This window comes from Hemibagrus wyckioides, linkage group LG07, assembly GCF_019097595.1.
Source record: "Hemibagrus wyckioides isolate EC202008001 linkage group LG07, SWU_Hwy_1.0, whole genome shotgun sequence".
In the NCBI taxonomy this organism is placed as follows: Eukaryota; Metazoa; Chordata; class Actinopteri; order Siluriformes; family Bagridae; genus Hemibagrus; species Hemibagrus wyckioides.
In genome coordinates this window covers 1,139,610-1,261,505 of record NC_080716.1, presented here as the reverse complement: position 1 = coordinate 1,261,505, position 121,896 = coordinate 1,139,610, and the positions used below count along the sequence as shown (strand labels likewise).

At 40.9% G+C, this 121,896-nt stretch overlaps 19 protein-coding genes across 33 annotated transcripts in view; 14 read left to right on the top strand and 5 right to left on the bottom strand.

Moving 5' to 3' along the window:
- Positions 1-740: 740 nt before the first annotated feature.
- ppm1la (protein phosphatase, Mg2+/Mn2+ dependent, 1La) lies at positions 741-6,613 on the top strand. The gene is made up of 4 exons (XM_058395701.1): positions 741-1,607; positions 5,358-5,532; positions 5,623-5,784; positions 5,935-6,613. The coding sequence occupies exons 1-4, from the start codon at positions 1,203-1,205 to the stop codon at positions 6,273-6,275; spliced, it is 1,083 nt and encodes a 360-aa protein (XP_058251684.1). The 5' UTR covers positions 741-1,202; the 3' UTR covers positions 6,276-6,613.
- A 2,277-nt stretch (positions 6,614-8,890) lies between these two features.
- arl14 (ADP-ribosylation factor-like 14) lies at positions 8,891-9,741 on the top strand. The gene has a single exon (XM_058395702.1). The coding sequence runs from the start codon at positions 8,956-8,958 to the stop codon at positions 9,544-9,546; it is 591 nt and encodes a 196-aa protein (XP_058251685.1). The 5' UTR covers positions 8,891-8,955; the 3' UTR covers positions 9,547-9,741.
- A 628-nt stretch (positions 9,742-10,369) lies between these two features.
- On the bottom strand, positions 10,370-12,855 carry gng5 (guanine nucleotide binding protein (G protein), gamma 5). The gene is made up of 3 exons (XM_058395703.1): positions 12,694-12,855; positions 11,657-11,798; positions 10,370-10,702 (listed from the first exon to the last, which is right to left on the bottom strand). Exons 1-2 carry the CDS (start codon positions 12,772-12,774, stop codon positions 11,673-11,675), a joined length of 207 nt encoding a protein of 68 aa, XP_058251686.1. The 5' UTR covers positions 12,775-12,855; the 3' UTR covers positions 10,370-10,702; positions 11,657-11,672.
- A 720-nt stretch (positions 12,856-13,575) lies between these two features.
- On the top strand, positions 13,576-23,533 carry LOC131355660 (meiotic recombination protein REC8 homolog). The gene is made up of 18 exons (XM_058394072.1): positions 13,576-14,038; positions 14,519-14,587; positions 14,675-14,817; positions 14,943-15,021; positions 15,175-15,289; positions 15,968-16,025; positions 16,162-16,229; positions 16,327-16,405; positions 16,635-16,782; positions 16,875-17,052; positions 17,842-17,982; positions 18,141-18,210; positions 19,106-19,263; positions 21,553-21,601; positions 21,752-21,818; positions 21,917-22,012; positions 22,845-22,945; positions 23,027-23,533. The coding sequence occupies exons 1-18, from the start codon at positions 13,983-13,985 to the stop codon at positions 23,131-23,133; spliced, it is 1,782 nt and encodes a 593-aa protein (XP_058250055.1). The 5' UTR covers positions 13,576-13,982; the 3' UTR covers positions 23,134-23,533.
- A 303-nt stretch (positions 23,534-23,836) lies between these two features.
- On the bottom strand, positions 23,837-29,241 carry si:ch73-344o19.1 (uncharacterized). Its single transcript, XM_058395338.1, has 6 exons — positions 28,940-29,241; positions 28,085-28,261; positions 27,073-27,228; positions 26,473-26,718; positions 26,223-26,383; positions 23,837-24,622 (listed from the first exon to the last, which is right to left on the bottom strand). The coding sequence occupies exons 1-6, from the start codon at positions 29,001-29,003 to the stop codon at positions 24,578-24,580; spliced, it is 849 nt and encodes a 282-aa protein (XP_058251321.1). The 5' UTR covers positions 29,004-29,241; the 3' UTR covers positions 23,837-24,577.
- Positions 29,242-29,747: 506 nt separating this feature from the next.
- ipo13a (importin 13a) lies at positions 29,748-39,083 on the top strand. 5 transcript variants are annotated; one of them, XM_058395333.1, is made up of 21 exons: positions 29,748-29,960; positions 31,082-31,207; positions 31,739-32,349; positions 32,451-32,591; positions 32,759-32,900; positions 33,003-33,169; positions 33,271-33,397; positions 33,625-33,772; positions 33,896-34,077; positions 34,429-34,455; positions 34,545-34,679; positions 35,004-35,141; positions 35,333-35,413; positions 35,494-35,631; positions 35,716-35,812; positions 36,264-36,316; positions 36,511-36,577; positions 36,673-36,731; positions 36,891-36,980; positions 37,463-37,644; positions 38,595-39,083. In XM_058395333.1, the coding sequence occupies exons 1-21, from the start codon at positions 29,910-29,912 to the stop codon at positions 38,680-38,682; spliced, it is 2,850 nt and encodes a 949-aa protein (XP_058251316.1). In that variant the 5' UTR covers positions 29,748-29,909; the 3' UTR covers positions 38,683-39,083. The 5 variants fall into 5 exon arrangements, 4 of the variants coding, with proteins under 4 accessions (XP_058251316.1, XP_058251315.1, XP_058251319.1 ...); XM_058395332.1 differs by having other exon boundaries at positions 33,595-33,772; XM_058395336.1 differs by lacking the exon at positions 29,748-29,960 and adding an exon at positions 30,262-30,986 and having other exon boundaries at positions 33,595-33,772.
- A 257-nt stretch (positions 39,084-39,340) lies between these two features.
- fzr1b (fizzy/cell division cycle 20 related 1b) lies at positions 39,341-45,777 on the bottom strand. The gene is made up of 15 exons (XM_058395337.1): positions 45,557-45,777; positions 44,903-45,033; positions 43,996-44,097; positions 43,853-43,916; positions 43,604-43,731; positions 43,426-43,508; positions 43,221-43,326; positions 41,288-41,365; positions 41,138-41,203; positions 40,847-40,949; positions 40,589-40,770; positions 40,277-40,510; positions 40,075-40,179; positions 39,878-39,970; positions 39,341-39,692 (listed from the first exon to the last, which is right to left on the bottom strand). Exons 2-15 carry the CDS (start codon positions 44,975-44,977, stop codon positions 39,651-39,653), a joined length of 1,461 nt encoding a protein of 486 aa, XP_058251320.1. The 5' UTR covers positions 44,978-45,033; positions 45,557-45,777; the 3' UTR covers positions 39,341-39,650.
- A 2,880-nt stretch (positions 45,778-48,657) lies between these two features.
- On the top strand, positions 48,658-50,732 carry prdx1 (peroxiredoxin 1). The gene is made up of 6 exons (XM_058396009.1): positions 48,658-48,794; positions 49,565-49,682; positions 49,767-49,920; positions 50,023-50,145; positions 50,255-50,385; positions 50,545-50,732. Exons 2-6 carry the CDS (start codon positions 49,577-49,579, stop codon positions 50,628-50,630), a joined length of 600 nt encoding a protein of 199 aa, XP_058251992.1. The 5' UTR covers positions 48,658-48,794; positions 49,565-49,576; the 3' UTR covers positions 50,631-50,732.
- A 292-nt stretch (positions 50,733-51,024) lies between these two features.
- Positions 51,025-58,496, top strand: zte38 (zebrafish testis-expressed 38). Its single transcript, XM_058396005.1, has 12 exons — positions 51,025-51,836; positions 52,584-52,728; positions 52,909-52,972; positions 54,423-54,459; positions 54,542-54,562; positions 54,660-54,686; positions 54,819-54,886; positions 57,060-57,208; positions 57,340-57,548; positions 57,998-58,040; positions 58,122-58,165; positions 58,244-58,496. Exons 1-12 carry the CDS (start codon positions 51,786-51,788, stop codon positions 58,280-58,282), a joined length of 897 nt encoding a protein of 298 aa, XP_058251988.1. The 5' UTR covers positions 51,025-51,785; the 3' UTR covers positions 58,283-58,496.
- Positions 58,497-58,598: 102 nt separating this feature from the next.
- On the bottom strand, positions 58,599-65,892 carry aldh9a1b (aldehyde dehydrogenase 9 family, member A1b). Of its 2 annotated transcripts, none has more exons than XM_058396003.1 (12): positions 65,732-65,892; positions 65,370-65,546; positions 64,911-65,056; positions 64,645-64,774; positions 63,860-63,994; positions 63,551-63,747; positions 63,144-63,284; positions 62,069-62,257; positions 61,537-61,624; positions 61,286-61,427; positions 60,029-60,141; positions 58,599-59,608 (listed from the first exon to the last, which is right to left on the bottom strand). In XM_058396003.1, the coding sequence occupies exons 2-12, from the start codon at positions 65,542-65,544 to the stop codon at positions 59,514-59,516; spliced, it is 1,551 nt and encodes a 516-aa protein (XP_058251986.1). In that variant the 5' UTR covers positions 65,545-65,546; positions 65,732-65,892; the 3' UTR covers positions 58,599-59,513. The 2 variants fall into 2 exon arrangements, with proteins under 2 accessions (XP_058251986.1, XP_058251987.1); XM_058396004.1 differs by having other exon boundaries at positions 65,657-65,886.
- Positions 62,140-83,183, top strand: scp2a (sterol carrier protein 2a). 3 transcript variants are annotated; one of them, XM_058396000.1, is made up of 16 exons: positions 73,157-73,311; positions 74,211-74,265; positions 74,347-74,418; positions 74,492-74,623; positions 74,813-74,877; positions 76,074-76,200; positions 76,278-76,341; positions 76,527-76,613; positions 76,700-76,850; positions 77,547-77,694; positions 77,825-77,932; positions 80,272-80,425; positions 80,776-80,872; positions 80,980-81,109; positions 81,822-81,901; positions 82,616-83,183. In XM_058396000.1, the coding sequence occupies exons 1-16, from the start codon at positions 73,261-73,263 to the stop codon at positions 82,709-82,711; spliced, it is 1,617 nt and encodes a 538-aa protein (XP_058251983.1). In that variant the 5' UTR covers positions 73,157-73,260; the 3' UTR covers positions 82,712-83,183. The 3 variants fall into 3 exon arrangements, with proteins under 3 accessions (XP_058251984.1, XP_058251985.1, XP_058251983.1); XM_058396001.1 differs by lacking the exons at positions 73,157-73,311; positions 74,211-74,265; positions 74,347-74,418; positions 74,492-74,623; positions 74,813-74,877 and adding an exon at positions 62,140-62,280; XM_058396002.1 differs by lacking the exons at positions 80,776-80,872; positions 80,980-81,109; positions 81,822-81,901; positions 82,616-83,183 and having other exon boundaries at positions 73,155-73,311; positions 77,825-77,969; positions 80,272-80,410.
- On the top strand, positions 66,766-70,160 carry uck2b (uridine-cytidine kinase 2b). 2 transcript variants are annotated; one of them, XM_058396006.1, is made up of 7 exons: positions 66,766-67,004; positions 67,967-68,126; positions 68,215-68,311; positions 68,502-68,644; positions 68,735-68,832; positions 68,918-68,966; positions 69,106-70,160. In XM_058396006.1, the coding sequence occupies exons 1-7, from the start codon at positions 66,900-66,902 to the stop codon at positions 69,237-69,239; spliced, it is 786 nt and encodes a 261-aa protein (XP_058251989.1). In that variant the 5' UTR covers positions 66,766-66,899; the 3' UTR covers positions 69,240-70,160. The 2 variants fall into 2 exon arrangements, with proteins under 2 accessions (XP_058251989.1, XP_058251990.1); XM_058396007.1 differs by having other exon boundaries at positions 66,790-66,945.
- Positions 70,313-72,476, top strand: czib (CXXC motif containing zinc binding protein). Its single transcript, XM_058396011.1, has 8 exons — positions 70,313-70,562; positions 70,649-70,732; positions 71,073-71,129; positions 71,217-71,298; positions 71,678-71,709; positions 71,869-71,946; positions 72,034-72,099; positions 72,186-72,476. The coding sequence occupies exons 1-8, from the start codon at positions 70,557-70,559 to the stop codon at positions 72,261-72,263; spliced, it is 483 nt and encodes a 160-aa protein (XP_058251994.1). The 5' UTR covers positions 70,313-70,556; the 3' UTR covers positions 72,264-72,476.
- Positions 83,184-84,047: 864 nt separating the features above from the next.
- On the bottom strand, positions 84,048-91,312 carry slc1a7a (solute carrier family 1 member 7a). The gene is made up of 11 exons (XM_058395997.1): positions 91,103-91,312; positions 90,467-90,546; positions 88,788-89,003; positions 87,543-87,585; positions 87,219-87,450; positions 86,278-86,377; positions 85,915-86,148; positions 85,449-85,643; positions 85,224-85,358; positions 85,020-85,119; positions 84,048-84,899 (listed from the first exon to the last, which is right to left on the bottom strand). The coding sequence occupies exons 1-11, from the start codon at positions 91,256-91,258 to the stop codon at positions 84,633-84,635; spliced, it is 1,758 nt and encodes a 585-aa protein (XP_058251980.1). The 5' UTR covers positions 91,259-91,312; the 3' UTR covers positions 84,048-84,632.
- A 2,462-nt stretch (positions 91,313-93,774) lies between these two features.
- LOC131356805 (protein shisa-like-2A) lies at positions 93,775-96,388 on the top strand. The gene is made up of 3 exons (XM_058396010.1): positions 93,775-94,304; positions 95,341-95,477; positions 95,640-96,388. The coding sequence occupies exons 1-3, from the start codon at positions 94,123-94,125 to the stop codon at positions 95,807-95,809; spliced, it is 489 nt and encodes a 162-aa protein (XP_058251993.1). The 5' UTR covers positions 93,775-94,122; the 3' UTR covers positions 95,810-96,388.
- A 593-nt stretch (positions 96,389-96,981) lies between these two features.
- LOC131356802 (C-type lectin lectoxin-Enh7-like) lies at positions 96,982-99,718 on the top strand. The gene is made up of 2 exons (XM_058396008.1): positions 96,982-97,184; positions 98,506-99,718. Exon 2 carries the CDS (start codon positions 98,531-98,533, stop codon positions 99,254-99,256), a length of 726 nt encoding a protein of 241 aa, XP_058251991.1. The 5' UTR covers positions 96,982-97,184; positions 98,506-98,530; the 3' UTR covers positions 99,257-99,718.
- Positions 99,719-103,967: 4,249 nt separating this feature from the next.
- Positions 103,968-105,776, top strand: LOC131355678 (macrophage mannose receptor 1-like). 2 transcript variants are annotated; one of them, XM_058394101.1, is made up of 2 exons: positions 103,968-104,875; positions 104,996-105,776. In XM_058394101.1, exon 1 carries the CDS (start codon positions 104,088-104,090, stop codon positions 104,871-104,873), a length of 786 nt encoding a protein of 261 aa, XP_058250084.1. In that variant the 5' UTR covers positions 103,968-104,087; the 3' UTR covers positions 104,874-104,875; positions 104,996-105,776. The 2 variants fall into 2 exon arrangements, with proteins under 2 accessions (XP_058250084.1, XP_058250083.1); XM_058394100.1 differs by having other exon boundaries at positions 104,992-105,775.
- A 1,743-nt stretch (positions 105,777-107,519) lies between these two features.
- On the top strand, positions 107,520-118,684 carry dcaf8 (DDB1 and CUL4 associated factor 8). 2 transcript variants are annotated; one of them, XM_058395728.1, is made up of 13 exons: positions 107,520-107,762; positions 109,078-109,136; positions 109,266-109,355; positions 111,919-112,556; positions 112,680-112,820; positions 113,221-113,315; positions 113,931-114,041; positions 114,133-114,263; positions 114,350-114,457; positions 114,705-114,835; positions 114,963-115,082; positions 115,204-115,320; positions 115,412-118,684. In XM_058395728.1, the coding sequence occupies exons 2-13, from the start codon at positions 109,100-109,102 to the stop codon at positions 115,529-115,531; spliced, it is 1,839 nt and encodes a 612-aa protein (XP_058251711.1). In that variant the 5' UTR covers positions 107,520-107,762; positions 109,078-109,099; the 3' UTR covers positions 115,532-118,684. The 2 variants fall into 2 exon arrangements, with proteins under 2 accessions (XP_058251711.1, XP_058251712.1); XM_058395729.1 differs by having other exon boundaries at positions 107,520-107,768.
- Positions 118,685-119,558: 874 nt separating this feature from the next.
- The window catches only part of LOC131356413 (heterogeneous nuclear ribonucleoprotein C-like), a 7,318-nt gene continuing 4,980 nt past the window's right edge, over positions 119,559-121,896 (top strand). For 2 of the 5 annotated variants that reach the window (XM_058395429.1, XM_058395428.1), the window contains exon 1: positions 119,760-121,896. This exon is cut by the window's right edge and continues 1,491 nt beyond it. The gene's annotated coding sequence lies outside the window, so the exon portion shown is untranslated. Of the gene's footprint in view, positions 119,674-119,755 lie in introns of those variants that run through there. The other 3 variants (XM_058395426.1, XM_058395430.1, XM_058395427.1) reach the window with 3 other exon arrangements.

Genomic DNA, 121,896 nt, shown 5'->3' with positions numbered 1-121,896 from the left:
ATTCATACAGAAGACACGTTTGTTGTTGTTGTTGTTTTTGTTTGTATGTTTTTTTAATGAACTTGCCTCTTCTCTTTGTTTTTAGCTCTTCCCACCGAAGACATCGTCCCTAAACACCACATGGGACAGCGTCATTGGATGACTGAGTATGAAAAGCCAAATGGTTCATAAATCTGGCAAATACAGTATCTCACAATCTAACCCTAACCTTAACCCCAAATCTAGAGACACTAAATCTAGAGACACGACTGTCACGGATAAACTGTGTGACTCTGCAGTATGGTCAGTATGATCATTTCTTTTTGTTGGTGTTGTTTTCCATGATTTTTATTTTTTTTTTTCAAACAAGACATGTAGTTTGAAGACATCACAGTGTGCATTCAGGCAAATCCCTCTTTGATTCTCGTGCATGGAACATGAATAGAGCTATCGCAGAAAGTATTTCTGTGTCTTTACTGCTAAGAATCCTTTGCTTGCAATTTTGCTAATTTAAGTAGATTTCTGAGTTTAAAAAAACACAAATATCTTCTGAAGTTACATGGGAAATTAAAAAAAAAAGAAAAAAGAAAATAAAATAAATGTTGCTGCGAAATCAAGCAAAAATCATAAATAAATAAAACTAAAAAACAAATCTAAAAAATAAAATAAAATAAAATGATCGTGAAATTAATTGGTTTGATTTCTATCAGCCTGCCATGGTTTGGACCCCTTTGGCCTTCCATATGGCAGAGTTTGGAGGGTGGCTGTTCCGCACCCCGCACAGGCCACTTCATCCCCATTGTTGTGATCTGCTGTGGTATAAATGCGGACTGGTCTCTGTTTATCAGGACAAACCGGGACATTACTTTAAGGAGAAAAAAAACCCACCAAGGATCATTTAAAATCTTTTGTTGATTTGATTTGTAGCCTTGCTTGTTGACTGCAAGCTCATCGGGTTCCTTAATTATTATTTTTTTATTTATATATTTTTGCAGCTGCTCTCACAACTCACGCATCAGTACCACTCTTTAACAAAATCGTCGTGCGTAAAAAGCGCGTTTCATTGTTTTATTTTATTTTTTTCCAAGGACGCAAGAATGGAAGCAGGGCGTCGGAGGTCCTGAAGTCTTCAGAGTCTCTAGTTCTGGATCATGGAAGTGATCTGAAGTGTGTGCGCGCGTGTGTGTGTGTGTGTGTGTTATGAGTGAACAGTCAGCAGTGTGATGATAGGAGACGCGATGACGCTGCTGTCTCTTCTCGGTCGCATCATGCGTTATTTCTTGCTCCGGCCGGAGACCTTGTTCCTCCTGTGCATCAGCCTGGCCCTATGGAGCTACTTCTTCCACACGGACGAGGTGAAGACCATCGTCAGGTCCAGCCGGGACGCTGTCAAGATGGTCAAGGGCAAAGTGGCCGAGATGATGATGATGCAGGACATGAACGGCGGCGGCCTACAAGTGATGGAAGGGGAGTTCTCCAAGACTTGGGGCTTCAAGAGCCACAACGTGGCCGTGTATTCCATCCAGGGCCGCAGAGACCACATGGAGGACCGCTTTGAGGTGCTCACAGACCTCACCAACAGGAGCCACCCGTCCATATTTGCCATTTTTGACGGCCACGGTGGCGAGGTAAATGAAAACAGTGGCAACGTTATGTTGCTTGTAATACACATATAGATATGCTTTCTTTACATTCATTCATAATCATAATCCTAGCGGACATTTTCCACATACTGGTCCTGATGTGGGGATCAGCTGGCGGGCTATACCATTTAACCTATGAGAGGAGGAGGAGGGGAGTGCTTGTAATCTTGTTCGTTTATTTTGTTTTGTTCTCAACTACAGATGCAGTTCTAAATCAATTTTCGTTTTATAGTGAGCTATTAAAAAAAAGATATCCGTTTTGTTTAGTCAAATATAATATAATAATATTAAATGAACGCAAAGCAAATCCCGCCCCCCCCTTGTATAAAATGGGTTATTCCAGGTCGCTTTCATAGCTTTAGCTAGCTACCACAGTAAACGTTTCTCTCTCTCTCTCTCTCTCTCTCTCTCTCTCTCTCTCTTAAAGGATATCGTTGAAATGTATTACACAAGCTCAAACAAATGTCCAATATAATTATAAAATAATTAAATAAACTGCCAAGCAAACAAGTGTTCAAATCATTAATACATTATTTAGCTAGAAAGCTAAATAAACAATATGGCGCTCGCTATGGATAATGACTTGTACAATTAAAGAAGGCCTTATTAGTTTCTTAACTGGGGAATAATACATGTTTCCATCTGTAGATGTCCAAGTTTAATTGATAAAATTAAAAAATAATATATTGTACAGCCCTCAGGGAGAAAATGTCTCGTCTTCTAGTGTCATGAGTAAAAGCTTTCGCCCCGAAACATTATCGTAGATCATCAACATCATAGATTATCATGTTCTCTCCATCTTTATGGAACAAAATGTGAAAATGACATCACAACATGGTGAATTAAATTAATTAAATGAAATTAATTGGGGGGTAATTACTATTATAAATCACACTCATACCACAAACAAAACGATGCCCAAAGGATTTGAGTTAAATTTGGAAATCTGAAAGTTTAATCCCATACTCTGTAACACCACAAACTTTACAACATTAAAACATTTTTATTATCCTATTCGGATCTTGTAATATACATAGTTATTAACTCCAACTCATGGTTTAATGCGATCAGGGGTTTAGATTGTAGGCAGCTAAAATCTGTGAGGGTCCAGTTACATAAATGTCCTCTACGAATGGTATATGAAGGTCACTAACATGGATAATTAAACAGTGGCCTTTTAAAGCTGAGCCAGTAATGTTTATTTCATGGCTATGAAAGACAGTTGGAAGTACTTAGTTTTGTAGTAGCTGTTTATATTTTTCTCTACTGAATTATTCCACAGATTAACATTCAGATCTTATGTGGAAAATAAACACATAGTTTTCTGTAATACTTTGCTGGGGTCTGTGTCTGAATCAGAGTCCGCCGGCTGACGACCCCTGCTTTAAAACTCACAGACTTTGGATCCTGTTTTTGATCAGCGCAGCCAAACCAGCCAATCTGCTCAGATAATCACAAAGAAGCAGAGTCTCGCTCAGAGAACAATGGCTTCACTTTTAAATGGGCTAATCTGAGAGCCAGTGAATTCCCTAGGTAATTACTTGCTGTATTTGTTCATACTTTCCCTCCCCCAGACTGAAAGCCATCTGCTTCTAGGCCTCCAAACCCGAGTTCCTCTAGGGATTATACCAGATGCTCAGCTTCATTCCATTCTAGATATTTATCGGTTTAAAGTTACGCTCTGTCCTGAGATGTCGCTTGGCGATTGTGGACGAAACGGAGCCCTAATGCCACGTTGTTCTCTAAGAATAGACTCCGAGTCAGACCAAACGATACATCATTTCCATTTCCGATTGACTGTATTTGATCATTTATTCACTAAATCTGCTTCTAAAGAACAGATTGCTTGCAAAGATCTTGTATGTAACCTCTAGGTCATTCATACAGGTTGATGTAGATCCCTTAAACTAGATTAGAAATTCTACATTGGAGCACTGGACATTTATTGGTCTGGAAATTATGTTGGACGAGTTCGAGTAGCTTTTAAGCAAGATGGTATCAATGGTTGCTGAGCTCAGATGGTTGTTAGGCTTCATCTCCAATCATCCAATCTCATCATCTCATCTCCTTCCAGTGGTTCCGTCTGAATAATGGATCTTTATGAGTCCAGTGTTTGGTATTAGGTCTATAGGAATGGACAGAACTGGATCATAAATCCCTACCACATTACAGTGGACAAGATGGCAGGACGCATGCTAAGAAACAGTAAGAAAACAGCAAGGCACATGTTTGGTCTGAGAGCAACTTTGAGGATAAACATCTCCAATTTTTTTGGAGACAGAGGTTATTTCAAAATAAAGTGAACTTCATACATGTTTTCCACGCCCCTCGCCCTGTCCCCTTCAGTGAATTTGCTTTTTTTGTGTTTTCAGATTAGGTCTGACAGAAAAATCAGAAAGACCTACCTTTCAGGTGTCTCACATATCACAGTAGCAAGGGCTCAAACAATATAAACTCTGTTTTCATGTTGATTTGTTCTGATATTGGACCAGTTTTAGTGTTGGAACTTCAACGTCTTGTTGTAAAGTATCCAATTCATTGCAGGTGACCCCCTACCAATGATTACGTCATGTACTGTAAAATAAATAAGATAATTTTAGCCAACAAAGGGTGGACAAATGAGATCAAGCTCCCAGTATTTTTTTTCCAAACAGCCAGCGAGCTGGGAAAATTTGACGTTGATAAATGGCTTGGCTCTTAGAGCTTGCTATTAATGGAATCTACCATTCCGGCCTCTGCAGTTCATTTATCACAGATTTAATATCCATAAATAGACCCAATTTGGTCATGTGCGATGATTCCTGTTGGCCCAGCTGAAGTTTGAAGTCTAGGCTACGTGCGTTGTAATATGATACCACCCACACAAAACAGTCGAGCCGACAGATGGATGGAATCTCAAACTTTGCGTCATGGGATAGCGAAGGAGTCTGATATAATGAGCTCCTCGAGGATGAGATGTTTCACTCAAGACATCAGATGTAGCGCTCAGCATCTTGAGCAATCTTAAAGCTCATGAAAGGCGCGAGTTCTCGGTGTTTGGCTCGGACTGTATTTATCCCTCGCAGCTAAAAACGAGCCATCGAAATTCTTTCATGGTTCAGTTGTCAGAGGTGAGACCAGGTGCAGGTAAACATGTCAGTGGCCTGATGTAGGCTATTTTTGGGTATGTGTTTGTAATGAGGTCACCTCAGGTCATACCTTCCCCTGATCCCTGATCCCTCTTTGTTCTCCGGTGACATTGATATCCCTTTAATAATTCAGCGTGACACAGGTGACACAGTGGTCGGAAAAAATAAAAATAGAATATAAAATTAGATATAAATCCAAAATAGTATCTGAATGTGTGCTTGAACAATGAACGGCGAAACATTTGTTCACTTCTATTTTAAGCGATCCGTTCAAAATGAGTCACATAAATAAATTCAGGTGGAAAACCTTTGGACGGTATAAAAATAGCAGCTGAGACGACAAAACCGGGCTCCGGTGTTCTTTTCGACGACAGATATTAAATCATGTTTGCCTCTCTGATTGCATTACCGTCAGGCCGAGGAAGCAATTTCAGAAATGCAGTGTAAGAAACCACACAGAGGGAAGTTATGATGACACTTCCCAAAGCTCAGATTTCTACTGAATAATCATAAATGTTATTGTGCGTCTCACTAAAGGACAGCTTGTAAAGGATATCTAAGGAATAAAATGCTTTTATACGCTAGAGTCTTACCATCCTTCTCACAGGCTGCTGCTGACTACGTGAAGGCTCACCTGCCCGAGGCTCTGAGGCAGCATCTGCAGGCTTACGAGCGCGAGAAGAAGGACAGCCAACTCTCGTACGCCTCCATCCTGGAGCAGCGCATCCTCGCAATAGACCGAGACATGGTGGAGAAGTTCTCCGCCTCACACGAGGAAGCAGGTAACTATTTCTGACTCCTACTGGACCTTGAGGACTTGGGGTCTAAAACCTTCTGCATTGGTATATGTTACTTCCTCCCTCCATCTGTAGGCACTACGTGTTTGGTGGCGTTACTCTCTGATCGAGAGTTGACGGTGGCGAACGTGGGCGACTCACGTGGCGTGTTATGCGATAAAGATGGTAACGCTGTGGCTTTATCTCACGACCACAAGCCCTATCAGTTGAAGGAGCGCAAGAGGATCAAACGCGCAGGTGAGGGAGCCTACACGATTCAAATGGCTTTTTGTTTGTAGACGTGAGAACTAAAAGTACTCTGAATCCTGCTTAGCAAGTTAGATAGTCAGCTAGGTTGCAGATGTTTTTTTCCATAAAGAGTTTAATGGACCTTCCTCTCTCATGCAGGGGGATTCATCAGTTTCAACGGCTCGTGGAGAGTGCAGGGTATCCTGGCCATGTCACGCTCTCTTGGCGACTACCCCTTGAAGAACCTCAATGTAGTGGTTCCCGATCCTGATGTCCTGACCTTCGATCTTGACAAACTACAGCCCGAGTTCATGATCCTGGCCTCGGATGGCCTCTGGGATGCATTCAGCAATGAGGAAGCGGTGCGCTTCGTCCGCGAACGCCTCGACGAGCCGCACTTCGGAGCCAAGAGCATCGTGTTACAGTCCTTCTACCGCGGCTGCCCTGATAACATCACGGTCATGGTGGTGAAGTTCCAAAGCACCAAGAACGGAGACTAGTGCTTTGTTTTTCCCTCTAGAACTTTTCTATCCGAATACATGCTTCCTAAGAATATTGTGCCAAACGGACGACCTTTTAAACCTTTTCCGTAATTTAACCTGACTGACGTTGACCCGAAGGGGAGGTGCCAACAAACTGGCAATCAACCATGCATCTATTTTTTTATTTAATATAAAAATATCAAACTTTTTTGCCTGAACTTATCATATGGGTCTTGAATTAATTACATGGATGCTGCTTGTGATCTGCTAAACCCCTGTGCTTGGGTTCAAACCAATCCTAGTGATTAAAATGAATAAAATAAAATCACTTTGCTTTTCCAATTTCTTCCTGGAAACTGGTTTTGGCTGTGTTTAATTCTTTCATAAAGTCTGATTAAAAGATTCAGTCTGATACCTCGATACTTTCAGTGGATTGCTTCACTTATAGCAATACAGTCATATTTGGTGTGTACCTGCCTTACAGGAAGTGATGTCACTCTAGCTCAGGTACCTTCACACCAGCAGAACTGCTCACTTCCTGTTCTGCAGCCTAATTAGGGATTTGTTGTGTGACCCAAAGGTTCATTTAAAGAAATAATAGTAAATTGCTGGCTGCAAAATTTCTCTGGAAGACCCCGGAGCTGAAGAACATCTGGTCAGTTTAAACCAGATGTGGACAAAGAGCAATTAGCGAGTAGTTACTCAAAACCAAAAACTGGGTGTGTAAATGGAAGTATTGGCCAAGCTACAGGGAAAGGTAAGTAATATAACGGATGTTACAGCAGCACCAGAGCCTTTAGGCTAATTATTGCATTAGCGACGTTGTTGATTCACGACTGTGTTCCTGGCAGAGGCGCTCGTTCTATCATGGCCACAGTGTCAGATGAGCCCTCTGAAAATAGCGCCTGTGTTGTAGATCCAAGTATTTGAAGCATTGACTCGTGTTACTTCAGCTCACACAAAGTCCTCGCTCACTATCTGCACCATTACTGGAACTGACCACTATGGTTACTGCAGTAGTTAAAAACGGACTGGTATAAAGCTACACACACACACAGCTCTCAAGCATCTTGGTTTTCTAATACAGCTATCACAAGCTTGAAGAATATGGGTCAGAATGGACCAAAATCTTCCAGCGATGCTCAAATGCTATGCCTGGGATCCACTGGTTCCATGTGTGAGAACTTAACCAAATCTTTCAAAATGACCTCTGCCATTCGGGTCTTAGAAAACGGGATGTGTTTCATTTCCCGCTTGAAAAGATGCTTGGGTGTCTCCAAAGACCAAAGGAAGCGTCGTTCCGCCGTGAAGAGCAGGAGAAGCAGCTGCAACTGTACGGCGCTGGTTTTCGTAGAGGACCTGGCCGGAGGAGTTTGGATGACGCCCGAGGAAAACCGAGGAAGAACTTGAGAAGGAAAAAAACAGACTTTTGAGTTCACCTTGAGGATATACATGCTGGTGATGATGGATCTGGAGATCTGGAGGTCACGCAAGCAGCCTGAACGCCAGGATAAGGAAATGTTCAAGGTCTGGAATCATATCTTGCTAACAGATATGTAAAATTCCAGCTGTTTTTTTATTTATTTTTTTGAGAAATTCCTTGATTTAGAACTGAAGTTTAGGAAAGTGTTGGACAAACGTTCAGCGTCAATGGACCAACGTTTATTCTATCCTTCCTGTTTTTCTTTCTTCCTTTCTTTGGAATGTTGGGAATTGATCAATCAGTCATGTGACTGCCATTATATTTGATTGATAAGTGTATGAAATAATGATGTTATTGATCAGTTTGGGAATGCTCCATGCAGATTGTAGGCTTCTCTGTTTTTGTGGTGTTTATTACGAGATCCAGTTCACCAGCGATGGAGGAGCAAAACTGGACAGATCTTAGCTGAGCTTCCTAAAAACATCACAGCACAGAGATCAGATGTGCATCATCACACTGACCACTCTCACAATATTTTTCAGAAACCAGGCACGGATCACCTCTTGAGGTTCCACAACAGTGGCTCTACAAAAACAAACCAAAGAACCATCCAGAGTTCTACCAGTTGCACTGCAGTTCCTTTTCAATCAGTCGAAACGAATTACTTTGATATAAAACGAGTCTGGACCTTTGCGTTTTGCTCTCTACACAGAATTTTAATGGTTGAATATAACACCTTCATATATTAGATATTCATGAACAAGCACTTGGGGCATCTGAGAGAGCAGGAATGGGTTTGATGTCAGCGTTTACTTTGAAGATTGAAGCACTTGTGTGGAATTTTTCAATGAATTTATTCCCCTTGGTAGGATTGGTAATGTAGAGAGAAATACTTTATAAAGAATTCTTGAAGTTCTGAGTGTGTCCTTTCATATGAGCTTTATGTTAACCACCACTGAAGAGTGGGACACAACCAAAACAGGCACAAATCCCAGTTTTTGGCCTTTGGGATTTATTTGGTTTTCCCACTATATTGGACTAACAAGGCATGTAGGTCAAGAAGCACAATAAAAACATTGGAATTTGTACAGTGACGCAATAATAATAATCAGGCTTAACGTTTAATGTTTGCTTTGGCTTCCTGTGGGAGTCACTGGCATACTTTGACCCCTTGTGCCTTGCCATAAAGCTCTGAGATGAGATAAGTGGGTAATAAATCAACCAGTGTAGGAAAAAAACAAACAGCAGCGAGTTGGAATTCCTGGACATCCTGTAATGGGGCTAAAGGGATCGAAGCTCCCCGATGCTCGCATTCTTCTCTTGGGGCTGGACGGATCCGGGAAATCCACACTGCTCTTCAAACTGAAGTACAATGAGTCCTTCAGGACGGTCCCGACCATCGGCTTCAACGTGGAGATGATGGAGGCCAAGCAGAAAAGGAGGAAGATCACTCTGACCGTGTGGGACGTCGGAGGACAGGAGAAAATGAGACCGCACTGGAAGAGCTACTACCAAGACACCGCCGGACTCCTGTTCGTCGTCGACTGCTGGGACAGGACACGTCTGAACGAAGCGCGAAGAGAACTGGAACGAGTGCTGAAGAATGAGCACCTCAGAGGGCTTCCTGTGGTCATCCTGGCTAACAAGCAGGATAAAGATGGAGCCCTGACAGCGACCGATCTCACCGAGGAGTTTAACCTGAGGAAGACTTGCAGCAACCGGGACTGGTTCGTCCAGCCCTGCTCGGGAAAGACCGGAGCCGGACTTCCAGAAGGGTTCAGGAGGATGGCGCTTCTGGTGGAAACCACCTCCAACAACAACATTAAAGATACGGTCAAGAATCTGAGGAAGTCCATGAAGACGTAACTGCTGAATTTGATCAGCGTGAAGTCTCCTGATGTTTTAAATCATCTCCTTTCTATTTTTGGTTTTTAATTTCATGTCAGAATTTCTTTTTTAAACACTACCTTGAGCTGAAATGTTTGTTTTTTTTCAGATCCTGGATTTATTCCTTGAATTTCATGACTGTAAATAAATAAATAATTTTAAAAAAAAATTAAAAATGAGTCACGTTTATGGTACCGTTGATCAAAGCCCACTTTCAGGTCCAAGCTTTATGGTGAGCGGTGGAATCATTTCTTTTAAAGCATTTATGATTTACTTTTAAATAAATAAATAAATAAAAACCACCTCTTTGTTTTTTATGAATCCCAGAGGGATTAAGCAGGTAACCTGAATATATAGAAATATATAAATAATAATAATGAAGTTTTTGTTTACCAGACCGATTTCTTTTTTCCATTTAAATCAACTTCTAATTTTTTTTTTAAATTTGAAAATATTTATTTATTTTTAATTCCTGGAAAAAGGACTCCTTAGTGTTATATATCCGTGACACTTCCATGTCAAAGATAGACTATCCTCCGAGAACAAAACAAGGCTCTTTCAAATGGGACAAGAAAATGGACATTGTGTTGACGTTGTGACTCGTGCAGGATAAAAAATGCGCCGAATTAAACAAACTTCAATGCATCATTGTGTACAAATCAATGGTTTTATTCAGTACAAAAAAAAAAAAAAGTCAGAAGGCAAAGGCATAGAAAATGTTCACATGGTCTTAAAAAAACAAAGGCACAATAAATTAGAGCTTCTGCTGTGTCTCTGCCAAGTGACATGAAGGGGGGAGAAAAAAAAAAAAAAAAAAAAGTCTTTGACTTGTTAAGGCAAGAGAGATTTCAGTTCTCAACCACATACAGTCCTTTATGACACCTTATGAGGAAAAGAAATAAAAACAACAATAAAACGGTCATTTGTATCACACTTCAACAGTTAATGCCGATTTCAGAGCGTATGCTCCTGAAACGAGGTGAAAACTCAGCACAAAGAGATTTGGCTAGAGTGCCAACTAAAGAGATCCAGGTTTGGTGAGACAATAGGTAACGTTGTAGTCCACTGCTTTTGAAGGTTATGGTAGAGGTTTCGTCGTTTAAATTAGAAATGCCACAGGAACAGGAAACGAGATCTGGGAAGACAAGGAGATCAGACTTTAGTCAGAACAAGAGCTAGTTTTCAGTCGCAGAATATGATACTCATTTTTTTTTTTTTTATTAAAACGCTAGACCTTTCCGCTACCAGTTTTTACAGTTAATGGGGGGGGGGGTTGGGGTTGTACTTAGTATTTTGGAGCTCCTCACCAAGTAATAGAAAGAAAAAACACAAAAGTTCAAATGAACATAAATTAAGGACCAGAAGAGAGATTAAAAGGCAGAGAACTAGCTGGTGAAAACATTACGTTTAAATATATTTTAATTAAAAAAATAAATAAATATAAAAGTTAATATATTAATTATTGTTATATACATTTTTTATTTTAAATTAATAAACATATATTAATAAAAAATAATTAATTAAAATACATAAATAAAATAAATAAATGAAAATGATATATATAAATATACACACACACACATACATATACACATATATATATATATATATATATAAATATATACACACACACACACACATACATATATACATATATATATACATATATACATATATATGTATATATATATGTATATATACATATATATATATATGTGTGTGTCTGTATATATTTATATATATATAAATATATACATATATATATATATATATATATATATATATATATATGTATATGTATGTATGTATGTATATATATATATACATACATACACACACACATATATATATATAAATGAGAGATTAAAAGGCACAGAACTGACTGATGGAAACGTTTATATATTTATTTATAATTAAAAATGAAAATTTATTATATTAATTAATTATAATAAAAAGAAAAGAAAATTTAAAAAAAAAAAAAAATTAAAATTAAAATACCTAAATAATGTAAAAAAAAATTAATAATAATAAAAATCACACATTTGGAAAGCAGCGCTAATCTAAGTAGAAGCAGCTGATGATTTCTCACTATTTGGCAGTAAGCATCAGACGAAAGAGCAGAGCTTCTGTGTCCTGAAGGGGTTGGTGCTGGACGACACGCCGGTGAGCAGCGGATCCTGCAGAGCGTTCTGCATGCAGAACTGCTGGAGCTCCGCCGCCGCCTGAGACACCTGAAGGCCAGTAAATAAATACATACATACACACACACACACACCACGTTATGTCACCTTGTCGAATCCTCCGTTCTGATTGGTCAGGAGTAAGGAGACTGTAAGGAGACGTTTATGGAAGGAGGCGAACATTTTAAACCTCTATTAGAGAAAATGTTTTACTTTTAGCATCAATTTTATCGGAGAACTAAACAAGCTGTTTTATTATTAATTAAAAGAAGAAGAAAAAGTTTGACCGCTGACGAAACCGGAAGTAGTTTTGTAAACGATTGATTATTAGTTAGATTTAAATGGATATAAATGTCACACTTAACTTAATAAATGCACTTTAATTGTCGAATTATCATGTAAAAAAAGAATAAAGCACTTTAATAATAATAATAATAATAATAATAATAATAATAATAATAATAATAATAATAAACCGTAAAAGAAACAAATTTAGAAACCGGAAATCGGGTTCTTTGGGTCAACTCTTGCTTAACTAACTCCGCGCTCTGCATGTGTGTTAATATATATGTATATACACACACTGCTTCAGATGTAATCAATACTACAGAATATTTCTTTTAAATATTTTTGTACGATTTATTTACGATTAATTGCAGCACGCGCGCTCTCGTACCTGAGCATCCGTTTAACAAAGCGAACTCTAACGCGAGCTCAACTATTTTTTCTTTTAGCAAAAAAAATATATTTATATAACAATTCATATTTCTAACAATTAACATAAGAGAAAATAAGCAATGTTTAATTTAATTTTAAAGACACGCTTTTCCAGCGCTTTCCTGCACACACAGGCCCACGCCCGTATCCGGCTAGCTGAGTTAGCATCGAGCTAACAGAATCCAATCGAAACCCGACAGAAAAACAAAAAAAAAACAAATCTTCGCACCTTCACCCTGTCGATGTTCGCCTCGAACCGTAGCTGCTGCACGACTTTCTTCATCGCGTTAATGTTAGATGCTCCAGACATCGCGGCAAACAACAACAACAAACACAACGGAATGAACTCAGTTTCCGTTATCTGGGGGGGAAAAATTTGGCCGCACCTATGAACTACGGAAAGCAAAGAGGGTCACGTGACGGAGGAGGGCGGAGTCCAAACCAAATGCGCTTTGTATTTAATCTAATTCTATTTAATGCGTTATACACACACATGTATATATATATATATATATATATATATATATATATATATATATATATATATATATATATATATATATATATATATTCGATCAATTAAGATTTGGGAGCAAAATATTTATTTTAAGAGTCAATTTAGGCTCCAATTAATGATGCATCAGCTAAATCAGAAGTTTACCGATTATTAAATATCTGATTATTGCAAAATAAAAGCTATTTAGTTGTTTTTATTGGTTTAGTGTTTTAATACACTCTGTACAGTAACAGCAATTTTAAATGTCTTACACTAAACGTGTATATACATGCTTGTTGAAAAGTTTATTTATATACACAAAAAAACACACTTTATTTATTATTTTGTTGTTGTTTGGGTTGTCTCACTTTTTTTTTTATTAATTTCCAGCATTACGTCTGTCCCAAATCACACCGTGTTCACTACATAGGGTACTACTGCGCGAGTTTTAACATTTTATACACTGATGAAAGCACCGTGGAGGAGAGTGTATTTATGAGATGATGTAATGTACGGATATAGTAAGTGTCCATAAAATGCATAAAATGCCCTTAATCTAGATTACACTTTATGGGAGATAGGGAATAGGGTAGTTAGTATTTCGGACACGGTCTCTACAACACACACACACACACACACACACACACACACACACACACAAAGAAGAAGCGGCGCCATGGCAATATCGCTATAGTAACCAGACTCGACCAATCACCTGCCGCGGTCGAGTGACGCCATTAACGATTGGCTCACGATTGGCTCCAGCGATTGGAGATAGGTTCATAAACAATGGCCGAATCCCAAATGCCTCTATTTTTCCTATACAAGTGCACTACATAGGCTATAAAAACAATAACATAAGCATCCTGTCTAGTGCACTACATATCTAAAGAGGACGTGTTTGGGTTTGAGTTCAAAAGCTTATTTCTTCATACAAATTTTACTGAAAGTTTATTCGCTCTAGGAGCTCCATAGGGAACAGTAGAGTTTATTAACCCTGATATAAAACTAGTTAAAAAATAATGTTTTATTATCCTAATGTACTTAATTACAAAACTGGATGCTTTGCTACAATATGGTGAGACTTTCTTTCTTTATTTGGCAGAAAACAATACCTGATTATTACAAAAAAAACATTTACCTGATTATTAAAATTAAAATGGTTCCTGTTTGCCTCTTCTTCTTCTTCTTTTTAATAATAATAATAATAATAATTATTATTATTATTATTATTATTATTATTATTATTATTATTATTATTATTATTATGACTATTATTATTAGTAGTAGTAGTAGTAATTTTTATTTTTATTTTTTATTTTAATTTAATTTTTTATTTTATTTTTTTTATTTTATCTTTTTTCTTAACTCTTAAATATTTCGTGTACCCTTCAGTGCTGAAATAATACACACTAAATAGCCGACAGAGGGCGCACTAGCTAAGTTAAGCCCAAAGTTATCACGTCAAAATGCACAGAATGTTGTGTGTGTGTGTGTGCTCGCTCGCACGTGTGTGCATGTGTGTCTGCACGTATATGTGTGTGTGATTTTTTTATAGGCTGGCAGCCACAAAGGCCAGAAAGATGAACCGTCGGGATCTGCTGAAGGTTAACATCCAGAGCACATGGTGAGAAAGTAGTGCTGTGGGATCCTGGATTCTGATTGGTCGGAAGGTGCTGATAAATTGATGACTGTTTTTTTTTTTTTTTTGCAGCACTGACATAATGAACTACGTGTTGGTGCGAGTGCCTCCTCTGACTGCGGGTCTGCCTCGGCCTCGCTTCTCCCTCTACCTGTCATCCCAGCTGCAGTACGGAATCGTGCTCGTCTTCCACCGCCAGTGCCAGCTGCTGCTAGGTGTGTGTGTGGAGACAAAACTACAACACACACTATAATCTCTTTCTTTCTTCCTTTCTTTAGTCCCACATCATTATAATAAATAAATAATTTTTTTTGTTGCATTTTAATGACTTTTTCCTCAGAGGAGATCCAGGGGGCCATTGACAAACTGCATCGTTACCATATACAAGTGCAGATTGACATGCTGCCTGAGGAGATCAGGTCTTGTATAAACTCATAATAGCTCTCCTTTCTTCCTTCCTTCCATCTATGTGACTGGTGAGGAAGAAACAATACAGAGGAAGTAAAGCTGAGTGTATTACAGAGCTTCTGTCGTTTGTGTCTTCTTATCAGTTTGTGCGTCATTTGTTTCAGACAAACTCAAACACTTCCTGATGCTCTCACTCTTCTGACCGAGTCCGAGGGGGCCAGAGATCCGTTTTTCGGATCAATGGAGTTTGGTTTGCCCAGTCCAAGTAGCCTCATGCAGGTAACCATTGACCTATCAGTCTCTCTATCTATTTACCTGTATATGCACACACCTATATATCTAGCTTGTTTCCTTGATTGACAGCTGGCTGAGGAAATGGGTGTGGTTTTGCCAGAGAGTCTAATATATCTATCTATCTGTCTTATGTACTTGATTGACAGCTGGCTCAGGAAATGGGCATGGTTTCACCAGAGAGTCTAATGGGTCAATCTATCCTGTTTCCTTGATCGACACCTGGCTCAGGAAATGGGCGTGGTTTCACCAGAGAGTCTAATAGATCAATCTATCTTGTTTCCTTGATTGACAGCTGGCTGAGGAAATGGGTGTGGTTTTGCCAGAGAGTCTAATATATCTATCTATCTGTCTTATGTACTTGATTGACAGCTGGCTCAGGAAATGGGCATGGTTTCACCAGAGAGTCTAATAGATCAATCTATCTTGTTTCCTTGATCGACAGCTGGCTCAGGAAATGGGCGTGGTTTCACCAGAGTCTAATAGATCAATCTATCTTGTTTCCTTGATTGATAGCTGGCTCAGGAAATGGGCGTGGTTTCACCAGAGAGTCTAATATATCTATCTATTTATCTTGTTTCCTTGATTGTTAGCTGGCTCAGGAAATGGGCGTGGTTTCACCAGAGAGTTTAATATATCAATCTATCTTGTTTCCTTGATTGACAGCTGGCTCAGGAAATGGGCGTGGTTTTGCCACAGAGACTACATTCTCCACCTGTGGAAGGTGAGCATGGAGCACCATGTTAAAATCCTCTTAGATACCCACATTTATTCTTCTTCTTCTTCTCTAATCAATGCATTTAAGCAGAGACAAAGAAGACACGAAGGGATGTAGACGATATGTTTTTCTCTCGCCACAGGCATCACAGCGAGTCAGGAGTCGATCACGATGACCGAGCGGGAACCTGTTATCATGCAACAGCCTGAGGTGTCAATCATTAGAGTTGCCATAGCAACTTGCCATAGTGAATATGTGTTAATAAAAAAAAGAAGGAAGTTGATCACTTCTCCTGATGTCTTTTCAGTTTGAAGGGGCGGAGCTGCAGGAGATCGACATGATTGAAATGTTGCTGGAGCAATCAGATCAGTTCCCTGAAGGTAAGAGCTTTCCCTTGTGCCCTTTTTTTTTTAAAAAAAAAAAACAAAGAATGAATAGTTTGATGGAAAAAAAAAATCTAAATTCGAACCCAAAATTTAGCTGCTGAAAAATAAAAATTTACAGGTGGAATTTATAAGTAAATTTGCGCCTCATTCTAGTTTTACAAAATCAAGAAGGAAAAAAGAAATAAAGGCCTGTCGAGGTCAGGTAGCGGTCAGGGCATCTATTTTTTAGGTGAGGAGGAGCGTGAGGCAGAGCAGGCGAGGCAGCGGGAGAGAAGAGAAAGAGAAAGAGAAGAGGTTGTAGAGAGAGAGACAGAGCGAGCAGCAGCAGAAGTAGAGAGGACCAGGGATCTGACCGGGTCTACCCTCCTCACGGAGCTGTACGTCCACATTAAAAAGCCTTTAAGAGAAGGACACGATGAGTCCGAGTCACTCGGTCCAGTTTAAATGTGTCCTCTTCAATCCTATCCAGGGCCCAAAGCACTGAAGTACCAAGCAGAGACATTGTGTCTATGGACGAGGAGGTGGAACTGCCCACTATGATGGCCGAGCCAGCCGAGAGAGAGAGGACTCCGGAGCCCATATCTATTCCACCATCCCCGCCTAGCCCGGAGAGGGAACGTCGGAGAGAGAGTCCTCGCCTGGAGGAGGTTTGTGGAATACTGATCTTACCCCAGTGGAAAGAACTAAATTTCAGAAACAGTCAGTAGTTTTACAGTTTAACATTTTAATTGTATTTTTAGATTTTTTTTTTGTCAGTACACTTAGCGTTATTGTCAGTTTCCTCTTTTGGTGTGACACTATATTGCCAAAAGTTTTGGGACGTCTGCCTTTACATGCACATGAATGTAGTATGGAGTTGTAGCCCCGCCCGTTGCAGCTCTAACAGCTTCAACTCTTCTGGGAAGGCTTTCCACAAGCTTTAGGAGTGTGTTTATGAGAATTTTTGACCATTCCTCTAGAAAGACCTCTTTGAAAGGTCAGGCACTGATGCTGGATGAGAAGGCCTGACTCACAGTCTCCGCTCTAATTCATCCCAAAGGTGTTCTATCAGGTTGAGGTCAGGACTCTGTGACGTTCCTCCACACCAAACTCACTCATCCATGTCTTTATGGACCTTGCTTTGGTCACTGGTGTGCAGTCATGTTGGAACAGGAAGGGGTCATCCCCAAACTGTTCCCACAAAGCAAGAAATTGTCCAAAATGTCTTGGTATGAAGCTGAAGCATTAAGAGTTCCTTTCACTTGAACTAAAGGGCCGAGCCCAACCCCTGAAAAACAACACCTGAATTCAGTGATTTGGAGGGGTGTCCCAAAACTTTTGGCAATATAGTGTATCTTTAGTTTTTCCTGTCAGTAGTGTTAGTAATATGTGCTGTTTGACTGTCAGGAGTTTGTATCATATGTGGTTTTAGAGTCAGTACTTCCTCTCTGTTACAGTTTGTCCCAATCCCAGAGGCCCCTGTGGAGGAACGAAGGAGGAGGAAGAGGCAGCTGGTTTTTATAGATGAAGAGATCCAGATATCCCAGGAAGCTCTGCAAGCCCAGATTAATGACCCAAGCATTGAAACCAGACCTTTAGTAAGATGCACACACATATTCATCTATCTGTTTCTGAAAGCTGAACGCTGATTCTGACTTGGAGTGAAAGGCTCAGTTTCCGTGTCATGATGTTGATGCTCGCGGTCACCTTGAAGACGCTACATGAGAACATGAACCCGTTGTGATTTCCTTCCCAGGAGGATGTTCTGATCAGACCGCCTTCTCAAGTGAGCGAGCCGAAAGTACTTCTCAGTAACCCCTGCATGAGTGAGTAACCAGTTCAACCGTGAAACACTGAAAGTGAAACTACTGACAAGGAAAGTGCACATTTCTGCAGTTGTTTTTCATTTCACTGTCAGTAGTTTCACATTCAGTACCTTCACTTTCATTGTCCATGGGCCGTTTTTTAATTTTTCTGTCAGTAGTTATCATTTCTCAGTCAGTATCAGATGTTGGGTTTTTTTATTCAGTTTTACTGTCAGTCAGTACTTTACATTTGTAGAATTTTTTTAATGTAAATACTTTCAATTTCACTGTCAGTAGTTTCACATTCAGGACTTTCACTTTCCCTGTCCATAATTTGCGGCCTTTTTCAGTCAGTAGATATTGCTTTTATTTTTTAAGTTTTACTGTCAGTCAGTACTTTACTTTTTTTTGCATTGCTTGATGTAAATACCTTTAATTTCATTGTCAGTAGTTTCACATTCAGTACTTTCCCTGTCCATAATTTGTTGCCCTTTTTACTACTGTGAGTAGTTACAATTTCTCAGTCAGTAGATGTTGCTTTTATTTCTTCAGTTTTACTGTCAGTCAGTACTTTCATTTTTGTTTGCATTTAAAAAAAATACTTTCAATTTTACTGTCAGTAGATTCCCATTCAGTACTTTCACTTTGACTGTCCTTTTCAGTCAGTAGATATTGTTTTTATTTCTTCAGTTTTACTGTCAGTTAGTACCCTTTCTTCTGTAAATACTTTCAATTCCAGTAGTAATATCAGTATTTTCAGTTAATGGGTTTTTATTTTTCAGTTTTTTTGTCAGTACTTTCAAATATATTGTCAGTACTTTCTGTTCCAATGTCAGTAATTCAGTGTTTTCCCTTCAGTTTTACTCCTAGTATGTTTGATCTCACTGTCAGTATTTTGTATGTCTTTTTCACACAGAACTTCCTGCTGAGATTCTGGAGCTGTGGAAGCAGGGAGCAGTCATCCCTCACATCCCTCGACCCCGACGCCGCCGGGAGGCTGAAGAGGAGGATCTGGAGGCTGTACGAGAGAGGGAGAGGGGAAGAGAGGAACAGGAAGAGGGAGAGTTCAGAGAGGTCTGGGGTTTATAAATTACACACAATTTAAACATTCTTTAAGAATATATAACCCCAAAAATTTAAGTCAGTAGCTTGTGTTATTTTCCATTTTACTATCAGTACTTCATGTTAATTTCAGTTTCAGAGTCAGTAGTTTCATGTTCGTTTCAGTTTCAGAGTCAGTAGTTCATGTTCATTTCAGTTTCAGAGTCAGCAGTTCATGTTCATTTCAGTTTCATGTTCATTTCAGTTTCAGAGTCAGTAGTTCATGTTCATTTCAGTTTCAGAGTCAATAGTTCATGTTCTTTTCAGTTTCAGAGTCAGTAATTAATGTTCTTTTCAGTTTCAGAGTCAGTAGTTCATGTTCATTTCAGTTTCAGAGTCAGTAGTTCATGTTCATTTCAGTTTCAGAGTCAGTAGCTTGTGTTATTTTTCATTTTACTATCAGTAGTTTCAGGTACTTTCCATGTCAGTGTAAATACTTCGTGTTATTTTCAGTTTAATTAGTCATGAGTTTGTGGTAGTTTTACAGTAAGTAGTGTGTTGCTTTTTAAGTTTCAGAGTCAGTAGCTTGTGTGACTTTGTAGTATAAGTAGTTTATGTTCATTTCCGTTTTAGAGTCAGTAGTTTGTTTATTTTCTGTTTCACAGTCGGTAGTTTATGTTCATTTCAGTTATATGGTCAGTAGTTTGTGCTATTTTTGGTTTCATATTTAGTAGTTTGTGCCATTTTTAATTTTACAGTCAGTAGTTTATGTTCATTTCAGTTTTATGGTCTGTATTTGCAGTTTTAGACTTTGTAGTTTATGTTCATTTCAGTTCCACAGCAGTCAGTAGTTTGTGCCATTGTCTCTAGTTCAGTAGTTCATGTTCATTTTAGTCAGTAGTTCATGATCATTTCAGTTTCAGAGTCAGTAGCTTGTGTTATTTTTCATTTTAATAAGTAGTTTCAGTTACTTTCCATGTCACAGTAAATACTGAGTGTTATTTTAAGTTTAACAGTCAGTAGTTTGTCATTAGTTTTTATAGAAAGTAATTTGTTGCTTTCAGTTTTAGAGTCGGTAGTTTGTGTGATTTTGTAGTTTTACTATAAGTAGTTTGTGTTCATTTCCGTTTTAGAGTCAGTAGTTTGTGTTCATTTCAGTTTCAGTCAGTAGTTTGTGTCACTTTCAGTTGTAGTGCCAATAGTTTATGTTTATTTCTGTTTCACAGTCAGTAGTTTGTTCATTTCAGTTTCATGGTCAGTAGTTTGTGCCATTTTCAGTTTCACAGTAGGTAGTTTATGCTAATTTCACTTTCATATTCAGTAGTTTGCGCCATTTTCTATTTTACAGTCAGTAGTTTTATGTTAATTTCCGTTTCACAGTCAGTAGTTTGTGCTATTTTCCATTTTAGAGTCAGTAGTTTGTGTTGCTTTTTGTTTAAGAGAAAGTAGATTGTTTTTTTTTATTTTTGTTATTTTCAGTTTTATTTTATTAGTACTTTGTGCTATTTGCAGTTTTACAGTCAGTAGTTTATGTTTATTACAGTTTCACAATCCATAGTTTGTGCCATTTTCAGTTTTGGCGTCAGCAGTTTATGTTAATTTCGGTTTCACAGTCAGTAGTTTGTATCATTTTCAGTTTTAGTGCCAGTAGTTTGTTTATTTCTATTTCACAGTCAGTAGTTTGTTCATTTCAGTTTTATGGTCAGTAGTTTGTGCTGTTTTCAGTTTTACAGTCAGTAGTTTATCTTCATTTCCATTACACATTCAGTAGTTTATGCCATTTTCCATTTTAGAGTCAGTAGTTTCTAATCATTTCGGATTCACAGTCAGTAGTTTGTGCTATTTGCAGTTTTACAGTCAGTAGTTTATCTTCATTTCGGATCCACGGTCAGTAGTTTGTTCAGTTTATTTTCATTGTCAGTAGTTTGTTCCATTTTCCATTTTAGAGTCAGTAGTTTCTAATCATTTCGGATTCACAGTCAGTAGTTTGTTACTTTTTGTTTTATGGAAAGTAGATTCAGTTTTCTTTTCACTATTACAGTCAGTAGTGTGTTATTTTCAGTTTTATTTTATTAGTAGTTTGTGCTAGTTTCAGTTTTACGGTCAGTAGTTCACGGTATTCTCAGCTTCACACTCAGCTTGATTTAGTGTATTTTTTCTTTCCTTGTTGTCTGTGGTTTGACTACCTGATTGTTGCAGAAGGTCATTGAGGAACACTCACAGAACAACAAAAAGTCCACATTGATTCATGCAGTGATTTAAATGTGATAAGTGGAAAAAGTCCTACTTCTGTTATTTGGCTTCTGTCCATCATGTCTGCAGATGCCCACAGAGATCGTGGAGTCCGGCATCTCACGATATGACACTCCAGGTCAGATATTAGAACTCTTTTGGACACAAGTCTGGTCTAAAAGCCAGAGTCTACAACCAGGAACTCTTTATTAACTCAGTTCAGTGTTATGGGGAATATGTGGCACTGCGTTCAGAGAGTTTCTATATTCAAATCCATTTCTATTTCCAGTTTCCTCTCTGGTCATGGAGGTGACAGACAGAGAAATCTCACCCTTGGAGACTCCCGAGACTCGACGGTGAGAAGCGAGAGATTGTAATGCAACACTTTAACCTAATGCACACGCAGACATTTTACTGACGTTCTAGGTTTTCCGGGCTGTTTTTCTGACCGCAGGTCTCCTGGTCCTGTGTCTGTGTGTGGTCTGGAGGACATTCCAGAGGAGCGAGTCCCGGAACTGGAGGATGGCATGATGGATGTCGATCCTCTCAGGTAATATTGAGGAATATACCAGAATGTCACCTTTGTGTACTTTATAAATAGATTTCTAAAATCATATTTGTAGCCAGATTTGAATTTTCTATTTTAGCAACAAAATCTTTTCAACGATAAGGCTTTAGACCGGAATTTAAAGTGTTTTGTTTCTCTGATAACTGACTTTATGACATATGTGAGTAAGGACATGTCAGCTGTATAATTCTCATTTAACATGCACCGACCAGGCATAACATTATGAACAATATGGTGTTGTTGCTGCCAAAACAGCCCTGACCCATCCTGCACTGTGTATTCTGACCCCTTTCTATCAGAACCAGCAGTAACTTCTTCAGCAATTTGAGCAACAGTAGCTCGTCTGTTGGATCGGATCACACGGTCTAGTCTTCCATTCCCACGTTCATCAATAAGCCTTGACCGCCCATGACCCTGTCACCGGTTCACCACTGTTCCTTCCTTGGACCACTTTTGATAGATACTGACCACTGCAGACCAGGAACACCCCACAAGAGCTGCAGTTTTGGAGATGCTCTGATCCAGTGGTCTAGCCATCACAATTTGGCCCTTTTGGTCAAATTTGCTCAAATCCTTACGCTTGTCCATTTTTCCTGCTTCTAACACATCAACTTTGAGGACAAAATGTTCACTTGCTGCCTAATATATCCCACCCACTAACAGGTGCCATGATGAGGAGATCATCAGTCTTATTCACTTGACCTAATGTTATGGCCGATCGGTGTATGAGTAGTTTTGTTTTTTTTATTTGCCACAGAAAATAAAAGTTTCTAAAGTTTCTACACTGTTCTGGATCCATGTTGTGTTTTCACAGGCGAATGGCTACTATTGGTGAGGATGAAGCAACATTTCACTCCCTTCTGCCCTCTAGAGTCACTCGCAAAACCATCGCTCAGGCTTTCTGGAGGCTGCTGGGTAATATTCTATACTCTCTCTCTCTCTCGTCAAGTCTTTTAAATAGATGAGTTCATTCTGATTGACCTCCTGTATTTTCAGAGCGGATAGACATGAAAGAGGTCACGGTGCGACAGGACGAGCCCTACGGTGACATCATCATCTCTATCACCCTGCAGCCGCATCAGATAGAGACACAGCTGGAATGATGTTTTTTTTTACTTTTTCATTCCTTGTTGTTAAACGTGGCTCGTTAAAGTTCAGGAAGAATTGTGTTAACATTTTAACCACTATATCGTTAAAGGGAAGATTTTATATAATGAAATATTGTTAACCCTGAATGGATTGAAATCGAGTTCTCCTTAATAACTGAGTTTTATAACTTTTTTATTCAATGTTATTTGCTAGACTTACGAGCAATGAAATGTTTATCAGTGTTTATAGGATTTATTCTAAAATTTCTATAACATTCTTTCTTCTTTTTTAACATTTCATGAGGTTGTTTCAGAGTTTATTTTAATATGAACTCGGTATCGCTGTGCGTATAAAATAAAATAACAACAAGGGGTTTTTATATTACGGTTTATATAATAAATTATTTAAAAACAACATTTTTGTTTTGCTTTTTGTCGCTGCGGAGAATGAAATATTTGTCTGAAAGTTGAGAAATTCATCTTATGAAATTGAATTCAAACACTCTCTAAGATAAATGTGTTCATAAGACTTTAACACATCATAAGGTACTTCTAAATGTTTAAATTGTTCATTTACCGTAAAAAAGCATGTGAAAAAAAAAAAAAAAAAAAAAAAAAAAAAAAATATATATATATATATATACACCAGCGTTAAAACACATTTTTAGATTTTTATTTACAACAACTGAGTACATTGTTATTAATATATTAATAGGGACAAAAAAAAGCAATAATCCTACAATAACATAAAACAAATTTAATAACAACAAAAAAATTTTCTTTTTATTTCTGTTTATAAAATTTGAATGTTTTGAAATTTCCTCCTTTTTTTTTGTAAAATTAAAAGATTTGTTTTCTCATTCAAAAAACTATGGGGATGTAAACTTTTGCACACAACTTGGACTCTTCTAAGCACTCAATGGTACAATAATAAATAGAATTGACACAATAGGTACAAACAGAAGCAGAAACAAAAACGTGGGTATGTTACATTACAAACATATTTGCAAAAAAATAAAAATAAAAACATAATTCACTGCTAAATTTAATAGTATTTACAAAGTACTAGTTACAGCCCACTTTTGCACGAAAACCTGTTAGCTTTTGAGATGCTAAATTACTGGCTTAGCGTAATCTCTTGTTCAGGTCTGAAGAGAACAAACAAAACAAAACTGAAAAAATTATCATAAGCACTACAGATTTCCTCCAAACAACATCACCTAACAGATATTTTACTAAGATGTCGAACCAAAGCAAGCCGCTTGGCATCGATTCGACTAGAAATCTCTGTAACGGCGATGTTTTGTTCAGTCTTATGTTCTACATATCCTTTCCCTCACTGCCATTCTTTAAAAATGTTGACAAAACCAACAAATTGTATCTCGAGCTGGTTTGGTTCCCATGATATCTCACCATAAGCAGTTTCATCAGCCTGGTTCGAGGAACCACAGGAACCTCTTTAGTATGAATATCTTGACAATGGCGTGTCCTCCAAGAGATCATCCTGTAGGAAATAATAAACAGTAATGCCATTTTGTAAATAAAATTTAGAATAATAAAAATCCTTAAAAATCTAAAGCCAGCAACCCTAGAAGGCCGGTGGAGGGAATAGAGCAATGGGATAATGTGGGAGAACTTGGCCAGGTTGAAAACAAGGAATGTGGTGGGTTTGATGGTGTGCCAGGAAACATCCTCCAGGAAACTTTAGCCGTAGTACCATCTCGAGATTCCACAAATCAACAGATTTTTGCCTACAGGAAAAAATCTTGTTAGCAACAAATGCAGATAATGATGGCTTCCTAGGGCCATTGCAGGGTTTTGTGTGTTGTTGGATGCTCTGATCAGGTGGTTCTCCAGAGTGATGACACGATGAAGTTCTTCATCAGTTCTGCTGAATTCGTTTTAGAAGGACACACAATCCATGTGTATTAGTAGATAGACAGTAGTATCCGAGGCAGCGAATTTCACATTAAAGGTGCAAAACCATAAAGTACCAATATTTTTAAGCAATATCTACTTCCACTAAATTCAGCAGAACTTCATCATATCATCACTCTGGAGAACCCCCTGATCAGACCATCCGACAACACACTAAACTTTGTCGTGGCTCTAAGAAGCCATCATTATCTGCAGTTGTTGCTAACTAGATCTTCTCCTTCAGACAAGTCGAGAAAATTTGTTGAATCTTGAGATGGTACTAAGGCAAATGGTTCCTGGAGGATTTTTACTGGCACACCTCATCATACCTCTGCATCTGATACACAATCCCGCCACATTCCTTGTTTTCAACCTTTCCAAGTTCTCCCACATTATCCCATTCCTCACACAGTATCCCATTTCTGGCCTCCTGGAGTTGATGGCATCAGATTTTGAAGGGTTTTTCAGGTCTGTGGCACCAACCACAGACAGATGATTTGATTTGTTTCTTGAGTCTGGTCTGTGGCACCAACCAAAAACCTGACTCAAGATACACATCAAATCATCCAGCCACGAGTCTGGCTTGATTTGACCTCCCCATCCCTGAACATACAAGGATACATCAAGTACTGGTACTAAGATGGGGGAATTATCTTCTCAAAACTGTCTTATAACAAAGCATGAAGACCCACCACTTTAATAAACAAACAAAAATCTTGACATGTACTTTCTTTTGTACCTGCACTAGGTCCCTCACTAACCCCTGCCTAAATGGGTATTCTTGTTTGTATTAAGTTGTCTTTATTTGTCACATATACATCACAGTGAAATTCTTTGTTCAGAGGGTCAGAGCACATAGTCAGCCATAATGCAATGTCCCTGTAGCAAGGTGGGCCAGGTGCCTTGCTCAAGGGCCCAACAACAGCAGCTTGGTGGTGCTGGGGCTTGAACCCCAATCTTCCAGTCAACGACCCTTCCAGGCAATGACCCCAAGCCATAACCACTTGAGCCACCACCGCCCTGTGAAGATATGTCCTTATGGAGACCACAAAGCACATCTTCAGTCACATTCTGTAAATGTTAACCTTAGAGAACATCTTCTTTGCTCTTCTTTAGCTTAATTTACTCTGCTTTTAGCAACTGATTAGACTGCTAATATTGATGAAAGCATTGTAATGGAAGCTCACCATGGGAAGGTCTTGCAGTCTGTGGAATTCAGGATGGCCGCTTTGCTGGCGAAATTTAAGGAAGAGTATGATGGAGAGCAGAGCGGTGCTAATGATGAAGATGGAGATCAGGCCAGCAAGCAAAGGATCCAATGGTGAAGGAGACGGCACTTTGTCTGAGTCTGAATTGGTGGAAATGCAAAAAGCATGGAGTGTGACGCATGCAAAACGGAATACTCAACTGTAACACTGGGATTATGTCTCCACATACCTTCATCTCCAACATCTAGTTCTGATGGTCCATTCTGGTTCTCTTTCTCTAAAGAAGCAGGTCCAGTGATCAGGTCTCTCAGAGTAGAAGGTGGAATAGAAGGTGGGATTAAATATACCGTTGGGGTTGTCTCAGAGGTGGTGGATAGAGAAGAGTTTTGATGTTCTTCGCTGAGATCGGTAGATGTAGGGATGGGTGATCCTGGTGTAATGGTGGTGCTCCTCAGTGGAGTGAGATCTGAAGAACCTAGATACAAATGAAGGAGAAAAGACTTGGAACTAGGAATGAGTTTGGAATATGATTCAAACGAGATGAGAGAGAAACTATGGTGGAACTATGAGGCACAATGAAGAGATACAACGATTTCCAGGAAACATTGTCCTGGAAATATTAGTGAGGGAGTTTGGTTAATTTTGCTAAAAGAATCCCAGTGTGATTTTTGACCTTATTTGGGATTATTATGGTCTGTATTGTTTGACACTGTGACACTAATGTGTTCACCTGTTCTGTGTCTCACCTTGATTAGTTTAGTTATGGACTCAATATGTTCACTCTAACTCCCAGTCCAAATTCCCAGTCCGGTAAGTGAAAGACTTATACCTTCTGTCGTGTTTGTTGTTGACATCTTAGGACTAGTGATGCTTTCTTGAGGCCAAACGGCGTCCGTCCTGACGGTAGCGTCTGTTTTGGGCTCTTTAGAGTCCGTAATTATGGTCATGATGGGAGTCGAGGTAGGAAGGGAGGCACTGGATGCACCTAGAGAGAAGAAAATTGGAAGCAGTTCCCTGTTAGATATGTGTGATTCTGCAAAGCAAGATGATTTCAAAGCATCATCATGTGTTGTAAGACGAGATCCTCTTACATCACTTTGACTCTAAAGCTAGAGTGAGATACATTTATCAGTGCTAAATATAGCCCTGTTTCCAGCCTGCAGCATTTACAAACCTGAGATGTTGCTGAGCTCCCAGCACTCGTATAGCTCTTATTAGCTCTTGTTTGCCATAAAAAGTGTTTATATTGCTCAATGAAGCTGAAAATTAAATATATATATTGGATATTTTACAATTATATCGCAGTAGAACTTAAAGACATAGCATGAGTCACAGGGTTAGCCCTTAGAAGGTGGTGTGCCTGCTACTGAGCTGCAAAAGTCTTTAAATGGTTGTTCTATGTGCCAGATATTTGAACGTCATACAAAAGATCAGATTATCTAGCAGCATGATGTGGTGTCAACTTGTACTGCTGTGGCTCAACGTGCCTTCTGTTCCTGTCTGGTTCCTCATGGTCATTCACTTTGCTCAGAGCTTCAGCACTTCTGATACACTTTAACAAGTCCCTTGCTTAAGGAAATAATCTCACCTGGATACTGTACATTTGTGCCTAAGAACTGTTCTGCTGTTATCATAAAGACTGCCCTGCTATTCAATCCCAGGGTTTCCTTTTGCGTCTGGTTCCTCATGTTGTCTCAGAAGGTGTCACCTCAAACAAAATTGAAATTGTATTGCGCTCCAGTCTGCTGCGACAATCTTGACTCGCCATTATGATGTCATAAACGTTGGAGTTGTGATCAAAGCTATTACTACATATATTAGAATTATTTTTTTTATCTCACCTCGTGCTTTGTCTGCATCTGTGCTAGTGCTGCTGATCTGCTGTGGTGCAGATGGGGGACGAGAGAGGTCCATCCTAATGGGTTCTTTGGGGTCAGACGTCCTTGAGGTCACGAAGAGGTCGACGGCGTCGTTTGGAGACACGGTGGACGAGGCTGGGACGGACGTAGACGACTCAGCTTGAGGGAGAACAATAAAAAAAAATAGGAGTTCAAGTAGGGGTGCTTTGGATGTGTGAGTACAAAGCAGTCATGACCTTTAACTGCTACAGAAGTGCAGAGGGACCAACAAACCAGAGGAATAATATTCGGTGCAGAATTATTGGCACCCCTGGGGGAGAGCCTATGCAAAAATGTCTTTGTTGGTTCAATATCTTGGTTAATAAGAGTTTTTGCAAATATAGGCGTATAAAACACAAGGCTGTGTTCATTATTACAGACAAACTGGTAAAGCGTGAGGTCTGGATTTCAAATCCAAGTGCTGAAGTTCTCACTTTGAGGAGCTCATTAACAGCTCTCTGGAAGTGAAATTCTCTACCTTAATTAGTGAGGTGTAAAAACAAACCCCCTGACAGACGACGGTGAGAGACGGATAGGAAAAATATGACTGTGAATTATATTTTTAGACAGAATTGCAAAAACCCTGAGCATTTTTATCTCTGAGGAAACAAATTCTGACAGATTTTGCATAGATTGCTTTTTCACATAGTAATGAAATGGTGATTTCGTTTAAAGAGGAGATCTTACTGCTGAAAGAAATCCTTCTAATTTGAAATTCTTGAGCATTAATACTCCAACTAAACAACAACAACTCTTATTCTTATTCTAATGATGATTCGGCAGGTTGAAAGCTCTTACCTTTGAGACTCGGTGTGTTCATCAGCAGGACCAGACTCCACACCACACACACGAGAGCATCCATAATTCACACCGAACAGATGGATTGATTAAAAGCTGAATTTCTTTGCGATGTTAGACTTCTTTGATCGCCATCTCTAAAAATATCCGCGTGTGTGTGTGTGGCTTTATCACCTCCTCTGAAGAAAAAACACACACATTTACCACACAGGCGCGCGCGCGAGCCAGGTAATGTGCGGTCAGTAATATCAGAGCGCGCGCTCAGATGTCTGACCGCACACCCACGTGCGTGTCGGAATGAAGGGGTGTGTGTGAGAGAGAGAGAGAGAGAGAGAGAGAGAGAGAGAGAGAGAGCGAGAGAGAGAGAGAGAGAGAGAGAGAGAGAGAGAGAGAGAGAGAGAGAGAGAGAGAGAGAGAGAGAGGTGTCCGACTTTGATTTATAGGATACACTACACACTCTTTTGTCTTACGCACTAAACCGTCGTGGTGATGAGGATGGTTTCTAGTTTCTTCCTCACATCATCTCAGAAACTTGCCACTTCTTTGCCCCTGAGGGATAAATGCACCTTATTGCGTAAATATTTGCACCCTGATACATTTGTAAAAGCCACGCCCCCTCCATTATTAAGGTTTAATTTACGATTTCATGGATGCTGAACGACACGATCAAAAGTAAGTGGACACCTGACCATCACAACATAATGTGGTTCTAATGCAAACTGCTGGAAGACTAGAATTTGAATAGAATGTCTAATTGGTGCTCACTCAGTGTAAGCACTAGTGCACGTGCCATGATTTGGAACACACCCCAACAGCTATAACTACACGGAGATTATTCAGTAGGACTGGGCACAGACAGTCTGACCCTCTCTAGACCCTTTGTGTGTTAAAAAATAGTTGAGGTACACACTATGTAAGCTGCCTGGGTTAAAAAAGAATAAATATATTGTTATTTCTGTAACCGGAAATAATGTCCGCTTCCTCAGAACAGACCGAGTTTACTGCGGAGGCAGTGGAGAGGGTAGGAGATCTCGATTATTCCCTTTCATTCAGTTAAAGACAAATCTTATGAGTATTAAAATTGTAATACTGTCATTTACGCCTGTCTTCTCGTTTTCTAATTAGCTGCGGACAAATCTAGTGTCGAAATTACGTCTCGAGGAGTTTGGTGTCCTGATTGTCACCTAACTGTATCCGTAGTGCACTACGAAGTGCGCACAACGCCGCAGTTTATTACGAGCCGTGTAGTCTACTTGTGTAGGCTGTGTGGCGCCATTTTCAACACAGCCATCCTGTATCGCGAGTAACTGTAATGTAACGGGTTTGAATAGCTGGCGGCTAACTTATTATTATTATTATTTTTCTTTTCGGTCGAGTTAGCATGATGCTAATTTCGTAAAAAGCGTAGTTTAGCGTACTTTAATTTCTTTTTAATTTTATTGTACTTTATTTAAAAAAAAACAGTTTTCTGAAAGTGCGAATGAAACATGAAGTAAAATAAATAAATAAGTAAACTAACTATTTAATTAATTAGCATGTAGCTAAACAGAACGAAATACTCTCATGAGAGAATTATTATGAGGAAAAAGACGCACTATTTTGAGAGAAATCTCATCTTTAACCTCTTTTAATGATAGTACCATTAATAATTTAATGTTTAATTATATATAGTTATATATAGTATAAATATATAGTTTAAGTGACTTTAACTGTTCAGTTCCACTATAATTCATGAAGTAAATTGAACATTATGGTGAAATAGCAATATTTGGGGTTGTCTTTGAGTAGTTTGGAGTAAAATAACACACTTGTGTTTAAAAATTGTTTCTATATAACAGTTCGCATGCAGTCTAAACTAGTGTATACTGGTGAGTGTGTCCAGCTGAGGTCAATATAGGAGACAGTGTTTGAAAAGTAACCTGAGATCTCAGTAAAGCTCTGTGATTCTAATAATAACTGGCATCATGTGTTTGTACGGCGGCTGTTGACCCTCAGAGGGGGTGAGAGACCCTTGGTGAGACCCCTGGTGAATTCTCAATTCCCATTGGTCAGGAAAGGTGTTGATTAATTTCCTACACAAACTCTCAGTAACGCTTGACCTGGTTAGGAGATATTGAAATTGTCACAATTTTTCTCCCACAGGCTCTTCAGCAGCTGTACTATGATCCGGATATGGCGCAGAAAAACTTGGCCCAAAAGTGGCTGGCAGAGGCTCAAGCGTCGCCGCAGGCGTGGCACTTCTGCTGGACACTGCTGAGTCCGGACAAGGTTGGTACAGAGGTCACTTTGACTCGGGATACAATCCAGTTTCAGTATACAGAACATCTGAGCAGTCAGGGGTTGCTTAAGGACACCACGTGTGTCCCTCTCTCTCTCTCTCTCTGTCTCTCTCTCTCTGTCTCTCTCTGTCTCTCTCTCTCTCTGGGTGGCTGCCAAATAAATGTAGATTTTGCAGCTGTCTTTCATCAAAATGGCACAGTGATGTGTATAGTCACTGCCTTAAAGACAGATGCACTTAATTCTCTAAATTCTCCAAAGCCTCATTGTTAAAGCAATAATATTAACAGTAAGACAAATTCTCAATTCATGTTTTCCTACTCCTGCAGGTTCGAAAGTATTTAAAATGAAGTTATTTCAAGAAAAAAACCCTAAAGCCTTGGGTGACTAAGTTCATTTCATTCTGCTAAACATTTCTTACATGTATTTTGGTCAGGGTAAGAGAAATAGCGACATAAACATCATGCAGCTACCTACACTTTACTTTGTACTGTGAAAGTTCCATGATTTTCACCCGATAAGGTGCCCGAGATCCAGTTTTTTGGTGCGAGCACACTGCACGGAAAGATCTCCAACCACTGGCATGACCTCAGTCCTGAGCTTCGTGAGTCTCTCCGCTCTCAGCTCGTCTCCCACGTGTGCCACTTCGCCCTCGGACCCAAGATGGTGCTGACACGCCTCTGCGTAGCCCTGGGGTCTCTGATCCTCCGCACGCTCCTCGACTCGTGGCCCAGCGCCGTCCCCGATCTCCTGCAGGCTTTCCAGAGCGCAGATGGCGCGGCTGAAGCGTCCGGTCAGCGTCTGGCCTTGTTAGAGGTGCTCACCGTATTGCCCGAGGAACTCCTGAGCAGGAAGTTCACATCAGGAAATCGTTCCAGGCTTCAGGCTGCCCTGGCGCAGGAGTGGACCTTGTTGTGTCCATTGCTGAGGGAGCTGCTGAGGTGTGAAAGCTCAGCATGCGACGTGAAGGAGCGAGCTCTGCGCTGTCTGCCCTCCTGGCTTCCACTTGGCGTCGATTTGGGACAGAGCGAAGGAGTGGTGCAGGACAGCTTGGAGCTGCTTAAAGTGCCTGAGCTTTTTGACACAGCTGTGGAGAGTGTCGTCGGTGCTCTCTCAGTACCTGACTGGCAGAGGTGAGCGCCAAAGACCGTATATTCTGTAAATATAGTTAATTATAATGAAAAACACACTATCTTTGACGTGTGTTTTTTGTGTGTGTGGTATGTGTGTGTAGGTCTGCAGACAGTCTGGTGAAGTTGTTGCCCCATGTGCTGGAGCTCCAGGAGCAGCTGAAGAGGGCAATGCAGGACAGAGACATTGAGACGTCTCATGGAATCTGCCGCGTTGTTGTCGCTCTCGGTGAAACTCACTGCAGGTCACATGCACCGCCGCAGACCTTCCAGCATACATATGTTAGCTTACATAAGCCTCGCCCACAACATATGTAGATTCTTCAACAGCTTCTTTAGTGATGAGACTGAAGCGTAGATAAGGACCAGGGACATATTAAGAAATTGTTAACACTCTCATTCTCTCTCTCAGAACATTGCTAGAACAGATCGGACACTGGCAGGCTTTCCAGGCCCTGGTCAGTATGATCCTGTCATGCACTGCGGTTCCTGGTCACTACCCGGTGGAGGAAACTTCAAGCTCATTCACCCTCACATTCTGGTACACTCTGCAGGTAAGGAAGGACATCAGCAGGTGAGACTACTGACTACATACCGTCATTTAACAGAAGTCATTCAAGTCAGTAGGTGCTCTAACGTTGCTCGTTTTCTTACAGGACGACATCACGTCACTGGACTCGGAGAAGCAGACGTTCTACCTGCAGCTCTACAGACCCGTTTACTTCCAGCTGGTTGATGTTCTGCTGCACAAGGCCCGCTTTCCCAACGAGCACGACTACGCCTCATGGTCCTCTGACGACAAGGAACAATTCAGAACATACAGGTGAGCAAAATGATCGACTAACAGCAGGAAGTAAAGTATGTTATTAATGAATGAGTTGATGTGTTGGAGTCGCTGTGTGAATAGTGTTTATGACGTTGCAGAGTCGATATCTCAGACACCCTGATGTGTGTGTATGAGCTGTTGGGCCCCGAACTGTTGCGCAAACTCTACGACAAACTCGGGGTGTTGCTGACCGACACAACACACTCACACTCCTCCCTGTGGCAGGTCGGTATCTCATTTTGGTATGATGAAAGGGGCGGAGCTAAGGGATGGCCTGGGATGAATGATGGGAAGCTCATTCACTACAGGACTGATTGGTCATCATTAAACCTGACCATACTTCATATAGTATATTGTGGATTGAAGAGTATTTAATTTTCAGAAAACAAAAACAATTTCTTTGTTCTATCCATCTTTATCAGCGTCTTATCTCAGTCTCTTTCTGTGTGGAGGATATAGAGGCTCTGCTGTTCGGTTTCCAGTCCATCGCTGACACGGTGGACGTCAGTTACTCGGACGTGATTCCTGGTCTGATCGGCCTCGTCCCCCTCATCTCCACGAACAGCGTTCAGCTCACAGAGACCGTCATGTTCATGCTAGGTACAGCAGACACCAGGATATGTGACAGATGCTGAAGAAAATGGAGCATCAGAGCGAAATTCATGCTTGGCTTTCACTTCACACTTTGCTGCTCAGATAAGATTTGTTTTTGTTATTTGTTAGGCTCACTGGCCGAGTGGTTGGCCGATCACCCGGTCATGGTGCCCACCGTCCTGCGCGTCGTCCTGCCCGCCCTGTCAGATGCTGACCTCTCAGTGTCCTCCGTCTCCACACTGAAGAGAATCTGCCGCGAGTGCAAGCATCACCTTTACCCACACGCCAACGACATCCTGGCATCCTCACAGGTACACTACAGACCAGACCTTTAAGATGTCGAGATCATCCATGAAGAGCCACTGAAGAATTCTTTCCTTCTTTTTGTTTTTAAATGTTATAAAGGGAATGCAATAAAGATTCAAATGAAATCGAAACAATCTCAAGTGACACATGACAAACAAAATGAATAATAATAATCAGATTCTCTCTCTTTAAACTCAAAGGTTCTTTGGATGAATGTAATGACGTATTTCGAAGCAGAAACACTATATATTTAAACTTTTAAAGGGGGAAACCTTTTATTGTAATATTACAACCTTTACGATGACCTTAACATGCTTTTTTTTTAACTAAACTCTGTTTTTCCGCTCTTTTTTTAGGATGCACTCATTAAGAGAATCCACAAGGTCAGAATTCCTCTCATCCACACAACATTCCTGCTGTGATTTACTTATTAACCGACTGATTAAACCTGACCACTTCTTTTCCCTCATAGATCCCTCAGAGCACGTGGCTGATGCAGGGTCTGGGATTTTTACTCTCGGCCATGCCGGACGAAGAGATTCCGGAAAAATTGCTCTCTCTGCTCTCGCCTCATATCCAGGATCTGGAGCGACTGGCCAATCAGACGGTACGGATCGAGGAATTTCCATTAATATTAAAAGAGATCAAGATTAAATCAATATTTTGTGACAGCTCAGTTTTGTTTGTGTTTTTATTAACAAAAAAAGCCTATATAGAAATTGCTGCACGTTAGCTGTCCGAATCATTTTCGTTTCATTTCCGGTCAATTCCACAGTTGCCTAGCAACAGTGTCCTCCTGATTTTGATCTCTTAAAGCTTCCAGATTATTAGATTTAGACACAGACCATTTTATTCCTTACAAATCGCACAACCTCAGTCGTATGTCTTGACCTTAACTTTAATGCTTCTTTTCTTTGCTTTCATTTCACAGCCCAATCCTGCCACTAAACACTCCACTCTTCAGGTTCTGGGCCTGATCTCCAGCCTCTTCTCCACTCTGGACTTGAGGACACACGCCGAAGGACCAGACGGGGTTAAAGGTCATCGATTTGCTGCTCACAGCAATCCGGTAAAGTTCAGGCCTCATCAGTAAAGTCAATAAAACTGATCTCATTTATTTCCTGTGACCTCAGAAGCCCTAGAGTTTGAGTAAACACGATCCTAGAGGTCAGCAGAACCAGATATTTTCATCGAACGAACACATTATAAATGTGATTCAAGGAAATGGATTGAGTGAATTCTGTTGGATTTTTCTTTCAGGTTGTAGTCATGCTACAGCAAGTGTTTCCGCTCATCCAAACACTTCTGAGCAATTGGCTGAAAGACACCGATGTGGTGGAGGTAAGCTCATAAACAAGCGAAAAAAAAATATTCCCTCTGCCTTAGAAACACATTTCTTCCTTTTTTTTCTTACTTCCCAGGCCTCATGTGCTGTTTTTGAGAAATCTCTGAAGACCCTTGGTGGTGACTTTGCTCCTCTGGTACCTCAGCTTTGTGAGCTGATCAGTCAGCTGTTCAGCACTTACCCACAAGCCTGTGCTTTGGATCTCATACAGCAGGTAGAGTGAGAATGTGTGTTTGCACAGCTGGAGCGATCCTCTACAAGGCGTTACACTAACTCCTCTCTCTTCGCTCTTTTCTAGCTGCTTCACGTATTTGCCTGTGATAAGGATCACGTCTCATCGATCGCCACGGCTCTGGAACTTGTCACGAACATCACCATGTCTGTTTTTCAGCACGGTAAGGGATTGTGATCATGCGCTGATGATAACACAAGTGACTCAAAACTCAAAGGCAATTCACACACTGAAATAAACTTGGTGTAGCTAGATTTACACTATATTGCCAAAAGTTTTGGGACACCAAATCATTGAATTCAGGGGTTGGGCTCGGCCTCTTAGTTTCAGTGAAAGGAACTCTTAATGCTTCAGCATGTCTTTATGGACCTTGCTTTGTGCACTGGTGTGCAGTCATGTTGGAACAGGAAGGGGTCATCCCCAAACTGTTCCCACAAAGCATGAAATTGTCCAAAATGTCTTCAATGGAACTAAAGGGCCGAGCCCAACCCCTGAATTCAATGATTTGGAGGGGTGTCCCAAAACTTTTGGCACTATAGTGTAATTACTAAATATAACTATAAATAAATAAAACACTGTTGTTTGACAAAATGTCTGTGTATGTAATGTTGCAGGTGCGAGAGATCATCCTGACATGGTCGAGTCCTTTATGAAGCTTCATGCACAGGTTCAGAATTTTTACTCTTTGATGCAGAAAAAGAAGTAACCCAATATCTGTGCTTAATTGGATCACAGGTATAAATTATTTAAGATTTCTATTTTCACTGTCACTTTAGTCAGAGCCAAGCGGAGGATGAAACTCGCATGTAGATGGATGAGTTCTGAAAATAGAGCTGTGTTTGACGTAGCTCCTTTTCCCAGGTTCTGAAAAGGAAGCCGGATCTGTATCGCTCCGAGGGTCTGGATATCAGAGTGGTCTTCTACTGTGGTGAGAGATGATGAAGCACACGTCAGATAAAGGAAGAAGAAACCCGTCACAGAGCGCCACAGCGTGTTTATCCCGCTTCTCTTTTTTTTACGCAGGGATTTTAGCTTTTAAATTTCCAGAGGTTCCCACTCTCAAGTCCACGTGTGTGCTGTTTGTAAGTCACTCTGCTTTGACTCAATCAAATTACAAACCTCATTGTATCATATGACATGAGCACTAGCCTTCTTTTTCTTTATTTTATTTTGGGAATGAATGAAATAACAGTTTTCCTCTCGTTTTTTTCTCTCATTCATCCGCATGCCGTGCTGCTCAGACGGAGCTGATGTCTCACTGCGAGGACGTCCCCGCTGTCCGAGAAGTGCTGCAGGAGGACGGCCTGCTGCTTCTTCAGACCCTACTGGAGGTCAGCATTTTATTCCTGTTATACCACTCCAAATTACCAACAAATAAAATTGTTATTCATTAACAAACGGCATTGTTTACTGTTATATTTGTATTCCTGTTCTCTCTTACGTTATCGTTCCCTCACCTGCAACTTGACTTGACCAAGATAATGCTTTGCTCTGACTCTCACGAGGGGCTGACACTGGAGACTTCTTTAATATGTTATAATAATAATGTTAAATATCTTATCAAACACATGTCAAGTATATTATCTACTTCACCATATCGGCGATTACTCACGTGCTGGTATAGAAAATTAATCGGCGCCTTCTGACCAGTCGCTGTGGTGTAATCATATTTATTATAAAATATACAGTACCGTACATTTAATGACTTCCATCGCTCTGTTCTTTGCTTAACATGGCCATAAATATGCAAAATCTATTCAAATCTACATTTAGTAAAACAAAAGAAAGAGGAATGTTGTGCGTGTGTGTGTAGGCTATTGGTATCCAGGCTCCCCGGGCCCTGCTGGAGCACCTGGCTGAGGTTCTGTTCTCCATCAGTCTCCACTGTCCCAGCTTGCTCGTGACTCGGTTACGAGATGCCCTGCAGCCTGACGCCTTCCCTTGCACCTTAATCACTCCGGAGCACAAAGAGCGCTTCTGCCAGCAGATCCTCAGGTGAAATACACATTAGATCACATACACTGCCCTTGAAGCCTGCCTACACATTATTGCCAAAAGTTTTGGGACACCCCTCCAAATGATTGAATTCAAGTGTTTGGCTCAGCCCCTTAGTTCCAGTGAAAGGGACTCTTAATGCTTCAGCTTCATACCAAGACATTTTGGACAATTCCATGCTTTGTGGGAACAGTTTGGGGATGACCCCTTCCTGTTCCAACAAAGCAAGGTCCGTAAAGACATGGATGAGTGAGTTTGGTATGGAGGAACTTCACAGAGTCCTGACCTCAACCTGATAGAACACCTTCGGGATGAATTAGAGCGGAGATTGTGAGCCAGGCCTTCTCGTCCTACATCAGTACCTGACCTCACAAATGCGCTTCTAGAGGAATGGTCAAAAATTTAATGGTCATAAACACACTCCTAAAACTTCCAGAAGAGTTGACGCTGTTATAGTTCACACAAAGCATGAAAATGTCTTGGTATGAAGCTGATCCATTAAGAGCCCCTTTCACTGGAACTAAGGGGCTGAGCCCAACCCCTGAATTGAATGATTTGGAGGAGTGTCCCAAAACCTTTGGTAATATTGTGTAAGCTGTCTTGCTCTGGGATTTGAACTAAGCACTTAATGACACTTTGTTGTCTTGTATCGACTCACAATACAAAAATCTGTCATCACAATGGTAATTGTCATTAGTGGGTCAGTTGCTATTGACCCCCAGAGAGCCTAAGAGGTAAGGTGGGACTGTACACAGACTATCTGCCACAGTTGCATCCCTTTGGATCAATGGGTCATGAACATGATAAAGAAATTAAATTTGCAGCAAGAAGACTTTGCTGCAAATTTCTTAATTATACATTTTTCTATTCCATGGATTCAAGCAATAATCTTAAACCAGAGGAAGGGTCTTGTATCAAATCTCACAGCTCTGTTTTTCCTTCTTTCTCAGGGAGCAAGTGAGTAAGTGGAAGATGAGGGACCTTGTGAAGGAGTTTTCTCTGTTGTGTCGAGGTCTACAGGGAACAGAGGAGTACTGATCGCCCATCTGAACATTTTAGACACTTGTGGGATCAAAGAGACAGGACAAACCTGCAGTGGTCTGCATTTGCCATTTTTACAGACTTCCTGTATCACAAGGTCATAGTTTTCTGACTGAAATTTTCATAATATACTGTATAGTGTTTTGAAGGTGTGTTTAAACGAGAACCGTGCACTTCTTCTTCATCTTCTAAGTCACTGACATCTTCCCAGGTTTGTCTCCTGGTGTGGATGATACTGAGTTTGCACTGAGGTGTTTCTGAATTCTTCATTCTGATTGGTCAGAAGGTGTCGCTTCGGCTCTGACAGGTTTTTTCCGACGCAGGTGTGTGTTAAGGTGCTCATTCTAATACTTGTATCGTTTCTATGGTAACAATTAAATAACAGGTTCTTGTATGAAGGAGGCTTCACAGAATGTGTCGTTACTTTATGGTTTACGGAAGGAGTCTGCTTACTAACCTCAGCACTAGCTAGCTAATTTTAGAGTTTTAGGGGTATTTCATTGTACACAGAACTTCATACAAGACGTGGTATTAACGCTAGCTTTAAAACTTTGACGTTTACAGTAAGCAAATGATCCATGATAACACTGCAATTCATCACAACACCGAATAACGAAAAAACAACCAACAAATTTTCATAAACTACTAACAGAGATCCTGCAGTAGTGTGTTTATTTCCGTATGGTCATCTGTCGGATAACAAGATCCCATTTGCATCAGCACATAGAAAATATTGAAAATATCTGCCGTTCCGACAGACGTATAGATAAACCGTTTCTCTCTACTTACAATACACCACGTCCTTCTGGACTCTCACATGATACAGTAATAAGAAAGTCGGGACGCTAACAAACAGACTCGCTCATCGGGTGTGGGATTTTTTTTTACGAAGACACTGGGGAGGAGCATGAAGAGGAGGAAGAGACGTCAGGCTCTCTCTGAAAAGCCTCCTCTTGCCTCCGACACTACCGTATCCTGGTGAACAGATTCAACACTGACTTGGATTCCTGAAACGGCAGTACAGCAACATCGGCAGTTACCCATAATGCACCACAATGTGAGAAATGTTAGGAAATCGACTTACAGCTGGTTATGGGCTTAAAATATTTTTAGAAACATCTAGATTTGGTATACATGGTAATATATAGCTTGTGTGTGTGTGTGTGTGTGTGTGTTTATACACGTGTCTAACCTTGGTGCAGCGTGTTTTGCTGAAGACATTCCAGAACCTGAGTGTCTCATCTCCTGCTCCTGTCACTATAGCTTCGCCATCTGGAGACACAGCCTGGTGAACACACACACACACACAAAAAATCAAGTTTAATCACATGTGATCAAACAAATTGAGTGGCACAATCAGTTTTTAAGGTCAGTAAAGTCCCAGCGTACCAAATACAGCACACGGTACGAATGTCCGGTCAGCTTGGCCACCTGCGTGAGTGATGGATATTTCCACACCAGGATCTGGTTTTGTGAATAACCATGTGTGCTGACCTGCAAGACACCAGGAAGGTGTGTAAGAAGCTCACCATGTCCTAAATGACTCTGCTATCTACGTAGCAGCCAGACCTCAGAGTGTGTGTTCTCTCACCAGCTCGTTGGCGTGTTTGGACCAGGCGAGGTTGCAGACCTGTGAGCCGGTGTCAGTGCTCTGCAGCGCCTGTCCTGTGAGCGTGTTCCAGAAGCGGAGGCAGCGGTCAGCGGTGCCTCCTCCGGATGCCAGGAGGCCGTGCTGATGGGGTGACCAGGCGATGGCCTTCACCGCCGCTAAATGCTCGCTGTACTGCTGCACAGGCACAAGGCTCGAGCTGTTCCACACCAGCAGCTACACAAGGCACCAGAACATTCTATTATACCAGGTATGGCATGACGTTTTCGTTATAACTGTCCTCATAAGCCTCACCTTGTTGTCGTTGCCTCCGGAGGCGAGATGCTGGTGGTCGGGGGACCACTTGAGGCCACAGACTTCCTGCCTGTGGCCCTGCAGCCTCCTCTCAGCAGCCGGCGGCGCCCGGACGTCCCTCTGCAGGATCACCCTGTCCCTGCTGCCCGAGGACAGCTGCTCACCATTCCACGCCAAAGCTCCTGAGAAAACAACATAGCAAACCATGTTACTGATCAGTTTTCACAAATAATCATAAAGTAAAGCATTAATACGGACCGACACGCGCCGAGTGTCCTTCCAGGCTGGTTAGCTTCCTCCCTCCGGCTGCATCCCATATCTGCACAAAGCCTTTGTGGGTTCCGACTGCGACCAAGCTTCCCTACAGAACACAAAATAGAATGACGTGATACATACAATATACAATACAGATACATCATGTTTTAGACTGAATATTAAGTGGTTGTGGACTTCAAGACACTAAATACAGTCTGCTACTTCTTTCTAAGTCACATTAATTCTTATATTCTTATAGAGAAATCATTAAGTAATAATGTAGAGAGGACTCACCCTCTCATTCCAACAGACTGAAGTCACAGAGTCTCCATCCACTGACAAATCACACAACCTCGTCACCTGTGAACAAAAACGACACACAATGACCACCGGATGATAAATCAGCTATTCAAAAATGATTTACTACACTGTGTTTTTACATACCTGACTGGTACAGGCGCTCCACAGGTACACACAAGCACCAAGACCAACACTGAGCAGGTTTCCAGCTGACCAGTCTACCTGTTAACACCACAGAACGTGTACACTTTAAACGTGGATCTACACTGACCATTGTTATGCAGGTCATAGAATACACATAAACTCTAAGGTGCATCAGTTACATGCAGAAACACTGCTGTAGCTTATTTGGTGTTGAAGATGTTACGTAATATAGTAGTTCAAAATAGTGAGTATCAAGCAGCAGGGGGGTGTCATGACCAATGACCCCAGATAGCGTAAAGCTTAATTTCAGGACCAAGGACAGCAACAACCTAAAGGACTAGAAATGCCTATGCTGATATACATTAAATAATTTTTTATTTTTGATTCCAAATTGACTCTGATAATTGTGGCAGACTTAAATTGGAGAACTGGATACAAGGAACACACTTTAATTTCTCACACTGATCTGGTTCAATCAAATCAGACTCAGACATTGTCCATCAGGGAAGGAGGTGTGGCCATTTAGTTAATCAGTCTCTTAAAATAGGTGTTTGGAGTCTGTGTTCCCAGTGTCAGTGAGGGAGGTGTGGCTTCTAAACCTGTCAGTGAAGGAGGTGTGACTTAAGCTGTCAATCTTAACAAAGGGGTGTGGTTTCTAAACCTGTCAGTATCAGTGAAGGTGGTGTGGCTTCTAAAGCTATCGATCTCAACAAGGGGGAGGGCTTCTAAAACTGTCAATATCAGTGATGGAGGTGTGGCTTCTAAAGCCGTCTATCTCAACAAGGGGGCGTGGCTTCTAAACCTGTCAGTATCAGTGAAGGAGGTGTGGTTTCTAAAGCTTTCAATCTCAAAATGGGTGTGTGGCTTCTAAAATTGTCAGTATCAGTGAAGGAGTATCAATCTTAACAAGGGGGTGTGGCTTCTAAAACTGTCAGTATTAGTAAAGGAGGTGTGGCTTTTAAAGCTGTTAATCTCAGCAAGGGGGTGTGGCTTCTAAAACTATCATTATCAGTGTAGGAGGTGTGGCTTCTAAATCTTTCAGTATCAGTGAAGGAGGTGTGGCGTCTAAGACTGTCAGTATCAGTAAAGGAGGTGTGGCTTCTAAAGCTGTGAATCTCAACAAGGGGGTGTGGCGTCTAAACCTGTCAGTATCAGTGAAGGAGGTGTGGTGTCTAAACCTTTCAGTATCAGTGAAGGAGGTGTGGCTTCTAAAGCTGTGAATCTCAACAAGGGGGTGTGGCTTCTAAAGCTGTGAATCTCAACAAGGGGGTGTGGCTTCTATACCTGTCAGTATCAGTGAAGGAGGTGTGGCTTCTAAAGCTGTTAATCTCAACAAGGGGGTGTGGCTTCTAAACCTGTCAGTATCAGTGAAGGAGGTGTGGCTTCTAAACCTGTCAGTATCAGTGAAGGAGGTGTGGCTTCTAAACCTGTCAGTATCAGTGAAGGAGGTGTGGCGTCTAAACCTGTCAGTATCAGTGAAGGAGGTGTGGTGTCTAAACCTGTCAGTATCAGTGAAGGAGGTGTGGCTTCTAAACCTGTCAGTATCAGTGAAGGAGGTGTGGCGTCTAAACCTGTCAGTATCAGTGAAGGAGGTGTGGTGTCTAAACCTGTCAGTATCAGTGAAGGAGGTGTGGCTTCTAAAGCTGTTAATCTCAACAAGGGGGTGTGGCTTCTAAACCTGTCAGTATCAGTGAAGGAGGTGTGGCTTCTAAACCTGTCAGTATCAGTGAAGGAGGTGTGGCGTCTAAACCTGTCAGTATCAGTGAAGGAGGTGTGGCTTCTAAACCTGTCAGTATCAGGGAAAGAGGTGTGGCCTCTTAATTAAAAAACTGAAATTGTAAGCTCATATATTATATTATATTATATTTGGTAATAAATTAAAATGATGTTAATGTTACATTATTGTAGAACAGTCTAAAATAGCCGTGTGTACCAGATTAAGGTAGAAGTCATCCTGCAGCTCCGGTGCATCCAGAACCTTGAAGGGAATTTTGGAGATCTTTCGTGCCGGCTTTCGCGGTGACCGCAACAGCTTGTGACTGCAGACACACACACATACACAAACACAACACTGAGACCCATATGGACATGTGAGGAAACAGTGTGCGAGAGGAAATGAGGACCACACCTCTAGCTACCTTTTGTTGCTGAGCGGAGAGAGTGAATACGGGGAGATTTCGTTGCCGCTGTCGAAAGGCACTCTCTTTGTGTGAATTGTGTACTGGAAGAAACAAAAAAAAGACATCTTGTTACTTTTGCCTACAGATTGAGCACAGTGATAAACACACACACACACACACTGTGGGAGGGGCTCACCCTGAAGAGGCTGTGTATGTCCTGTGAGAGGATGGCATGCCGTCGGTCATCTGTGTGAGGGTCGGGGACGGTCTCGATACCCGCTCCCAGGAGCTCGTTCCGCAGCAAAGCAGCATAGGCCACTGCGTCTGTACGGATACACAGATTAGTGACCTCCATACAATGAAAATAAATTACTGAACCAAGCGTATCATATAATGGAGATCTAGGATAAAACCTTCTCTTAACAATCTCCTAACTGCACTTTACCCTTTCCACTGTCTGCACTGGCGTCCTTTGAGCGCTGATTCTGGTTAGGTGACCAGCAGTTTTCCTGCAAAATCGATAGGTTTAGGTGGCACATTCACGGAAACAACCAAAGCTCCAAAGCTTAAACAATGAACATAACATACATTGGCGTAATGGAAGTTGATGCTCCAGTTGCTTCCTGCACGAGTAGGTATGAACCTGTCGCCTGACTTAACACTGACCGGACTGCATGTGGCAAAGCCAGACTGCGCATAGAAAAAAAATAACACACATATATTTCAAAAAGTTTTGGGACACCCCTCCAAAATCATTGAATTCAGGTGTTGTTTTTCAGGGGTTGGACTCGGCCCCTTAGTTCCAGTGAAAGGAACTCTTAATGCTTCAGCTTCATACCAAGACATTTTGGACAATTTCATGCTCTTTGTGGGAACAGTTTGTGGACGACCCCTTCCTGTTCCAACATGACTGCACACCAGTGCACAAAGCAAGCTCCATAAAGACATGGATCAGCGACTTTGTGTGTATAGGAACTTGACTGGCCTGCACAGTGTCCTGACCTCAACCTGATAGAACCCCTTTGGGATGAATTAGAGCGGAGACTGTGAGCCAGGCCAAAACTGGGATGTCTGCCTTTACATGCACATGAATGTAATATGGAGTTGTCCCGACCTTTGCAGTTATAACAGCTTCAACTCTTCTGAGAAGGCTTTAGGAGTGTGTGTATGGGAATTTCTGACCATTCCTCTAGAAGCGCATTTGTGAGGTCAGGCACTGATGTTGGACGAGAAGGTCTGGCTCGCAGTTTCTGCACTAATTCATCCCAAAGGTGTTCTGTCAGGTTGATGTCAGGACCCACAAAGCATAAAAATGTCCAAAATGTCTTGGTATGAAGCTGAAGCATTCTTTTAACTGGAACTAAAGGGCCAAAAAACAACACCTGATCTCAGTGATTTGGAGCTTTTGGCAATATAGTGTATGAAACACACATCTCTCTCCAGAGACACATTCTGTTTCATAGTATGAAGCTGTAAGAAAACGATCCTCCTCAACCTTGGACACGTGACCATTGGGCAGGTTCTGGTGGTTGATCTGCCTGAGGAGGCGTCTCTCATAATCCTGGTCCATTTCCGCTCTGTCTTTGCCTCAGTCTGCGCTCGCAGCTCCTCCCACCTCTTCCATCCCTGGACAAATAAAAATTTTACACAACATGGTGTAAAATTGGCTCTGGTGTAAGGTGGCTCTAAATGTGTTCATCTGTCTGTAAAGCTGTTTCATTCAATGTTCTTGCATTACTCTTCTGAAGTCAAGGCAGATCTTCCTCCTCTCTAAAGGTGTTCATCTGAATCTACCTGTGTCTGTTCACCTGCATGTTTACATTTCCACAGTGCAGGTGTTTATCCTACACTAACAGGATGTCTGATCATATTTAGCACTTTGGGGTTATGTAAAAGCCAGCTCGATTTTAACAGCGCACCACACCACAACACCACAGTTGCCATGGTAGCTAACCGGACACAGCACGAGCACGACTAGCATTTGCATTAACCGCTTACAACTACCTAACTACAGCAATCTAGCTCACCGTAACACTTCCGACTAGTGGTTTAATCAGTGTTCGCCTTAAATTAAAAGCTGACATACTAAGCCAGATACTAAGATAACGCCAGCTTCCTACTCCAGCTAGCTAGGTGTAGCCAACCTTACCTGTTTTGCTGCTCACGAAACGCAATTACGGGGCGTTTCGCGTATCCGACCTCTCAGTTATCATTTTGTAAAAATGCATGTGCTGACAAAAGCTCAGGAAACAGCCCTTTTGTGTGTCTTATTGAGCTGTAAACAGATTCACAGCTAGCTTTCCAGTTACACCGAGTGAGACTGAATGTTTACGTTTCTGTCAAGATGGCGGAGCAATCAGCTGCGACGCTTTATTTTTTTACACACCTGTATTCCAAAGGACACGCCTCCTGCAGCCGGTACCAGGGCTAGTTTAATCGGAATGCGGGTGGGAAAACGACGCGAATTTACCAAAAGGTAGCTATAGGGGGCGCTCTAATACCAATAATGATTATAATAATTTTTTTTAAATTAAATATTATTTATTTATAATGTATTTATATTTATCCTTAAATATTATTTATAGTTATTATTAAATATTATATGATAATAATTATTATTATTTTAATCTTATTTTAAACTATTTTCTGCATACATTTCAAGTAATTAATTTTTCTATATTTAGGTGTTTTTTATTTTCATATTTATTTATTTTTATCTTTAAAGGTTAATTAAATATCTCACACAATTTCTTTTTTTTAATTTTAGGAATAATATCAATAAGTAAAGATGTAGAAAAAATATGGGTGCAGATTTACTTCTTTTAATAAATAAATAAATAAATAAATAAAACGTGTAGAAAGTCTTTAAATCATAATGATTTTTTTTATTTGTACAAAATCACTTTATTTCTTATTATTTGACACAGTGATAATAGGTGGAAACCACACATTTATTGTCTTTCCATGCATATGGCTTGTCAGTTAATAAATAAATAAATAAATAATAAAATAAATAAATAAATAAAATGTAATGAATCAGATGTATTACCCCACATAGCCATGTGTGACATGCGGAGGGTGAAAACACCTTTATTTACCTGATAACTTTATTTGCCTGTGCCTGTGCCTGGATGTCCGTGCCTACAGTTAACTCTTTCTCTCAGTACACTTACATTCTGTTCCACCAGACATTTCTGATCAGTACGAACAAATTCTAGTCAGTGTTGGGATTCTATAGAGTATCATGACTCTACATGTGATTAGCTGCTGGTGAGCAGGACAATGAGAAAGTGGAGGGGTTCAGGGAGCCTTCAGCTGGGCAAATGATTATTAATACAATCAATACATTAGAAGGCATGATATCTATTCATTGCTTTAGGTTTTAATCAGTCAGTTGGGAATCAGTTTCTTGTCTCTGTGTGTGAGAAAGACATGGATGAGTCCAGGCCTGTCTGTGATGAGCTGCCAGAACCACCAAGAGGCCTGAGAGGCTTTTAAACAGGAACTGCACAGCAGGGGAAAATGGCTGCGTTCTAGGAAATGTTAACAATGACACTCAAGGGTCTCTCTTTCATCACACAGGGAAAAAAACTAAACAAAAACAAACACAGTCATGCTGTCGTTCCCTCACCAGGCTTAACATTTTCCTTCAACCTTAAAACTTATTGCTTTACCTCTGACAGGAGATTCTGTTTATACAGCTTCATGTCGATCATTTTACACACACCTGCCTTACACCCACTACAGAAACGAGAACGTTCCTTCTAGAAAATGAATCAACGTCTCAAAAAATTTCAACAGCACTCTGGTGTACAAACACTTCAGATCTAGACCTATCTCAAGAAATGCCTCAAGCCATTTAGTGAAATCCCCTGAAGATGAACTTTCACTTTGTCACCATTACATTTGACTTAATCTAACTCTGACTCCTGGTGAGTTTTCCTATTAACTCACATGATTATGTGCTCAGGAGTTGGAAGTGAAAGCATCTGCCTTGTGACTGGATCTGAGGGTTTTGGTGTAGATACTTTGATATAAAAGGTTAATAAGACAGGTCCAGCAACTGGAGACTCCTTCTATAACTGTTTGAGAAAATTCCACACCTTCTGACCAACTGCTGTATGATAAAAAAAAATATAAAAAAAATCATACACTTTCATTTCCTGAAACAATTTCAAGCTTTGAAACCCTGTGAAACACCACAAAGGCCTTGTGTCTCACATTACAGATCACAATTTGTTCCTTAATTATTCCGGCGTTTTCTGTGTCGCCGTGTTTGAAGTGCTTCACCCTTCAACCTACTGCTTTGGGTCTGCTTTTTTATTCGGATGAAAGCAGGCAGCTGCGTTTTAATATGTGTGCCTCTTATCAGTGCCCTCCAATGCCGTCGCCATGACAACGAGATGGACAGACAAAGCCACGCAAGACGAGAGGGACAGAGGACACAATGTGCAAATGACACTTTCTCCTGCTTCACGTGTAGTGACGAAGCAATACGCGAGCAGATTTTAAGAGAGCACCTCTTCCTCAAGGAACACGAGGAAGTAAGAGGCAAAAAAATTGCTTGAAATGAATACATAAAGGTGTGGCTTTGTATAAAGAGTCATCTTGGAGGACAAAATGAGCTAACACTAGTCGTTCTCATCACTGTGACACAGCACTAGAGGATGAGCGTATAGACGAAACCACAACACACTTTCCTTCAATGTTGTTTGTTATACGTAGTAGTTACTGAATAATAGTAACTACTTGTACTAGATTTTAGGATGGTTCAGTCACCGTTAACTAGAAATCCAGCTACAGAACCTGGATGAATTGTGTAGGACTTTTTAGACCCGTCAAAAATTTCCTCAAAGGCTCATCGTCCACCTGACATGGCAGACACCTGAGAAAGGTCTGTCATGGTTAAGAGAGATGAAGAGGGCCTTTTTCTCATCGTCCTCTATGTTTATTCGGGTCAATCATATAGCCTTGTATATACGGGAGGCATCTTTAACAGATTTTGTTTTCCTAAATCAAACTCCTGATGCTAGTCACCTTGCAAAAACAGTTAGTTAAATTACTACTAGTATTAGTTAGGAGTGGGGAAAGTGTGAGTCTTCTTCAGCACTTAGTTTGGTTTACTTCAGAACCTGGGGCCAATTCTCCAGACAATGGAGATTTAATTTATCGTTTCCTTGGCATTAAGACAACTATGCAAGAGGACAGAAAATGTGCAAAGTCATGCTAGCTGAGGCAAAACAGACCACTTCTGTCTTTCTTCTACCGCCTATGTATTCTGCCCTGGGTCATCGAAATCTCGCGAGAGTTCAGCGTTGGCTATATAAACACACGCGCCACCGCGGATCCTCGGGTTTTTGTACCGTCCCACTGAGAAGGAGCCGAAGGTAGGTCTTTCTTTAAAAATAATACTTTAAAAAAATATATATCTAGGTATGGTTTATATACTCGTTTTTGGGGTTTAAAGAAACGTTTGAATTTTAACTAGCTTTCGCGCTGCTAATTTAATTTACAATAAACGTTACGTAGTATTGAATAAACTGCACGGTTAAATAGTTATAGAATTATTAACCTTCACGTATTTTCCTATGGCGTATTTGTTTTGAGAGCAGAACCTGTTGAATGACACTGGGCCGAGTCCCAAATCAGCTCCTAGTACACTACAGAGTGGATGTAGACTGTATCATTTAATCCTCGGTGTAGTGCGCAGGTGTAGGAAACAGGGAGCTGTTTGGAACGCAGCCAGAGAACCGGAGAAAAGTGCAGCAAAAGTTACAGTCGGCTTTTCTTCTAGTCTAAAATGGCGACTTTCTTTCTGTTCAATCCTTAAGCGTGAATAAATGTTTAAATGAGGTAGATGTATCTGAATGAATGGTTGTAAGTAGTAGGTGTGCCAGAATCTGGACCTTGCCTCGAACAAATGGTTGCGAAATTGAGGAAGTGATAAAGCCTGGATTCAGATTTCATGCCTGATTGAGCTGAATGACTGTCATTGATTTCCATTCAGCATTTTATGTATTTCATGCACAACGTCTTGTTTAGCATCACTGCATGTTGCATTTAAATCCTCTCAAACTACTGTGCACTTTTTTTTGTTATTGTTCCATCATTGCTTCAGTGCTTTTTGCAATGAAACCACTCTCTTTCCTCTTTTTAGTCCAAACCGAAGATGTCAGCCGGCAAAGCACAAATTGGCAAACCTGCCCCTGACTTCACGGCCAAGGCGGTGATGCCCGACGGCCAGTTTAAGGATCTGAAATTGTCTGATTATCGAGGTATGACCTTTTATTTACACGCACTATCGAATACAGGAAGTTGCAAGACCGCTGATGTTTAAGAGCAACTTTTTTTCTCTGCAGGGAAGTATGTAGTTTTCTTCTTCTACCCTCTGGACTTCACCTTTGTGTGTCCCACCGAGATCATCGCCTTCAGCGACGCTGCAGATGAATTCAAGAAGATCAACTGCGAGGTGATCGGCGCGTCTGTGGACTCGCATTTCTGCCATCTGGCCTGGTGAGCAATCATATGGTTTAATCCTGAAGAGACAGAATTCACTACATAGTTTGACCAAAGTTTTGCTGATAATTGTAACATTCCTCTCCTTCTGTGTCTCAGGATAAACACCCCTAGGAAGCAAGGTGGCCTTGGACATATGAAGGTCCCTCTGGTGGCCGACACCAAACGAACTATCTCTCAAGATTATGGTGTACTGAAGGAGGACGAAGGCATTGCTTACAGGTGTGTTGAAATATTTTCTCAGAACTGAGATTTGTGTCAAGCTAGTTTTAGTCGGCGAGAACCATGGATATGTATGTGGACATCACCTGAAGTTCACGTTTCTTCTCAGAGGCCTCTTCATCATCGACGATAAAGGCATCCTGAGGCAGATAACCATCAACGACCTGCCGGTCGGTCGCTCCATCGACGAGACGCTGCGTCTGGTGCAGGCCTTTCAGTTCACCGACAAACACGGAGAAGGTGAGTGAATTCATGTAATAAACGTACAACAAATGCAAATCAGCATTCAAAGGTTGTTATTAATGTGTTATAAACCTTTCTTTGACTAGGTTTCCGCAATGTAGCCAGTATATTACTAATTCAGTCTTTAATGATGCTTCTTCTCGTATTGTTTTCTAGTCTGCCCAGCCGGATGGAAGCCCGGAAAGGACACGATCAAGCCCGACGTCCAGAAGAGCAAAGATTTCTTCTCCAAACAAAACTAAACCCATAAGACTCTGCAGTGTAGTCCGACATTCCCCACACTACCGGCACCTCAGTAACAATTATGACTCTGTTAAGCTGAAAATAAACGTGTAGGATTGTAATTGTTGTTTACGTCATGTGACTTTGTGAGAAGTATGACATGGTCGTGTAGAAGACTACTATTTTGTATGTTTACACCTTTCTGTGTTTTCCTTTTGTGAGATAAAAAAAAGAAAGAAAGAAAGAAAATAACAGAGCTGGGCATTTTATTCTTGCTTTCTGGTTTCAGTAAGAAGAGATTTTGTAACACAAGACGTTGAGGGAATGGCAGGAACTTGGGCAAGTGCTAAGACTGGCTGAGAGACGGATTTTGTAACAGATCTAACCTAACTTAACGATAAAGCGTATCATTTAGGATGTTTATTTATACAGTTTACATGATAAAAAAAAAATTAACTGGTTAAAAGTAATCAAGTTACAGGAAGAGAGATATACAGGAATTATTGTGCAGGTTTCGATCCTAAATCAACTCGTATTTGCTACAAACCTCAAATAAAGGTCTTGGTATTATATAATCTAGATTCTGTTGCTTTCAAATTTAAAGAATATGTTGTGTGAAATGAGATTTTGATAATAATATAGTTCCAAATGAAGCAGACCTCAGACACCAACCAAGTCCATGGTGAACATGTAAACATGCACACAATAGATTTTGCAATTGCACTATTAAAATACAGCAAGCTCGGGTTACTGTGTCTATTTAGAGTTTTGTATGTTACAGCCGTTTTGTCTGCTCATTTTTTAATAAGAAATGACATTATAGACTAGCGCATTTCTGCTAACACTGATGTCCGAGTCGATTCCTAAACGATTCAATTTCTGCTAACACTGATCTTCGAGTCGATTCCTAAACGATTCAGTTTCTGCTAACACTAATCTGCGAGTCGATTCGCTAAACGATTCAGTTGAGTGATTCGCGCGAGCGTTCGCGAGCTCCTCCAACAGACACGACGTGCGTTAGCGTCGTGGCTAACAGCGGTCTCCTGTCAGCAGACTGATGTCGTTTCTACGAATTAGACACGTTAAAAGTGATATTTAAACATTTTATTGCGAGCAAAGCAGTTGTTTAATTTAGCTAGAAATAAAAGAATTGGCCTATATATTAAACACAGTTAATGGCAACCGTGCTGAGAAAGCGAGGGAAAGCAAAGCAGGAGACTGCTGAGGTAAATTTACCTCAGATTTATCCAGTCCAGCTAACTGACTAGTATTTTAGTTATAGTAAACATGTAACTAGCTGCTTAGCTTAGCCACACCATAATTAGTAAGTGGTGGACAAAATAAACCAACAAACAGACAAAAAAAATTGTAGTTGCATGATTATTTGAAGTAAAAAATGTTTTTTAATAATAATTTATCAATTAATAAAGCAAATATGCGTTTTGATTGCTATTAATAATGATAAACAATTATTAATTATTATTACTACAACAGTTAATACGTGCTATTAAATGTGCAAACTTACAATTACATTAGTTAGACAAATTTAAACTCAGTTATTAATTTTTTTTATTTATCTAAATAATATAATCAAAAAATTGATTATATTATTTATCTAAATAATATAATCATATCTGTTTATGATACTATATATTTTTATATATTTTTTTATAAGAGTAATCGAAGAAACATGGTGTATTAGACGTCACAGCATTATTTTCTTTTGTTTGTTTGTTTTTATATGTATATTGTATATATGGTTAATGTTTAGAAATGTTTTATTTTTACATTTAACACAAACACCTGTTTATATTGATGTGTTAAAATACGCAAAAAAAAAAAAAAAAATTCTCTACATTTTTTGTTTATGCCCAAAAAGTTAACATTGTGGCTGAGATACTGTTTCTAAAGCTGCGTAATCGCTAATAGCTAGGTCACGTTAATTAACGTGTTAATGTCTGAAATGCTTTCAGTGGGACAGCTTATTCCATCAGGAGCTGAGAAGCCAGGAGCAGTCGCTGGTGTTTGTGAAGCGAATGCTGGTCCTGGCCGTGTCCTCTATAACATACCTGCGTGGGATCTTTCCAGAAGACGCGTATCGAACCCGCTACTTAGAAGGTGTTCTAATAAGTATTTCAGTCTTATTAGCCGACGACGTGTAAATAAATGAGTCCAGTATAAAAGACTGCTTTAAATCCCTTGTAGACTCAGAATTATTATTCTGGGAAAAGGGAACAACTTTCGTTATTTAACATTATATATATATATATATATATGTATGGTTTTCAAAAAATGTAGATTTATGCATCAAAATTCTTAAAGAAGACTGCGCCTCTGCAGGAGCCTGCAAAATTGTCAAGTGGTGAGTGAACAACTTAAGACATTCTAAAAGATGGTTTAAACTGTTCACTAGCATGTTGCACACACACACACACACACACTCTTCTGACACAAATAGTAGTAGCCTTCACCCACTATATGATTTAGACACTACTTAGGTTTCAAATGTTTAGTTTAGCTAGAAATAAAAGAATTGGTCATACAACAATCAGGCATAACATTATGACCAGTCTTATGACGTGAATAAGACTGATGATCTCCTCATCATGGCATCTGTTAGTGGGTGGGGTATATTAGGTAGCAAGTGAACATTTTTTCCTTAGAAGCAGGAAAAATGGACAAGCATAAGGATTTGAGTGAGTTTGATGAAGGACCAAATTGTGATGGCTAGACCACTGGATCAGAGCATCTCCAAAACTGCAGCTCTTGTGGGGTGTTCCCGGTCTGCAGTGGACAGTATCTATCAAAAGTGGTCCAAGGAAGGAACAGTGGTGAACTGATGACAGGGTCATGGGCAGCCAAGGCTCAGGGAGCGGAGGCTGACCCGTGTGATCTGATCCAACAGACGAGCTACTGTTGCTCAAATTGCTGAAGAAGTTAATGCTGGTTCTGATAGAATGACAGTTTGTTGCGTATGGGGCTGCATAGCCGCAGACCAGTCAGGGTGACCATGCTGACCCCTGTGCACCGCCGAAAGCGCCAGCAATGGGCACGTGAGCATCAGAACTGGACCACAGTGCAATGGAAGAAGGTGGCCTGGTCTGATGAATCACATGGATCGCTGGGTGCATGCATGTCGCTTACCTGGGGAACACATGGCACCAGGATGCACTATGGGAAGAAGGCAAGCCGGGGGAGGCAGTGTCCTGCTTTGGCCAATGTTCTGCTGGGAAACCTTGGGTCCTGCCATCCATGTGGATGTTACTTTGACACGTACCACCTACCCAAGCATTGTTGCAGACCATCAGCCGTCGTTATTCCCTGATGGCTGTGGCCTCTTTCAGCAGGATGATTGATTTCAGCAGCAATGATTGACTTGGCCTCCAAATTCCCCAGATCTCAATCCAATCCAGAACCTGTGGGATTTGCTGGACAAACTAGTCCAATCCATGGAGGTCCCACCTCTCAAAGTAAAGGATCTGCTGCTAACATCTTGGTGCCAGATACCACAGCACAACCCCAGGGATCTAGTGGAGTCCGTGCCTCGATGGTTCAGGGCTGTTTTGGCAGCAAAAGGGGGACAAACACAATATTAGTCAGGTGGTCATAATGTTAAGCTTCGTAATGTCTATACAGATATACTGAGAGGTCGTGTATGACAGGAGAACATGAAATACCTGTTATCATCTGCACTTCCTGTTTGCCTTATCACAGCATACAGTATGAACGTTTATATCAATACACTGGTCAGGTCTCACAATCTGAAATAAAGATGAGCTGTTAATGTTTCTTGTTTTTGTTTTTTTTTTAAGGTTAATGGGGTGTTTCGATGCTCTGGAGAAGAGATACGTAAGTTCCGGTCATTCTCGAGTTTGACATGATCGTGATTGTTGTGACTGAAGATTGAATAGTGCTGTATTGTTTGTTACAGCTGCAGATCGTGCTCATTGGTGTAAGTGTATAGGTATTACATAGTTCACACAGAGAATATCATAAATATCATATCTTTGTAGTCTTGTGTGTGTAATTTATAATCTTCTTTTAAACAGGTACACAGAGACCCAGATGACACAAATGTGCGTTACATTTTATCATCTGTATTTAACCTTATTATTAAGTGCCACAGAAATGTATATATATATATAAATATGTAAATATATATATATATGTATATATATAAAATGTACCTTTAATGTTCCTTCATCCAGCATGTCATAGAGTCTTACCAGTTCAAGTTCAAATACACAAACAATGGGCCTCAGATGGACATCCTCAGGTAAGAAGTGAGCCAAGGTCATTTGTAGACATCAACCAAGGACTTTCCGAGCACCTCTTCACTGCGTGTCGTCTCCTTGTAAACATCAGCTAATCAACACACCCCACTCATTGTGTTTGATAGGAGCGCAGGAAAAAAACTAATACTGTGTAGTGCCATGAGGTACAGAGCTATACAGAATAATTCTTCTCACACATTATAAAGCAAAACTCTGGACCGCGTTTAGTAGGATTCGAGTACTTCGGACAGTGTTATGGTTCAAATGTATTATAGATTTTGACTTTTAAAACAAAGAAGTAAAAGCTTTCCTCAACCGTGTAGCTGTAGTGCAAAGCATTTATTTTGTCACTGTTATCACTGTAAACAGCCTAGTACGTGCACTTTCGTTGTCTGCTTCTGACCTCAGTGAAAGCAACAGCTTCCTGCTTACTATTATCTCCCAATCTGGTCATTTGCCAATTCCCACCCACTTAATAGCTCTCTGCTATTACATAGCAGCTACCAACCAGGCTAGTAAATACACTATATTGCCAAAAGTATTCGCTCACCCATCCAAATAATCAGAATCAGGTGTTCCAATCACTTCCATGGCCACAGGTGTATAAAATCAAGCACCTAGGCATGCAGACTGTTTTTACAAACATTTGTGAAAGAATGGGTCGCTCTCAGGAGCTCAGTGAATTCCAGCGTGGAACTGTGATAGGATGCCACCTGTGCAACAAATCCAGTCGTGAAATTTCCTCGCTCCTAAATATTCCACAGTCAACTGTCAGCTGTATTATAAGAACGTGGAAGTGTTTGGGAACGACAGCAACTCAGCCACCAAGTGGTAGGCCACGTAAACTGACGGAGCGGGGTCAGCGGATGCTGAGGCGCATAGTGCGAAGAGGTCACCAACTTTCTGCAGAGTCAATCGCTACAGACCTCCAAACTTCATGTGGCCTTCAGATTAGCTCAAGAACAGTGCGCAGAGAGCTTCATGGAATGGGTTTCCATGGCCGAGCAGCTGCATCCGAGTCATACATCACCAAGTGCAATGCAAAGCGTCGGATGCAGTGGTGTAAAGCACACCGCCACTGGACTCTAGAGCAGTGGAGACGCGTTCTCTGGAGTGACGAATCGCGCTTCTCCATCTGGCAATCTGATGGACGAGTCTGGGTTTGGCGGTTGCCAGGAGAACAGTACTTGTCTGACTGCATTGTGCCAAGTGTAAAGTTTGGTGGAGGGGGGATTATGGTGTGGGGTTGTTTTTCAGGAGCTGGGCTCGGCCCCTTAGTTCCAGTGAAAGGAACTCTGAATGCTTCAGCATACCAAGACATTTTGGACAATTCCATGCTCCCAACTTTGTGGGAACAGTTTGGAGCCGGCCCCTTCCTCTTCCAACATGACTGTGCACCAGTGCACAAAGCAAGGTCCATAAAGACATGGATGACTGAGTCTGGTGTGGATGAACTTGACTGGCCTGCACAGAGTCCTGACCTCAACCCGATAGAACACCTTTGGGATGAATTAGAGCGGAGACTGAGAGCCAGGCCTTCTCGTCCAACATCAGTGTGTGACCTCACAAATGTGCTTCTGGAAGAATGGTCAAAAATTCCCATAAACACACTCCTAAACCTTGTGGACAGCCTTCCCAGAAGAGTTGAAGCTGTTATAGCTGCAAAGGGTGGACCGACGTCATATTGAACCCTATGGATTAGGAATAGGATGTCACTTAAGTTCATATGCGAGTCAAGGCAGGTGAGCGAATACTTTTGGCAATATAGTGTATGTCCTTTGAGGCATATTAAGCCAGCCACAGATAGCCTCAGGATTGGTTAATTTTGTATAGCTTTAAACTTGTGACCTCTTGACTCCTGTCGAAGTCCTGTGGTTTGGTCTCACGAGTCCTGTGGGATCCCAGTCGCAATGCAGAAGGCACACAACCCCCTCCAGGAAGCGCAAGGGAAACTATTAGTGTTTCCTGTCCAGTAGAAGCTATAGTGGTAGACAACAGGATATGAATACTAGAATAGAAAAGTAGTACAGGCTATACCTTATAGATACTCTGCTCATTCATTCCAAATATTTAACTAAACATTCAGAATTGACTTTATATTACAACCCATTGTGTCCCATTCATGACTTGTACTAATACATCTCATCTTTATTTATTTATTTTTTTATGTTGAAGAAATGAGAACATTGAGATGAGCCTGACCATGGAGGACACAAAGAAAGCCTCGGTTCTGCTGATCAGAAAGCTGTTTCTGCTCATGCAGAATCTGGACGCTCTGCCCGATGACGTCCATCTCACCATGAAGCTCTACTACTACGACGATGGTAAAACAAACATCCGTAGCTCAGAGTAAACACAGCGCAGAAGTTCTGAAACAACATACTGTAAATATCCAGCATTTTAGCCAATATCTGGACACTAATGGTGCTCATTAATTCTGTTTGAAATGTGACAGTGACCCCACTGGACTACGAGCCGCCAGGCTTTAAGGAGGGAGTGTGTGACAGCCTGTGGTTCGAGGGCACAGCCGTGCACTTCAGAGTAGGAGACCTGCAAACTCCATTCCACGTGCTGAAGGTGGGAGTGGCGGCCGAGCAGGGCCGTGTGAGTAAACTGCAGGAGGGCGACCACCTGAGAGAGAACGTCCAGGACTCCATGCAGGAGGTGATGTTCAATAAAATATAGAGATGAAGTGGTTTTCAACCTTTAGTGTTTAGCGTCTAGTGATATTTATTATGTCCTGTCGTGCATAAGGACATTTGTTTATTAGGACACGGTGTTTAGAATAATTTATAATTCAGATTCAGGTGTCACCCAGATAAGGATGAAGTTTCCTTTTGATTCTGGTTCCTCTCAAGGTTTCTTCCTCATACCACCTAAGGGAGATTTTCCTTGCCACAGTCACCTCAGGCTAACTCACTGGGGATGATTTTGTCTGACATCTAGGCCTTTTTACACTGTGTTTTTTGTTTATGTTCTGTAAAGCTGCTTTGAGACAATGTTCATTGTGAAAAGTGCTATACAAATAAAATAGAATTGAATTGAATCAAAGCTGTAACTTCCTCACCACTGTATGTCCAGATGCCATTAAATTACATTTTTTTCTGAAATAGATGCCTGGACAGTGCAGGGAGGAGGATCTGCCATCTGAGGACGGTAAGTTTATTTTCTGACATCTCTGGAAGTCCTCAAAGAGGTTTATTATTCGTCATTAGCTCCGTAAACATTTCTGTCTAGAGTCGGCTGCGCAGTTCAAGCAACCCACAAAAGCCCCAGCGAAGGTAGGAGCGATTCTACACGCAAATTAAAAAATAAACCAGATTTTATATTTTAACTACTATTAATTTTTCTGTTGTCAGAAAGGAGTCAACAAACTGGCGAAGAGACGGAGGAAATAACTTTAAAAGCACTCTGGGGCAGTTTGTTTGGACTGAGGTTTTTGCAGTATGTGTATACTTGTATCTATTTGTACCTTTGTTTTGAGTTATTTAACTGTTGTAACTTGGAAGGTTTTGCTGTTCAAAATGTTCGAAGATTGTAATTCAATAAAAGTCTAGAAAAAGAGGGAAAAAAATATCTGCAGTCCACAATGACTGCATGGAAATATTTTCATTTATTACGTTCTGCTTCTTAAATAGAAATCATCTGTAATTATTACAGTTACATAAGCAACAGAAAATACACCAATTAGTGTTTTAATAAAACTCGATCGATCTGTTTCGCCATAATTTAAATCATTATAATAAGAATGACTGAACCTGCCGAAGGAAACGGCGTTGTTTATTTGTTCAAATGTCATCATACATAGGGAAAATACACCGATCAGGCATAACATTATGACCACCTGCCTAATATTGTGTTGGTGCTGCCAAAACAGCTCTGACCCGTCCTGCACTGTGTATTCCGACACCTTTCTATCAGAACCAGCATTAACGTCTTCAGCAATTTGAGCAACAGTAGCTCGTCTGTTGGATCGGATCACACGGGCCAGCCTTTGCTGCCTGATATATCCCACCCACTAACAGGTGCCATGATGAGGAGATCAGCGTTATTCACTTCACCTGGCACTGCTCACAGTGTTATGCCTGATCAGTGTACTAAGACAATACACTGGTACAGTTACACTATACTAGTAGAGTCACAATACCATAAGGTATTAATAATTAATAAGCAAATAATTAAATACATGAATACTGGGCTGTATAATAAATTACGCCAGGATTTTTTCCCTTATTGTAGTAAGGCACTTTGTAGAATCTGTAGCAGCACATATTCAAAATAAAATAATTAATAAATTATTTATCATTAAAACATTTTTAATGTCCATTTACAGATATCTGAACAGTATAAGTCTTCGTGCTGGACGATCCTGTGAGCAGATCCATAATAACACCAGGACGTAACGTTACCTTTCCAGTGTCTAAATTGAGTGCATTTATGTCTCCATTACACACGGCAAACATCTGCTGTGAGTGAAACAAAGCCTAGAGATCATAGAAGTAGCTATCACCTGATTTTAAGACCGTTCCTTATACGACAGTTCATTACCAAGCGACTTATCTTTACGAAGCAGACTGTCGCGTGTTAGACCGAGTCGCAGAAGGTATCTCATGTATGTTCTCCGTTTGTTCAAAAGAGACTGTCCACGTCTCCCATTTCAACCACCACAGTCTTGAGCTGAGAGTAGTACTCGATGGTCACCTGGCCGTTTTCTCTTCCTATACCTGCAAAAACACGATATTAAGATACTAATCAGTGAATTTTTATTGGATGTCATGTAACCACAGAGATGGATATAAGGGCGTTTGTCTGACCAAAACACCTGAGCATCACACCCACATCCGGTTCTTGTACAAACTCTTCCACAAATTTGAAAGCACATAGGTGTGGTTTGAAAGTGCCTTCAAAATTCCTATAGAACAGGCTTTTTAGACAGAAACGTCACCAGATTTTCATGTTATATTTTATACAACACAATTTCAGGCCTCGGGTGTGGAAATTTTTTTTTTCCTCCTTAAACTGTTCCCACATTCAGAAGTTTTTATTGCCGTCCATTTGTGGACTCTGTACTCTTTAGGGATCAATGTTTAATAAATTACCAGGTCACTCGCGTCCGAGTACACCTGATTTTTCTTCACCATTACCTGAGGTTTTATAGCCTCCGAACGGCACCTCCACAGGCGTGAGGTTGTAGTTGTTGATGAAGCAGGAGCCGGCCTGCAGGTTCTCGATCACTCTGTGTGCTCTCTGAATGTCTCTGATGGAAGGAAAGAGGTACCGCACACACACGTGAAATTTTATTTAAATGAAAAACATGTACTTTTAATAAATAATCTATTTTCTGTTACAGGATTTTTGGAGCGTTATTATGATTCATCTTTTGATGCAGCCGCTGAGGTGATGATGTATTCGTGTGGATAAAGGACATGTAAAGTTTAGATCAGTGTCGCCCTCTTGTGGTAAGCTCAAGATCATCTGCTTATGATTCATTGGCACTGGTACAAAAAGTTCCAAAAGTTCAGATCAACTTCAAATTATTGAATTCAGGTGTTGTTTTTCAGGGGTTGGGCTCGGCCCCCTATTTCCAGTGAAAGGAACTCTTAATGCTTCAGCTTCATACCAAGACATTTTGGACAATTTCATGCTCTTTGTGGGAACAGTTTGGGGATGACCCCTTCCTGTTCCAACATGACTGCATACCAGTGCACAAAGCAAGGTCCATAAAGACATGGATGAGTGAGTTTGGTGTGGAGGAACTTGACTGGCCTGCACAGAGTCCTGACCTCAACCCAACAGAACCCCTTTGGGATGAATTAGAGTGGAGACTGTGAGCCAGACCAAAACTGGAACATCTGCCTTTACATGCACATGAATGTAATATGGAGTTGTCCCGACCTTTGCAGTTATAACAGCTTCAAGGCTTTCCACAAGGTTTAGGAGTGTGTTTATGGGAATTTTTGACCATTTCTCTAGAAGTGCATTTGTAAGGTCAGGAACTGATGTTGGACGAGAAGGTCTGGCTCACAGTCTCCACTCTAATTCATCCCCAGGGTGTTCTATCAGGTTGAGGTCAGGACTCTGTGAAGTTCCTCCACACCAAACTCGCACATCCATGTCTTTATGGACCTTGCTTTGTGTACTGGTGTGCAGTCATGTTGGAACAGGAAGGGGTCATCCCCAAACTGTTCCCACAAAGAGCATGAAATTCTCCAAAAATGCCTTGGTATGAAGCTGAAGCATTAAGAGTTCCTTTCACTGGAACTAAGAGGCCGAGTCCAACCCCTGAACTCAATGATTTGAAGGGGTGTCCCAAAACAAGTTAAATATATTACTCAGTTGTGCCTCTTGTTTAGAAAGCTCGGCTTTCTGAGTATATAGTAAAAGTAAAAAGCCTTGATTACTTAGTGAAAACTCCAGCAGCCAGACCCATGGTGGTGTCGTTAGCCCTGTGAAGAACTTCGTCCTCTGAGTCGAAGGTCAACACCGACATCACGGGCCCGAAGATTTCCTCTCTGACACACGTCATGTCGTCTGTGCAGTTGTCTATCAACAAACGATCCAGGACACGGAGTTAAAACTTAAACTAAACTGTTTCTGCGATCTAATCTAATCTCGAATCGGTTTGAGGTTGTAAATGGTGAACGCTGCTCACCAAGCACACAGGGAGTCATGTAATATCCGTCTTTCAGTTTAGGGTCAGCTGGTGTGAACGGCTCTCCTCCACACAGCACTCGAGCTCCCTGACAAGGAAAACGTTACAAAAATAACAATAGACGAGTTATTTTAAAATCAGACTAAAACTTAGAAAACTAATTCAATTATTAATTAGAGAATTGTTTTGTTATATTTAAAAACAAGCTAGAAACTGATGCAGAACATATAATGAGCGAATATTATCGCATCATAAAATGTAAGAGCCAATCAGAATAAAGTATGCAAAATCAGAAAATGCAGTGAAAACAGAGCATGGATTTCTTGATATTGAAAATTTACCTTTTTATGTTTTGCAACGTCACAAAATCAGTTATTATTCACTGTAGAAAACTTTACTGTGATCTTTAACAGTCTTTATGAGTGACTTTCAACGTCTAGAAGCAGTGAGAGTGATTTTGAAGCTTTAAGTGTGACCCTAACAGTAAGAAGTTTGTTGAATGTGCCTCAGACACTGAACCTGTACGCTGTACCTCCCTCTTGGCTTGTTCCACGTATCCCAGCACTTTGTGTAGGTGCTCCCGGCTGACCAGCGCCCCCATACGCGTGTCCTCCAGCAAGGGATCTCCGATCCGGATGGCTTTGGTTCTCCTCACCACCTCCTCCAGAAACCGGGCGAGGATAGACCTGTGCACGAACACTCGCGTCCCGTTACTGCACACCTGTGTGTAGTGGAAACACAGTGGTGGGTGAAAGTGCATCTATATGATATGTGGCTAGTTAAATGCTGATAATAAAACTGTCACAGGCTGAGATTTCTTTATTTCATTATTCTCAGGGATTTATTTACCAGCCGTCACACTTGGAAAAATCTACACTACATTGCCAAAAGTTTTGGGACACCCCTAAATCATTGAATTCAGGTGGTGTTGTTTTTTGACCGCTTAGTTCCAGTGAAAGGAACTCTTAATGCTTCAGCTTCATACCAAGACATTTTGGACAATTTCATGCTCTTTGTGGGAACAGTTTGGGGATGACCCCTTCCTGTTCCAACATGACTGCACACCAGTGACCAAAGCAAGGTCCATAAAGACATGGATGAGTGAGTTTGGTGTGGAGGAACTACACAGAGTCCTGACCTCAACCCCATAGAACACCTTTGGGATGAATTAGAGTGGAGACTGTGAGCCAGACCTTCTCGTCCAACATCAGTGCCTGACCTCACAAAGAGGTCTTTCTAGAGGAACGGTCAAAAATTCCCATAAACACACTCCTAAACCTTGTGGAAAGCCTTCCCAGAAGAGTTGAAGCTGTTAGAGCTGCAAAGTGTCCAAAATTGTCCAAAATATCTTGGAATGCTGAAGCATTAAGAGTTCCATTCAATGGAACTAAGGAGACGAGCCCAAACCCTGAATTCAATGATTTGGAGAAGTGTCCTAAATCTTTTGGTAATATAAGTGTACATCATTACCATGCCATCAACAACTAACATTAGCTTCTTCTGTAGTACCTCATCCTGTACTAATCTGCATGTCTTATTTGATCGGTTAAGACATCTGACCCAATCACAGATTCATATTTCATAAATGTCCATTTTAAAGGCAGTACCTGGCCCTGAGAAAGGAAATTGGCCATTAGCGCTCCCCTGATCGCGTTCTCCAGGTTACAATCCTCGAAGATGATCAGTGGAGATTTGCCACCGAGCTCCAGAGTCACCGGCTTCACGCCTTTGGACGCCATTTCCATTATCTGTTACAACAAAAAGACACTATTCAGCCTCGTGAACTCATATCTTACTGGTTTATTACAATCTGTCATATCTGACCATGTTTACGGTCCCGTTCAGTTTATCATCTTGCCTAAAGGTCCAACGAGACGTAACTTCCTGGCAGAGTCAACCAGATTTTTTTTCGCCAGTGCTAGTGCTTTTGAGTTAGGTGCCATTTTCCTCAGCACTGTATTTAAAACTAATGAATACAGATCTAGAGCAAGAAAATGGAGTTGCGTTTCCGTACCTTCTTGCCGGTTTGCACGCTCCCGGTGAAGGAGACCTTGGCCACGGTGGGGTGTCGGCACAGCAGAGTGCCTGTTTCCTGAGCTCCCTGCACCACATTAAACAAACCCTCAGGAACTCCAGCCTGTTTGTAGATCTCTGCCAGCAGCACCGCACTCACCGGGGTCACCGGAGACGGCTTGAACACCATCGAGTTCCCTGCAAACGCAAGGGTATGTAAGTGATTCTTAGACCACTTTAAAAATGGATTTTTATGATATTAATACATTTTTAGATTTTGTATGTTCTGGTTTCTGCAGGGGAATCATACCACATGCGAGAGCCGGAGCAGACTTCCATGCCGCGATCTGGAACGGGTAATTCCAGGCTCCGATTCCCACACACACTCCCAACGCCTCCCGGCGCGTGTAAGCAAAAGCTCCTCCTGCGAGCTGCACATGCTGCCCTAAAGCATGCATCAGGTTTTCATACATTAACTTCTCTCAACAAACTATGAAGCCTATCTCAGATATACACTATATTGCCAAAAGTTTCGGGACAATTTTGGTGAATTCAGGTGTTGTTTTTCAGGGGTTGGGCTGATAATAAAACTGTCACAGGCTGAGATTTCTTTATTTCATTATTCTCAGGGATTTATTTACCAGCCGTCACACTTGGAAAAATCTACACTACATTGCCAAAAGTTTTGGGACACCCCTAAATCATTGAATTCAGGTGGTGGTGTTTTTTGACCGCTTAGTTCCAGTGAAAGGAACTCTTAATGCTTCAGCTTCATACCAAGACATTTTGGACAATTTCATGCTCCCAACATTGTGGGAACAGTTTGGGGATGACCCCTTCCTGTTCCATCATGACTGCACACCAGTGCACAAAAGCAAGGTCCATAAACACATGGATGAGCGAGTTTGACCCCTGAAAAACAACACCTGAGTTCAATGATTTGGAGGGGTGTCCCAAAACTTTTGGCAATTTAGTGTAGTTTCAGAGACGAACTTTAAACCAGGCCCAAAATGAACTGTTGAGGTCTGCGCACCAATTTCCATAATATCTATTTTACACTGAAGTCTAACAGGAAATTCTGACACTCTAACAGACCCGACATAGTCGTGGCGAGACCGGCGAAATATTCGATACACAGCCGGGCTGAGTCAACGTCCAGCCGTGCTTCGGTGATGGACTTGCCGTTGTTGGTCACCTCCACCTCAGCGATCTCTTCTCTTCTTTTCTGCCCGCAAAAATCAGAGCTGGTTAGTTAAACTCCTTTTACTTTTGCTCATCACACGACCTTAAATCCTTGCTCTGCACCTAATCAAGTGTGACCCCTCTGACTGTTACCTAGTTGACCTTTGACCTCGGTGTACCTGGATGAGTCGCGCTGCCTCCAGCATGATCCCGGCTCGCTCCATTCCGGCCATCTTACTCCAGCGTGTGAAAGCGGAGTGGGCGCTGCTCACGGCCTGGTCTACCTGCTCCGTCCGGCAAGGCTGCAGCTGACACAACACACATCCTACACACACACACACACACACACAGACTCCATTCAACACTAGTGTGTATAGTTTAAATTATTCGTATTGACCAATCACTAATAACCTTCACTGATCATACATAACCATATGCAAATGATCATGATGACTACATAAATATGGACTTGCTGTATGACGTCACTGGCTCTTTGGGGACCCTTAGAATGCTTGTGAGAGCGAGTTAGGAAACATGAGCACGTGACTGCTGGGCAAAGTTTAACATCACGATAAAACACTTCTAACTGTGTCACGGACACGGGATTAGTCATTACGGGGGGAAACAGAATGAGTCACCTGTCGCAGGCTCGTAGACCGGCTCTGATCCGGTCTCACCCTCGATTCTGACTCGATTTCCGCCCCAGAAGTTTAGCGGCTCTGTTATCTGCATGGTCCCAGATGAAGCGGCTCGGGTCCGGGTGAAGAGAGAGACACGAGTCCGCGGGGACAGCACGGTGCTGAGCACGCGCATTACTACAGGACAAGCAAACCACAGAACATTTCATACACACACTCCTGACTTTCTGACAAAATGACCACTAGTGAAGCAACAAATGAAGCGAAAGTTACTCAGTAATTAATACCAATGCACTGCAGCGACGTTTAATAAGCTCTCTATAAACGTGACTTAAACAACATGATCCAGACGAACTACTCACTGCACCCTGTGTGACACACAGTCTCTTTTCCTTTAGCGGTTATACTTTAATTTGCAGGTCAATCATTCGGGTTGAGTCCGAAACCAACACTACCACTGTCACTAGTGTGAAGGAATGAATATTGAAGCTTTAGTAGCTGCCGCCATATTAGTCTAGGGAAGGGGGCGGGGCTTCACAGACAGTGATTTCTATTGGTTATTACAGACATCAGTCAGCGATATTCTCTCTCTCTCTCTCTCTCTCTCTCTCTTCATATACTAATAAAAGTAATTTTTAAAAATCATTTTTAGTTTTTTTTTCTTTTTAAATATAACGACGTAATTTACGTATCCAAGATTTTATTTGTTAATAATTAATATATTCAAAATTTAAATTTAACTAATAAATCACTTTTTTTTTTAATTTTGATAACTGATTACATTTTGTTTAATGTTTAAAATGTTTTAAAATAAATAAACTAATTAAAGACATTAGCGGACATAAGGGGATTATATATATATATATATATATATATATATATATATATATATATATATATATACATATATATATAATCCCCGCCCCGTCTATTAATTTTATATATATATATATATATATATATATATATATATATATATATATATATATATATATATATAAAAATTCGATATTTTATTCATTTATTAATAATAAACGCTTGTTAAACTACATAGAGCACAGTAAAACGAAATAAGATATTCGTTGCTGTTTGTTTGTTGCTGTTGTTTATTGCGCGTGCTAAATCGCTGCGTCACGCGCAACAAAACCCCAGTGGAGCTGAGTCACACATTAAGAGAGGCTAAAAAAGAAGAAGAAATTAGATTAATTGTATTTTATTTTAAACATCCCTATACGCGGCCCCCTTTTTTCTGCACTAGGTAGGAAGTGACACAGAAGCAGTTTATACCCTAAGTAGTGCACTAAAGGGGAGTTTGAGGATGGCGCGTGAAAAGGGAGGGGAAGGTATGTGTGTGTGTGTGTGGGGGGGGCTTTTGGCTTTAATCTCAAATGGCTCCCTATTGGATGAATGAGTAGACTGCGTGGGGTGTTGAAGACGGCTCTTTAACAACACACACAGTCACAGTGCACGTATTCAGGGAGCTGGACACGGTTTGGGACCGGACCTACACTCGGACAGCAGTACTGCAGCATGGCTGGAGACAGTGAAACCAGACTTCACGACCAGGAGGAAAACGGTAATGCCTTTCGGCAGCCGTTTCTTATCGGTGTTTCTGGAGGCACAGCCAGCGGAAAGGTTCGCATTTTCACCTTTTGTAAATAAAAAAATAAATAAAAATCTTCCCCTCTCTGCCTAAATATTCTATGATGCCAATGGTCTCGCGCTCCGGCCGCGTGGCTTTCATTTGAAGTTTATTCATTATATTAGTGCCGTGCTTCCATATACACACGCCTATCATTATAGCTTATTAAGTATGTATACGTTATATTGGATTAAGAAAAAACTAACAAACATTTCTGGTAATTATCGGAATTTCCAGTTAACTGGATGGAGGCAGCGCGTGGGTTTTCTTTGTCCGCATGCGTCATCGGTGTGCGCCTGCTTCTATTCGTGGCATGATCTCATTTCCCAACACGTGGCCAAGCACCGATATTATTATTATTATTATTATTATTATTATTATTATTATTATAAGAAGTAATATTCTCTGTTAATCACTGTTAATGTGTAAAATGTTGATTACAGTTTACAACCAACCGACCGACTTAACCAGGTTTATTATTATTATAGTTGCATCAAAAGTAGTGACTAGAATTTTTTTTTTAAACACACGTGTTTTCAATATGTTCCTAGTGAGACTTTTTTTTTTTTAAAGAAGCTGAAAGCCAGCAGGCGACGAGAAGCGCGGCAGATTCCGACACTACTATTGTTTACATGATGACGTAAATAAAGCGCGACGTTGAGTTAATCGCGCGCCCTGCTCCTGCGGGTGGAAAATGACGACAGCGTCTTCACACGACGATGTCATGATGGCGGTGGTGTAGTTATTGAAAGTCGCCCAAACTCCCCCGTTTTCCTTATATATTACACAAACTTGTGTTATTAGGTTTATAATAACCACATAATATCACTATGTTTTCAAGAATCCGGATATGTTCGAAAATTATTTCCAAATTCAGTCATTTACCAAGTAAATAAGAATCTGTATTTCTCTCTCTGTCTCTCTCTCTCTGTCTGTCTGTCTCTGTCTCTCTCAGTCTTCAGTATGTGCTAAGATCATGGAGATGCTAGGGCAGAATAAGATCGATCATCGGCAGCGTCAGGTGGTCATCCTGAGCCAGGACAGTTTCTACAAAGTGCTGACTCCTGAACAGAAAGCCAAGGCGGGCAAGGGACAGTTCAACTTCGATCATCCGGGTAATCAGTTTGAGTTTATCGGACGTTTCTGTTGGAGCGCGTTGGGTTTGACGCAACGTGCTTATTTCTTTATTTTCATTTTGTTTAGATGCTTTTGACAACGAGTTGATCTTGAAGACGCTTCATGACATCATGCAGGGGAAAACGGTTGAGATCCCGGTGTACGACTTTGTCACGCATTCCAGGTAGAGCTGTCTCTCTCTCTCTCTCTCTCTCTCCCTCCTATTCTGTCATGTTCTCTCCCCCTATCTCTCTCTCTCACTCTCTATCTCTCTCTATTCCCTTTCTCTTGCTCACATTCTCAATCTCTCTCCTATTCTATCATGTTCCCTCTCTCGTGGTTCCTAACACGCCTCTGTTTCCGGCTTGCCTCAGGAAGGACGAGTTTGTGACGCTGTATCCAGCCGACGTGGTTCTGTTCGAGGGCATTCTCATGTTCTACTCGCAGGAGATCCGAGACCTGTTCCAGATGAAGCTGTTCGTGGACACGGATCCAGACACACGACTCTCCCGCAGAGGTACACCTTTAGGACTCTTCTGAAAGAAAAAGAAACACACTACACCTTGGTAGAAAATGTGGACGATCACAAAGTGTGTGTGTGTGTTAGTTCTGCGAGACATCAGTGAAAGAGGACGCGAGCTGGAGCAGGTCCTGACCCAGTACATCACTTTCGTAAAGCCGGCTTTTGAGGAATTCTGCCTTCCGGTGAGTGTCGGATTTCTCTTCCGTGTCCCCTCACGTCTTCACTCTCGCTTTTTACCTTTTGTTTTTTTCTCTCTTCCTTCCCCAGACGAAGAAGTATGCAGATGTCATCATCCCGCGCGGAGCTGACAATCTGGGTGAGTCTGTTTTGAGGTGAAAGTATGTTGTTTATTTATTTGTGAATTGGATGGAGCAGCAGGAAAGGAAAGAAAAAAGAAGCTGGGAATGTCTTCAGATGTCTCGTTCATGTGTGAAATGCTGCGTTGGTTTTTGCAGTTGCGATAAACCTGATAGTGCAGCACATTCAGGACATCCTCAACGGCGGCGTCACTAAGCGGCAGAACGGCCACCTGAATGGTCACGTAACCCCCCGACAGAGGCACTCGTCCGAGTCCAGCAGACCGCACTGACCACGCCTCCTCCTCCTCCTGCGCAGGACGGAAAGGGGCGGGACTTATGGAACGACATTCGCCGTCCTGGAAGGGGGCGGAGCCGCTTGAACCGGCTGTTATTGAGTTTCATGTCTTTTCTGATTTCGTTTGCATTTTGCCTTTTTATTTGTCTCTCTGCTTGAGGTTGGGAGCGATGTCTGTTCTTCATCATCGTCATCGTCGTTCATCTTGTCTGTTTACAAATAAAGTGTTTGTGTCCTGGCTCAGACTGAGAAAAAAAGGTGATGGAACGCTATGGTTGATGAGCCGTGTGTGTGTTTGTGTGTGTTTGTGTGTATGTGAGAGAGAGAGAGAGAGAGAGAGAGAGAGAGAGCGTGTGAGATGCCTTTAAGAAACTTGAAGTCAGAACTCAGGAAGAGTGACTGGGGTTTAATCCTAAATGCCAAAAGTGTTTACATCCCCACCCTTTATAAGGCGTGTGAGTGTGCGATTAACTTTTCTGACCCTAGCATCGGTATCTGCTCCACCGAATCGACTCGGATTTATACAGAGCCTCTCTTTTTTTTTTTTGGCTAAAGACTTCCTGTATCAGAGTGTTACGGGATGGAGCGTGTCTAAAAACACGGCTTCGGCTCCTAGCAAAGACTTTAAGGCTGCGAATAAAATGGAATCTTATGTTGATGACTATATATATCTATATATTTTCCTCCTTAGGTATTTGACACGTGCTTTAATAATCAGTGATGTCAGGGAGTTGAAATGTTCTGCATCTTTTATGCATCCTCCAGTACTTGAACTAATAGACCACTAGAAAGGTTGGACAATTTGTTTTTACTTTTTGATATTAGAGTATGATTAAGACTGAGATTTCGCCGAATCATTTCTGTGAGAAGTGTAATGACCTAAAAAGAAAACAATAAACCTAATTTGACAAGCAAATGTTTGTTGTACGTATTTTTTTTCCCAGCGCCGTTATCAATGGCCGCATCCTAAACGGCTTGTTACGAGACATTTCAGCGCACTACATAGTGCGAAGAGGCTAAAACGCTTTAACCCCTACTTAGTGCACTTTCATAGACAGTTTGGAGCTATTAGTATTGCGCCAGTGGTGCGTGATGTTCCTGTAATGGCCGATAGAGGGCGCGCAAACACGGACATACGTGAATACGCAATGTTCGCAAGTGCTCTACGCAGCACTACTAATATGAGACACTGTTTGCGTGGATTGCGTTGCGTAGGTGCTCAAACGTTCAGAAGTTAACGCCAACGTTTTTTACGTAAGGCAAGACCTAGCCTAGCTTGAACAGCGTTTACGCAAACGCTCTAAACGACAACATGGGGGTAGGTCTCTGCGTGTTTTGGGCTTGTTTCCCCCTTCTTTTAAACGACTTACATGTTATTACAAAACTGATGCTTGTTTCTTTTAGAAATTCGGGTTGCAGTTTAAAGCGACGTTGGAGAACGTGACAAACGTCAGACCCGACGGAGACGACTTCCGTTGGTATTTAAAGGTAACGTAAGCGAGGACAAAATATTAGCTTTAGAGCTAAATACAAGTTTTGGTTAAATATTTAGTTTTTGCATATTTTTTTTTAATACAGAGAGTTGTTGTTTTTTAGGCTTTTTTTTAGTAAGGCATGTTGCTTAGCTAGGTAGCTAGCCATTCAGCTGTAGTGCACACGTGGGCGCGTTCCTATTGGATAAGAAGTGCATTACGTAGTCTGTGGAACGCAATTCACTTACACACTATCTTGTGCACATATCTAGGGAGTATGAATCTATTTGGGATGCAGCCTTCTTGGCAGCGCTTTACAAGCTGCTGTTTTATTTATTTATTTATTTATTTTCCAGATGAAATGTGGGAATTGTGGAGAAATCTCAGACAAATGGCAGTATATCACAGCGCTGGTAATTATCCTGGTGTTAAATTGTTAATAGATTGTTTATAAACGTTGTATGTGTGTTTATTAATTACTGATGTAAAGATTTCCTCAGGACAGCATGCCGCTGAAAGGAGGACGAGGCAGCGCGAGTATGGTGCAGAAGTGTAAACTGTGCTCCCGGGAAAATTCAATAGGTAAACACACACACACACACGACTTTATCTTGTCAAAAGAACTTGTGCAAAATTGCGTAAAAACATCCACGTAAACACTAAACATAGCATACAAACTAAAATCCATCAATCAGTTTACTGCATTATTTTATAGAATGACTTCAGGCCACGCCTCTAAACCTTGTTTTATAATAAGTGGGCGGGGCCACGTCTCCGCATTAAGGGAAAACATCGTGTAACATTTTATGGTAAACAGTTGTTTTTTATTCTAAGAATTTGGATACATACGAGCTAGAAATGACTATTCAGTGAAACTACATTTACCCCAAAATGACCAATCAGTGCTGAAAAGAAAAAAAAGGTTGGTGATGTACAGGTTAATAAACGATTTCTCCTACAGATATCCTGAAGGACACCATCACGCCATATAATGTAAGTTCAAGTTCTGTTCTAGCTGTTTTCCTGATTCCACTGACTCCTGAATCATGTATTTTATGTAGAAAACAGTTGTTTAAACTGATCATTAGTAGTTAATGAATAATAAGTGAAGATCTGATATCCCGGTGGCTTCTAACGTGAGTTTTCATTAAGCTGGAGGACAGCGAGAGGTTCAAGACGATGGTGCAGTTCGAGTGTCGAGGCCTCGAGCCGGTTGACTTCCAACCTCAGGTGAGAATTCCGTTACTTTTTCCCCCTCGATGTGGTTCACACCAAGACGAACCTTAATGCTGGGTTGTTGTTTTTTTCACTTCTCAGGCTGGATTTGTGGCTAAGGGCGCAGAGACGACCTCTCAGTTCCCTGAAATTAACCTTCAGGAGAAAGTAAGTCCGAGTTTGCAATTCACACTCATCATTAACATACAGCAGAAGTGTGTGTATATATAAAACAATCTCTTCTCGTGTTTTAGGACTGGACGGACTATGATGAGAAAGCGGGCGAGTCGGTGGGCATCTACGAGGTCACACATCAGTTTATCAAGTGTTGAGAGCGCTGGAGATGGAGCACAAACATCGTGGCTGGAGATTTAATCAGGAAAATGAGACAATTACAACGAACATACGTCAAAATCCAACAGAAATGCTTTCATTATTGTTGTTGAATTGTAAACGGACATGTTTGGGAAGAACGTTCACTACATAAAAGATGACCGGGGTCTTGGAGATGCAGAGCTGTACTAAAAATAAAGTTTTAAAAGATTTGCTTTTTGGTAATCTTTTTGGAAACATTAACATGTCAAATCACCACTTAAATTGCGTTTGCAGCTTTTGCCCAAACTTCAATAAACTGCTTATGTTGTAGTTTTCTTCATCTGATCTGTGCTAGCAGGAACAGCGTAACGTCAGAGCAGCTTCATACAGAAATAACGAAAATAGAACATTAGCACCAGAATCATTCAATACAAACACGTTTAATGTGATTCAGGATAAAGTTAGCTTGGTACATGGAGGTAAAAATGTTTCTCTACTTTGTTTATTTTACACTGAAATCCTGCCACAATTTTGATGTTCGTCAACTTCAACCCATTCATTCAATGTGTAGAATCGACTCCTTATATTCGGAATCGACTCCCGCTTCCTAAAGTGCGCATACATGGAGTCGATTCTCCAGATCTGGAATCTTAAAACCATTCATTCAATGTCAAGAATCGACTCCACATATTCAGAATGCATTCCCGCTTTCTAAAGTTTTCGGACATTGAGTCGATTCTTCAGATCTAGAACTTCAACCCATTCATTCAATGTCAAGAATCGACTCCCGCTTTCTAAAGTCAGGGTAAACGGAGTCGATTCTTCAGATATGGAGCTTCAACCGATTCATTCAAAGTCCAGAATCCACTCTACATATTCAGAATCGACTCCCGCTTTCTAAAGTCCTCATACACGGAGTCGATTCTTTAGATTCGACTCCCATCCCTGTGGTTGTGGAGTCGGTTTGTTGCTGTCACCTTTTAGCAGGACTCCAGACAAGTGCACTTGATAAAAATGGCTCCTGCGAAGAACAGAGTGTTTGTTGTTGGCGTTGGGATGACGAAGGTAAAAAAAAAAATACAAATAGTCACCGTGCTGAATTATTTATTATAAAATAAGCTGTAAATTAAGCCGACGAGCGTCCGTTTACTTTACGAGTGCGCTACTTGCTAGCTTGCTAGCTTGTTTGGGAGTTCGCACCTTAGCTGGCTTATAAACGTTATAAATGACACGTAATAGATGTATAAATACGTTATTACATTTTCTAGCAAGTTTTAGAAAGCTGTCAGTGAGCTGTCAAGCAGTTTGAGTTAAAAAAAAAGAAGAAGTCTGGACTGTTATAAATAAAACATCGTAATATATATTTTTAATTTCTTGTTCACGTCTAAAACGTTGCCGGAATCTTTAAAGATGTTATATTTGATTTGCACAAAGTTTAATCTAAGAGTACAAAGTTTAAGGTCTTGCTCTTACACAATAGTAGGTGAAAGTTCAGAGTTTATTAGTACATCACTGTTTCCAGGTTAATTATCGTACCTTTACCTTCATTATCCTGGGCAGGGTTGCCAGGTATCATCAGAAAAATCCCTCAGTGTATGTCAGAACAGTGAATGCATTTTATTTGACAGACTTGAAACCAGGAATGCAGACTGATCTCAAATCAGTCATCTGCACACGCACACACGCGCACACACACACACACACACTTTAACACACTCCAGATGCAGTATACACTTTTCAATCCATCTCCTAAGCATGATTCTGTGCGATAAACCAGAGATCCTGGATCAAGTACACCTGTGAGGATTGAGCGAAATCAAAAGAGCACACACGAAACCTAAATAAAATGAATAAATAACGACGCTTCAGATTTCTAGAAGCCTTCAGAATGACAGCACTTGTAATTTCTATGATCTCATGTCCTTGTACTGTAATATTTCTTCTTCCTGTCTTATTTTGTGTAGTTTGATAAGCCCGGTGCGAGAGATGGAGATTATCCGGAAATGGCCAAAGAAGCAGGTATTTAATTATATATATATATTTTTTTTACATTGGATGTGTTAACCTGCGATACAAATCGACGTCTTCTGTCTGTTTTAGGAGAGAAAGCACTGGCTGACGCAGGAGTACCGTATTCCGCTATTGAGCAGGCCTGCGTGGGTTACGTTTACGGTACGCTCTTTCATTTCTTTACCGCGGTTTATTTGAATATTCAGATTATGGATCGGGTTTTTGTTTCCTGAAGGTGACTCCACGTGCGGACAGCGCGCTATATACCACAGCCTGGGTCTCTCGGGTATCCCTATAATCAACGTCAATAACAACTGTTCCACGGGTTCCACGGCGCTCTTCATGGCCCGACAACTCGTCCAGGGAGGTACGAGAATCGCATCTCAGTGTAAACACACACTAGATGTCAAGTCCATGCCGTGTGTCCTAGTTATATGTCCAGTTCATGGTTTCTTACGGGAATTTTAATAGTTGTGGACACAGCGTCTTGATCAATATTCTATACAGTTGACGGACCATGTGGGTTCAGAATAATCCACCTGCGTGTCTTTTACAGGTTTGGCTGATTGTGTGCTTGCTCTTGGTTTCGAGAAGATGGAAAGAGGCTCCTTGTCGTCTAAGGTGAAAGAACACAATCCCAAGTTTCACATTCATAGACAAAGGGTTAAAGAAACAAGGAGAAGTGAGAGGTGCGGACTTCTAAGTGGACCAAGAGCTGATCGTGTCTGTCTGAGAGAAACCTAGATTGGGGACTTTGGTGATCAGATAGGGGGAAAAAGTTATTCTGAGGGGGGTTGATTGTTGATTTTAATCAGAAAAAGTGTTACAGAACATTTGTTTATGAGGTTTGCGTTTACAGTATATTGCCAAAAGTTTTGGGACACCCCTCCAAATCATTCCGTTCTGGTGTTGTTTTTGAGGGGTTGGACTCGGCCCCTTAGTTCCAGTGAAAGGAACTCTTAATGCTTCAGCTTCATACCAAGACATTTTTGGACAATTTCATGCTCTTTGTGGGAACAGTTTGGGGATGACCCCTTCCTGTTCCAAAATGACTGCACACCAGTACACAAAGCAAGGTCCATAAAGACATGGATGAGTGAGTTTGGTGTGGAGGAACTTCACCTCCTGACCTCAACCTGATAGAACACCATTGGGATGAATTAGAGTGGAGACTGTGAGCCAGACCTTCTCGTCCAACATCAGTTCCTGACCTTACAAATGCACTTCTAGAGAAATGGTCAAAAATTCCCATAAACACACTCCTAAACCTTGTGGAAAGCCTTCCCAGAAGAGTTGAAGCTGTTATAGCTGCAAAGTGCATGTAAAGGCAGATGTCCCAAAAACTTTTGGTCTGGCTCACAGTCTCCTCTCTAATTCATCCCACAGGTGTTCTGTGGGGTTGAGGTCAGGACAAGGCCAGTCAAGTTCCTCCACACCAAACTCTCATCCATGTCTTTATGGAGCTTGCTTTGGTCACTGGTGTGCAGTCATGTTGGAACAGGAAGGGGTCATCCCCAAACTGTTCCCACAAAGAGCATGAAATTATCCATAATGTCTTGGTATGAAGCTGAAGCATTAAGAGTTCCTTTCACTGGAACTAAGAAGCCGAGTCCAACCCCTGAGAAACAACACCTGAATTCAATGATCTGGAGCGGTGTCCCAAAACTTTTGGCTAGCGTACGTTATTGTTTATTTTTATATGATGAGTGAAGAAAATACGCTGCTGTTTATGTCCAAACAAATCTAGAGTGAACAAATTAATAAAGTGATCTCTAACGCTGTGCGTGTGTGTATGTGCACACGTGTGTTTTTAACAGTACATGGATAGAATTAACCCTATGGACAAACACATGGAGGTGATGATCAACCGCTACGGCTTGGCTGCAGCTCCAGCCGCGCCTCAGATGTTCGGCAACGCCGGGAGAGAACACATGGAGAAGTACGGTAAGATCAGGTTCCTTTGAGTTTCCGTCGAGACTTCCTTTGAACGCTGCTGACCGGTGCCACGGTGTGTTTTGTAGGAACCAAGCCAGAACACTTCGCCAAAATCGCCTGGAAGAATCACAAGCACTCGACCAACAACCCGTGAGTTACCCGTATCCATGTTCGTTACTATAGGAACAAGAACATTTTAGAAGGTAAACTAATCAGAATGAAGCGTCACTGTGATGTGAAGCATCCATTATTGGAGCTTGCCTTCGAAGGTTAAAGGCTTGACTGGTCAGTAAGACGTCCAACAGCGCCACGTCATCGTTCTTTGTTCTCCTCAGATATTCTCAGTTCCAGGACGAGTACAGTCTGGAGCAGGTGATTAAATCACGCAAGGTTTTTGAGTTCCTCACACTTCTCCAGTGCTGGTAAGTAGCTCACAGAGAGCTCATGCAGCTTAGGGCTAAATCCGTTTTGTCTAAGAACATCTTGATGTGTGTGTGTGTGTGTTAAGCCCTACGTCCGATGGAGCCGGAGCAGCCGTGCTGGCCAGCGAGGACTTTGTGAGGAAGCACGGCCTGGAAGCCAAAGCTGTGGAGATCATCGCTCAGGAGATGGTCACTGATCTTTCTACCACATTCCAGGAGAACAGCTGCATCAAGATGGTGGGTGAAGGACGAGGGAGATAAACTGACCGGCGGTGAAAATCATCTCTCTCAGCGAGCCTAACAACCAAGCCTCATTTACATATCTCATTTACATACAGCCTAAAGAGATTTCCCTACATCATCATTGAACTTGTAAAAGATTCCTCCGTTCCTCTGCTCCCAGGGCGCTTGTATCTCTTTATCGCTCACTATCGCAACTTTTTACAAGTCAGGAATCGCGTCACGCAAATTAGACGTGTAGAACAACGAAGCAGGGCGTGGCATTTGCATGTGACGGAAACGAGGGAGCAGGCGCACAGAGGAAGCCGTCACTCAATCCTTAAGTGGTTTAAATCGGTTGAATAATTCAAAATATTTTATTTTTTAGTAAAATGCATAGAGGAAGCTGTCACTCATTCTTTAAGTGGTTTAAATCGATTGAATAATTCAAAATATTTTTTAGTGAATTTTTAATACTAGGAGCAGTGCTTGAATACCAATAGATGTTTTTCTGATTCTGATGCCATCAGTTAGTTAGTTTATTTATTTATTTATTTATTTGTAAGTTAAGAGATCACATACTTCCTCTTACATTTCATTAAATTATTAGAATTTTTTCATATTTTTGTATATTTTATAATTTATATATTTTTTATATTTTTATATAAGTTATATTTTTAAAAAAAAGTTTTAATATATTTTTTTTCTCTTCAGGTCGGATACGACATGACGCGCCTCGCTGCCAAGAAGTGCTTCAAGTCGGCGGGCCTGAACCCAGCGGCCGTCGACGTCATCGAGCTGCACGACTGTTTCTCGGCTAATGAGCTCATCACCTACGAAGCGCTCGGGCTTTGTCCTGAAGGTCATTTATTTCTGCGTTTTCAGAACGATCCAAAACTCATAACACCATCACGTTTGTGTGAATTTATCTATCCGTGCTTTGTTTAACTGACTTCTGTTGATGCACATGTCTCTTTCTCGTCCACTCGCAGGTAAAGCCGGAGAGTTGATAGACAGAGGAGACAACACGTACGGGGGCAAGTGGGTGGTCAACCCGAGTGGAGGGCTCATATCCAAGGGACACCCGCTCGGAGCTACAGGTGTGACAGGAAACACTGACTGACGGAATTAAGTGACGTAAGGGTGTTAAGTGTGTTAATCGGCTCAAGCGCAACACCTGCTGCAGGCTAAACTACACCTGGAACAATCCTGACCACATAATCCTTCACCTTTAATCCTTTTTTATTTATATATATACATATATATATATATATATATATATATATATATATATATATATATATATATATACACACAGGGGTTGGACAATGAAACTGAAATGCCTGGTTTTAGACCACAATAATTCATTAGTATGGTGTAGGGCCTCCTTTTGCGGCCAATACAGCATCAGTTCGTCTTGGGGATGACAGATCCTCCTCCTCCAAAACACCCCAAAGTGGCTCAATAATATTTAGATCTGGTGATTGTGCAGGCCATGGGAGATGTTCAACTTCACTTTCATGTTCATCAAACCACTCTGTCACCAGTCTTGCTGTGTGTATTGGTGCATTATCATCCTGATACATGGCACCACCTTCAGGATACAATGTTTGAACCATTGGGTGCCCATGGTCCTCCAGAATGGTTCAGTAGTCCTTGGCAGTGACGTCCCCATCTAGCACAAGTATTGGGCCTAGGGAATGCCATGATATTGCAGCCCAAACCATCACTGATCCACCCCCATGCTTCACTGTGGGCATGCAACAGTCTGGGTGGTACACTTCTTTGGGGCTTCTCCACACCGTAACTCTCCCGGATGTGGGAAAGACAGTGAAGGTGGACTCATCAGAGAACAATACATGTTTCACATTGTCCACAGCCCAAGATTTTTGCTGCTGGCACCATTGAAACTGACGTTTGGCATTGGCACGAGTGACCAAAGGTTTGGCTATAGCAGCCCGGCCATGTACATTGACCCTGTGGAGCTCCCGACGGACAGTTTTGGTGGAAACAGGAGAGTTGAGGTGCACATTTAATTCTGCAGTGAGTTGGGCAGCTGTGGTTTTATGTTTTTTGGATACAATCCGGGTTAGCACCCGGACATCCCTTTCAGACAGCTTCCTCTTGCGTCCACAGTTACTCCTGTTGGATGTGGTTGGTGGTTGGTTACCACCTTCTTGGTGGTATGCTGACATTACCCTGGATACCGTGGCTCTTGATACATCACAAAGACTTGCTGTCTTAGTCACAGATGCGCCAGCGAGACGTGCACCAACAATTTGTCCTCTTTTGAACTCTGATATGTCTCCCATAATGTTGTGTGCATTGCAATATTTTAAGCAAAACTGTGCTATTACTCTGCTAATTAAACCTTCACACTCTGCTCTTACTGGTGGAATGTGCAATCAATGAAGATTGGCCACCAGGCTGGTCAAATTTAGCCATGAAACCTCCAACACTAAATTGGCCAGTGTTTCAGTTTCATTGTCCAACCCCTGTATGTATGTATGTATGTATGTATGTATGTATGTATGTATATATATATATATATATATATATATATATATATATATATATATATATATAAATAAAATACTCTCTCCAATGTCATGCCAAGTTTTCCCATCTTCACACTGATCTTTCGATTAATAGTTAGATTGTTTTGGATTGTTTCATTTTACTTTTAAATAGTTTTTTTTTTTTTTTTGCTGTTTTTTATTCAAAAGAAGACATTTTTGAATCACTTTTCATGCAGATCTGGCAACCCAGGTCACAGCATACATGTATATATAGTCAGGAACACGTTCAATCAGTTTTCCTCCAAAAGACACGCTTTTATTCCTATACACAGTCCTCTTTAAACCAGTTGAACTCCTTCATTACTGAACCTTTTGCCAGTTATATAGCTAGACGATGCTTTTTAATCTAAACGTGCCCTAATGTAACGGACTACTCCGCTGTGTATTTGATTAACGTCCGCTTAATTCGATTTGTGCCGTGAATTCACATCTGTTTGAATGTACTTGTACGGTTCTGTGTACACGAGTACTTTGGTCTGGCTCAGGCGATCTCTTCCATTTAAGTGACTTTAGCACTTTGACTCTTTGACCTGCTTTTGCCCTCCGCGCTGTTTGAACACGGGTGAATGAACTCCGGCAGGCTGCGTGTCAGTTCATGGTGACTTTAGCAGTGATAAGTCAGGTTTGTCTTGCGTACTTGACCCCTCATCATATGCTGTGCTCGATTGCTCAGGTCTCATATTGTTGAAGCCTCATCCTGTGCTGTGTTTGATTACTCAGGTCTGACTCTAGTTATTGAAACAGGTCTGTCTCAGGTTGTTGAATCCTCATCATGGGCTATATTTGATTATTCAGGTCTGACTCTAGCTATTGAAGCAGGTTGTTGAGGCTTAAACCATGTGCTGTGTTTGATTACTCAGGTCTGGCCCAGTGTGCAGAGCTGTGCTGGCAGTTAAGAGGCGAGGCGGGGAAAAGGCAAGTCCCGGGTGCGAAGGTCGCTCTGCAGCACAACATCGGCCTCGGCGGCGCCGTAGTGGTCACACTGTACAGGATGGGATTCCCTCAGGAAGCAAGGTGAGAGATCTCACACTCAAGATCTTTATTTTAGAAGGTAACAGAACTATGGTCAGAAAAAACGTCTTAAACAGAATATTTATTTATTTATTTATTCATTCATTCATTCATTCATTCATTCATTCTGTGAGAGCCCTGAAGACATTACGGTTCAGCCAGTTGCTGTGAGAATTCACATAATTACTTGAGTAATTCGTTTTTATTATTATTAGGAAAATAGACTCTGACATTTACGCTCATCAATTAATAATCTCTCAGCATTTATTACAGTCCCAGTGCACCTCCAGGACCTTGGACTTTATCCCGAACCTCCCAGTTTACACTCTGGAGTGTGTTATTTTTATTTATAGGTCTCATATCGCTGCAGTTCCCACTGGTGCGGTCAGCGGGCTGGAGGGCTTCAAGTCTCATGCAGTGTTTAAAGAAATCGAGAAGAGGCTGCAGGAGGTAGGAACGAGACACGGCCTTGTGCACGTTGTAGTGTTTTACGTTTTAATAGCTTACTTTGTGTATGTGTGTGTGTGTGTGTGTGTGTGGCTTTCATTTCCATACAGGAAGGAGAAACGTATGTAAAAAAAATCGGTGGCGTTTTTGCTTTTAAAGTGAAGGACGGACCGGACGGAAAAGAAGCTCTGTGGGTGGTGGACGTGAAGAACGGGAAAGGCTCGGTGACCAATGACGCAGGTCTCTCAGCTTTATTTATTTATTTTGTAACTGCATGCTGCCGGGAGCAGATGGTACGAGATGTAAACAAGATGTGTGTGTGTGTTTTGGCTCATTTCAAGATCTTCATTGACACCAGTGTTTAGTTTTGTTCCCTCACATTCGACTGGGATTCTCTCCACACACACATAACCACAGAGCGGTGCCGATACTCCAATAAGCCAAACCGATTACGCCTTAATTGGCTGTTTTACATATGTAAATAACACATTTGTATGTTCTCCAACTCTACATGAATTTTTTCAAACCAAGCCCAGCTGTTAAGGGAAGAAAAGTTGCAGAGGATCTTGTCTGATTTATTTCTCTGCCTTTGTTATAGTGATTCTTACATAAAAAAAAAAGATCTGTATTCTGATCAAATTCTGCCTAAAGACATTTTTGTGATATTCGCGGCTTTGTTTTATATTATTTAAAATTATGTTAATTTTTTTAACTGTTGTAAGGTGACCTTGGGTGCTTTAAAGGTACCTTTAAATAAAATGTATTATTATTATTATTATTATTATTATTATTATTATTATTATTATTATTATTATTATTTTGAAGTTATGTTTTCTCATCTTTGGTACAAAGTAATTATTTTTTATTTTTTTCATTTATAGGTAATCTCACCCACTCTTACACCTTGCGTTATTTATTTATTTATTTATTTATTTGATTTTTCCCCCCACAGGAAAGAAATCGGACTGTTTGATCATGATGGCTGACGCCGACCTCATCGACTTGATGACTGGGAAACTGAATCCACAAACTGTGAGTTTGTCCTCGATCTCTCAAACGCTGCATCATTTTCATAATAACAAATATGTAAATTTCTTTTCTCTATGAATATTCAATTAAGCAGTTACTACAAAAAAAGTATGCAAAGTTTGTCAGAAAACAATATGACGATAAAACGCACACAATGTTTCCCCCTTGTTTCGCAGCGACGAGGCTAATGTAATCATAACAGAAGCTGATAACATGCCACATGACTGAAGCATCACACACTGAGCCACCGTCTAATATAATGCCTTTAGCCCCGCCTCCTACCTGCGTCTGATGTTTTTCTGCGTCACGTGACATAATACTCATCACGTAGCGAAACTCTAACGTGAAATAATAGAATATCGATTACAAAAATGACAGGCATACTCAGTTTATTCAGAATGTACATCCGATCAGCCAATCAGGTCGCAGCAGCGCAGATTCAAGTCAAGAGAATCAGTTTAATACACAAAGTTCAGACTGTAATGGATTACTTGGCTCTCTTGAAGATTTAGACATTTCCTAAATATTTAATAAGTGGCTCAGGAAGAAGTAAACGTGCCTGGTTTGATTGAGTATGCCTGTCTTCAGTGAAAAGGGGAGAAGTTGTGTGCGTTTTACTTCGTCCCACGCTTTGCATGGCGCTCTTTGAATCGTACGAGATGAACACAACGACATGCTGTGAGCTGACCTCCAACTCCGTTCTCATTCTCCCCAAAGGCCTTTTTCCAAGGCAAGCTAAAGATTACTGGGAATATGGGGATGGCGATGAAGCTGCAGAGCCTCCAGCTGACTCCGGGCAAAGCCAAACTGTGAAGATTTCGGACTGAACCTCCGAGACGGAACCCGTGGCCGTGATTTTAGGCGTGCAAAACGTGTATAAATATTGACACTAAAAATGAACATCACTACCTCTTGCAAATCTGAAATAGATCTTTAACAATTTCATCTTTAACAATTAGTATTCTACTTTATAGTATGTTTCACTCAAAAGTCTTGGGCGAAGGTCTCACATTTCTTCACTGGTTTATTACGTCCTGGACCTCCACTACAACACATAATGTGCCTCTAATACGTGAAACAATCATGACGTTTAATCTCAAGCTGAGCAAGTGGAACCTAATAAAAAACCTTTTCCTAGTGCTGAACGATGACCCGGGTGAAATATTAGCTGCCCATTCCGCTAATTGTATAGGCAGATCACGAAATGCTAATTTTAAATAAAGATTTCTCAAAACAAAGTTGTCCTTTTTCGCACCAAGGGAACATTAAAAGGCCACAAATCAAATGCTCAGTTGTCTCAGTTGCATGCCCAAGATCTCGAGATGGGCGGTGTCCAAGTGTTTACTTTGATTTCGTAAACATAAAATATATATATATATATATATATATATATATATATATATATATATATATATATATGTATGTATATATAAAACTATGACTGTAACAAATAGTGTAAGCATAATTCATCTAAGAGATGAAACGATCGATCGAACTTGATGGATAGCTTCAGCCAGAGGAATTCTCTGGGCTTTTATTTTGTTTGTTTATTACGTTAAAGAGTAACGAATATTAAATTGTTTTGATAGCAAGAGTTAAGAACTACCAAATATTAAACTTTAGCTAGAGGTTTTGAATTGAATTTTTTGGTCATTTATAGCTTTTCTGAAATGTTGGGCTTTTTCTGTTAAAGAACCTTAATTATACTAATTAAAGACCCGTCTGTACAGCAAAAGATGCTGTAATTTCTACTTAATCCCCATCCCTTTTAAATCAGACCCCAATTGTATGTAGATGACCTATCTCTTATTTGGACGGGTTGTTGGGTTGTAATTTATCATCTACCGCACACTTTCAGATAGCATCAAGAAGATGCTTTCTCCCTCAGCTCCCTCAGCAGCTGGTGTCTTTCCGCAGTCTGTTTCCTTGGCTGAATTTCGTTTATTCTCCGATGATTACGATTCAAACTCAAAAAGAAAATGCAATGGAATGTTAACTCATTGTTTTGTTCTTCAGCTTCATCCATTTTTAAGGAGATATAATATTCACTTAAGATGTAAAATCCTACCGCTAAGCTAGCAGCACTGACACTGAGGACTCCTCTCACACGTCCATCATACATACGTCTCTGTGTAATAAACACCTTTTGAACGATTTATTGAAAGAAATCCACCCAACTCCACAAAACTGGGTTTACACAATAAATAAAACAGAGAAAAATTCTTGAACTAGTTTGCATTTTCAAGGTTCTTCAGAACATCCTTCACAACATGTTTTGAAAATGAAACTGTCTCCCTAATGCCAAATATACTTAATAAACTCAAGAGCAAACTTTACAAAATAATAAAGTCAGCAGGGTATGAAATGTCCTGCCCATGATGAAGCAGTGAACGTGGTGTGCTCTAACAGTTCCTTCATCATCCATGTTGACCGAGTGGATTGTCACAGACCACTCATTCTTGTACCCAGCGTGGGTTACTATAACCAGCTGAAAGAACCTGACATGTGCTGTGTGTTTGTGAGGAGCAACAATAGTCGAGAAAGTTCCAGAGGTAGGTCCAGATCGATTCTTCTTCTTTTCAAACCTAGATGGTCTGTTTCACGTTTCCACACACATTCTAACCTCCACTAGCCTTTCAGCAGAAGGATTTTGAATGCCAAGAGACAAAATAACATGGCTAGCACTTGTCTCTTGCGCATGCCTCAAGTGCTCAAGATCTGAACGATCTAGAGTCTAGACATTGGTTTCAAGGCTGTTCATGTCGATAGTGCAGTGGTCTCGATCTCGATCCTGTACTTTCCTCTTGACGTGGTGCGTGGACTTCCTATGCTTCTTCTCCGGCCTGATTCCTTCTTCCAGCTGTACAAGGCGAGCCACATCTGGAGAAAGTTGTTCAGGCCTCCCGGGGCACACCGGAGGAGCCTGGAAGCAGCCATTGCTCTGGTAGGACGTCATCCTCTGGACGCTTAACCCGGGCTTAGTTTCACAGATCAGTGGAATCTGCGATACAGACATGCCAAGATTATGAGTGTGCTATGATGTAGCGCTAACTGATGACTTGGACGATTGCTAAACTTCATAAAACCCGTCTAAGTGAGATGTTTTTACATTGGATCTCACCTCTTCACCCTCCTTCATAAAGTCTTTCCTGCATATGTGTGCCATGATCCCAGTGGCCAGTGCATCTCCCATGACGTTCACCATCGTCCTGAAACGGTCCCTGAAATAGATGCAAATATAATTTCCAGAACTAGATTTGTAGGTTATACATGAAATAGGCTGATGGTGAAGAAAGTCTTTTAGGGATATACAGGAGATACTTACAGGGCCCAATCCACAGCGATTATCAATGTGATGTCATCAGTAGGAAGCCCCACTGAGGTTAATACGATCACCATTGTTACCAAGCCAGCCTGAGGAATCCCTGCTGCACCGATACTGGCTGCTGTGGCTGTGATGCTGGCAGACAAACCAAAGCCTATCATTCTTTGGCATCAACTCATATGTGAGGCAATATTGTGTGGTACAAAAACTACTTCGTCACCATACCTGATGGTGATGATCTGGCCAAAGTCCAGCTCATAGTTGTTGACCTGAGCAATGAAGATCGCTGCCACGGCCTCGTAGAGTGCTGTACCGTCCATGTTGATGGTGGCTCCAACGGGTAAGACAAAGCGGATGATACGTCGGTCAATATGGTTGTTCTCCAGGAGGCACTTAAAGGTGATGGGCAGCGTGGCAGAGCTGAAGCAAACCAACAGAGCATTAAATTATTTATTTCAGTTCAGCAACAGACATTGTCACTAGGCAGGTTTACAGAAATCCCTATATAAATTTAAATTTTCCCTAATGAGCAAGCTAGAAGTGATGCTGGAAAGGAAATTTTGGGATCGAACGGACACATGGCGAAATCTGTTTGACTTTTTCAATGAGCCAGATGGAACACTGTCCAACCAAATAACTGGAACTGGAATGACCCCTGAAAGCCCTCTCTTGGTGGTGATCAGGTTTTCACCTGGAAGAAGTGGCCAGTGAGATAAGCAGAGCCTGCAGAATGCCTCGGATGTAAACAATCGGGCTCTTCTTGGTGATAAAGAAGTACATGGCGGGCAGGATGAAGAGACCGTGGACGATCAGCCCGATAACCACGGTGATAGCATAGAAACCTAATTTCTTCCCCATGGCAGAGGGGTCATCCATCTCCAAGATCTTTCCAGCCACCAGAAAGACGATCCCAAATGGGAAATACCTGCGAGAGAGTAAGAGCTGAACTGTTGGAGTAGAAAACAACTACTGTCTGTACAATATGGTATAGAAAATGTGTCATGGGGATGTATTAGTATAGATTTCCCATCAAACGTGCTGGAGAATGACATACCAGATAACAATGGCTACAATTTTCAACACTGCTTCATTTAAACTCTGGCAGAAGTTGACCAGCGCACTGCCATTGGGTCCCATTCTTCCCAGCATGATTCCTAGAAAAATAAAACATCATGAATGCTATTGACATGGCAAATTTAACTTCTGTTTATCAAAGACCACTTCAAGTGCGGAATAGTCGTCAAGAATAAAGTGAGATTTAAGTGAGCAAATATAAAGGAAGGTAGAAAGCAGAGAACCAAAGATAGAGCTGTAATAAAGTGTGTTCATTTGGGGTAAGCACCGAGCCGTGCAAATTTGGAAGCACAAAGGCAGATTCTACTTTCGCTAGTTTCCTTGTCCACAAGGATCTCGAGCTTTTTGATTGGAGTTCAAATCCCGGCCATCATTGGGCTCTTGCGCAAGGCCCTTAAACTTGATCTGCTCGGATCAGTTGAATAAATGAAAGATGTAAATCTATGTAAGTGTTCTTGCTGCTCTATACCCAAGTTAGATTCTCCTCCTTACTAGCTTTGGCTTAAAGCATTTTCCGAATGATTGAACATGAATGAATGCACTGAGTTGTATAAAAGAAGACTTTTAACATCAGGCACCGCAATTCCCTCTCGACAATCCAGTCATTTTGCTGCCTTATGGAAAGGCTTTAACTATTGTCACCCATGTTATTCTACACAGCTGCTCACGATAATCACTGCTTTAAACTCTTAAGATCCACTCTAGTCAATCTTAAGTGTGCCCTTATCCAGTGCAAGCTGTCTTTTGAGGGCCTTGCTCAAGGGCCCAGAAGTGGCAACTTGGCAGTCCTGAGATTTGAACTTGCAACCTTCTGATCAATGCCTAACCACCGAGCTACATCTTCCGTTCTATTGAAGGTCCTACGCTAATTCATTCCTGTCTGTAGACTCGCAGTTAGAACAAACGAGAACATGAACTCACCCATGGTGGCTGAAAAGATGACAATCCCCAGGACATTCATGCCATCACTAGTCCCAGGTAGCGTCCTGAACACCACATCTGGAGGTGGTGTTAAGTCCAACGAGAAGCTCTGGATGTCTGTGCCATTGTCGTCCTGGATGCCGTAGATAAGCATGCGTCTGGTTGTGGACTCTGTCAGGTCCTGGTTCACGGTGGGCTTTGGCTTTAAGATGGGGATACTCCTGCTACGGTACTATAAAGACCATGGAAAGACATGACAGACCTTTGTTATTCAATTAAAGAATGAAGCAAGGATGAATTATATTTTGCTCCATGACATCTCACCTGTTGAAAGGTAGCTTGGACCAGGTTGGCAGGAAACATGTTGCTAGTCGAGAGAAAGACATAATGTGCTAAATTATTTGATTTCAGCTGCACTGTGGCAGGATTATCATAGATATAAGCTCTACCATGCTTTAATATAAACCTGGGACTTGTCTTTGCAGTGAGTGCTACTGTCCCTACTGATAAAATTGGACATCCTGTGGAATATGCCACAGTGACACTCTGATCGGAGTAATCATCTGCAACATTTCTGTAGGCCATATGACTTGAAATATGACGAAAATGATGCACTGTCACACACTCTGAACACATTTACACTGTCGAAAGGTTGGCCAGAAAACATCCATTAGTCACCACCAAAGCAATTACTAATCCTGTGCTGTGCATCAGCGCCCTTACTGAGTGACTTACCAAAGGAGGCCACCTAAGGAGGGTTCACCATTTTAGGAACCGTTTGCTCTCTAAACTGTAAAGCTCTATTTAACGTGATCTTGACCGACTGCACTAGTGACCTACTGATCCAAGTTAAAGACAGACTTGTCCCCTTGCTCGCTTCTTTCTCCCTCTAATTAGCTCAGTGTTAGCAAAAGGATTCACAAGAAGACTCTTCTCTCGCCTATGTGGCTCAAATGGCTGGGAATAAGGAAAAGATCCCACATTAGACAAGGAGATCTGGGAGCAAAAACACAGCATGGAACCAGACAAACTCCTAGTGGCCTTTATGCTACTTTTAGAACCTGAGAACATGCTGTGAGAATTTTACCACTTGCAGTTTTGTGGACATAGTGGTGGTGCATTAAAGCTGTTATGGTTGCTCAACACTCTCTATCAGTTTATCATTAAAGTGCTTTCAGTTCAGATCCAAAAAAGACCGATTCGGTCAATCGCAATGAGACTGGAATGAAGATCCACAAACTTTTGAAAGTAGCTCAGATGCCGAAAGGTCATACTGGAACTTGACAAGTAATCAACTGGAATTTTATTGCGTTTAGTTAATTTTCTCAAGAGCCCAACACTGGCGGTCAGTCAGTCTTGGGATTTGACCTGTCCATTGGGAGGGGCACTTGATTGGGGCACTACAACATCAACATCAGAGCATGGAAAATTTATCCTAACCGTTTAACCCCAGCAGTTGGTCCAGACCAGTATGTACTAAACACACTAGAGTTCTTCAATAATAGTTAAATATTAAGCAAGGTCTTATAAGTATAAGGGGTTACTGCTTTGAAAGCACAAGGTTCTTACCGGATGAGGTCAAGCAGAGCGTCCGCAGAGCTCATGATCGGCTTGCCTCCATCCTCCGAGTCCTCCTTCTGGGCCGCTCCACCCGGGTGGATGATGATCACTAGGACGATGCCCACTACTACTGCTACAAAGGTGGTCCACAGGTAGTAGGAGATAGTCATGATGCCCAAGCGGCTCGAGCATTTAGCGTCCAGTGCAGCCAGACCGGACATCAAACTAGGGGCAGAAATAAAACTAATAAAATAACAGAAATGGATTTTGGTGCTTTATTTAATATTTATGGAATGAATCTCCAGCATCAATGCTTTCTACCATTCAGTAAGTTTTCCTATTGTGCGACAGACCAAATTGTAAAATGACAGCAGCAAGACAAGATCTTTAATTTCGAGAAACCAAAAAAAAAAAAAAACACCACCAACAACAAAGATTGTCCTCAAGATAGTGACATGAACTGCCTCGGCTTGAAATCGCCAACAAGCGTGATGCATAGCCACTCTGATTTGATGCAATCTCTCACAAATAGTTTCTACATATTAGAAACTGAAACGTGAGTGCACTTCCAAATCAGTCTCAAAGCACACGAGCCAGGCTGATGGTTCCCTCCCTGAAGGCAAAAAGACATCAATGTGGTGGTTTTCATGTTTATTACACGCCATATCATCTGTGTGTGTGTGCATGTAAGTGTGTCTCAGCTAGATGGGATTAAGTCCAATAGCGCCTGATTCTGATGGAGTTTTGGACCATCTGGAGCTTTACTCCAGTGCACCTCTCCTCCACAGGAGCATTACACTAATCCTGAGAAATTCTTGCTCACGTCTCTTCTACTGCCTCTGCCATATTGTGAGAAAATGATTATTGCTCTGACTATAAACTGTTTATAACCAGTTTCAGTCCCATCATGGAAACTTTTCAGAAAAACCAGCAAGCTGTACTGAAGATTTTTAAAAGTACCAGAAAACATACTACTGCTTTAACTGCTGCTGAGTTTCCACTTCCACAGCTAAGCTTATCTAAATTACTTCATCATTTATTTCATGTGTATATTTCCAATGTAGAAAGATTCGTTCTCGTTCCAACCAAAATTAGGAAATGGGATATTTGCTTTAGCCGGAGTGTGTTATGTATCTGAGGCTCAGCTGGTCTCTGAACCTGCACATGCCCCTTGATCAATCCCATTTCATTTTACAGAAAAAAAGCTTACTTCTACGGTCAACAACAAAAAAAAACGAAAGCTATTTTCTCTTCACTTTCCTCCGGAAAAGAAAAGGGTGCATGAATGCCACCATTCTGTAGAAGAGCTACAAGCTGCCCGGCATCCACTTTAACAGAAACTGCTTAAAAGCCAGAAAATAGCCACTTGTTCGATACTTCCTTTTCACAATTCCCTTTCAAGCGGGAAAAAAAGTTTCAATTCAGAGCTGTAATTCACAGACACACTGTTTTTCCTTACTTACATTCACTTCCGCGGGTAAGTACTATAATCATTATGTCTTAAGTAGTGTACTTTCTTGTTTGAGAAGTGATAAGTGCTTGAGCCCGTCAGTCGCTGCTTGCAGCTCTACTTTTCTGTCCTTCTTGTAGTTGTTGTTGTTGTTGTTTTTGTTCTCTTGCATGCCGGATATTATTCATCGTTTTTAGTCCTTGAAATACGCAGCATACTCACTCGGTGGTGCTCTTACCTGGAGACAACAAGAGGCAGGATGAGCATCTTCAGCATCCTCATGAGCAGCTCTCCGGGAAACTGGAAGTACTTCACCTCCTAGCAGAACAGAGCATCGGAGATGAAAGGATAATGTGATATAAGAAGATTCTTTTATCAGTATGAGACCTTGAGCTAGTTTTGCACGTTTCATAAAATCTCTCTCTGTAGAAGAACTCTGTAGATGGTTTAAGCTCCACCCCTAGGGGCCTATCTTGCTCTACAGTCGCTTTTTTCATTAGCCTTTTATATATTAGTGCTTTTGCTCTTTCTACACAAGCATGAGGGAAGGCAAGAGTGAGGAAACAACTTGTTTTGGAGGTGTTGCACGGTGTATCCTGAACGTTGGTGTACACATCTCAGAACACTGTTCAATTACATGGCGCAGAAACTGTAGGAAGATTAACAGGTTGAAGCATCAGTGCTTGAAATAATGCTAAAGTCATGCTGTTGATAATGAGCAAGGGTTACGTTCATGATCAGTTCTTAGCCGAAGGTCTAATGGAGTTCAAGCTCCATTCACATTAATAACACTGTCTCCTGACACGATGCTGGATTTTCAAACGAATTTATCAAGGTAGAAAGAAAGAGAGCTGATGAGTAAAGAAAGACTGACCTGTTCAGAGAGATGTTTGGAACGTAGGAAGAATCCCAGCAGGCAGCCGACCACCACAGCCAGCACGGACAGGATCAGGAGGCCGTTCTGCTGGCATACGTTCTTCGCCCGGCTCCACATGGCGCCCGGGGGCATGGTGTCACGTCCTCGAAGCATTTACACACACACAAGTCAAATCAAGCTGCCATGCAGACAGAGAAGGAACCACTGCCAGAGAGACCGGAGGCAGGACGAACCACTCCGTGAAGTCCACTCTCGACTGGTGACTGTTTATAAGAGTAAATCCCATCACACTGCCAGGGGGAGTATTCAGTGTCTGGCTTTATGTCCCTCTCGGCCACTAGGGGGGCTCCTCGACAGCTGGCTGCACCGTCCTGGGGTTAATACCAGCGATCCTATTAGGGATCTGGAGCTGGATTAAGGATCTGTGGACAATTGGAAAAGGGATTGTTGGTGGAAATATAGACGAGGAAAGAAAAGCGACAATCTATACAGTTTCACTCAACCTTAAACCGAAACAAACACTGAGAGAGCTGTGTGTGTGTGTGTGTGTGTGTGTGTAGAGTCAGGGTGACAGTAGGACAATCTGCAGCTCCACCCCACAATCAGAACAGCTTGTATTACTTAGCAGGCAATAGTGTGTAAAATACTTCCTATATCTTTCTATGATGTCACTATCCAGGAGCCAGTCACATCACAGAAGGTGTTTTAATCAACCAATCACAAGACAGAAGGTAACTACATCTAGTTTGTAGTTAAGATATCTTCGAAAAACGAGATGGAAATGTCCAAAAAAAAAGGTTTATACTTTCTCTAAATGACCGTATTTATTTATAGGAAGGTTTTATAACACAGCGTGTCCTTTCTTAACAAAGCAATCAGAGGACATCATTTGTTTCCCCCGAGTGTATCTCCATGCAGCAGAGCCTCTCTGGGTAATTTCCCCGAACGCTGTACTTCATCATCATTAGAGAGCGAGTGTCAAAGCTGCCGCTCGAGCAGACTAATGTTTCTCCAGCACTGAAGAAAATCATTGTGCTGCCAAAATGAATCCAAATAAATGCATCCACGAAGCTGTAAATGTAATGAATCACACACAGAGAGCACTACTTCAACTTTACTGTTCTGAACGAAACAATAGCATGAAATGGCAATTGATGTATATTCGGAAAAAAAATCAAAACCTTTCTCAGCCTCATTGAAAAACGAGCGGGGAAAAGAGCAAATCGTTCAGCAGACACCACATGTTGCTTTCCGAAATGTCAAGCTGCTGAAATCTTCCAATAAATGGATTTAAGATGAAAGCGAGAAACGTCCCAGGAGGAGCTAAGGCCAGAAATCAGAGAAATCCTGGAGACGTGTTATAAAGCACTGAAACTAGAGACTCCTTCAGCTCTTAGCTTAAAATGTGAGACTGCATTTAAGCAGCAAAGAACCCTTTTGTGAAAAGTGGATGCTCCGCTTTCTCAAAACAAATGCATCGATGACATTCTTCGCTCTGACGATTTCCTCGTGACACGTCCTGCTTTTATTGCCTGCGCTCTCAAGGTCTGGTTCCATATGCAGTGCTTTTTTGTCCTTCGTTGGAGTGCATTTTAAATGCCATTCAATGATGAATTGCTGGTCTTGGCTCTAAGAGGAAAAATAGGAACAATACTCCAAGGCTGTTCTGGGCAATTTCACTTTGTTTTGTGTGGGTCTCTTTTTAATAATCGGAAGTCATTATACCTGCTCCTCGGCATGGCTTTCATTTTCCCGATAAAAGCCGACGTTCCAGGAATGAAATTATCTCGAGGGTCGCTTCGTTATTTTAAAGAGTCTGAATGCACAGCTGCAGTTTTAATTAAGATGAAAAGTGTTTATTTGATGAATGCCGTGTCCACTCGATTCACAATAGCTCCTCTATGGTTTAGAAAAACCCAGTCGTTCATTGACGTGGAAAGATTTAGACAGTGTAACAGCAGCGCAGTTTAGAACCGAGGCCTTTATTGTCGCCACACATACTGTACATCACAGTGGAATTCTTTTTTTTGCACATCCCAGCTGAGAAAGTTGGGGTCAGAGCGCAGGGGCAGCTATGATACTGGAGCAGAGAGGGTTAAGAGCCTTGCCCAACAGTGGAGGTTGGTGGTGCTGGAGCTTGAACCCCGATCAACAACCCAGTGCCTTAACCACATGAGCCACCAAGTTTTAAGGCGTCCTAGTTTGAGAAAACTCATGACGGACTTCGGTTGGTGTGTGTGAACTGAAGTAGAATAACGGTTCAAGGTGCAGTGAAGCATGGTGGTGGTAGCGTCCTTTAATCCAGCAGACACTCTACTTCACAGCATCTTGCAATTTATAAATCATTTTTTTATACAGTTGATGGTTAAGGGCCTTGCTTTCTGCAGTGAAGCATGGTGGTGGTAGCATCTTGTTGCTTTCATTTACATTTCTGGCATATGGGAGACGCCCTTATCTAGAGTGCCTTACAATTCATCTCTTCTTTAAAAAATTTTATACAACTTTTCTCTATGGGGGCGGAGACTTTCTCTAACATCTTCTCCAAAATGACGCCTTATACGTAATAAGAACCCTGAGTGACGTCCATATTGTTATAACTCAGTACTGATTCAGTAGCACTGTTTGTTGTGTTGTTACAGGAGAATAATCAGCCACAGCTGTGTAGGCTGTTTATTTTTCCTCTACCAGCACCACACCCTGAAGAAAGTCTGACACTGGAGACTCCTTCCATTCCTGTTAAATAATCACCCTATCTACAGGGATTAAAGGGAAAACTTTTGCTTTCGAATCGAAGATTATGGTGCCGTCGGTTCAGCTCGTGACCAATCAGGGGACAGAATTCAGCAGCGCTGCAGTATAAATGCGGAATGAATCACACACACACACACCATATGAAGTGTTTTGAACAGCGGTGACTACATCTATTTAAAGAAGAAGAAGAAGAAGACACCGAGGAAAGAAAAGAAAGGATAATTGTTGTTATAATTGTTAAAAGAGAGAGAGAGAGAGATGTGAGAATGAGCGCCGTGTGCTCGAGCTACTACACCGCGGAGCAGGAGCTCGTGCGCGCCTTCACATGCCCGAGAGCCGGCGGCGACGAGCGCGCGCAGTTCTGCTGTGGCTTCAACGACGTGAAATACTGCTGCGACGATCCCAACAGCTTCTTCCCATACGAGTATGGGTACATGTGGTGGCTCAGGTAAGGAGACTATGTTTATATTTATATATATATATATATATATATATAAATGCTTCACTCTACATCTATCTATCTATCTATCTATCTATCTATCTATCTATCTATCTATCTATCTATCTATCTATCTATCTATCTGTCTGTCTGTCTGTCTCTCTCTCTCTCTCTCTCTCTCTCTATATATATATATCTTACACACACACACACACACACACACACACACCTGTTGAAGCTTTCAAAATGAATCTGTAGTGAATTTGGTTTAGAGTAAAAAGTGAAAGGTGTGTAACCTATACAAAATAAAACAAACAAATAAATAAATAAAACAGGAATAAATCAAACATGCATTGTACATTATAAAATAGTATACTTTTTAATTTTATTTAATTAAATTTTTATTTATTTAAATATTTATTTATTTAATTACATTTTATTTAATTTACTTTTATTTTATTTTATTTTATTTTATTTTATTTTATTTTTGGTTTATTGCAAAATCCTCATATAAACACCGCATATAAAAACGAAGCCTGATTGAAAGCCGGACAACATCTACACCTAAATGTACACAACAATGATAATAATAATATAATATAATAATAAATGCTTTATCATCTTTGCCATCTTGCACAATAGTAACTGCTTTATTGTGCTGTCCATCCATTTATCCACGTGATTTATATCACTGCCCTGGATGAGCTGGATTTACAGAGTAGAATTTCTGTCTCTGTGACAAACTTTATTGATTAAAGTCTCAAAGTTGTTGATGAACCCATTATGACATAAATAAAATGGACACGAGGGGGAAAAAAAACCAAAACCATTTTACGTTATTTCAAGTAAAATGTTACAAGTAATAATCTCAAAAATCCCAAATCTTTGATGCTGATTGGACAAAGATGCTCAATACATTACAATCTACACCTGTAACGTTAGCTGTAACGGGACTCAGTAACAGTAACAGATGCTGGTGCCCTCTAGTGGTGTGCTGAAGGAACATCAGTACTGCAGGTGACTTCCACTCCCTCTGCCCTTCCAGTATCGGTGCTCTTGTAGGTCTGTCCATCGCCGCGGTTGTCCTCTTGGCCTTCCTCATCACCGTGTGCGTCCTCTGCATCCTCTTCATCAACACCAAACCCAGTCGGCTGGACAGCGGCCTTCCTCTCAGAGAGCCAGGTCAGCAAAACGTCACGCTAAAACCTATATATATTCATAAAAATATTTTTAGATATTTATTTTCACTTGTACAGATAATTCTTATTAATATTTGTTTTTAATTATATTTAAATAATACATATAATGTGATGTATATGATGTATTTTGTGTCTTGCGATGCAGGATGTGAGCCGAGTCCCGCCCCCAGCCATTCCGCCGGCCCTCAGGGTTTCCACAAACATTTCCCGAGCAGCAAACTGCACTGTGCCGAGCAGCGAGGCGAGCCCGAGCGTCTGTTTCAGCCCTGCTTCAGGGTCACCATGGCCAGAGTGAATGCTGAAGGACCCTCGTAAGAGCCGGGTCCAGGAGGGACTAGATTCAGAGGAAGAATCCAATCACGCTCCTACTGGAGGACTTCCTTTTTTCCATTTCAGACTGACTGAAGAGTCATGAAACACGACACAAATGACAGAGTGCTGAAGTCAGAGAGGACTGGAACCTGAGATCGAGACAGAAATTTATTCCGTTGTGAAACATTATCTGTTTTTTTGCTTTCAGGCTCAGGATTCCTGCTCGATCACGGATCCTGAGACACTCTCACTGACACTGTCTCTCAGAGGCTTCTTTTCAGCCGGAGAGACAGGAATAAAAGGAGGAATGCTGCTGGAGGTCATGCTACAGAATAGTATTAGAGCTCTGTCTGATACTAATGCCACTAAAGATCAATAGATCATACTAGGCACATATATCATTTGATTAATGAACTATTTATTAACTATTTATAATCATATATCCCAGGTTTTAACATTCTAAATAGTTGAATTTGCCCCTTGCATCTCTGTGAGCTCATTCATGCGCAATAAAAAATAATAAAAAAAATCAGTTTTATATATATATTATTGGATCATTCATATGATATATATGTGGATTTAAAATTTATGTTCAGAAAATGTTTTTTTTTTAAAAATGTATTATTCGGTGAAACATTTCTAATAGTTAAATCCTTTCTAATAATTGAATACATTTTTAATATTTACATTTTTTATTTTACATTTTTGTGCATTTTTTGGTGGGTTTTTCAAGTGATATAAATATATATATATATATATATATATATATATATATATATATATATATATATTAGAAATAAATAAATAAATAAATAAATAAATACAAATATTAGAATGCACAATTGGAACCAACAAAAAAAAAAAACAGAAATAAATAATAATAAATTTAAAAATATATATTTTATATTTATATATAATAAATATAATATAAATATATATATATAAATATAATATAAATTATATTTATATTATATATTTATATAATATATTTATATATAATATAAATATAATATAAATATATATATATATATATATATATATATATATATATATATATATATATATATATATATATATTATAAACTATAAATTTTATATTATAATATTATTAAATATATATAAATATATATTCAAATAATATTTGAATACATATTCTTGGAACCAATAATGATATTATTATTATTTATGAGATAATTAATTTAATGAGTTAATTAAATTTTAAAATTAAAAATAAATAAATATAAAAATCTGTATATAAACTCATCTGTAATATTTATTTCCATTTATTTCTTTCATGTCAGAAACGGTTCCTGCTGTCCATTAACGGTTGAAATGAAGCCCTGCCTGATGCTGGAGGTTGTCCAGATTTGCATGTGATGTAAGCGAATTCTCATTCCATCCCTAAATGGAGCAAACATGAGGCATGTGTGAGTTATATATATATATATATATATATATATATATATATATATATATATATATATATATATATATATACATATATACATATACTGCTCTGGAAAAAATTAAGACCACTGCCCAGTCTCCAGATGTGAACCCTATTGAAACCTCCGGAATGTCATCAAGAGGAAGATGGATGGTCACAAACCATCAAGCAAAGCTGAGCTGTTTGCTTTTTTTTGCAAAAAGAGTGGTATAAAGTATATATCCAACAGCAATGTAAGAAACTGGTGGAGAGCATGGAGCCAAAACACATGCAGATGTAGAAATAGTTATTTTATTTTGAATTTAGGAGAAATATTGTCAGCAGTTCACAAAAAATTAAACAAATCTGTTCATCTTACCAATACTTGAACCTGTAAGAAAAAAACATAAGATACTCATTATTTTGCAGTGGTCTCTTATTTTTTTCCAGAGCTGTATATATATATATATTTATGTTCCAGGCTTTATGCTCAGGAAGAAAATATATGGATCTGGCAACCCTGACTACTGATAAATGGGTCTGCTGCTGCAAGGGTGCTGTAGATTATATTATATTGTTTTATATATATTTTGTATTATATTTAATAGAAAACACCAAATCTGGGATTGTGGTCTAAAGGGAAACTGCAGTCTATCTATCATAAATCTGCATACTGTATTGTATTTGTTATCCCTTCATCCCATAAATCCCCAGGAGAACATGAGTTTCCTGTTAATCTGGGGTTCCTGTTAACCTGTTTAAAGCTGCTTTATGACAACATCTACTATTAAAAATCATCAAGCTGCTGAGAATTACTGCAGGAAAGAACAATACAGATCTGGCAACCGGCACTACTGACAAGCTTGCTGAAGGCTGCAGATTTTCAATAGTTGATTGACAATGAGATAAGGGTTCTGCTGAGGATCTTCTTCTTCCTCCAACATTCTCATCTCCTCAACCCTAAGCTTTTCATTTCAGAAACTTCATTTTCTTTGCTACCGACTGAGCAACAGTGACTCAAACCCTACGCCTCGTTCCTCTCAAGGTTTCTTCTGCATTTAATCTCAGGGTCATTTTTCCTTTCTTCTTGTTTTTTTTTTTGTTTTATTTTTTCCAGGATGAAGCTGCTTCACGCATGACATTCTTAGAACCGAGTGTGAGAAAAAACTGAACGTCCTCTAACGCAACTCAAAAAATGTAAATGAGTTCCTGGAGGTGTTTAAATGCTCCTCTTTTTGCATGGGTTGTAAATGAGTTCTCACTATCCACACAGAGCTCAGGCACGTCGGTCAGCAGAGATGAAGTCGTTTCTGGTGGCGGTGTTTCTCCTGCTCTGCGGCACAGCTGTGGGTCAGAGAAGAGAATATATCTACGCGAGTCAAAAAATGAACTGGACTTCTGCTCAGAGCTACTGCAGGGAAAAATACATGGATCTGGCAACCATCACTTCAGACGAGGAGAACCAGAGGCTGGTGAACATTTCGGTTGGATTAAACCTTATGAATATTTGGATCGGGTTAAATCGAACCAAAGCAGGTGTAAACATCTGGCAGTGGTCTGACGGAGAACCGACGAATTTCTTCAAGTGGCGCCTCGATCAGCCGGATAATTGGAAAGGAACTGAGGACTGTGGCTCGTTCACTCCTGTGGGCTGGAATGATGCGAGCTGTGCAATCGTGTGGCCTTTCTTTTGCTTCTGGAGAGTTAGCGTAGTGAAAGAAAACAAGACATGGGGTGAAGCTCTGGACTATTGCAAAACTCACTACACTGGCTTGGCCAGTCCCGTCTCTGCACTTCAACTCACCCTGGCTGAAAATATACAAACCCAAACAGCCAGCATTTGGACCGGCCTTCACTTCATGGATGGACAGTGGCTCAGTGTGAGCAAGACCCCGCTGGACAGCCTGGTTTCTGTCATGCCCTCATGTCCGGCGCAACGCTACCGCTGTGGAGCTCGCAACACCATCACACGCCTCTGGGAGAACCGACGCTGCGACGAGAAGCTCAACTTCCTCTGCTATTGATATATTTCTCTGGAAGTTTCCAGAACTCTCTGGACAGATGACCTCCTCAGCTCTGTGTGTAGTTTGTGTTGATTATTAATATTTAATTATTTAGCTTAGAAATGAAGCCTTCATGCTTTTTTTCCCCCTTTAAATGTGGATTAAATAAAAATCTGCTGTAAGTGTAATATTTTTGCAATGATTATATCTGATATATATTATATCTATTGACTTTTTGTTCATTTGTTCATATTTATAAGCATGTACTTCAATATATATGGACATTTTCTTCTTTAATGTTATATATTTTTTTTGCTTGCATCTGTTTGACTTTGACGTTTGAAGGAGAAATGAAGACTGTTCACTCGTTGCCTGGGGTTTAAATGTATTGTTAAAAGCTGTAATCATTTCCTTTAGTGCTTAATCCTCATTTACATGTGTTTTAAATAAATCGTCATGGAGCCAGAGGTCATAGCGTCGACTTGTTACTACTTTGTGTCTTCTTCTTTCTTCTTCTTCTTCTTCTTCTTTCGGCTTTTCCCTTCAGGGGTCGCCACAGTGAATCATCTCTCTCCACCTATCCCTATCTTCTGCATCCTCAACACTTACACCCACTAGCTTCATATCCTCATTTATTATATCCATACACCTCCTCTTTGGCCTTCCTCCTTTCCTCCTGCCTGGCAGCTCCATGTCCAACATTCTCCTACCAATATAGTCACTCTCCCTCCTCTGGACATGTCCAAACCATCTTAACCTGGCCTCTCTAACTTTGTCCCCCAAACGTCCAACATGAGCTGTCCCTCTGATGTACTCGTTCCTAATCCTGTCCAACCTTGTCACTCCCAAAGAGAACCCCAACATCTTCAGCTCTGCTACCTCCAGCTCTGACTCCTGTCTCTGTGATACTGTCTCTAAACCATACAGCATGGCTGGTCTCACCACTGTCCTGTACACCTTCCCCTTGATTCTCGCTGAAATGTTTCTATCACACAGAACTCCTGACATCTTTCTCCACCCATTCCAACCTGCCTGCACTCGCTTCTTTACCTCTTTCCCACACTCTCCGTTACTCTGGACTATTGACCCCAAGTACTTAAACTCCTGTACCTTCTTCACCTCTTCACCCTGTAATTTTACTGTTCCACTTCCCTCCCTTTCATTCACACACATGTACTCAGTCTTACTACGACTGACTTTCATTCCTCTTCTCTCCAGCGCAAACCTCCACCTCTCCAGGTTCTCCTCCACCTGCTCCCTGCTCTCACTACAGATCACAATGTCATCTGCAAACATCATTGTCCAAGGAGACTCCTGTCTGACCTCCTCTGACAACTGGTCCATCACCATAGCAGACAGGAAGGGGCTCAGAGCCGATCCCTGATGCAGTCCCACCTCCACTTTGAACTCCTCTGTCTGCCCTACAGCACACCTCACCACTGTCCTGCTCCTCTCATACATGTCCTGCACCACTCTGACATACTTCTCTGCTACTCCTGACTTCCTCATACAGTACCACAGCTCTTCTCTTGGCACCCTGTCATACGCTTTCTCCAAGTCTACAAACACACAGTGCAACTCTCTCTGACCATCCCTATACTTCTCCATCAACATTCTCAGAGCAAAAATTGCATCTGTTGTGCTCTTTCTGGGCATGAAGCCATACTGCTGCTCACAAATTTCCACTACCTTCCTTAACCTAGCTTCCACTACTCTTTCCCATAGCTTCATTGTATGGCTCATCAACTTTATCCCCCTACAGTTACTGCAACTCTGCATGTCACCCTTATTCATAAAGATCGTCACTAATACACTTCTTCTCCATTCCTCAGACATCTTCTCACTCTCTAAAACCCTGTTAAACAGACTAGTTAAAAATTCCACTGCTGCCTCTACTAGACACTTCTAGACCTCCACCGGGATGTCGTCAGGACCAACTGCCTTTCCACTTTTCATCCTCTTCAAAGCCTTCCTGACTTCATCCTTTCTAATCTTATCTACTTTCTGTTCCACAGAGTTCACCCCTTCTACTCTTTTTTCCCTCTCATTTTCCTCATTCATCAGCTCTTCAAAGTACTCCTTCCATCTCCTCTGTACACTCTCCTCACTTGTGAGCACCTTTCCATCTCTATCCTTAATAACTCTAACTTGCTGCACATCCTTCCCACCTCAATCCCTCTGCCTAGCTAACCTGTACAAGTCCTTCTCTCCATCTCTAGTGTCTAACCTAGTGTACAACTCATCATACGCCTTCTGCTTGGCCTTAGACACCTCCCTCTTCACTCTGTGGTGTAACTCCTTGTATTTCTGTCTATTCTCTTCAGTCCTGTCCATGTCCCACTTCTTCTTGGCTAACCTTTTCCTCTGAATACTATCCTGAACTTCCTCATTCCACCACCAAGTCTCCTTATCTTCTTTCCTCCTTCCAGGTGACACACCCAGCACCTTTCTTCCTGTCTCCCTGATCACTTCTGCTGTAGTTTCCCAGTCATCTGGCAGCACTACCTGCCCACCCAGAGCCTGCCTCAACTTCTGTCTAAATTCCTCACAACATTCCTCCTTTTTCAGCTTCCACCACTTGGTTTTCTTCTCCATCTCTATCTTTGACCTCTGCTTACAGACCATCAAATTTATCCCACACACCACCATCCTATGCTGTCTGGCTACACTCTCTCCCAATACTACTTTACAGTCACTAATCTCTTTCAGATTGCCTCTTCTACATAGGATGTAATCTACCTGTGTGCTCCTACCTCCACTCTTGTAAGTCACTCTATGCTCCTCCCTCTTCTGAAAATAAGTGTTAACCACAGCCATGTCCATCCTCCTAGCAAAGTCCACTACCATATGTCCTTCAAGGTTCCTTTCCTTAACTCCAAACTTGCCCATCACCTCCTCATCACCTGTGTTCCCTTCATCAACATGTCCATTAAAATCTGCTCCTATCACCACTCTCACCCGTGGGAATACTCTCTACCACCTCATCTAATTCACTCCAGAATCTCTCTTTCTCCTCTAACTCACAACCTTCCTGTGGGGCATAACCACTAACAACATTCAACATCACCCCTTCAACCTCCAACTTCAGACTCATCACCCTGTCTGACACTCTCATCACCTCCAGAACATTCCTCACAAACTCCTCCTTCAGGACCACACCTACCCCATTTCTCTTACTATCCACACCATAATACATCAGCTTGAATCCTGCTCCTATACTACAAGCCTTCCACCTGGTCTCCTGTACACACAGTATATCCGTCATCATATCAGCCAGCTCTCTACCTTTCCCTGTCATAGTACCAACATTCAGAGTTCCTATTCTCAGTCCTACACTCTTACCTTTCCTCTTCTCTCTCTGTCTATGCACTCTCCTTCCTCCTCTACTTCTTCGACCAACAGTAGCCCAATTTCTACCAGCGCCCTGTAGGTCAACAGTGCCGATGGCGGTCGTTGTTAACCCGGGCCTCGACCGATCCGATATGAAATTTAGAGTACTGACGATTCGCATGGTTAAATGTATCTCAATTCATTCGAATTGAAATTTTATATTGGCCACAAACACAAGAATACACAACAGGAAGTGTTTTTCTGTTTCTATACAATTAGAAAAAAGATAGTTAATTAATAATAAAAGATAATTAATGTGACACAGAATTGACTTCTACACATAGAAATATAGAAAATATAAAACTAATATCAGGAGGAATTGAAAGATACACTATATTGCCAAAGGTTTTGGGACACCCCTCCAAATCATTGAGTTGTTTTTCAGGGGTTGGACTCGGCCCCTTAGTTCCAGTGAAAGGAACTCTTAGTGCTTCAGCTTCATACCAAGACATTTTGGACAATTTCATGCTTTGTGGGAACAGTTTGGGGATGACCCCTTCCTGTTCCAACATGACTGGACATCAGTGACAAAAGCAAGGTCCATAAAGACATGGATGAGGGAGTTTGGTGTGGAGGAACTTCACTGGGTCCTGACCTCAACCCCATAGAACACCTCTGGGATGTCCTAGGCAGATGTCCCAAAACTTTTGGCAATGTAGTGTATGAGGAAGAAACAGTAAATGAAATGTAGCTGTGTAAAAAAAAAAAAATGAGGTTGAGGTCCCAGCTCTGGTCCTTCTGTAATGATCTGGTTAAGGGGTCTGAATGGTGGGAAGAAGCTCCTCCTTCTCTTTGAGCAGAACTCCAGAAATCCAACACTATCTTCCTGGCTTCGGTCCAGTGTGGATGATGCTCTCAGCTGATCGCTCCACCTTCTGGAGAAACCCGAAACTCGTTGTGATGCTTCCTGTCCGGATTCTGCAGATGTAAAAGCTACTTATCATTTTAGAGGAAAGTTGAAAGGAAGTAAAGACTGGTGATGGAACGCCCTGACCTGATCGAGAGGATCTGTCCAGTCTGTCGCCCGGGCGACGGGCGAGTGGAGTGTAATCCAGAAAAGCTGTTGAAAAAGGAAGTGAAAGAAAGGGAAAGAAGAAGAAACAGTGTGCCAAAGTAACAAAGTCCGGGCGAAGCACTCGTGTCAATATTTTAGTCAAACTTGTCATTAAATTTGCATTGTATTGAGGCTAGGCGTTAAAGACAACGCAAAAAACAGCAGGAGAAAAAACCAACAACAAATTTTGCTGTCTGCAGTGAAAGGAATCCAAATGAACAAAAAGCTAAAGCTCTTCCCAGAGACAGCGGATTCTGTGAATCTGCTTTATTGTGAAATTTCTCCTGATATTTTCCGGTGAAATAGTGCTACATCACGCAAGCTTTGAAGGATGCGCTGGGAAACTCTCAGTGAAAATAAGTAGCTTGTTTTGCATGTGTTGTAAATGAGTTCTTATTTGATTTCCGAATGCAGCCTGGCAGGAACACAACTAAACACCAAACTCCAGCAGAGATGAAGATGAAGAAGTCGTCCCTGCTCTCGTTCCTCCTGCTCTGCGGAACGGCCTTGGGTCAGAGAAGAGAATACGTCTACATGGGTACCAAAATGACCTGGTCTGCCGCTCAGAGGTTCTGCAGGGAAAACTATGTGGATCTGGCAACCATCACTTCGGACGATGAGAACCTGAGGACGATGCAGACGGCAAATTCGTACACGTCCGAATACAAAGTTTGGATCGGGCTGAACAGAAGTGCGCCGTTATCTGACGTCTGGCAGTGGTCTGACGGAGACACGTCCGGATACTTCAAGTGGAGTGTCGGACAGCCGGACAACTGGAACAATTGTGAGAACTGTGTGAGGACGGAGGTCGGAGGCTGGAACGACGCCAATTGTGAAACTCCTTCCACTTTCTTTTGCTCCTGGAGGTTTGTTTTGGTGAAGGAAAACAAGACGTGGGGTGAAGCTCTGAACTACTGCAGAACTCATTACACCGGCTTGGCCATCCCCGTCTCTCCAAAACAGCTCACCCTGGCGGAAAGCGTGACAACACAAACCCAAACAGTCAACATCTGGACCGGCCTTCGCTTCATGGATGGACAGTGGCTCAGTGTGAGCAAGAACCCGCTGGGGAGCCTGGTTTCTCTCATGCCCTCATGTCCGGCGCAACGTTACCGCTGTGGAGCTCGCAACACCATCACACACCTCTGGGAGAACCGACGCTGCGATGAGAAGCTCAACTTCCTCTGCTACTGACGGTGAGCTACAGTTCCACTAACACTACTGACATCACTGCATTGTAGAAGTTTCTAGAACCTCGAATAGACCCTTAGTGATAGATACAATGACTTTATTTCCCCCTTTTTCTGGACAGATAGAGAGCGAGCTTCCTTCAAGACCGATCCACACATGAAGCATCAACCCATAACCTGTGTGGCTTTTTTTGTTTCTTTTTTTTCTTATTCCTGTTTCTTGAGCGAATTCATGTTGTTTTATAATTCGTTTCCTGTTGAATAGTCGAGGCCTGTTTGTTTTGAATGGCATGCACAAACAAATGCTGGAAACTGCAACTTTGACTAAGATTTCAATAGTACTCTGGATCATCCACTTCATGTCCTTTCTACTGTACTCTTATCTCATTACATAAATAAATAAATAAATAAATAAATAAATAAATAAATAAATAAATAAATAAATAAATATATATTGTTTCCTTGAGGAAGAAACAATGAATTCACTCTCAAATATACGACAATCACTATATTTACTTTCCTGCCTAGTCTCGGTATGTTTTTCTTAAAAAATGCTGCTTGTGCAAGTGTGTATTTGTAGTAATTTAGGACGAAACATGTATTTCCGCTGACATATTCACGAGCAATAAACATCCAAAAACGAACAATTTGATTATGTGACATTTCAAAGGGTAAAGCGAAAATCAAAAATTTTGCTTTTGAAAGCAAAAGATGACGTGCTTTTATTTTTCTCCTGTTGCTTTTTTGCATTTGCTCTGTCAACAAGCTTGACCTGTCCATCAAACGCTGTGGGCGAGGCCTCTGTACAGCAGCCTATAAAGCAGCTCATAGTCCAAACATCAACCTCCTGCAAATAGAAATGGTAAATTGTTAGACATTTACTGACAGTGTAATACATATAAATGAAATAAATAAAATAAATAAATCCATCACATTGTGTGTCAGAAAGCATCATTTCTCACAAAATAAAGCACCGGTGAATTAACCAGCACAACCTCTTCGACTCATCCACCCAAAATCTGGAAATTACCATATGCGAAGTTTACAAAGTCAGCCCCATCATGTTCCCAGTGTTCCCAGTAAGAAGCAGAGAGCTGATTCAGATCAGATCTCCGTCCATTTTTTTAAAATCAAAGCGTCTCACCATAAGTGCGCAGTGTATAAAAATATCAATAAAAGTCGATAAGTTGCAGCTTGGGTCAACAAAGAAAAAGGAGAAAAAAAAACAGCTACAGCCCGAGGTTTCTGCTCAAGGTTTGATTTTATGTTTAAAATCTGCTCTGGAGGAGTTATGAGTAATTATTCATGTCAGTGACTCCACTGGTTCCTCCACACAGAGCCAGGAAGTTACTGCGTTTACTAAGTCAGCATCTTTCTGAAAGCTTCAAACTCTCATCAGGGCAAGAAAACTGAAACACGGGTAGATTTACAACTCTACTCCCTCTGTGCTGTATTAATATCTGCTACGCGGCGGTTTTTCAAATCTCGTGTCTATTTAAGATGTTAGTAAAGTGTTTCAGCTCTACAGCTCACATGACAGCTGCTGAAACACGAGCTGAGGGAGCAGCGTCACTCCAGTCACCATCACTGTGTCACGCCTGACTGTATCACTCTAGACATCCAATCACTGATCACCATAGATCCTAATAACCAATCACTGATCACCATGGATCCAAATGACCTATCACTGATCACCATGGATCCTAATGACCAATCACTGATCACCATAGATCCAAATAACCAATCACTGATCACCATAGATTCAAATGACCAATCACTGATCACTATGGATCCTATTAACCAATCATCGATCACCACAGAGCCAAATGACCAATCACTGATCACCAGGGATCCTAATGACCAATCACTGATTACCATAGATCCAAATAACCAATCACTGATCACCATAGATTCAAATGACCAATCACTGATCACCATGGATCCTAATGACCAATCACTGATCACCATGGATCCTAATGACCAATCGCTGATCACCATGGATCCAAATGACCAATCGCTGATCACCATGGATCCAAATGACCAATCGCTGATCACCATGGATCCTAATGACCAATCGCTGATCACCATGGATCCTAATGACCAATCGCTGATTACCATGGATCCTAATAACCAATCACTGATCACCATGGATCCTAATAACCAATCACTGATCACCATGGATCCTAATAACCAATCACTGATCACCATGGATCCAAATGACCAATCACTGATCACCATGGATCCTAATGACCAATCACTGATCACCATGGATCCTAATAACCAATCACTGATCACCATGGATCCAAATGACCAATCACTGATCACCATGGATCCAAATGACCAATCACTGATCACCTAATAACCAATCACTGATCACTGATTTATTTATTTATTTTTACTAAATATAATAATAATAATAATAATAATAATAATAATAATAATAATAATAATAATTTCCCTTTGCTAGTAATAATAATAATAATAATTATAATAATAATAATAATAATACGAAATTAATAAACGCTTATCTCTCTCTCTGTGGCTGCTACCTCACATAAACAGGAAGTAAGGAACTGTTGTTGTTTGTATCAGATTATATGTACATCCGGTTAAAAAAACCCCAAAGCGTTTTACCGGAAGTACGTAGAAAAAATAAAAGTAGTTACGAAGCGGCTCAGTCAACATTATAAAAAAAAAGGAAAAACAACAAGCTGCAGTCAGAGTGGTTTAAAGCTGCTCTCTGTTCCAGGGTTAACTCCGACTCCTGCAAATGTCCTGCAGATCTGTTTACAGTCTTTCAGTCCTGAGCGTGTGAAGCGCTGAAGTCCTGCTCTGGACCAGTTTATAACAAGTGCGGAGGAACTGCTGGATTTATTCTCGGGCCTGCTCTAAGGTACAGGTAGTTAACGCTAACGCTAATGCTAATGCTAACGCTAACGCATTGGCAAGCCATGCTAGCTGTGTTTACAAACTAGCATGTGACAGGATCTGCCACAACAACAACAACAAACAACAACAAGAACTCTTCGATAAATATAAACAAAAGTCAGATATAATCGCAATCCAGTCGTGCTAAAGGTTATCGTTTAGCATTTATTTGTGGAAATGTTCGCTTGCTCAAGATAATAATCCGTTATCAACACCTTTACTCTGGTTATAATAATAATAATAACAATAATAAAAATGTGTTTTAAAAAAGGCTAAAAATAATAGTAATGCTTGTGGTTTACGTGTTTGTGTGAAGGTGAATGCTAATCCGCTAGCGCTGCTAAAGAAACCTTTGCTAGCCCCACTGTTTGTTTTGTTTACATAACATCTCGAGCAACCGGACAAAAACAAACGCTAATCATCATCATCATCATCATCATCATCATCATGCATATTAAAATTAAATGCAAAAGAAAACAGGGTTTCTTCTTTCAAACAAGCAGTTTATAGCCAGCGGCGTGTCTAATATGGCTAATACACCAGCTTTCTATTTTTGTCTGCTGTAATGACATTACTGATGTCCTCAATGGAAATGCTAATCTCTCGAGCTCACGTCTTCTCATCATCATCATCATCATCGCCGTTATTTATATATGTTTAATATCTCATTTTTTTTTAGATGTAGTAATGCGTGTATTGATGATGAAACTGCTATTAATGAGCGGACTGCAAATCTACAGATCAGATCAAAAAGCTCTGGCAAGTTTAAAAACCTGATTTTGATTCACTTTCTGCATTGAGTCGATTCAGAGTCGAATCGCTGACTCGTTAGAGCGCGCTTCAGGAGACACTTTGCTCAGGCCAGTTTAGAGAATAAACAAGTAAATAAGTGAATTAATAAATAAAAGTAAAAATAAACACGTGACGTGTCTTTGATTCACTTAACGCACTGAGTCGATACAGAGTCGGTTCACTTACTTTCTGGAATTCTCTCTCATAAAGAAGGTTCTGTTGAATCAGATTAAAGACTGTATGTGTGTGTGAAAGTGTCCTTATTTCTGTCTCTGGATCAGGGATCTGATTTAGGGGTCTCGAAATACATCCGTTCATAATAGAACCGTTCACGTTATGTGTAAAAAAAAAAGTAAATTTTAACTGTAGTAATTTGTTTAATAATATTAATGATTAATCTTAATAATGTTTTTTCTCTGGCACTGTATGTGCCGTGTGCAAAAACCTGAACTTTTACGTAGGTTACGCTGTTTACTCTGCTTTTCTAGGCTCCCATCGCCAGGAGGCAGCATGGCGGATGCTCAAGGGCACTCCAGCGTTCCAAACGGTGAGCGTGTTGTCTCTGTCAAACAGCTGTGTCTCTACAGTTTGTGCATAACATTTACTCTGGGTTGTATTATCTAATCACACTGATAGTCTGATCTAATGACGAATGTGTGTGTTATTAATCCTGAAGGTGGCGCAGATGATCCAGAACCAGAAGAAGGAAGAGGCAGTGAAGGAGACTCGACCTCAGCTACAGAGGATCCGATACGTCCTGATTCGGGTAGGGATTTGTTCAGATGAGTCGCTTAATTCAGGTTCTTGTTATTTTCAGGTGAATCAAATAGCAGTGTGATTCGTTTAAATGAATCTGATACCAGTGTGATGATTTGTTTTGGTGAATCAGATACCAGCGTGATTTGTTTGAATGAATCAGTTAACAGCATAATGAAAAAAAAACCCAGAGATTTTGTTCAGATGAATCAGATGGCAGTATTAAGGATTCATTTGGGTGATTCAGATTCTAGGGTGTTGTTTTGCACAGGTGAATCAAATCCAAGTATGATTTGTTGGAATGAATCAAATAGCAGTATGATTTGTTCAAATGAATCAAATACCAGTATGATTTGTTCAAATATACGGCTGTAACTATCGATTATTTTCATAATGGAATAATCTGCGATTATTGTTTCGGTTAATTGATGAATCAGATAAAAACACCACATTTTTAAATACCTTTTTATTTTATTTCAAATTATATTTACGCATTGGGTGTTACAAATATGAACGTAAAACTAAATCTTTTCACTACCGCAATGTTTGTTCCAGCTATTAAGCAGAAAACGTTTGACCTTTTTTAAAAATTAAACCACAAACTGTTTGTGTTTCTTAAAGAGGCAGAACTACTAGACTACCAAGTTATGATCCATTCAGTCTTCCAGAAATATTGCAGTGCATTATTTTTAATTGGTAACAAATACTGACTAAAAACAAATATAGTTTGTTTATTTTGATCAAACTGTTTTAATTTGACAGTACTTAACGGTCTTGCACTACAACCATCACCGGTGTTTATTATGGAAGTATAATAGTGCCACAATTCCTGAAAGTATAATAGCATATTGAATCACATGAACTGAATAAAAACTTGTCACAAAAAAAAGAATTTTGAAATTTGATCTGAATGAAAAAAAAAATCCTTACAGCATTTACAAAAAAAAAAAAAACAATCTTCATTATTTTTCAACCTCACAAATTCAGGTTGAAAAAAATTCAAGTATTAAAATCCAGGTTGAAAAAATTCAGGCATTAATATTCAGGTGGACAAAATACGAGCCTTCAAACTCAGGTCGACAAAATACCTTACAGCCCTTGAGCGCAACAGCAATAAAAAAATGGTCAGAAAACACAACAATCTTATTATTCAGATAATAGTCTAACTTTTCATTTTTAATGTTAACACAGTTGATAAAAGTCGGCTAACAAATGTATGTTTTGTCAAAAAGGAGGCCCACTGTCTTTGATTCTGAAAACCCCTGACATATAGGACCTTTTAGAATATTATTCCATACCCAAGATGAACAAAAGCCTTAAATTAAATAAGCCTAAAAATAGATCTAAATAAAATATAAACTGTTAAAGCACTTAGACATTACAGTCATGACTTTCTATTATTCATCTAATGCAGTATTTAAGTTAAAATACAGACATGGTTTAGGTGAACAATGGACCAGAACAGACTCCATCATTCGGCTGTTCTGTCTATTGATGAAGGAATTCTCAGCACTAGAAATACTAGTATGGTAATTGACCATTTTGCTCAAGTCCAGTCTCTGAGATACTCTCTGGTGATTCCACCCTCAAAGAAATAGGATAGAAAAGTCACCAAGAGCATGAAGTAGACAAGATACAAGCAGCAGGAGAGATGAGAGATGAGAGAACAATAAGTGAAGGGAAGGTTGTAAAGAGAGGCTGTAAAAAAAGAACGGCAGAATAATACATACAGTAGTGCCGGCATAAAAGAGGAATGAAATAAGAGGTGCAAGTATAAAATAGATTATTGTAAAATAATAATAATAAAGGATCTATACGGCACTGATTCACACACAAGCTGTAAAAGAGATAATATTGTATGTGTAAGAGAGAAAATGTAATGAATTTAATGAACTCCTTTTTTACTAGCGAGACTCAAATGATGGGAGGAGTCAGAAAAAAGATTGAATAAAATTTTATAAAGTTGCATACTGTTTGTGTTCATTTGTGTTTATAATTAAGCATCCTTATTAAAATCCTAGAAAAACGCCCCTGCAATGGGCCAAGGGGTAAGTTCAATTAGTTTTATTAATTAAGAGTTTAGTTTAATTCATTCATTCATCATTGTCGTGTTTCCGTGACACTGAAGCTCCGCTTTGCAAAGTTACAACATTTGGCGCGGAATTTAATATGAAATGCTCCCATGCCTTAGAGGACTTGGGTCGCACACTTTTATCCGATGTGTTTGCACTGTCCGCCATTCTTCTGATTTGCCCTGGAACAACGCTATGACTGAATACATGGTGGCGTGCGCCGGCCGACTAATCGATAATGTCATTCGCCGACAATGATTTTCATTATCAATTTGATCGATTCGTTGTTTGAGCCCTATTCAAATGAATCAAACACCAATAGAATTTGTTCAGATGAATCAAATGGCAGTATGATTTGTTTGAATGAATCAAATACCAGTGTGCCAGTTTAACTTCTGAATTGGTGATTCAGACTCTAGTATGATATTATCGTTCAGGAGAATGGTTTAGCTGCATTAGTTTTTATCCGTTAATTCATAGACGTCGATTTCTTTCCGGTAGAATCGAGCCCACAGCAAGAGCAGCCAACTGCAGAGGAGGAAGAGGAGGAAGAGGACACGGACAGCATGGACGGCAGCCTTATGTACTCTTTTGTGGAGGAGGGAAAGGAGAAAGACAGCGAGGGCGGCGGGCGAAGAGAGCGCGCAAAGAAAGACGCGAGCGGAAGAGTAGGGCGGAAGCGGAACCGACCCATGTCGCGCCACTCCTCCAGCTCGGACGACGATGACGACGACGACGACGACGATGATGATGATGATGATGATGATGATGATGACAGAGAAGATGAAGAGGAGAATGAAAAGGAAGAAGAGGAAGATATGGAGGCGTGGCTTGGGGCAGAGGTAAAGGAAATGGGCGGGCTTAAGTGGCGCGCGGTGCCGTCTCTGCGGGCGCGGGAGATTGGGAAGAACTCGGCGCAGTTCGTGCGGAGCGTGTGCGGCTCTCGAGGCCTGGTGCAGCGTCTGGAGCTGCAGGCTCGGCTGGAGCGGCACAGCGGCTGCGTCAACACGCTCCACTTTAACCCCTCTGGGACACGCCTCGCCTCGGGCAGCGATGACCTGCGTGTGGTCATCTGGGACTGGGCGAGACGCCGCGCCGAGCTCGAGTTCGACAGCGGACACAAGAGCAACGTCTTTCAGGTGAGCCATGGCAACTCTAGGCTCGACTTCAGTCAGTTAGTCGATTTTGCTTATTTGCTTTTTGTTCTGCTAAATTCCGAAAAAGATTAAAACCCCATTTGCATCTCCTTATCCATCTTGCAGGCGAAGTTTCTCCCTCACAGCGGAGACTCCACACTGGCCATGTGTGCTCGCGATGGGCAGGTCAGAATAGCCGAGCTGTCCGCCACACAGCGCTGCAAAAACACAAAACGAGTGGCTCAGCACAAAGGCGCTGCACACAAGGTGACGACAAAAATCTGCTGAATTAATGCAAGATGGACCAAAAGTCCATTAGATACAGCTCTTTGTATCAGACAAATATTTCTCACAGGGTCTCTGTATATCAGCCAGATCTGAGAGTGTGTGTGTGTGTGTGTGTGTGTGAGCGAGCATGTGTGTGCGCAAATGTGTTTAAATGTGTTTAAATGTGTTTAAATGTGTTTAAATGTGTTTGAATGTGTTTGAGTGTGTGTGCCTGTGCACCTACATTGGTGTCCTGATTTGTTTGTGTGTGTGCCTGTGCACCTACATTGGTGTCCTGATTTGTTTGTGTGCGTCTCTGCGTGTGTGCACTTTGTGAGTTTTTGTGTACAATTTGTTTGTGTAGTATCCTCATTTGTTTTGTGCGTGTCTGTGTTTTTAGCTGGCTCTGGAGCCTGATTCGCCCTGCTGTTTCCTTTCCACTGGAGAAGACGCCGTTGTGTTCGGAATTGACCTGCGGATCGATCGACCTGCCAAGTGAGTCTAACAGAAATCGACTCAGTGTTGATTCAGTGCGAGTCAGTCGGCGGGTTGGTTCTCGTGAATCAATTGTGCAATAGTTGATTCATAATAGTGAATCAAATGCCAGTCGGCTGATTTGTTCAAGTAAATCAAATGCACACCAATTGATTCATAATAGTGAGTCAAAAGCCATTTGGCTAATTTGTTTTAGTGAATCAAATATGCACTACTTTATTCATAATAGTGAATCAAATGTCAGTTGAGTGATTTGTTCTGGTGAATCAAATGCACACCAATTGATTCATAATAGTGAGTCAAAAGCCATTTGGCTGATTTGTTTTAGTGAATCAAATGTGCACTACTTTATTCATAATAGTGAATCAAATGTCAGTTGAGGGATTTGTTCTAATGATTCAAATGCACACCAATTGATTCATAATAGTGAATCAAATGCCTCTACGTTGATCCGTTATGGTGAATCAAATTCTCTCAGCTTATTCATTATGGTGAATCAAATATTAGTTTGGGTAATTTTTGGTAAACCAAATAAACCTTAACTCACTTACCAGTTTTACACAGTGTTTGATTTTAATCTTCATTTCTGATCTTCATGTCTTCTCTGGATTTTAGCAAACTCGTGGTGGTGAAGGAAAGCGACAAGAAGGTGGGTTTGTACACCATCTATGTGAATCCGGCCAACACACATCACTTCGCCGTCGGAGGAAGAGATCAGTACCTAAGGTAAGTCTTTGCTGTCTGTCTGTGTCTGTGTGTCTGTGTGTCTGTCTCCTCCCTCACAGGCTTCTCTCTGTTTTCTCCCTGTGTGTGTCAGGATCTACGATCAGAGGAAGATCAATGAAAACGACAACAACGGTGTTCTGAAGAAGTTCTGTCCATCTCACCTTGTGTCCAGTGAATCCAAAACAAGCATCACCTGCTTAGTGTACAGCCATGACGGCTCAGGTAACACACACAACACCACACATTTAAATGGGTACATTATGCAGGATCTCTGTGTACTGATTGAATGGTTTGTTTTTTGCTCTCAGAGCTGCTTGCAAGTTATAACGATGAGGACATTTATCTTTTCGACTCGAGCCATAGCGACGGTGCCGATTATCGCCGGAGATACAAAGGACATCGTAACAATGCTACAGGTACCCCCCCCCCCACACACACATATAATAGTGAATCAAAAGCACACCAGTTGATTCATAATAGTGAATCAAATGCTAGTTGGCTGATTTGTGTTAGTGAATCAAATGTGCACCAAAAAAATCCATAATAGTGAATCAAATGCCATCCTATAAAATACCATTGATTTCAGGTAACTTATCAAAAATGTAGTTTCTTAAAGCCTGTAAATGGAAATTTGTGATGTGTGTGTGTGTGTGTGTCTTGTAGTGAAGGGTGTGAACTTCTATGGGCCGTGCAGCGAGTTTGTAGTTAGCGGAAGCGACTGTGGACACATTTACCTGTGGGACAAACACTCGGCCCGTGTGGTGCAGTTCATGGAGGGCGACAGAGGCGGAGTGGTAAGCACCGCACGATGAGAGATGAAGCAGAGATTTAATGAGCTTGTTTTTTAACCAGTATCAGGACTGAGGTAGTCAAACCGTATCGCTCCTCTAAGTGTGTGCTGCATGATTTCCTTCACTTCAGGTGAATTGTTTAGAGCCACACCCTCACCTGCCCGGTCTGGCCACCAGCGGCTTGGATCACGATGTTAAACTTTGGGCTCCGACTGCAGAGAACCCCACCAACCTGAAAGGCCTCAAAGAGGTACATGTTCTCTCCAAACATCTGAGGTTTCTCCTCCTCTTCTTCTTCCCTCTTTTAAGCTCTCTCTCCCTCTCTCTCTGTCTCCTCTCTCCCTCTCTCTCTGTCTCCTCTCTCCGTCCAGGTGATGAAGAAGAACAAGCGTGAGCGTGACGAGGACAGCGCCCGGCACGGTGAGCAGTACGACACGCAGCTCCTCTGGTTCCTGATGAGACACATGAGGAACCGCAGATCTCTTCGAGTGAGTGGTTTGCCCCACATGTTCCCTCAGCATGCTTCAGTCGAATATTTATTTTTATTTATATTTATTTTATTTTATTTATTTTTTTAAGACTCAGAGCCGACACGGAGAAGGTGGAGACGGAGACACAGACACCGAATTTTGGAGTTCTCCAGAATCCTCTGATGATGAGGACGGAGGCCCTGACCACGTCCAGTGCATGTCCTCCTGAGCCAGCCCCCCTTCGCCCTACACACACACACACACACACACACACACACACACACACACACATACACATACACACACACACATACCTGCCCATTGCCATATGTATTTAAGCACATACACAGTCCTTATGCACTGACACACACTGCGAGTACAACGCCAGCAAAACACACACAGAGTGAGGGAAAATGAAATGTGTTCTCTCACACACACACACACACACACACGATAACTGCAGGCAAGAATGTGAGGAAAAAATGATTTTTTTTGTATGTTTCTATACTCTGATCAACATATACACATTTTCAGCAGATTTCAGCCCATTTACACAAACACACACACACACACACACACACACATACAGTGTTCCCGTAGAAGCAGCTTCACTTTACACACTGGAGCAGCAGTCGAGGGCGATGACAGCTTCTTGCGCTCCCTTCTTTCTCTTTTCCGGACAGCGTGGACCCCAGCAGAGGGCAATTCAGCGATGATGACGTTTGAGCTCGAGCTTCTTCAGGCCCCTCTGTTTTTCCCAGGAGAGCCTCCGTGGATCTCGAGCGTCTCCGAGCTCAGAACCGCCGTCTCAGCGTCCTGTCTTTTCCTGGAGTTTCTTTTTTTCTTTCTCTTCTGAGGACAGACATGAGCAAGCGTTTAACAGGTGCCCTGTGGACTCCTTGGGCTCGATCCCAAATGGCTCGCTGTTGGACACTTGGAGTGTAGAAGCCATGTTTAGACCCTAAGTAGTGCACTAACCGAATCCCTCAACAATACTGTCACAGTTCCTACTCCCTATATAGTGCACTGTGTAGTCAGGATTACGTCTCGAATCGATAATATAGTGCACTACGCTTTGTAGGGCACTTGCTTTTATCTAGTGAACTGATTCAGAACTACCGGACACACACGTATACCCTATATAGTGCACTGTGTAGGGCATGTATGTAGCTAGTATTGGATTTCAAATGGTTAGCGTAGTGCACTACTTAGGGTGTGAAAGCATACAGTGTGGTGTTTTTTTTTTTTTTGTTTTTTTTTCCCCTAACAGGTTCCTGAGCTGTATCCCAAATGTCGTTTGTAGAGCACTTATTTTTAGCGTTAATGAGACAACGTGATGGTTTTTACATTCGGGACACATGTGCACTAACTACAAAGAGCCCTTTGTTCACGCCCTACGTAGGGTGAAGTTGTCGTTATCGGACGCGTCTCTTTACACCCTACCTAGTCCACTTATGAAGCCAGTAACTGGATCTGTAGTGCACTAAGTAGGGTACGGTGGCATTATTATTTCCCGCTCTGTGTAATGCACTACTCACGGTGACTAAGTAGTGTGGTTATTTCAATTCTATACCTTATGTAGCATCCTTGAGCCATATAAGGGGAGCGAGGAAGACACTTCGATAACACTGAAGTGCACTACATAGGGCTGAGGAACGTGTGAACTAGAGATCCATTTGGAGATGAACCCATTTCTCAGCGGGACAAAGTGGGCCGGCCTCGTCCCAAACCATCCTCCGTCTTGTTCCCCTTCCCCCTTGCTTGCTGAGTGCACTTTAATCAGGGATCTGTTCGTTTTTCGAGTCTCTAAAAGACGAGTGTGCACTTAAAAGGCTTGCAGATTTTTTTTCTTCTTCCTCTTCTTTCTTTCTTTCACGTCACCCTAACTAGGAATTAAAGCTTTGAAGATTTTTGGTACTTAGATACATATTTTGCACTCGGAATGGAAAAAAATCTGGACGTGAGCTCCTCTTAAAAAAAGAAAAATAAAATAATAATAATAATAAAAAAAAACCCACCCCTTTGTATTAAACCCCGCCTCCTCCTCCTTCTCCTCCTCCTTTTCGAGGTGTGCATGCGAGGAAAGATTGTAGCGCAGCAGGATGATCTATTTGGGACGGAACCGCTCAGCTTTGTTTAAAAAGTACCAGAAGTTGTTTCACGGCTGATCACACGCTAACAGTACCCTGTTAGCCCCGCCCCCTAGGTCAGGGTTGGCTCTTGGACGTAGCGAGTCATCTACGTTGCCCCAGTAAGCGCTAGCTCGATTGACGTAACCATGGAAACGAGGTTTTAACGCTAGAGGGGGCTCGATCGGCGACGTGGTTCAGTCGTGAAGGATGTAATAAATAAAGCGATAATTTCCTTCTGTCATTTGCTACTTTAACCAGCGCTACTTTTCTGAGAAAGGGAGAGAAATCCGACGATGCTTTTGATTTATTTTCTAATTCTAACAGTGGATTTAGAAGAGCCTCGTGATCTGCATGCGCCCGTCTCGCCCCAGAGGGCTGCGTACTAAATAGTGGACTTTTTTTTTTTTTCCCTTTTCAATAGAGTGCTATTTGGGACGCAGCCAGTCGGCCCGCTTTAGGAGGGAGGGGAGGGGAGGGTTTGGGGGCGGTCCTACGTGTTTTTGTTTTTTGTTTTTTTTTTCCTTTTCACCAGGGGACTGAAACGTTTTTGCTTTTTTGTATGGGGAGGGGGGAGAAAAATAAGTTAATTGACTTTATATGTACATATGAATATATAATTACATAAATATAAATATATATATTAAAAAATAAAAAAAAACAACACTGTAAAGCACTCCACTTCCACCATCATTTGATTCAGAGATTTATATTGTATACGGAAACGGATTAAAAATGTATTTTTTTTTGTCCTCCTCTGATTGAACCCCTGAAGTCATAAACATCACTTTATTTTTATTTTTTATTTTTTCCCCCCTTTTTCTGATAGCTCCCCTAATGTTAAGAGCATTAGTTACAAATTTAACTTTTTTCTGCGTCTTTTTTTTGTCCTTCTCTGATTGATTGAAGCCCATTGATTAAAAATCATAACGATCACTTTTTATAATTTTTTTTTTTCTTTTCTTTCTTTTTTTTTAACATTACTTAGAATTTTTTTTCCTGTGTCTTTTTTTTTTTTTTTTTGGAATTAGGCCCCACCTTCCACCACCACAGCTTTGTTGCTTAATATTGCTTTTAAAACAAATTTTTTTCCCTTTATTTTCTTTTGCTCTTTTTTGTTTGTTTGTTTTTCCTGGAATTTTTGATTGCTGCCTAAATAACTGTTATTGGTTCAGTTTGAGAAAACGTGTACAACTTGTGCAGTTAAATGAGAAAAAAAAAGAAGAAAAAAAAGAGAAAAGGCTGTTTATGAACACGTGTCATGTCTTTTTTTTATTTTATTTATTTTTTTATTTTTTAATTTTTGGTTTTCAGGTTCAATTTGCTGCTTTAAGACGACGACATTGTTGTTTTAGGTCTAATGGAAGATGAAGGTTATGGATGTAAAATAAAAATAGATGTGTAGGTAATAGGGTGCTGGAGCTAGGGCACTTTGTTTGGGGGATTGGGAAAGTAGCTAAAAAAAAATTTATTTCCAATTTTTTTGCAATGGGTTTCTGTGGCTGGAGGAAGTGAAACCAGCTGATATTAAGTAAGAAATAAATTATATTTATTATATAAAACAATATAATAAATCTAAAAAAAACCTCATATAATTATTTAATACTTCTAAATATTTATATAATAATAATAATTAATAATAATTATTATTATTATTATTATTATTATTATTATTATTATTATTATTAGGGAATAGTCTTAGTTGTGGAATCTGCACCTAGCAGTTGGGTCCATTATTTCCATGAAGCACGCCACACACTAAGGACCAAGAACAGGGCGACAAAATAAAAGTCTTTTTTTTTTAAATAAATAAATAAATAATTGATCGTGTACCTGCATGTATCGTGTTTTAGATGCAGTTCTCACTTCTTTTCCTTCAAGAAGAATTAAAAATGAACCCTTCTATTTTCTGTATAAGCTTAAAAACATTTTAAGCTTTTATTTTGCATTGTTCATCATATCAAAATATGCCAAGTAGCATTAAAGCCTTAAAGAAATGCTATCCCTGATGTATTCAATTTTCTTATGTTTTTTGTTCTAAAGGTTGGATATTCAACCCCCGATTATAATGGTTATTTTCAATAAATACTTAAATAAATAAAACAGACTTTTATTTTGAAGGCAAATCACCGTTAGCCTGTGGTAGTAGTATTTTCTCTCGCTTCACACGCTACTCATTGCGCCTGTGTTATAAAATATCTACAACCTTCCAAATTTTACGCATTTTAACTTTGAACTTTCGGTGAGTAGGATTTTTTTTTTTTTTTTTTTTTAAACATCAAAGGATTTTTTTATTTTTTATTTTTTCCCCTTCTTGACCTGGTTGTGCTTTTTTTTTTTTTTTTGCGCGTGCAGTTTTTGGTCTCGAGGCCTGCAGGTTGCCTTTGTTTCTCTTTTAGGCGGCGTTTTTGGTCTTTTTAAAAAAAACTTAGTTTTTTAAAAAAGATCTTTTTTACCATTTTATTATTATTTGTGATTTACGGGAAACGTTTTAACGCCTTTTCACGAGCAGCATGTGAGATTTGTGTTAGATTTCGGGTGTCTTTTTGTGCCTTTCATGTGTGTTTTGATGACCTGCAGAGACAAAAACATTTTTTTTCCCCTCACAAATATTTTTGCAGGTTTTGTTTTTAAGGTCCTCAGTTTTACTTCCAGAGGATTAATCCATAAATATGCATTTTACCCCGTTTATACTACACTACTACTACTACTGCTGCTGCTACCACAGGGCTGTGTCCAAAATACCTCCCTGTTCCCTATATAGTGCATTACGTATATTTTTTATAATGTCTATATTTTACAATTGTCCCCTACTCATATATATATGTATGTCCTTTATACCTTTATATGTCCTTTACACCATTTCACAGTTCACGTGGATGTGTCCAGAATTGCCCTTCACTGCCTATGTAGTGCACTTTAAGTAGCCTTACACTTTATACTAGGGTTTCAAAAAATGTGTCCTAATCCTTAAATAATGCACTAGATGGTTTTTTTTTGGGGCGGGGGGAGTTTACTCCCGTGATAGTGCACCACATGGGCCAAAATGGAAATCTTCTCCATAAATAGTGCACTACACCATATATAGTGCAATAAGTGGATTGTACACCCTTTCTAGTGCACTATATGGATTGTACCCCCGTTATAGTGCACTACACCCTTTATATTGCACTATATATGGATTGTACACCTTTTATAGTGCACTACACCCTTTATATTGCACTATATATGGATTGTACCCCCGTTATAGTGCACTATATGGAGTGTACCCCCGTTATAGTGCACTACACCCTTTATATTGCACTATATATGGATTGTACCCCCGTTATAGTGCACTACACCCTTTATATTGCACTATATATGGATTGTACCCCCGTTATAGTGCACTATATATGGATTGTAACCCCGTTATAGTGCACTGCACCCTTTATAGTGCAGTATATATGGATTGTACCCCCGTTATAGTGTACTATATATGGATTGTACCCCCGTTATAGTGCACTACACCCTTTATAGTGCACTATATATGGATTGTACCCCCGTTATAGTGCACTACACCCTTTATATTGCACTATATATGGATTGTACCCCCGTTATAGTGCACTATATATGGATTGTAACCCCGTTATAGTGCACTACACCCTTTATATTGCGCTATATATGGATTGTACCCCCATTATAGTGCACTATATATGGATTGTACCCCCGTTATAGTGCACTGCACCCTTTATAGTGCAGTATATATGGATTGTACCCCCGTTATAGTGCACTACACCCTTTATAGTGCACTATATATGGATTGTACCCCCGTTATAGTGCACTACATATGGATTCTACACCCTTTATAGTGCACTATATATGGATTGTACCCCCATTATAGTGCACTACACCCTTTATAGTGCACTATATATGGATTGTACCCCCGTTATAGTGCACTATATATGGATTGTACCCCCATTATAGCACACTACACCCTTTATAGTGCACTATATATGGATTGTACCCCCGTTATAGTGCACTATATATGGATTGTACCCCCGTTATAGTGTACTATATATGGATTGTACCCCCGTTATAGTGCACTACACCCTTTATAATGCACTATATATGGATTGTACCCCCATTATAGCACACTACACCCTTTATAGTGCACTATATATGGATTGTACCCCCGTTATAGTGCACTATATATGGATTGTACCCCCGTTATAGTGTACTATATATGGATTGTACCCCTGTTATAATGCACTATATATGGATTGTACCCCCGTTATAGTGCACTACACCCTTTATAGTGCACTATATATGGATTGTACCCCTGTTATCGTGCACTACACCCTTTATATTGCACCATATATGGATTGTACACACTTTATAGTGCACTGTATTGATTATATACACCCTTTATATTGCACCATATATGGATTGTACACACTTTATAGTGCACTGTATTGATTATATACAC

Excerpts from the sequence above, each read along its gene's own strand:
- ipo13a (XM_058395332.1), top strand. The coding sequence starts at position 29,910 with ATGTCCGCTTCCTCAGAACAGACCGAGTTTACTGCGGAGGCAGTGGAG. Across the intron at positions 35,414-35,493 it reads AAGACACCGATGTGGTGGAG|GCCTCATGTGCTGTTTTTGA; the intron begins GTAAGCTCATAA and ends CTTACTTCCCAG. Across the intron at positions 35,632-35,715 it reads CTTTGGATCTCATACAGCAG|CTGCTTCACGTATTTGCCTG; the intron begins GTAGAGTGAGAA and ends GCTCTTTTCTAG.
- aldh9a1b (XM_058396003.1), bottom strand. The coding sequence starts at position 65,544 with ATGCGCGTGCTCAGCACCGTGCTGTCCCCGCGGACTCGTGTCTCTCTC. Across the intron at positions 64,775-64,910 it reads AGGCAGCGCGACTCATCCAG|AAAAGAAGAGAAGAGATCGC; the intron begins GTACACCGAGGT and ends TTTTGCGGGCAG. Across the intron at positions 63,995-64,644 it reads TCTCGCCACGACTATGTCGG|GGCAGCATGTGCAGCTCGCA; the intron begins GTCTGTTAGAGT and ends TGCATGCTTTAG.
- si:ch73-344o19.1 (XM_058395338.1), bottom strand. The coding sequence starts at position 29,003 with ATGGATGCTCTCGTGTGTGTGGTGTGGAGTCTGGTCCTGCTGATGAAC. Across the intron at positions 26,719-27,072 it reads AACAACAAACACGACAGAAG|GTTCTTCAGATCTCACTCCA; the intron begins GTATAAGTCTTT and ends ATTTGTATCTAG. Across the intron at positions 24,623-26,222 it reads GACTGCAAGACCTTCCCATG|GATGATCTCTTGGAGGACAC; the intron begins GTGAGCTTCCAT and ends TATTTCCTACAG.
- arl14 (XM_058395702.1), top strand. The coding sequence starts at position 8,956 with ATGGGGCTAAAGGGATCGAAGCTCCCCGATGCTCGCATTCTTCTCTTG.
- LOC131355660 (XM_058394072.1), top strand. The coding sequence starts at position 13,983 with ATGTTTTATTATCCTAATGTACTTAATTACAAAACTGGATGCTTTGCT. Across the intron at positions 14,039-14,518 it reads GGATGCTTTGCTACAATATG|GCTGGCAGCCACAAAGGCCA; the intron begins GTGAGACTTTCT and ends ATTTTTTTATAG. Across the intron at positions 14,818-14,942 it reads CCAGTGCCAGCTGCTGCTAG|AGGAGATCCAGGGGGCCATT; the intron begins GTGTGTGTGTGG and ends CTTTTTCCTCAG.
- LOC131356802 (XM_058396008.1), top strand. The coding sequence starts at position 98,531 with ATGAAGTCGTTTCTGGTGGCGGTGTTTCTCCTGCTCTGCGGCACAGCT.
- czib (XM_058396011.1), top strand. Across the intron at positions 71,130-71,216 it reads GGCAGTATATCACAGCGCTG|GACAGCATGCCGCTGAAAGG; the intron begins GTAATTATCCTG and ends AGATTTCCTCAG. Across the intron at positions 71,947-72,033 it reads CGGTTGACTTCCAACCTCAG|GCTGGATTTGTGGCTAAGGG; the intron begins GTGAGAATTCCG and ends TTCACTTCTCAG.
- slc1a7a (XM_058395997.1), bottom strand. The coding sequence starts at position 91,258 with ATGCTTCGAGGACGTGACACCATGCCCCCGGGCGCCATGTGGAGCCGG. Across the intron at positions 89,004-90,466 it reads CTGCCTCTTGTTGTCTCCAG|TTTGATGTCCGGTCTGGCTG; the intron begins GTAAGAGCACCA and ends TTCTGCCCCTAG. Across the intron at positions 85,120-85,223 it reads ATCGCTGTGGATTGGGCCCT|GGACCGTTTCAGGACGATGG; the intron begins GTAAGTATCTCC and ends CATCTATTTCAG.
- uck2b (XM_058396006.1), top strand. The coding sequence starts at position 66,900 with ATGGCTGGAGACAGTGAAACCAGACTTCACGACCAGGAGGAAAACGGT. Across the intron at positions 67,005-67,966 it reads GAGGCACAGCCAGCGGAAAG|TCTTCAGTATGTGCTAAGAT; the intron begins GTTCGCATTTTC and ends TGTCTCTCTCAG. Across the intron at positions 68,833-68,917 it reads TTGAGGAATTCTGCCTTCCG|ACGAAGAAGTATGCAGATGT; the intron begins GTGAGTGTCGGA and ends TTCCTTCCCCAG.
- scp2a (XM_058396000.1), top strand. The coding sequence starts at position 73,261 with ATGGCTCCTGCGAAGAACAGAGTGTTTGTTGTTGGCGTTGGGATGACG. Across the intron at positions 74,624-74,812 it reads CCGACAACTCGTCCAGGGAG|GTTTGGCTGATTGTGTGCTT; the intron begins GTACGAGAATCG and ends TGTCTTTTACAG. Across the intron at positions 77,933-80,271 it reads ACACCCGCTCGGAGCTACAG|GTCTGGCCCAGTGTGCAGAG; the intron begins GTGTGACAGGAA and ends TTGATTACTCAG.
- gng5 (XM_058395703.1), bottom strand. The coding sequence starts at position 12,774 with ATGTCTGGAGCATCTAACATTAACGCGATGAAGAAAGTCGTGCAGCAG. Across the intron at positions 11,799-12,693 it reads CGAACATCGACAGGGTGAAG|GTGTCTCAGGCGGCGGCGGA; the intron begins GTGCGAAGATTT and ends ACTGGCCTTCAG.
- ppm1la (XM_058395701.1), top strand. The coding sequence starts at position 1,203 with ATGATAGGAGACGCGATGACGCTGCTGTCTCTTCTCGGTCGCATCATG. Across the intron at positions 1,608-5,357 it reads TTGACGGCCACGGTGGCGAG|GCTGCTGCTGACTACGTGAA; the intron begins GTAAATGAAAAC and ends TCCTTCTCACAG. Across the intron at positions 5,533-5,622 it reads CGCCTCACACGAGGAAGCAG|GCACTACGTGTTTGGTGGCG; the intron begins GTAACTATTTCT and ends CTCCATCTGTAG.
- zte38 (XM_058396005.1), top strand. The coding sequence starts at position 51,786 with ATGGCAACCGTGCTGAGAAAGCGAGGGAAAGCAAAGCAGGAGACTGCT. Across the intron at positions 51,837-52,583 it reads CAAAGCAGGAGACTGCTGAG|TGGGACAGCTTATTCCATCA; the intron begins GTAAATTTACCT and ends AAATGCTTTCAG. Across the intron at positions 54,687-54,818 it reads GAGACCCAGATGACACAAAT|CATGTCATAGAGTCTTACCA; the intron begins GTGCGTTACATT and ends TCCTTCATCCAG.
- LOC131355678 (XM_058394101.1), top strand. The coding sequence starts at position 104,088 with ATGCAGCCTGGCAGGAACACAACTAAACACCAAACTCCAGCAGAGATG.
- fzr1b (XM_058395337.1), bottom strand. The coding sequence starts at position 44,977 with ATGGACCAGGATTATGAGAGACGCCTCCTCAGGCAGATCAACCACCAG. Across the intron at positions 43,732-43,852 it reads CAGTGCAGACAGTGGAAAGG|ACGCAGTGGCCTATGCTGCT; the intron begins GTAAAGTGCAGT and ends GTATCCGTACAG. Across the intron at positions 39,971-40,074 it reads CGTACCGTGTGCTGTATTTG|GCTGTGTCTCCAGATGGCGA; the intron begins GTACGCTGGGAC and ends TGTGTTCACCAG.
- LOC131356805 (XM_058396010.1), top strand. The coding sequence starts at position 94,123 with ATGAGCGCCGTGTGCTCGAGCTACTACACCGCGGAGCAGGAGCTCGTG. Across the intron at positions 94,305-95,340 it reads GGGTACATGTGGTGGCTCAG|TATCGGTGCTCTTGTAGGTC; the intron begins GTAAGGAGACTA and ends CTGCCCTTCCAG. Across the intron at positions 95,478-95,639 it reads CCTTCCTCTCAGAGAGCCAG|GATGTGAGCCGAGTCCCGCC; the intron begins GTCAGCAAAACG and ends CTTGCGATGCAG.
- dcaf8 (XM_058395728.1), top strand. The coding sequence starts at position 109,100 with ATGGCGGATGCTCAAGGGCACTCCAGCGTTCCAAACG. Across the intron at positions 109,137-109,265 it reads GCACTCCAGCGTTCCAAACG|GTGGCGCAGATGATCCAGAA; the intron begins GTGAGCGTGTTG and ends TTAATCCTGAAG. Across the intron at positions 114,042-114,132 it reads GGAAGAGATCAGTACCTAAG|GATCTACGATCAGAGGAAGA; the intron begins GTAAGTCTTTGC and ends TGTGTGTGTCAG.
- prdx1 (XM_058396009.1), top strand. The coding sequence starts at position 49,577 with ATGTCAGCCGGCAAAGCACAAATTGGCAAACCTGCCCCTGACTTCACG. Across the intron at positions 49,683-49,766 it reads GAAATTGTCTGATTATCGAG|GGAAGTATGTAGTTTTCTTC; the intron begins GTATGACCTTTT and ends TTTTCTCTGCAG. Across the intron at positions 50,146-50,254 it reads GACGAAGGCATTGCTTACAG|AGGCCTCTTCATCATCGACG; the intron begins GTGTGTTGAAAT and ends GTTTCTTCTCAG.